This window comes from Xenopus laevis, chromosome 5L (genome assembly GCF_017654675.1).
Source record: "Xenopus laevis strain J_2021 chromosome 5L, Xenopus_laevis_v10.1, whole genome shotgun sequence".
In the NCBI taxonomy this organism is placed as follows: Eukaryota; Metazoa; Chordata; class Amphibia; order Anura; family Pipidae; genus Xenopus; species Xenopus laevis.
The window spans coordinates 165568819-165712997 of record NC_054379.1 but is presented as its reverse complement, the minus strand read 5'-3'; the positions used below and the strand labels follow the sequence as shown (position 1 = coordinate 165712997).

The 144179-nt window shown below is 41.5% G+C and overlaps 2 protein-coding genes and 2 long non-coding RNA genes across 4 annotated transcripts; 1 reads left to right on the top strand and 3 right to left on the bottom strand.

The window, feature by feature from the left end:
- Positions 1-5965: 5965 nt before the first annotated feature.
- On the bottom strand, positions 5966-8757 carry LOC121393864. The gene is made up of 3 exons (XR_005961420.1): positions 8599-8757; positions 7995-8144; positions 5966-7003 (listed from the first exon to the last, which is right to left on the bottom strand). It is a non-coding gene; the product is annotated as an uncharacterized LOC121393864 (long non-coding RNA).
- A 9859-nt stretch (positions 8758-18616) lies between these two features.
- Positions 18617-23296, bottom strand: LOC121393863. Its single transcript, XR_005961419.1, has 4 exons — positions 22642-23296; positions 19514-19668; positions 19269-19316; positions 18617-19114 (listed from the first exon to the last, which is right to left on the bottom strand). It is a non-coding gene; the product is annotated as an uncharacterized LOC121393863 (long non-coding RNA).
- Positions 23297-41026: 17730 nt separating this feature from the next.
- Positions 41027-46972, top strand: LOC108716390. Its single transcript, XM_041563814.1, has 6 exons — positions 41027-41161; positions 42774-42882; positions 43418-43611; positions 45340-45398; positions 46375-46472; positions 46893-46972. Exons 1-6 carry the CDS (start codon positions 41027-41029, stop codon positions 46970-46972), a joined length of 675 nt encoding a protein of 224 aa, XP_041419748.1.
- Positions 46973-51535: 4563 nt separating this feature from the next.
- On the bottom strand, positions 51536-125787 carry LOC495407 (uncharacterized; the record flags this gene model as incomplete). Its single annotated transcript, NM_001095065.1, is given in 12 exon segments — positions 51536-52257; positions 52579-52669; positions 54156-54320; positions 54769-54918; positions 75924-76000; positions 77015-77122; positions 84222-84407; positions 88480-88570; positions 100981-101075; positions 102428-102553; positions 108277-108378; positions 125743-125787. Coding segments are annotated over 12 exon segments (1323 nt in total). The 3' UTR covers positions 51536-52128.
- Between the last annotated feature and the right edge of the window lie 18392 nt (positions 125788-144179).

Below are 144179 nucleotides of genomic sequence, written 5' to 3'. Positions count from 1 at the left end.
ACTGTAGGGGATCCAGACCACTAGCTGGAAGCCTAAACGTGTATCACAAACCTACTAAGAGACCCTATAGTGGTATCACATTGCTCAGCTTTGCCTTGATTGCACCTGAGAGCAAATCTCTACCTCAATAGATCTATGAGTATAACCCTGTTGTGTGTTTGACAATACAAAGAGTGCACTGGAACAGCACCACAAATTCATTTCAGCTAAAATGCCTTTATTGCACACTTAGGGCATTACAGCAGGGCATACGCTCCTTTATCAAGCTGACACTCATTTTTACAGCCCTCTTTCTAGTCTTTTGCACCATCTAGTGGTCATTAGTGCACAAAACAATATAGAAAATCACAATTTATAAAGCTCAAAATGTCCATAAAAGTCTCAAACATGTGCTGCATGTTAGAAAACTGTGAGTACTTGATTAGATATCTATATTAAATACATATGAAACAAGATGAAAACATAATTAATTGGAAATAGCTAAAAAGGAAGTAATTAGGTAAAAATTGGACTCAGATCACACTGAGTGTATACAATGTCTCCACAATTTGAAACATCAGTTGATTGTATGACAAAAGTTTCTGGGCCTACGCCCGCCCCAGCCCCAAGCCCAAGCCCAGATCCTGCCCACCCTACAGTAAAAAGGCAACACAGACATCAGCACCAAAACAGGAAACCCCAGGGCCCCCCAAATAAAAAAAAATACTAGTTGCCAGCCCCCCAAAAAGTTAAAAACCATTGGTGGTCAGGGCCTACTTAGAAGTTAAAAAAAATCAATTGGAGGCCAGGGCCTATCTAATCTATTAACCTCCTCTCATTGGGTTTTAAGGAGGTCATCTGGATAGCCCCATATCCCAAAATGTATTTCCTCTGCTACATCACAAAAACTCTTTACTCTACTGAGTTGGGACTAAGGGAAGACCCTCTTCAATTGCGTTGTATTGAATGATCTGTAGTAAAGCAGTAGGTTGAGATCTGTAGGCTTAACATAGAGGTCAGTTAATAAAACATCCCTATGTTTATTTATATACTTTTGTTTCAAGAAAGGGAATTTCATCAAAAAAATGTGCATTAAAGGAGAAGGAAAGGTTAAAACTAAGTAAGCCTTATCAGAAAGGTCCATCTAAATATACCAGTAAACCCCCAAAGTGGTGCTGCTCTGAGTCCCCTGTCAAAAGAAATACAGTATTTCTTTCCTTCTATTGTGTACTCATGGGCTTCTGTATCAGACTTCCTGCCTTCAGCTTAAACCTCATTGCCCTGGGCAAGAGCATGCTCAGTTTGCTCCTCTCCCCCCACCCCTCCCTTCTCTACTGTAATCTGAGCCCAGAGCAGGGAGAGACTCAGGCAGGAAGTGATGTCACACCATGTTAATACTGCAGCTCCTATCCTAAACAAACAGAGTTTCTAGAGCTTTTTACTCAGGTATGGTAAAACATTCTACAGAATAAATATAGCATTCTAGCTTGCACTATTGCAGCTAATCTATTGGCAATAAAATGCCTCTGTAGCTTTCCTTCTCCTTTAAGAGAGAACTGGTTAAACACAATTCCCTGGACTAATGTTTCAAGGGTCCGTTGTGCCCCCCCCCCCACAACACAAACATGTCATTAATGTTACGCATCCATTTTTTAATTCCATCCATTAATATACACAAATCTCATTTCAAATTGACTCATTGTGTGTGCCGGGGGCCACATTGGAACCCATTTCATACCACATATTTGTGCATAAAAATCATCTTTTAAAATGGAAATAATTATTATTCAAAAGAAATTCGAAACACTTTAATACAAACTTTTTCTGAGCTCCATCCATGGTCTCCTCCTTTAGTAGCTCCAATGAGACCACCTCCATAGTCCCATCATGTGGGATGGAGGGATAGAGGCTCCAACATCTAGTAAGTGGGAGGGAGGATGGTGATCATGTTTTTGCAGGGGGGCCCGGTACACTTTAGTTAACTTTAAGAAAGAAAGGTAAGTACCCCGCCAACAGCCACTATCTGATAAAAAAAAGTTACCCGCCACTCAGGTCGTAATAGTGGGTTTATTGCACAACATCGAGAATAAATACTTAAATAAAATAAATCACTTAAACACCAATGAATTCCTAATCGTGTAACCTTAGATAAAGTGCAGTGCAGACTAATTCATTCATTCAAAAAGTATTTAATCTAGGCCCATCAATTGCCAACCAATGAATTTAATATAAAGTGCTATTGAGTGCATATATATCCACGTTAGCCAATAAATCCCTATGATTTGATTCAATAGCCCATCAAACAATTAATTCAAAAAAATGGAGAAAAAGGGATCCACAATTGATTATTAGGTACTACTAAAAAAATCAAAAATGAATTAAAGTGCATTTACTAGGTTGAAGCATTAAAAAAATTCATATGGTAAAGTGCCGTGCATTAAATTGATTGGTTAAATCGATTTAAATTAATTAGAAAAATTGATTTATGTAAAAAATGATGACCGGGGCTTGGGATGTGTGAGAGAACCCTAAATGCTACAGACAGATCAGTGGTTGGAAAATCAGAAAAAATAGTTGGTGGAGTTGTCCCCAAAGCTTCCTGCCTGATATTTATCTAAGACTGGGACACCACAAAGAGGGAGGCAGGACAGGGTAACCGGGGCTGTGGTCTCATTAGTTATATTTCCCTAATCTCAGTAAGAACTGTGCTAAACCTGAAAAGCCACAAACCTACGGCCCCTTAGAACATAAGGAAGCGTCAAGGAGTTAAAGAAAGGTTGCATGTAGCAAAGGAGATTCACCCCGACCCTCTAATAACAGACCAAAGTATAATTTAAAAATTAGAGATTAAAACCAGAGATTAATCGTTTCGCCGATGCACGTTTCACTAAGAGCTTTGTCAAGGTGAATTGCCGATAAGTTTGGACGCGCTCATTAAAATAACTTCTGCATTATGTGTCACTATGTAACTGTCGCGTGAGTTCGACTCCGGATCTCAGCCGAATGACTACAGGGGCCGATACGTCATCTACTGCGTATCAATTCTTCCTCACAGGCCACCTATCAGGCGTTCTCAGCCCACTATGAAGGTGGAGCCAACCAATCCATTTTTATTTATTTACTTTGTCATTCAGTTTATCACATTAAAGGGATCCTGTCATCGGAAAACATGTTTTTTTTCAAATTGAATCAGTTAATAGTGCTACTCCAGCAGAATTCTGCACTGAAATCCATTTCTCAAAAGAGCAAACAGATTTTTTTATATTCAATTTTGAAATCTGACATGGGGCTAGACATGTCAATTTCCCAGCTGCCCCTGGTCATGTGACTTGTGCCTGCACTTTAGGATGGAACTGCTTTCTGGCAGGCTGCTGTTTTTCCTTCTCAATGTAACTGAATGTGGGACATGGGTTTTTACTATTGAGTGTTGTTCTTACATCTACCAGACAGCTGTTATCTTGTGTTAGGGAGCTGCTATCTGGTTACCTTCCCATTGTTCTTTTGTTTGGCTGCTGGGGGGAAAAGGGAGGGGGGTGATATCACTCCAACTTGCAGTACAGCAGTAAAGTGACTGAAGTTTATCAGAGCACACGTCACATGACTTGGGGCAGCTGGGAAATTGACAATATGTCTAGCCCCATGTCAGATTTCAAAATTGAATATAAAAAAATATGTTTGCTCTTTTGAGAAATGGATTTCAGTGCAGAATTCTGCTGGAGTAGCACTATTAACTGATTCATTTTGAAAAAAAATGCTTAATCCTAAGCATTTTATTGAACATATTGCAGTTGCTGTATGGAAAACACCCCCAATTCTTCTGGTTCGTTTTAAGATTGGAGGTCTGGAAGTGACTTTTTGTAAGCATGTGTTTTAAGTTGGGGCTTCTCCTGTAACAAATACAATCTCTCTTGTAACAGAGAACCTAATGTATCATCTTCCAGTAGTACAGATTATATATTACATTATATTCTGATGCTCATTGCACTGGTTTCTGTGCTGCCATGTAGTAATTATGGGTATTAATTACTAATCAGCCTTATATTGTGACATTTCTATTCTATGTGTACTGTATATTGTGAGTGGCTCCCTAAGCTCAGTAAGTGACAGCAGCACAGAGCATGTGAATCAGTGAATCAGCAGAAAAGAAGATGGGGAGCTACTGGGGCATCTTTGGAGACACAGATCTTTACTGCTAAAGGGCTGTGGTTGCCTTGGGCTGGTACAGAAGCACAAAACATCATGTACAACATTTCTAGCTACTTCTTTAGTTTAACTTTCCTTGTCCTTTAATGTTCAGTTCATTCTTATTAAGTTCCGTGATGAAGTCCACTGCCTCCTCCTTTGTACCCTCCCAAATCACTACGATATCGTCGATATACCGAATCCATTTGTGGATTTTAGTATAATGACATTGGGTCCCCACAAACTACCATTTGTTCCCAATATCCTAGGAATAGATTTGCATATGAGGGTGCGCAGGAGGTTCCCATGGCAGTTCCTTGTGTTTCTAAGTAAAACTTTCCATTAAAGGTGAAGTAGTCATAACATAATACAAACGTCATCAATTTACATAGGAAATCCACCATCTCAATTCTATCGACCAAATAATCCACTAGAAAATATCTAAGGGCTTTTAAACCTAACTCATGCTTGATAGATGTATATAGAGACTCCACATCTAAGGTCAAAAGGAGTGTTGTATTGCTTATGTATTCTTATGTATTTTGAGAAGCAGGTAAAAAGTCGCAATTCTTGGACTGTTAACTGTTAGAAATGTTCTTTTTTGGAGATTAAGTTGTTAGTTCTTCCTTCCTTCAACATATTATTGTAGATTTCAAGAAAATTATCTGAGGGATCCCCCAGGATTTCCTTATAATTGTTTATTAGCCTCCTCTAAGTACAAGTTATTTGGCCAGATAACAATGTTCCCACCTTTGTCGGAGGGTTTAATTTGGACGTCTTGCCATTGCTGCATGTCTTAGATTGCCCTCTTTTTCTCCTGAGATGTATTATTTTCATATATACGTGATTGAAGTGATAATTCAATGATTTTCATTCAATGTGTTAAAATAGGTCCATTTTATACCTATTGATCCGATTTAAGGGGAATCCAATTGACTACTATACATATTGAATTAATTTTCAAAAGGAAAATAATTAATTCGAGTACTGAGATCAAATGATATAAATGATATAAAGTAAATAAATATAAATGGATTGGTTGGCTCCATGTTCATAGTGGGTTGAGAACGCCTGATAGGTGGCCTGTGAGGAAGAATTGATACGCAGTAGATGACGTATCGGCCCCTGTAGTCATTCGGCTGAGATCCCGAGTCGAACTCACGCGACAGTTACATAGTGACACATAATGCGGAAGTTATTTTAATGAGCGCGTCCCAAGTTATCGGCAATTCACCTTACAAAGCTCTTAGCGAAACGTGTGTCGGCGAAACGATTAATCTCTGGTTTTAATCTCTAATTTTTAAATTATACTTTGGTCTGTTATTAGAGGGGTGAATCTCCTTTGCTACATGCAACCTTTCTTTAACTCCTTGACGCTTCCTTCTGTTCTAAGGGGCCATGGGTTTTCAGGTTTAGCACAGTTATTACTGAGATTAGGGAAATATAACTAATGAGACCACAGCCCCGGTTACCCTGTCCTGCCTCCCTCTTTGTGGTGTCCCAGTCTTAGAAGTAAGTCCACCATAGACCACGAAGAACAGTTGTAGGGGGGTTATAAACACCAACATTTACTTTCTATTATTATGATATAACATATAATTATAAAGCACCAATAAATTTTGCAGCACTGGACAATAAATGTGTTTATACATTGAACATACAGAATTCCATACAAAGCAACTAATAACCACTACAAGAGGTTATACTACTCCCCCTTGCAGTCAAAAATTATGCAAGAACTACAGGGGATGTGCTGCATTGTGGGTAAAAACTAGGGATGCACCAAATCCAGGATTTGGCCCTTTTCAGCAGGATTCGGCCGAATCCTTCTGCCCGGCATAACCGAATCTGAATCCTAATTTGCATATGATCCGGTGCACCACTACACCCCTTCACCATTCCACCAGTCCCCCGCTTTGATCATCCGGCACTCGACCAGTGCCCCTTGACCACTCCGGCGGGTACCAGCCACCTTGACTTGAAGTCTTCTACTTCCCCCCTCTCTTGCCTACCAACCTCATCACTGTCACCCTATCTTGGGAATTATTCCCCTGGATCCTAATCTGACTACGCCCCTTGTTGGGGCAAAAGACTACCCTTTCTTTCTCCCTATCTCTGACACCTAGTGCCAGCTGTTACTGAAACTTCCTATCTAATTAACTACCTGATTCCGGCCCGGTGTTCTTCTTCTCAGTGAAGCTCTTCAATGACTTCACCTCCTCCCATCAAAAGCCTTCAACTATGGGTGTGGCTGCCCTTTTATACCTATTTGGGGAAACTCCCTCTAGTGGTAGAAAAACAAAATTGCTTCTAACTATAACACTCTACTGCCACCTAGTGGCCTTTTTAAATAACCATTTACACAGTTTTACATACAAACTCTCATTAACATCACATAATTCACAAACAACATTTGAACTCTTTCACCCACCCACAACACAATTCACTCTCTTACACACTGGGTCCTAGTACTTGGGGAAGGTCTCTTAGGGAAACTGTGACTTAAAGGGCAATTCACCTTCATTAGAAAAACTGTAATAACGCATAAAACCTGACCCTAAAACCCCCAGAAATGTGTTCAAGCTTTCCATAATCTTTTCTGCCGACTGTGACTGTATAAAGAGTCTTTCGGTGGAGGCAAAGAAATCTGACAGACTCCTGTGGGTGCCAGTTACCCCACTGCTGCTGTTGTAGCTGCTACTCTACTGGTCTCTTGTTGGCTGGTCTCTTGTTGGCTGGTCTCTTGTTGGCTGGTCTCTTGTGGGTTAGTAGGCACAGCATGACCATAGCCAGCACCCCTTCCTCCCTCTCCCACAGCCTCTCATACTGGGCCGCACTTAAACTAGAAAAATAAATAAATAGTGGGTTTGGATAATTGCTCATCACTACTATTTAATATCAAGTATCACCTTTATTATACATGTAAGTATTTCTCCCTTGGGTTAAAATTGTTCTTGTGTTACTATGATGGCTTGTTTGTAGATAATTTTTATGGATTTTTCTATTTGTTTTCTCATTACTCATCAAGTCTGTATCCTCGTTATACTACTTACTTACTTGTTTTAATTACAATGTGTGGCACGCACATCATATGACTATGAGTTCCAAGAAGTGGAACAGAAATGAGTTCTAATGTGCAGTTCCTGACAAGTTCTAGGAGACGGATGTGATGTCATACACTTGATCAGTTGGTCGCTTGGAGCCGATACACAATATAAATATACAGAAAGATTCAGTATGTTGCTGTAATCTGTTTTTCTTCCTCTTTTATTGTTTTTGTTTTGTCTCTAATGAAGATTCTTTATGGGTTGAAGCATGTAGGGCCTTTTCTGTTATGTATTGTGTATTGTTGATCTAATAAATACTACACTATTATACTTTTTGTGACTTAAGTGTGAGGTCCCTAGTTTATTACAGCACCTGCATTTCATGACAGAAATAGCCAGTGAGCACTCCATTAACCACAAACTTGCCAGTAAGATCACTGCAGAAATCACAGAATGCAGAAAATGACCATGAGAACTCCTTTAACCCCAGAGTTTCCAGTAAGATCAATGCCGAAACAGCTACGAGTACTCCATTAGCCCTAGACATGCCATTAAGAAATGACCATTAGAACTTCATGAACCCCAGTCTTGCCAGTAAGATCACTGCAAAAATGGCCAATGGGCACTCCATTAACCATAGAGTTGCCAGTAAGATCAATGCAGACATGGGTACATTGAAAGCACTTTCTCAGCCAAGCAGGTTCAGGAGAGGCAGCTCTCTAAATATTGCCTGTTCAATGTTTCATATATTGCCCCATAATGCACAACACAACTGATTCTACTTACAGTTATTAGTAAATCCAAGAGTCACGACCCAATGTGTCCTGTGAGGAAAGACACGGCCCTGAAATGATGTGATGTTACTTCCACTGACAGGTGTTCATTAGCAGTCATGTAGGGGCTGCTGGGAAATGTAGTCCATTCCTGCTTGACAGTCTATGAAATAGAAGCAAACAGCCACTAAGTACTTATATGTGCAAAGTAATACAATTAGGGGGTTAATTATTGAAGTCCAAATGCTAAAAACTTGAAAAATTCAATTTTTTACTATAAAATCCGATTTTTTTAGTGGAAAAAAAACCTTGACATTTTTGGAATTTATTAGACCCCAAGGGTGTTAAAAGTCAGAATAAAAAAGTACTCCAACTCAGACCTGCCGAGTTCATGTAGAAGTCAATGGGAGAAGTCCCGAAGATATCCTGATCTGCGCTGAGTTTGGTCCAAAAATCCCTCCAAAAAATTGGAGGTTTTGGGTGGAAAATCCCAAAAATTAGTACAATTTAAATTTTTCAGAATTTTATCAAGTTTTTTCCACACAGGAAATTTTCTGAGAAAAGTATTGATAAATAAGGGGGGAGGGAAATCTGAGTATTTTTCAGAAAATTATTACCCTTAATGACAAGCAAAGATGAGAACAAATATTTCTCCCACCAGAGGGGTTAACAGAGACCACCCTCCAGATAGTGATTTTCTAGCACAGAACCCATTGAGAGCTTTCCCCCTGCACTGGGAGCCCATTCTCAGAGGATCCCACTCTGTTCAATATCAATATACGTGGATATTATATGAAATGGGACACTCACTGTGCTCCAAAATAGTCACTGACCTTTCTTGTAGTAAGTTATAATCTCACTGACCCTGGATGACTCTCATATAAACCCATGATCTTGGGCTTGTGAGGAAGAACTCACTGAACATCAGATTAATAATGTAAATAATTCAATATAGATATAGATAAACCTCACTCAGGGTCCTGCCAGGCTGCCACGGAGTCCTTTCTCCATCTCTCTGCTGATCTTATTCTGTTTTTCTGAAAACTTTTTCTTAGTGCCACATGGTATTTACTTTTGGAGTACTGCAAACATGTCTGACTGTCACATGTCCCCAGGGAATGACGTTTTTTTTATTTTCAGTACAGTCTAATCTTTATGAATATGCCTGAATTTGTATAATTGTTCACTTTTGTGGCATGATATAGGGCTCTATTACCTACCAATAGAAAAGTAAAAATATGTATTTTTCATATATAGAGAAACATATCAGATATATATACAGTACTTTCTATACTCATGATATGGAAAAAAATACTGTCAGTACCAAATAGGGTATCATTTAATAGAGATTGCTAACCAGTACAGATCCTTTTAAAGAGAAGAAAGGAGATTTATAGTGTTAATATGTAGGATTAGGATAAAGGGACTGGGGGGTAGCACTGGGCAGGTGAGACTGATACTGGTACAGGCCAGGACAGGTGAGATAAGCCGAACAGGTGAGATAAGCCAAACAGGTGAGATGGACAGGTGAGATAAGACGGGCTGGTGAGATGGACAGGAGAGATAAGACGGACAGATGAGATGGACAGGTGAGATAAGAAGGACAGGTGAGATGGACAGGTGAGATAAGACGGGCAGGTGAGATGGACAGGTGAGATAAGACGAACAGGTGAGATGGACAGGTGAGATAAGACGGGCTGGTGAGATGGACAGGTGAGATAAGAAGGACAGGTGAGATGGACAGGTGAGATAAGACGGACAGATGAGATGGACAGGTGAGATAAGAAGGACAGGTGAGATGGACAGGTGAGATAAAACGAACAGGTGAGATGGACAGGTGAGATAAGAAGGACAGGTGAGATGGACAGGTGAGATAAGACGGGCAGGTGAGATGGACAGGTGAGATAAAACGGACAGGTGAGATGGACAGGTGAGATGGACAGGTGAGATAAGCCGGACAGTACATGTTGGTAGCAGGTAAGACAGACATAAAGCCAAAGTCCAAGGTAACAATAATGATAAACAGAAATCAAGTCCAGGAACAGAGCAGCCAGAGTTCAGGATATGAGGTCAGAGTATAACAACAGGGATCCAGTAGCAACTGTGCAGTGATTGGTGCCTGTTCTGGAACAAAGACTGTTGCAATTAGATAGGGGTGCTCACCCCATTTATTGTGCCAGTGTGTAACCACAAGAATAATGTTTGGGGGGGCAGCTGATACATTGAGAAAAAAGTTGTTTTCTTATCTCAATGCTTCAGTTTTGTAGTTAGGGGTAAATTCACATGGGAGTTACCAGGACTTTGATCCCAGATATTAGATCCATTTTTATGATCAGCCCATGATTAGCCTTATTTTGCTACTTTATTTGCTACTCTTTCAATCTACACGGAGAAGTTATTTCTTCTCACCCATTTAGCAGTTTGTGTTGGTTACAGTCTGGTTTATCTTTCGGAAAGATCATACTTGGTGTTTGAAATGTTGCATTTTTTCAATACATTTTGATTTTTCAGTGATTTCTGTTGGGTTTGGTACGATTCTTATATTGATTAGCAGTTCTGTTTATTTTGTTCCTGGCATGTATAACTGAATAGAAGCAGTTGTGCCCAAAGCCATGGGATAGGTCAGCATGAACACCTTAATTAATAATTAAACCTAAATAAAACACACTGACACCATCAAATGTGTGGAGGGAGGCCACGGCCGAGTTTAATGATATATTTCATATATATAACAATCCATTTGCTTATTGCATGTAACATATATCTTAAAGCCAAATTACTCATAGTCGAGTTCTGTTTATTCACAGAGCTCACCATGCGCAAGTTCCGCCATTAAACTTTGACCTCCGCCACACCAAGGCCAGTTAACACCTTAACTTTGACTTGGCTCCCCACACACACATTAATGCCTTTTCCACTGCATTCTGCAATCCAACATTGAATATATCTATTGGCAACAGATGTACCTTATCATGTCTAAACCTTGGTCAAAGCTTTCTAAATCAGAATGTCTATAAACGGTAATGTTGAATTGCTTTGCAAATTAGGAAATGGAATGGTTACATCTGCGATTTTTCTATTGGTTTGAAATGTTCCGATTGCCAGCGCAGCCGTGGGAATCACCTCGGATCAAACCAAAAGTACATCCTGCATTCGTAAAGAAATCTCGCACAAATCTTGTTTAATAGCATTAATCAACTCAATTGTCTTACGGAAACCTAAATCATTACCCCCCAAGTGTATCAAAATCACCTTAGGGTAACCGTGTTTTTTTCAATATTAAAGTTAGGGATGCACCGAATCCAGGATTCGGTTCGGGATTCGGCCAGGATTCGGCCTTTTTCAGCAGGATTCGGACCGTATCTGAATTTGCATATGCAATTTAGGGGCAGGGAGGGAAATTGCGTGACTTTTTGTCAGAAAACAAGGAAGTAAAAAATGTTTTCCCCTTCCCACCCCTAATTTGCATATGCAAATTAGGGTTCGGATTCGGTTCGGTATTCGGCCGAATCCAAAAAAGTGGATTCGGTGCATCCCTAATTAAAGTTAATGTCTGGATGAGTCGATCCCATTTCATGCCCCTTTCATTACCTTCCCAAATCACTTTATATTTCTTATCACAGAAGTACAAATTCAAACCGCCCTAATCCCTGCTCTTTTCTGTGCCCAGTGTCCATAAGAGTGTCCTACAATCCAAATTTGTTATGTGACATCTGCTCAACAAGTAAAGAAAATTATTATCAAATTAACTTTAAACCAAAGAAGGTCTGACATAGAGTTTGTAACGGTTAGAATTCCACCTTCCGATTCCTTTAATTGTTTGACAATTTAAGCCCCACAATGCTGCTTGTGTCGTTGCTCCTATACGAAAAGAATGAGAGCGGTATTCTCCTTTTTTGAGCCCAAGTTTTTCCAAACATAGACTAAGCACCCTAATGAATTGAAATTTTGACATAAATTCAGAATTTTCATGCATTAAAAGAGGGCCTTTCTTTGGAATCCGTCTTTCCAGAAAAATGTTGTAGTTATTTACAGGACATAGGAATGGATCTATAAATTCACCAATACAAATCAAACATCCCCTGGCTTCTTTATCTGTTTAAGAAGCCTGAATATTGATACGGAGTCTACTGTCTATGAGATTTGTCATCCAAAAATATCCCCCCCGGGGCTAGTTTTTGTTGGGGACACTAATTCACTTAACCGCAATGCTGCAAAATAGGTAATTGAGAATGCTGCTCTAAAGAGCAATGTTTTGTATTAATTTGCACAGACTTGTGGCAACACTGACATCAGTTTATATAATACAGCTATTGTAATGGGCCTTCTAGTGTCTGGCTTGACATGTGTTCGAGCTTAACCTGTGATAATTTGTTGCACTAATTGATTTGTTTGTTAAAAAATCAACTTTGCCCAAAATGAACTTCTTTTTGATAGTGTTAACTGTTTGGCCCGACTGAAAGCAATCCAAAATAAATATTACTAAGAGGTCTTCATCCCCTAGATCAAGTGCATAGTGTCTTTTAAATATCTGCCATTCCATCCGTGTTGATTTATAATTCCCCCATGTTTTACAGGCCAAGGAGCCTTATAAAATGGCCATTACACTGGTTATATCAAGCCCCATAGGAAGCTTGGGCAAGGGATCCCCACTCTGCTCACTTGCTCCTCTATTTTCCCGAAGACATCGAACTGCAGACGAGATAAAGAATCAGTAGTCCGGTTAGCTATGCCTGGGATATGCTTCGTTTTAATGAGTATATTATATTTCAGAGTTCTAAAAACAAATTGTCGTAACACATTCACCATCGGGGGTGATGATGTTGTCAAATTGTTTATTACATATACCACTCCTAAATTGTCACAATTCAAAAAAATCTGTAATGTAGGTCCCCAAATATCTAACGACACTAAAATATGGAAAAATTCCAACAGAACCACATTCTTAATGAGATCTGCTTCTTTCCAGTGATCAGGCCATGTCCCTACACACCATTGGATTTATAGAAAAGCTCCAAAACCAGCCGATGCTGCAGCATCCGTATACAACTACAAGGCCTCATTGTCAACAAAATCCTCCTGCCAACAAGTTCTGCCATTGTAATGTTCTAAAAAATTCCTGCCAAATTAGCAAATCCTCTTTAACAGCTGCTGTTATATATATATATATATATGCCAATTTGGCTTTGATACACCAGCTGTTAATGAGGACAGACGTCTCAAGAAAACTCGTCCTATTGGCATAATTCGTGTGGCAAAGGTTAAGGAGCCCATTTACTTAGTTCGAGTGAAGGATAAGAGGAAAAATAGTTCAAATTTTGATTTTTTTTTGGCTACTTCGACCATCGAATGGGCTACTTCGACCTTCGACGAGGAACTTTGACTTCGAATCGAACGATTCGAACTAAAAATCGTTTGACTATTCGACTATTTGATAGTCGAAGTACTGTCTCTTTAAAAAATACTTCGACCCTCTAGTTCGCCACCTAAAACCTACCGAGGCCAATGTTAGCCTATGGGGAAGGTCCCGATAGGCTTCCTAACAATTTTCTGATCAAAGGAATATCCTTCGATCGATGCATTAAAATCCTTCGAAACGCTCGGTTCGAAGGATTTAATCGTTCGATCGAACGATTATTCCTTTGATCGTTCGATCATAGGAATAGTGGTAAATCCTTTGACTTCGATATTCGAAGTGGAAGGATTTTACTTCGCCGGTCGAATATCGAGGGTTAATTAACCCTCGATATTCGACCAATAGTAAATGTGCCCCTAAGTGTCCCAAGAGGCTCTGCACTTGTTTGAGTTTTAATTTTGAAGCTGATAACGCATTAATTAACATAAAGAAAACAGCCAGGGTGTATAGGAAGAAAGTGAAAGACTCTATGTCCCATTTAGACATCAAAGCTCCTGGACCACATAAGCAAAGTAGCTTTACTGCCTCGTCTAGTGATGAATAAGATACTGTACAGAGCTCAACATCAATACCTTCATTCACTGAGTTCCTATCTGGAAATGACAAGTGATGTATCAAATGAAATGAACCAGGTCCCTTTTTTGGAACTACACATAACGGTCAAACCTTGAAGTTTTCAACTGGGAACTCGGGGAAAGGGCCCATACTTCTACCTAATGATAATTCTTTAGCAATTTTGTCCTTAACAACCTGTGGGTGTTCATAAACTGAGTGTCACGGTCGGCACCCTAAACCAGAACTAATGCCAAGCTCCCTGGTCTCGGCTCGGCTTCACCAGTAGTGTGACCGCCTTTGGCTTCGGGAGGAGCCCTCAGCGTACTCAGATGCCACCTGGACTTTTCGAGAGGAGCAAGGCGAGGAGTTCTGGCAAGCAAAGGGGCACGACTGTAGTAAAACAAGTCTTTGGACAGAAGATCGCAGTACAAGGCGTTAGGCAAAGAAGTAGTCAGAACAGGCCGGGTCGAGGCAGGCAGAGAGTAAACGTTATCAAGCAGGCAAGGGTCAAACCAGGAAGTCAATCAGAGGGTTAATCAGAAGTGGCAGTCAGTAATCAGGCAAGTGTCAGAATCCAAAAATCAGAGTAGTCAAATAGCCAGGCAGGGGTCAAAAACAGCAATCAAACAGGTTACAGAATTTAGCACAAGGCTCAGAAGCACCAGGAATAAATCCTATCACGGGCAATGCATAAAGAAAAACTGTACCTTTAAGTAACATTTGAATTTCGCGTCACTGCGCGCTGACATCATCACGTCAGCGCGCATGCGCATAAACCAGGAAGAGGCGCACGCGGGCGCCCTAACAGAGTCTGTTCAGTGCGGCGAGCGTCCTCGCCGAGGGGGCGGCAGGCGTCCCTGCCGTCCCCCACTAGACCACCAGGTAAGTTCTTCACACTGAGCGTAAGTTATCTGGTACAGTTACTGATGCTCTTACTCTGTCTGTAGGAATCCAAAACCCAAACTGAAATCCAGACCTAATTATGTCCGCTTTCAGTCTGTGATTGTATCTACGTCCATTCTGTCTCTTTATATACCCGACATGTATTGGGCTTTGTTGGTACAGGGCGTGTGGTGGATGGAAATGTCAGCTTGGGTGCCAACAATCCCATCCACAAATTAACATCTTTTTGCCCCCATGACAAACTTGAATGTGCCGCTTGCTTCTGATCATCATCGGTAAACCATGATAACCCTCCGTATGTGCAATAAGCCTCTAATATAATATAATATAATACACAAAAGCCATGAATATCCTGTAAATTATATCCTTATAAACGGTGAGTTCTGATGTCATCAGTTATAAACGGTGAGTTGTGATGTCATTTCTGTCACATGACTCAATGAAACTTGTGTATTATAATAAATAAAGTACCCCCAGTTGCAAAATATGAGGATATTAGAAGTTACCTCGGAGTTCCATGACCTGTATAAAAACACTCGGCCTTCGGCCTCGTACTTTTATATGGTCATGAAACTCCTCGGTAACTTATAATATCCTTATATTTTACAAGAGGGGGTACTTTATTCACTTTATAATATCGAGGTATTTAAACAATTGTGGGGACAGGTGTAATTTACTTCAGCACAACTCAAATATACAGAATACCTGTAACCAGTTAGTGAATGATCTCGCCACCAGCCTTCTCCTGTTTTCTTCACCATCCCCTTTTTTATCCGTTTTTAGAAAATCCTTGTCTGCAGGTAATAAAGACAACGGGGCAGATGTATTGAGGGTCGAATATCGAGGGTTAATTAACCCTCGATATTCGACTAGGGAATTATAATCCTTCAACTTCGAATATTGAAGACGAAGGATTTTGCGCAAATAGTTCGGTCGAACGATCAAAGGAATAATCGTTAGATCGAACGATTAAATCCTTCGAAACGAACGATTTTAATCCAATGATCGAAGGATTATCCTTCGACCAAAAAAAAAGATAGCCAAGCCTATGGGGACCTTCCCCATAGGCTAAAATTGACTTCGGTAGCTTTTAGGTGGCGAACTAGGGGGTCGAAGTTTTTTCTTCTTTTTTTTTTATAAATCTTTATTTAAGTTGTTTTATGAGTTTTACACAAATAATAAGTAAGACATAATAAAAGACATAAGAAAACAGAAAAAAAACATAAAGGAAAAAAGAAAAAATTACACAGTTGAGAAACTGAAGTATGCATAGTTGTGGATATGAGTGACTAAATACAATGCAATGTCATAGCTTTATAAGGTTTCACAAGGTGCAGACCCACCCTACAGCAGAGTTTGGAGTGTAATATCTGGGCAAACCAGTCAAAAAGGGTTAGCAATTTTGGAGGTGGAGGCCTACAGCATCCCAGAATAAATGGAACGGGGAGGAATTAGCCGCAGAACAGCCCTACTCGAGGAACGCAATTGTGTCCATTCTCTGTAGCCACAAACTACATATGTAGTGAGGGCGCTCTGGGCCCCAAACTTCCTAAAGGTTGGAGCAACTAAGTTGTGGTGTAAATGTTGGGAAAATGGTATATCCAGTTTGTCCATATCTTAAGCCAACTTGCTGTGGCTATGTATAGCCGACATATATTCCATTCTACGAATATCTTCCACCTTGTCCTGCACTTCAGTCATCGTAGGGGCTAATCTTTGTTTCTTAAAAAAGGTGGAGTTCATTCTAACTTTCGAAGTTTTTTCTTAAAGAGACAGTACTTTGCGTATCGAATGGTCGAATACTCGAACGATTTTTAGTTCGAATCATTCAATTCAAAGTCGTAGTTGAAGGTCGAAGTAGCCCATTCGATGGTTGCAGTAGCCAAAAAAAACACTTCGAAATTCGAAGTATTTTTTCTTTTATTCCTTCACTCGAACTTAGTGAATGGGCCCCAACATGTCTATATATTCTCCTTTGGTTATTTTATTTTTAACCGCTGATGATAAGTGTAAACCTAAAGGAGTAGTTTCACATGTAATTACATTTCCTTAAACTGCTTTCAGAAATTCCTTTTGACAAAAAACCTCGCCTTTACAGTTTCCTTAGTTTGTAACTTATTAAGCATTCCTGATAAAGGTGCCAAAACTTCCTTAATTGTGTCTATTTCATTAACCACAGACTCTATAGGGGCAAATTTACTTAAAGGGATACTGTCATGGGAAAAAAATTTTTTTTTCAAAATAAATCAGTTAATAGTGCTACTCCAGCAGAATTCTGCACTGAAATCCATTTCTCAAAAGAGCTAACAGATTTTTTTTATATTCAATTTTGAAATCTGACATGGGGCTAGACATATTGTCAATTTCCCAGCTGCCCCAAGTCATGTGACTTTTGCTCTGATAAACTTCAATCACTCTTTACTGCTGTACTGCAAGTTAGAGTGATATCACCCCCCTCCCTTTCCCCCCCAGCAGCCAAACAAAAGAACAATGGGAAGGTAACCAGATAGCAGCTCCCTAACACAAGATAACAGCTGCCTGGTAGATCTAAGAACAGCACTCAATAGTAAAAACCCATGTCCCACTGAGACTCCTTCAGTTACATTGAGAAGGAAAAACAGCAGTCTGCCAGAAAGCATTTCTCTCCTGAAGTGCAGGCACAAGTCACATGACCAGGGGCAGCTGGGAAATTGACAAAATGTCTAGCCCCATGTCAGATTTCAAAATCGAATATAAAAAAACTGTTTGCTCTTTTGAGAAATGGATTTCAGTGCAGAATTCTGCTGGAGCAGCACTATTAACTGATTCTTTTTGAAAAAAATGTTTTTTCCCATGACAGTATCCCTTTAAGGGCAAAGTGACTAACACTGGTGCAAATTCACCAGCGTGATGTCATTTCAGAACTTCGCACATTTACTAATGGGCGCAGTAGTACCATCGCTAGCGAAAGAGACATACGCTAGCGATGACTCGCACACTATCGCCAGGCGAATTATCACTCTGGAGAATGGACGTAACTTCGCTAATTCAGGGGGGGAAAAATAGACGCTAGCGTTGCTTCGCGCTCTAATGCCAGGCGAATTTTCGCTCTGACGAATAAATATAACTCCTCAAATTCACTAAGATGTGGATTTTATTGAACGTTACCTCCTTCGCCAGACTTGCCTTCGCGAGGTCTGACCTGGCGAAGTGCTTTGGAGTGCATAGATCTTCCTCAATCTTCACTTACTTACATAATCATTTTAGTCACTAATTTCTTCTAAGTCCAAAAAAACTCTGGCGTTTTTTCATTTTTAGTGTGCCAGCAAAACTTTATTGTTTTGTAACTGTATTTCAGCCTAGATTGTCACATATGGAACATTAAATTGACAGTATATATGTCAATTATAATAACTGTACTGTTTCTTAAGGCTCCCAGGCGATGTGTTCCAAAAATTTAAAGGGCTGATTCAGCTTCAAGTTCACTTTAGTTTGCAAAAGAATAGGTAATTCGAAGCAACTTTCCAATTATCCGTCATTGTTTTTTATTTCCATTTTTAAAATGATTTGCCTTCTTCTTGTCACTCTTTGCAGCTTTCAAATGGGGGGGGGGGTCACTGACCCCAAATGTAATGGTCTGTAAGGTTACACATTTTATTGTTGTTGCTACTTTTTATTCCTCATCTCTCTATTCAAGCCTCTCCTATTAATAGTGCAGTCTCATTGAAATCAATGCATGGTTGCTAGGGTAATTTGGACTCTAGCAACCAGACTGCTGAAACTGCAAAGTGAAGAGCTGCTGAATAAAAAGGTAAATACATGAAACACCACAAATCCTACAAAATGAGAAACAACTGCAAATTGTCTCAGGATATCACTCTCTACATCATACTACAGTTCATTTAAAGGGGAACAACCACTTTAATGTAAAGTATTGCTGTTTATGTTTATCAATGTTTAAGGCCTACGCATTCCAACAATATCCTATGATGTACATTCTTGACAAGTGACAACATATATTTAGCATCAACATAAATTTTCCCAATCAAGAACAGACCATTTTCAATAAGAAAAACACTTTTAATTTCCAAAAACTGACTTAAAATTTTTACTTTTTTTTTTAAAAAAAAAATCTGCTCGAACTGCCTGTTCCAGGAGGTCCATCCGTTTCTCCAGGGTGTCCAGCAGCTGCAACACTTCTGGAAGGATGGACTCCTGGCTTGGTCCCGGCCTGCTCCCCTCTACTCTCTCGTCTCGCGTGGATGGACCTCCTTGTGGCTCTGTGGATTTGTCAGGAAAAAAAAAGGCAAATGTAGTTGTTATTGTTCCTTTCATTTCATTGTTTTGCATTTTTTACAGGCTTTTACATCATTACCACGTGAAGAGAGTGATTCAAAAACAAGCATCAAAGAACAAATTCATAATAGAAATTACCTTCAATTGGGGGGCTCATTTGGGGTGACACCTCATCCTCACATACATCTACGAGAAAAAGATACAAAAATGGTATGTACACAAATAAAATACGGCAATGTTAACAAATATACTGAAATACTAGGGCATCACACATGTCCTAATTTTTCCACAACACAACTTCAATGGACTCTCAATGTAGGCCATTAATCATCACAATATAGGTACAGGGATAGTCACACACATTCATGTTGTTGAAAATGTACCTTCTCCCACAATAATCTCCTCTCCCTCCACGGCCGGTGACTGTCCCTCTCCCTCTCCCTCCGACAGCTCTGCATCCACCAGCTGTCCCTGTTGAGGCACATTTTGGGGGTAGTTGGCCCTCCTCCTACGTAGCCTCCTGCTGCTCTGCCTCTTCCTGAAGTGAAAAAATTACTTATTAGAGTCAATTCGTTACATTAAAGGGGTCGTTCACGTTCAGTTACTATGTTATAGAATGGGCAATTCTAAGCAAGTTTTCAATTGGTCTTCATTATTATTGTTTGTTTTCGTTTATTAACTATTTCCGTTCTTCTCCTGAGTCTTTCTGTCTTTCAAAAGGGGGCCATTGACCCTTTGTAAAAACAAATGCTTTGTAAAGCAGCCCATTTCTTGTTATTGCTTCTTTTTATGACTCCTCATTCTGTTGTGAGGCTCCCCTATTAATATTGTATATTGTCTGTAAAATCAATGCATGGTTGCTAGGGTAATTTGTGCAGTAGCAACCAAAATCATGAAATTGCAAACGGGAGAGCTGCTGAATAAGCAAATAAAGAACTGCAAAAACCCAAAAGAATGACAACCAATTGCAAATTGCCTCAGAATAGCACTTTCCATCATACTAACTTGACTCAAAGGTGAACAACCCCTTTAAAGCATTAACCCTTTTTGACTAAACATGGAAGTACTTACTGTGCACCACAAACTCCGGCTCCCTCCGCTTGATATCACTCCACACCCTTTGCAGGATGTGGAGTTCGGAGGTGACGCCGCAGAGGCGCCGGATTCTCATACTCATAATGTGCCTTTTGTGGGCCCTTTTATGTGGGACCCACAAAGCCACATTATCATATGAGTGGGTAAGCAAATAGCTGACCCACTCGTATGCACAACTTTCATTAAGAGCTCCTAGGCCCGGGATCTTTGTCCTTTGAAAGTAAGGGCTCTTACAGACGAGCGTTTTTACCTGCGCTCCCCTGCGTTCCATTTTTCTGCGTTCAGCCGCATTTTTTCCAAAGGGACTGTACTCACACAGGTGCGTGTAGGCGCCGAACGCAGGAAAAATGCAGCTCAACCTGCGTTCATTGCCTACATGCGCCTGTGTGAGTACAGCCCCTTTGGAAAAAATGTAATGCGTCCATTCCTGCACTCCCCTGCGGCTGAACGCAGAAAAACGGAACGCAGGGGAGCGCAGGTAAAAAACGCTCGTCAGTAAGAGCCCTAAGACAAACAATAACTTTCAGAGATTGACATGTGACCAGGGAAGGGAGTTTCTCAATGTGACATAAATAAAAAGTGTATATTTATTATTTAGTAAGGTGTTTATTATGTTCAATCTTGAAAATCTAATGTTAAAATAGAATGATATCATGAAATGATAATTATTTGTTTTGTGACGATTCTCGCTGACGATTTTGCGCAGGCCGGAGTTGGAAGCGCCAGCACAAAAATGGAGGCGCCTGCGCGGAATTGGAGATGCAGGCGTGGAATTCCTGTGCCTTGCCCAGTAAACATAAATTTTTGGTGAGTTTGTGTACTTGCTAGCAACATGATTTTTTTGCAGGAGGAAGTTTTTGGTGCTGCTGCTGGAATTCTAATATTGAGGAGAAGGAGGCATCAGCAGCATAGGAGAAATGTCAGATTGCCACCAATTGCCCCTATCAGAAGGCCTAGAATCTTTAATCAAAGACTGGCAATACTAATTTGTCAGATGGCAAAATTGTCTCAATGTTTCGCTTAAACCGTCAGGCTATTCTGGAGCTATATGCTCATATAAGTGAAGACATTGAACCGTTGATGGGTAGAAGTCATGCTGTGCCAGGGATGTGTAAACTTCTCTCGGTCTTATATTTTCTTGCTAATGGAGCTTCCAGCATATTATATCCCAAGTAATGGGAATCAGACAGCCTATCATGTGTAGAATCATTCCCCAAGTGTTTGGTGCTATCCTTAAGCTAACAGCCAATTATATATCCTTCCCCTCTAATAATGAAGCGTGACAAGCACTAAGGGCTCTTACAGATGAGCGTTTTTACCTGCGCTCCCCTGCGTTCTGTTTTTCTGCGTTCAGCCGCAGGGGAGCGCAGGAATAGACGCATTACATTTTTTCCAATGGGGCTGTACTCACACAGGCGCGTGTAGGCGCCGAACGCAGGAAAAATGCAGCATGTTGCGTCTCAACCTGTGTTCGGCGCCTACACACGCCTGTGTGAGTACAGCCCCATTGGAAAAAATGTAATGCGTCTATTCCTGCGCTCCCCTGCGGCTGAACGCAGAAAAACGGAACGCAGGGGAGCGCAGGGAAAAAACGATCGTCTGTAAGAGCCCTTAAACTCGGATTTTATCAGCTTGGGGAAATACCAAATGTGCTGGGGGGCATAGACTGCACCCATGTCATGATTGTACCACCCAGGGCAAATGAGGAGCAGTTTAGGAATCACAAAAACACCCATTCCTTAAATGTTCAAGTGGTTTAAGGGTTCAACAGTCTGCCCTAAGGGAAAAATTTGTTTCTGGAAACATGCCAGATGGATGGCTTGTGGGTAAGAATGTCTTCAATTATCCCTAAATATCATGTGTTGAGATATGTGAAAGAGAGAATAGAGGTACCTTAAAGGGCTTGTTGTGCTTTCACTTACTTAGTATCATGTACATATTGATATTGTCAGACAATGCGCGATTGCTTTTTATTAATTAGGATTTGTGTTTTTGCATTTTTTTTCATTGAGTAGCTTTGCAGCTTGTGTTTTCAGCAATGATGTTGCTAGGCTCAAAGTGACCCTAGCAACCATGCATACACTGATTTCAATAAGATACTGGAATATCAATACATATAGCCCTCGCTATAAAGTTGTATAAAAAATTTAAAAAAAATAAACACATTTGTAGCCTTACATTTGATTTTTGATGCCCCCACTGACCCACATTTCAAAGCTGTATAGTCAAGAAGACCAGCTGGACATTTCATTTACATTAACCATTCAATGACACTTTATTTAAAGGTCAACCAGTCCTTTAATGGTTAAAGTACACAAAGAAAGAATGATTTAGAAAAATATTATTCAATAACACATTACAAAGTAACATATGTGTGTCATTTTGCTTTTCTGTTTGCACTACACAGGACATTTACCTGGTGTGTTTTTCAGGGGATGCGGGATATGGGTGTCAGCCATGGATACTGACCCCCCGGTTAAATCCAGCAAACCAGGCAGAGATGCAGTACAACTTTGCACACAGAAAAACCCGCTGTGTTATTGAATGGACATTTGGCGTCCTGAAGTCCAGATTCAGGTGCCTGGACAAGTCGGGAGGGTGGTTACTGTATGACACTAAAAAAGTTGGCAAGATGATTATATAGTGTGTTCCATACTGCACTACATTGCATTTAAACATCAAATACCAATGGAGGTTGCAGAATTGCCACACCAACAGCCATAGAGGATGATACTACAGAGGCTGGAAGGCGAGTTAGAGCACAACTAATTGCCTCAGTTTTTACTAGTAAGTAGCTACTATTCATGAACTCGAGTTGAAACAGAATATAAATGTAGTTTGATTAATGCTATTTTTTTTATTTTTTTTTTGGAGATTAAACTCCAGTTTGTTCTACCAATAACAAAAAATGTTTGTTAAGGTAAGTATATTTATTTTAATAACAATGATATTAAATTGTAAGTAACACATGTGGCATTTAAATTCCTTGCATGGCCTAAAAAAATTATATATATATATATATATATATATATTTTCCAATGAGTATCCACACTCCAAAGCTGTTGTCAATGGCGGGGTGCACGGTAATTATTTATGTATCAAAATCTTCTGACCAGCACTCCCTTTAAAAGTTTATCAATTTTATTGTCATTCTGTAATATCCGATGTTTCGGTCCACATTTGGTGTGTGTGTGTATATATATATATATATATATACACACACACACACTACTGAGATAATGTTTCAATGAAATGACCTGATAAAGTTTATACGACTAAGTAGCATGTGTTGTTTTTGACCTTAAAAAATAAACAATCCAATAATGAAAACAAGGCAAACATTACATAACGAAAAAACAATTTCAAGATCAAGAAGTTAATGATTCCAAAATGCTGCCACTCCATTTCTATGGCATTTTAAAATAGTCACTGAAAAAACCAAATAGACTGTACCTAGCTGCTAGCAATACACAATATATCATTTATTTTTATTTAAACCCTTGCCCCTCACTGGACGCCCACCCCTTTTTGAAGTAGCTGGGCCACCAGGAGTGATGTTTGAAGTGCCAGCTTGCCCGTCTCTTGCCGCCACATCTGTATGGGTTGAGTATGGGTTGAGTGTAACTGCTGCCTTTTTCCCTGAAGTTGCTGCTGTCTGAGGAGGTTGTTTTGAGCCCTAATAAGTTGATTCTGCTCTTTAAGAAGTTGGTTTTGATGCAGTATCAGATGAATGTGTTGCCTTTTCAAGCGCAGTGATCTATCAGCCGTCTCCTTTAAATGCTCATTTAGGGACATCAAGTCCTCATGTATGAGAAGGACTGCTCTTTTGAATAGATTATGGATTTTTCAGTTTGCAGCAGTAGTAGAGGAGAGAGTTGCAGTCAGCTGTTTAACCGCTTCAGGAAATGGATCAGTGTCATTGTGGATGTTTTCCTCCCGCTCCTGTGGCTCAGTTACATCTTATGAATGGCTTCCAGGGGTTTCATGGGGGTCGGGCAGTTGGGTTTCAATGGGTTCCCGACTGAAGGTCAGGTTATCATCATCATCTGCAAAGAAATAAAATGGTCACCACTATAAAAAGCTAATAAGGGTTAAATCCAGCATGCAACATTCACAGCTTTGTCTACATTCATTATGCTTTTCCACCCCCCCAACAAAATAAGTACTCTCCATTGAACCATAAAAATGTGGTAACATTGCCATTTCATTTCTGCTCAATAAAGTACTCACTTGGTAGTGTTTGCTGGGAATCTTCCTCCTCCTCCACACAAGTTTGAGTCTGCTGCTGGTTGGAGTCCTGGGTTTTATCTGGTCCTAAATGAAAACAATACAAGTTTTAATTCAGGCATGAGCATGTAGCAATATTAGGAGCAGGGTCAAACAAGCTACATTGTGACTGACATTAGTAGGCCATTTTTCAGAAACCTTATTAAAATAGCTGAAAGTAGTAGTTCAACATTTGATCCAGCTGCAAAAAGGGTGAATTGAGGAGTCCATTGTTGTGTGTTTGCCTTTAAGTGGTACATTTCTCTAAATGTGAAAAATCTAAGAGTTAGGGCTCTTACTGACGACCGTTTTTCTGCATTCAGCCGCAGGGGAGCGCAGGAATAGACGCATTACATTTTTTCCAATGGGGCTGTACTCACACAGGCGCGTGTAGGCTCCGAACGCAGGTTGAGACGCAACATGCTGCATTTTTCCTGCATTGTATTGAGTCTATTTCTGCGCTCCCCTGCGGCTGAACGCAGAAAAACGGAGCGCAGGTAAAAACGCTCGTCAGCAGCGCCGATTCTGGGGCTGCTGCCGCCCCCCTCCTCTCCCGCTCCGCGCTTAAAAATTAGCGTCGGAGCGGGTTTCAGGGGGCAGTATCGCTAGTGCATTGAGTGCAATAGCGCTCTTTGCACAAGCGGAGCCGAATTTCCGGGTTAAAACCCGGAAGTTCGGTTTTTAAAGTTACAAGAGGCGGCTTTTTGCCGCCCCTTGTAACTGACCGCTTGCTGCCGCCTGAGGTAAGGGTTTCACCTTGCCTCATAGCAGAAGCGGCCCTTCTCGTCAGTAAGAGCCCTTAACATCCATACAATTAGCATTTATTGCTTTTACCTGTTGCATCAGTGTCGAAACTGCCTTCCATTCCACTTATGGTGGTATCTCCTCTTCATATTCTCTTAATTCAAGTTCACTAGGTGGTCCTCCTCCAGTACCCCTCATATACCTTTTCTGTTCTGAATTTTTTTTTTCACCTGCCTGGAAAAACACAAGTTTATGCTTACATTTAGTTATGTAACAGAGCTTTTAGGCGATGCATACATATTTTTTGCATCATTCCAACATTTGTGACTATACTTAGCCATTTGTATAGAGAAGGGAAAAGGAGTAGTTAGAAAATGGCATTCAGGTGTTTACTATATAAAAAGCTCTTACATTTTCTAATGAGATAATGGCATTCATGTGTTAAGCACCCTTGCAAAACTACTTAGGTTACTAGGGCACATGCACTATAGCAACTACATTAAAAAACCTTTGCTAAATTACACGTTCAGCTGGTTAATTTAGCAAGAGCAATGAAATGTTGTAATTATATAATACCATTCAGGTGTGCAGCACATGGATAAGCTCTAAGTATATAATACAATTTAGCTACTTAATATTTATTAGGAAAATTCCTATGGCACAAGCACTATTAGGGCTCTTACTCACTGGCGTTCTGACCTGCGCTCCCCTGCGTTCCGTTTTTTGGCGTTCAGCCGCAGGGGAGCGCAGGAATAGACGCAAGTCATTATTTGAAATGGGCTGTACTCACTCAGGTGCGTGTAGGCGCCGAACGCAGGTTCAGACGCAACATGCTGCATTTTTCCTGCGTTCGGCGCCTACACGCGCCTGAGTGAGTACAGCCCCATTTCAAAAAATGACTTGCGTCTATTCCTGCGCAGGTCGGAACGCTCATGTGTAAGAGCCCTTAGAAATACATTTTATAAAGGTGGACAAACTACTTGGGTTACTAGGGCACAGCTTCCATAGCAAATAGATTTAAAACAGTTACAGAAGCATGTACCATAGCAACTCATTTGGGGTTTGGAGGAGGTAGAATTGGATTTACACACATTATGGTACATTATAAAGTCCTTTAGAATAATTGAAAACAAACAGAATATAAAGGAGCAATGTTACAACCAAATAACCCTTGCAAATATATAATATATATATGTGTAATACACCAACCTTTTAATATCAGCCAAACGTTTCTGGCAATTCTTGCTGGTTCGATTTTGGCACCCCACAGCATTTACAGCGCATACAATTTCACTCCATTGGGCAGATTTTCGTGCCATAGAGGTGCGCTGGCAGTACTTGCCAAACAATTTGGCCCAGTGTCTCACTTCATGATGGACCAATGCAGTGTTTTCTGAAAAAGAAAAATCTACTGCCCTATGGACCTTTTCAGGAAAAGATTCAAGGAGATAGTGCAGAACTTGGACCCTCACCAGGATCCAAAGTCACCTGAACATTATTAGAAGATCTCAGCCGTGTAGCAGGACCAGCAGCAGGAGAAGGAGATGTTTGGCACAGAGAAGATGACCGGGGAGCTTCCTTAGCCATCTTTGGAGAAACCTGCAACCCCCAGCAGAAGTGTTCCTGCAAGTTCAGCAGCATCCCAAATGCTCTGCAGCTGCTCTTTATACACCCTTTAAACACTTTTCATTGGTTTTCACGGAAGACGACGCTAGCGTAGCTACTCTACTGGTTTCGTGCCAAAAATGGCAAAACTACGCTACGGTGATACGCAATCGATCGCTCGCGGAAGTGAAGTTGCGCTTTATAGTGAATTAGCGTATTGGGGGCGAATTTTTGCCTGGCGAAGTGTGGCGATCTGGGCGAAGCCATCGCTGGCGAATTTGCGCAGGTTAGTGAATTTGCCCCATTATCTGCTTGCTGTAAGGGAGTTTCATGCTGCCCTCTGCTGGTGCTCGCAGTATCACTCTGTACCTGCTGCATAGAGGAGAGGATAATACATTTGTGTATAATGACTGTATATGTGTCATTTTGAAGCAGCTCTGGGAGGGGGGGTCGCTGACCCGGTAAACTGTTCTAAATTGATACATTTAGTTGATCCATTTCTTATGTTTGTCCCTGCTGAGCAGAATCCCTGAGTTTCATTACAGGCAGCTGTTAGACTTGATACAATAGTTGCTGATACTCCAGAGATGCTGCTGAGAAATGGATCAACTCAATGTTGTAAAATTGTAACAGAATCTGCACCTGAATTACTGAGCTGCCAGACTCAAACACCAGAGACACCAACATTCAACTTTACACTTAGATTTTGGAAAAACAGTAAAAAATAAATAATGGAAAGTAACTGAAAAAAGTCTTTATTTCTGGGGCACAATCTAAAATCAACTGAATTGAAAAAAGTGTTTGGAAGGTGAACAACCCCTTTAACATGCCTTGCTAACTCTTCCAGCAATATACTACTAGTGCTGGGTACTGGAGGGGACATAGGCAGGGCAGCCATGGGGGGGGACAGGGGGGAGAGTTGTAGGGGGCCCAGCCACTCCACACTTACTTGATTAGCCGCCCCCCATCTTTCTGAGAGCTGCTGGCTTCGGGAAGGCATTGACGTTTAAGGGGCCCTGGCCACCAATTTTCTTATAATGTGGGGGGGCCTGGCCACCAATTTTTTTCTCATGTGGGGTCCTAGCCACCAATATTTTTTAATGGGGGGGCCCTGGCCACAAATGTTTTTTTATGGGGGGCCCTGACCACCAATATCTTTTTATTTTTTATTAACATGTGGGAACCCTAGCCACCAATATTTTTTTGTTTTTTTACTGTGTGGAGGGGGCGGACCTGTGCAGTGGGGATTTTTCTCTTTTCTCTCTAATTTTACTCTTCTTGCTACGGGCGTCCTCTGAGTCCGGAGTTGCCGCCTCCTCAGCCTTCTCGTTGGCTGCTGCAATAAGACCCGCCTGCTGTATAATATGTTGGACAGCCTCCGGGTCAGCGTGACGCATCCAGGCAATGATGCGCTCTGTATCAGCTCCAGCCCCTCCTGCAGCCTGGCCTTGAGTTTCTCTTGCACCAGCCATGACATGCGATGACAAAAAGCAACTGCAGCAACGAAGAAGCTTACGGCTGAGATCCCCAGGCTGCGCAGCAGGAAAACCAGGTGCCGGGATCTTTTATAACCTTGTCTGAGGGGCCAATGCGGCACGGGAAAACCCCCCTAATGGGCCAGTCTGGTGGTTCTAGTATTCATCCTCCTGATTCTCGCTTGCCACAAAAGAGCCAGGTATGGGGGAGCAGGGCCTTTTTGGGGATATATATATATTCACATAGACCCACACTCCAAGTAGTGATTCAAATTTCTTTTATAACATGCATCTGTGCATTCAACGTTCCATTTTAGGGCCTTTATCAAGGATAAATAAATTTAGTGACTTAAGGTGGTCATACACGGAGAGATCCGAACATTTGGCGACATCGCCAAACGAGCGGATCTCTTCCCGATATGCCCACCTTGAGGTGGGCAATATCGGGCTGATCCGATCGTGGGCCCTAGGGCCCAACAATCGGATCCTAACGAATAGTAATGGGTGGTCGGATTGCGGGACCACATCAACGAATAGATGCGGCCGCAGTCAGACGGGATTTTTCGTCCCATCCGATCGAGATCTGGCCGACTTTCGGCCAGATCTTGAACGGTGAAGCGTGTCGGGGGCCCCCATACACGGGCCAATAAGCTGCCGACACGGCCTGTGTATGACCACCTTTAATGTATTTATACCAAACACCTCCCCCACAAATTGACACCAAATATGACGTCACACATACCAACACTGGTGAGCAGTGATAGTGATAATAGTTAGTGAAAAAGTTATTCTCTACGAGATCAGTTCCTGTATGTGCCTGTGCTCTGGTTCACATGCTTCAGAGCTCCTGCAAAGCCAATGTAAGGTGCCTGAATAGGGTTAATAAGGGACAAGACAAAACCTTATGATGTGTGGGAGATATGATTGGAATCTTTGAGGTAACTTTTCAAAAATATTCACCAATTTCTATAAAACATTATAACTTTAGGAAACAATTGCAACTTGGTAGTTTGGAGCACAAAGATATATTTACCCATTTTTGATTCTCCAGAATCTGATCTTTCTCATAATGGGTCGTTTTCTAGGGTAAACCTACTGTTAGTGGAATGTTTGGCCTTGAAATCAGAAGTATGTCGTTTGTGGCTTTGGAAATTTGGTAGTGTCCTGCTTAGAGATTTTGATCTATACAAGTGAGAAATCTCCATAAAACGATATAAATATATTTGGCATTAGCGCGTTCAGGAGACATAGACCTTTCCAAATCGGCTGTGTTCTCATACATAAAATAAATGATGTTTCTGATATATGTTTTTTGTGAAACATGATTTTTTTTTTTTCATTTTATTAGACACTAAAGGTGGCCATACACGGGCAGATAAAGCTGCCGATATGGGTCGTTTGGACCAATTTGACAGCTTATCTGCCCGTGTATGGGGGCTTCCGACGGGTCTTCCCGATCGATATCTGGCCACGATATCGATCGGGAAGGTTTGATTTTTAACCGACCGACCCATCGTAGCCCCTTGGCGCATCGTAATTCGATCGTCCGAATTACCCCCGATATAGCCATGCCGTTTAGTGGCATATCGGGGAAATCTTTGAGTCTATGGCCATCTTTAGAAGCCTTTATCTTTTTTTCAGAAGAAGGATTACACCACATATTAGCATATTTTGAAAGCTCAGGTTATCCAGGCGTTTTGCGAATTTATTCGCTGGTGGCGAATCGCTCAAATTTGCCGCGAATTCGCCCATCACTAATAATAGTTCATTCATATAACAATTCTGTCATAGGACCTGTGATAGTCATACAAATTATGTACTCAGCAAAAGATATGACAGCAACACCTTGTTCAAACAAAAAATAAAAATAAAAGTAACATTTTGATAAAACATTCTGTAACCACGTTTTACGATTATTTACACACATACTTCTCCTTAACCTTTTCCCTGCCAGCCGTTTTGTCCAAAATGCGAACCTCTACTGCCAAGCAGTTTTTAAACATTTTGTGCTCTTTCACTCTAAGGGCTTTTCCTGGGGGGGATTTTGTAGTTTACCAAGGAAAACAATATATTGTTTTTTTCAGGATAACCTGAGCTTTCAAAATATGCTAATATGTGGTGTAATCCTAGTTCTGAAAAAAGATATAGGCTTCTAAAGGTGGCCATAGACTCAAAGATCCGCTCGTTTGGCGACATCGCCAAACGAGCGGATCTTTCCCCGATATGCCACTAAACGGCATGGCTATATCGGGGGTAATTCGGACGATCGAATTACGATGCACCAAGGGGCTACGACGGGTCGGTCGGTTAAAAATCAAACCTTTCCGATCTATATCGTGGCCAGATATCGATCGGGAAGACCCGTCGGAAGCCCCCATACACGGGCAGATAAACTGTCAAATTGGTCCAAACGACCCATATCGGCAGCTTTATCTGTCCGTGTATGGCCACCTTTAGTGTCTAATAAAATGGAAAAAAAAAATGATGTTTCACAAAAAACATATATCAGAAACATCATTTATTTTATGTACAAGAACACAGCCGATTTGGAAAGGTCTATGTCTCCTGAACGCGCTGATGCCAAATATATTTATATCGTTTTATGGAGATTTCTCACTTGTATAGATCAAAATCTCTAAGCAGGACACTACCAAATTTCCAAAGCCACAAAACGACATACTTCTGATTTCAAGGCCAAACATTCCACTAACAGTAGGTTTACCCTAGAAAACGACCCATTATTAGAAAGATCAGATTCTGTAGAATCAAAAATGGGTAAATATATCTTTGTGCTCCAAACAACCAAGTTGCAATTGTTTCCTAAAGTTTTAATGTTTTATAGAAATTGGTGAATATTTTTAAAAAATGACCTCAAAGATTCCAATCATATCTCCCACACATCATTAGGTTTTGTCTTGTCCCTTATTAACCCTATTCAGGCACCTTACATTGGCTTTGCAGGAACTCTGAAGCATGTGAACCAGAGCACAGGCACATACAGGAACTGATCTCGTAGAGAATAACTTTTACTAAGAGTTAAAACGGCAACATATAACAGCACACTGTAAAATTGTGGCATAGGGGTATATTTATCAAAGAGTGAAGTTAGAGATCGCCACAGTCCTCTAGAGTGCAATTCCGCCACTCTCCATTCATTTCTATAGGATTTTTAAAACGGTATTTATCAATGAGTAAAAGTGAAAGTTCACCCATTGATAAATACGCCTTTCAAAATCCTATAGAAATGAATGGAGAGTGGCGGAATTGCACTCTAGAGGACTGTGGCGATCTCTAACTTCACTCTTTGATAAATATACCCCTTAGTCTTTCTAACACTCTTAGCACAGGAACAGGAAGAACAGAACATGTGACCAGCTGCTGTTAAGGTGACAGCACAATAGATTACAGGTATCAATGTAAAACACCCCAAACATGATTGCCAGGAGTCCACTGAACAGTGTGATGGCCAATATGTATAGGTGCACCTAAGCATGTGGCATATAGGAGCCCCAAAATGTAGACACTCCATTTGAGCTATCAGTTCTGTAATTCCAGATACTGCTAAATCAACATATTTACATAGTTTGGGGAAGAAAACCATATATTTTCGGGAAAGTACACATTCCCCCGAATCCAAATTGGGTGTGCATGTCTTTTTACTCCAAAGCACCAAGCCGCAAACCTTTCCTAAATTTGGTGATAAAAGCAGCGGTTTTTACATTTCTGAAAATCGCCTAAAAATATTGCAGTTGGCCACATTTATATTAATAATAAAATTACATAAAACAATATAATTTTTAGTAATAATTACATAAAATTGGAAAACACCCTAAATATTGACGCCAAGGGTCTACTGAACAGTTTGATGCCCAATATGCATAGATATATCAAGTCAGCTGGCATGTGTGGACCCCAAATAAAAATAGTGCATATGAATTTTCTCAACTGTCGATTCACCCACTCTGAACAAAGCCCACTACTTTGTATTATGTGCCACAAGACCCTCTAACCCACCAAAACCATATATTTTTGGAAAATACACATTCTGAACAATCAAAAATGTGTACTTTTTTCTACTCCAAACTACCATACTGCAAAGCTACGCTAAAGGAAGCGGTTTTTACGACATCTCTGAAAATCACCTAAAAATATTGCAATCAGCCACATTTATCTCACCCAATTTCTTACATACAACTGGAAAACACCAGAAATAATGACACCAAGGGTCGACTGAACTGTTTGATGCCCAATATGCATTGATATACCAAGGCAACTGGCATGTGCGGACCCCAAATAAAAATAGAATTTTCTCCACTGCTGATTTGCCTTCTGTGAACATAGACCCTTGACTTCATATTATGTGCCTCAAGATCCTCCTAACAGCAAAGACCCCCCAAAACCATATATTTTTGGAAAGTACACTTTCTGATGAATCCAACAAAGATAAAGACGTCTTTCTACACCAAACTATCAAACTGCATAGCTTTTCTAAACATAGAGGTTTTTACAATGTTTTCAAAAATTGCCTAAAAATGTTGCAGTTTGCCGCATTTATGTCACACATTGTTTTACATACAAAGAAAAATCACCCTAAATATGGACGTCAGAGGTCTACTGAATAGTTTGATGCCCAATATGCATAGATTTACCAAAGTACGTGGTGTGTACGAACCCCAAATGAAAAACGTGCATATGAATTTTCACGCTGGCCAACTAAGCTGCTGAAAAGAGAGCCCCAACTGTGCGTTATGTGCCGTAAGACCCCCAAACTGTAAAAAGACCCCCAGAAAACCATATATTTTTGGAAAGCACATATTCTGGCGGATCAAACTAAGTAAAATATAATTTTCTATACCAAAGCACCAAACAGCAAAACTATACTAAAGATACATAAGGAACTATAATGCAGGGATAAAATTGCAATAAAACCACAAAAATTATGTAAATCAATGAAATAACAAAATAACTGATCCGACAGCGTAATTAGTGGCCAAAATCGATTGTCACGCTGCCAAAATAACAAGTTTTTAGGTAAAAAACCCCAAAAGATAACAGTACAATGAATAAGTAAAAAAAAAAAGACCTGTTTGTGAGTTTTTGTGTATACATGTTTGTGCACTTCGGAAAGTTGTTTGTGTGTGTAAATATATGTAAATAAGTGTACAAAAGGGAGCAAGTGTGCTAAAAAAAATATATATATATTTTTACTAAAATGTTTGTGTTAGTGTATGTAAGTGTATAAAAAAGACCTGGAGGGCCCTGGGCATGGTGAATGCAGAGTTGTTGTGCAGCAGGAAGTGTGTGGGTGGCTCTGCAGGGAGGAGGAGGTAAGTGAAGTAGCAGATGCTCCATGCGATTGTGTCTTCTACTTTGACGTCAGGGTTGACATTCCCTTTAAAGGGGGTTGTTCACTTTGAAATAATTTTTTTGTATGAAGTAGATATTGATATTCTGAGACAATTTGAAATTGCTTTTCATTATTTATTATGTGTGTATTTTGAGTTATTTAGCTTTTTATTCAGCAGCCGTTTCAGCCATCTGGTTGCTAGGGTCCAAATTCCCCTAGCAACCATGCACTGATTTGAATAAGAGACTGGAAAAGAGGAGTAATAAAAAGTAGCAATGACAATAAATGTGTACGCTTACAAAGAATTTGTTTTTTAGATGGGGTCAGTGAAAGCCAGAAAGATTCAGAAGGTAAATGATTCAAAACTATAAAAATAATAAAGGCCAATTGAAAAGTTGATTAGAATTAGCCATTCTATAACATACTCAAAACTAACTTAAAGGTGAACCAAGGCAAAAAGGAAAGAAATTGCAGGGTGACTAATCTTTTCTGTCAGGGCCATTATATTGGGGCATTGTATGTTTAGGGGCCGATTCATCAAGAGTCGAATATCGAGGGTTAATTAACCCTCGATATTCGACTGGGAACTAAAATCGTTCGACTTCGAATATCGAAGTCGAACGATTTTGCGCAAATCCTGCGATCGATCGATCGAAGGATTTTTCGTTCGATCGAACGATTAAATCCTTCGAATCGAACGATTCGAAGGATTTGAATCCAACGATCGAAGGAAAATCCTTAGATCAAAAAATCACAGGCAAGCCTATGGGGACCTTCCCCATAGGCTAACATTGACTTCGGTAGGTTTTATCTACCGAAGTAGGTGGTCGAAGTATTTTTTAAAGAGACAGTACTTCGATTATCGAATGGTCGAATAGTCGAACGATTTTTACTTCGAATCGTTCGAATCGTTCGAATTCGATCGAATTTAACCAATTCGATGGTCGAAGTACCCAAAAAAAACTTCGAAATTCGAAGTTTTTTTAATTTGAATCCTTCACTCGAGCTTCATGAATCGGCCCCTTAGTGTTTATCACATAAAAGGACAGGTGTTCCCTGAGCAGCGTTACAGAATTATGTGCTGCTCTAAGGTAGTTTGTGTGCTGCCGGGGGGTGAAAAGCATAGTCAAAAATGGAGAGGGGAGACAATGTAAGAAATGCTACACTCCAATAATTCAGCCCTAATTAATACTCAGTCTCTGACCCACATTATCTTGTACCTTATCTGCTTGTCTCTTGCAGATCCCCTTGTAAATGACTTTGGAACCTCACACATACATTGATATTCCTTTGTGTTGGTCATTTGACCTATATATATATATATATATATATATATATATATATATATATATATATATATACCAGAAAACACCACAGCTTCATTGTAATCAGCTTGAAAAAGGAACTAAAATGTTCTGAAATCTTGCTATGATTATATTAGTTAGCCAATAAATGTATCACCTTTATACCACTTATGTTATTTTTTATTTCAAAAGGGTTGCCCTATAACATTATTTATTATAATATGCAGGGGGTAATGGAGCTTTCAACTTTTCTCCCTAATACTCCCTTAGGAAGGGACAGGGATACAGTGTGTGTGTGTGTGATTTCATTCGGCAGAAATGGACGTTAGCGAAAGTTACGCTAGTGAAACTTCACCAACGTTCAAATTAGCATAATTGTAGCAAATCTGCAACTTACGAAGCTGCGCGAAGTGTGGCAAAGCCTTCCGAGACGAAAATTCTCCCTAGTGAATTTTTTGCAAGGAGAGAATTTATAGAAGTGATAAGTATTGTACAAGTATCATCGTTTGTCGGCAACCAGAGCTCTGGTGTGAAGTCTGCCTCCCTGCAAGAAGCTGTTCATCAATAAAGTCTACTTGAGTCGCATTTGTGTGACGATGCCTCGTTCTTACAACAAAGGCCCTGCACATACACCTTACAGTAATGAGTGCCCACCAGCCATGAGCGGCCCCTTTACAAGCATATGTAAACTCTGATGCAGCTCTGACTAATAATAATAATCATAATAATAATAATAATAATAATAAGCAGCATAATAAGGTGTTTCCTACAGAAGCCACAGGATGAGGTGAGAAGTGAACATTTGTGAGAAGTCACATTTGCAGGTTACACTTGAACTGTATATTGTGTGTTGAAATATATAAAAATAATCAGTATATTTTAGTCCCTTCTGCCATACATGTCATGCTGAATTGTAAATACAATGGGGATCAGGGATGTGTTTGGTTCCCAGGGTGCAGCAGCACATAGCCCCTTACTTACTTGCTGTATAATAATATTACAGGCAGGCCCAGACTGGCAATCTGTGAGTTCTGGCAAATGCCAGAGGGCTGCTGTTAGGGTTGCCACCTGGCCAGTATATTTTTTTTGATGGTTGATCCCAATGTTAATAATAGGGAATAAAGATCAATATATAGGAAGGTCAGCGATCCCAATGTTATTAATAGGGAATAAAGATAATTATATAGGAAGGTCAGTGATCCCAATGTTATTAATAGGGAATAAAGATAAATTTATAGGAAGGCCAGTGATCCCAATGTTATTAATAGGGAATAAAGATAAACATATAGGAAGGCCAGTGATCCCAATGTTATTAATAGGGAATAAAGATAAATATATAGGAAGGTCAGTGATCCCAATGTTATTAATAGGGAATAAAGATAAATATATAGGAAGGTCAGTGATCCCAATGTTATTAATAGGGAATAAAGATAAATATATAGGAAGGTCAGTGATCCCAATGTTATTAATAGGGAATAAAGATAAATATATAGGAAGGTCAGTGATCCCAATGTTATTAATAGGGAATAAAGATAAATATATTGGAAGGTCAGTGATCCCAATGTTATTAATAGGGAATAAAGATAAATATATTGGAAGGCCGGTATTTTTTTTCCAGAAAAGGTGGCAACCCTTAATGCTTTAAGTTGCCACAGTCACTTTGGAGTGGGCTGGTGAGGGGCTGGTTGGGCCTCAGTGTACCTAAAGGACCAGTAACATGAATTTTTTTTCTTAAAATTCGTTTGTATGTAAAGGAAAAAAAAACCAGTAAGACATATTTAACATCCTCCCCGCCTTCTAGAGGAGATAGCCAGGGAGGAGAAACCGAGCGGCGCACGATGGATCGCGGCCTGTCACCTTTTCTGAAGAGAAGCGCAAGCGGAGTTTCGGTAAGTTATTTCTTAATAAAGACTTTGCGACTTTAAAGTTAAATATGTCTTGGTGTTTATTTTTCATTATGTAAAAACCAATTAAAAAAAAAATTGATGTTACTGGTCCTTTAAAATGCCAGGGCCTATTTCGACTCCCACACATAGAAGCAGCCTCCCTTTGACTGTGAGCACAACTTACACAGAGATTCACTTCTCCTCAACACTGAGGCGGGGATAGTCTCCACTCCCTCCATTTTGTCTCTCCAGCAGCATCATGTGACCAGTGTGAGGCAACAGGAGCCTGACACTGAGAGAGCTGCAGTTTTATCAGGCGAGAGAAGCTTTATAAACTGGGGATCTGGGGCACTTGTTCTTGTCCTGCTTGAGGGAAAGTGCACCCCAACCGTGAATGTGAATGTGTAAGAAGCATTTACTGACCCACCATTAAACAATATTCTGACAGGCCCTACTTTTTCACACACTGGAAGAGCAAATAAGGGGATCCCCCTCTCCCCATCACTCCCTTATCTATCTCGTGACTGACACTCTGAGAGGCTCTAGAAGTGACACATTTCTACTGGATGTCAGGAGCTTCTTAGGAAGCTTTTTGCTGAGGCCGCGGCTGCCTGTGCCCCCCTGTTCTGTGGCGTTATTTCACCTAATGGCATTTTCCAGGTGGTGATAGAAATAGGAAGAATACATTTTAGTGTGATTTGGTAATAATTCCGGTGCCAGTCTTTAATAAGTTGTGCAAAACAGATCATACCATGAATGCAACACTAGGGGCAAAGGGGGCAAATTCATCAAGGGTCGAATATCGAGGGTTAATTAACCCTCGATAATCGACTGGGAATGAAAATCCTTCGACTTCGAATATCGAAGTCGAAGGATTTTGCGCAAAAAGTTCGATCGAACGATCGAAGGAATAATCGTTCGATCGAAGGATTAAATCCTTCGAATCAAACGATTCAAAGGATTTTAATTCAACGATCAAAGGATTATCCTTCGACCAAAAAAAGTTAGCCAAGCCTATGGGGACCTTCCCCATAGGCTAACATTGGGTTCGGTAGCTTTTAGGTGGCGAACTAGGGGGTCGAAGTTTTTTCTTAAAGAGACAGTACTTCGACTATCGAATGGTCGAATAGTCGAACAATTTTTAGTTCGAATCCTTCGTTTCGAAGTCAAAGTCGTAGTCGAAAGTAGCCCATTCGATGGTCGAAGTAGCCCAAAAAACACTTCAAATTCAAAGTTTTTTTACTTCGAATCCTTCACTCGAGCTTGGTGAATGGGCCCCTAGGTGATAACGTGTGATTGCAGTTTAGTAACCGCTCTGACATTATTTGTGGAAAGTCATAATATGTCCATTATTAGAAAAGAAAAAGAAATGACCTAATACAATTGCGCCTTCCCATCCCCCCTAGTCCAGAAACTCGTGTGTATATACACGGCATGTGTTAAAACGTAACTATTAATAAATACCATTAAAATAAGTGGAGGTCCAGTATTTCACCATAAAAAATACGTTAGGTACAGGGAGGCGGAATACCAAGAGGTATATATAAATATATGCGGCAAAGTGTAAACCAGACAATTCCACGGTGGCGTGTTATTTGGTACTAATGTCTGCGTCTTATGCGCATAAATTATAGTAATCGTCTGACGTGCGTTTCATTCACAACACTTGAACTTTGTCAAAGGCCTTTGACAAAGTTCACGTGTCGTGAATGAAACACGCGTCAAGACGCACATTTCTCACGATTTTTAATTGGGTTAGGCAGGGCGCCGCAATATACCTGAAACAATTGGGGTGATCCCCACCACCGGGAGGGTGTTACGTTGTGAGTGAAGGGGTTGGTGCGGCTGTGGTGCTGGTGCGTCTCTCATAATTTGCTCATACTAGTAACCGGGAGGGTGTCCACTGCGGGTGAAGGGGTTGGTTTGGAAATGGTTGGAAAACGGAACCACGTACTATCGCGGCAGTAAGCCTAGGAGCTGCACTTACTAAGGGGCCGATTCATCAAGAGTCGAATATCGAGGGTTAATTAACCCTCGATATTCGACTGTGAACTAAAATCGTTCGACTTCGAATATCGAAGTCTAACGATTTTGCGCAAATCCTGCGATCGATCGATTCGAAGGATTTTAATCCAACGATCGAAGGAAAATCCTTCGATCAAAAAATCACAGGCAAGCCTATGGGGACCTTCCCCATAGGCTTACATTGACTTCGGTAGGTTTTATCTACCGAAGTAGGTGGTCGAAGTATTTTTTAAAGAGACAGTACTTCGATTATCGAATGGTCGAATAGTCGAACGATTTTTACTTCGAATCCTTCGAATCGTTCGAATTCGAACGAATTCGATCGAATTTAACCAATTCGATGGTCGAAGTACCCAAAAAATACTTCGAAATTCGAAGTTTTTTACCTTCGAATCCTTCACTCGAAGTTAGTGAATCGGCCCCTAAGTGTTTGTTTTGGTCCAAGCGCAGCAGTCTGCTACAATTTAAATGCATAAGACGCTATACGCTGCAGCAATTACAATTCATGCGTTTAAAACGCTATGTACAGTCGATTACTATAATTTTTGCGCATAAGACGCAGACACTAGTACCAAATAACACGCCACCGCCACCGTGGAATTGTCTGGCATACATAATGCCGCATATATTTAATATAAACCCACTACCTCTTGGTATTCCGCCTCCCTGTACCTAACGTATTTTTAATGGTGAAATACTGGACCTCCACTTATTTTAATGGTATTTATTAAAAGTTACGTTTTAACACATGCCGTGTATAAAGTATCTACACATGACTGAGTTTCTGGACTAGGGGGGATGGTTTTTGAGTTATTTAGCTTTTTATTCAATAGCTCTCCAGTTTGCTATGTCAGCAAACTGGTTGCTAGGGTCCAAATTACTATAGCAACTATGCGTTGATTTGAATGAGAATATGAAATATTAATAGGGGAGGTTCAGAATAGAAAGATGAGTAATAAAAAGTAGAAATAACAATACATGTGTAGCCTTACAGAGCATTTGTTTTTAGACGGGGTCAGTGACCCCCATTTGAAAGCTGGAAAGAGTCAGAAGAAGAAGGCAAATAATTAAAAAAAAACTATTCAAAATAAATAATAAAGACCAATTGAAAAGTTGCTTAGAACCGGCCATTCTATAACATACTAAAAGTTAACTTGAAGGTGAACCACCCCTTTAAATTATAAATACAATTTATCTTTCTTTGATAACATTTTACACAATGGGCGCCCCTTCTTTTATGATTATCATATCATGTATGGCCACCTTTACTTACAATGTTCCTAATGATAAAAATACTGCCGATAATTATTATTTTTAGCAGTACATATTTATAAAGTGCTGACATTCCACAGTACAATAACAGAAATATTAGTCAATAAAGAACGTAACGTTGGCTTTGATTTTAGCTGATACTGCCCAGAGCAATGAACAGGTGCAGAAAGTAGTAGCATCTGCCTGGAGGACATTCTACTAACTACATAGTGTCTATCACTGTTCTATAAACAAGCAAGGTCCTTTCTTTAAATACACAAGTGATAATGTAGATGGGTAGGTCTGTGAGTGGTGAAGGGAGTTGTAGTTCAGAGAACTCGATAGTTGTAAGCAAACTTTATTCTGCTAGGTGTTCTGGGGGATTAAAGGGGTTGTTCGCCTTTAAATTAACTGTTAGTATGACGTAGAGCGTGACAATTTCCGCGAATCTGCGCCTGCCGAATAAATTCGCCCATCACTATTCAGCAGCTCTCCAGTTTGCAATTTCAGCCATCTGGTTGCTAGGGTCCAAATTCCCCTAGCAACCATGCATTGATTTGAATAAGAGACTGCAATATGAATAATGAGCGGACTGAATAGAAAGAGGAGTAATAAAAAGTAGCAATAACAATACATTTGTAGCCTTACAGAGTATTTGTTTTTTTTAGATGGGGTCAGTGACCCCCATTTGAAAGCTGGAAAGAGTCATAAGAAGGCAAATAATTCAAAACATATGAAGAAAAACATAGAACAATTGAAAAGTTGCTTAGAATTAGTCATTCTATAACATACTAGGGTACTTTAATATACTTAGGTGTGACACCTAAGACATGCCCAAACACACCCACTGCCCTTCTTGCTGTGCAGTATTTCATACTGTGCACAGTTACTGCTGAGAATGGCTGCTGCTGAGGACGGCGGGACAGATCTGGCCACAGAACAACAGCCATTGGCTAATGGAGATTCAACAAACCCTGCCCCAGCGAGGGACACACATGCAATTGAGGGGAGCGACAGGGGTCAGGAGACACAGGTACAGTATGGGGGTCAGAGGTGCATTTCTTGTAAGCCAATGCTGCATGGCTGTGATAATTATATAAATATATATCGTTGATTAGAGTAAATATATATATAAAAGGAATATGGTCCTAATCATCGGTTCTGTGCCCTCGGACAATGGGTGTCTTTCTGTGACCATTAAGGCACACGTGTGACGTTATTCTATAAAACTGTAACATGACAGATAGAGAAATGGTCACGTGGTTCTTTCGGATCGCTCTGCTCTACTTATCCCTTGACTGCCACCTGCTGAGCCTGGAACAACATTGTCATACAAGTTTCCCCCAGTGTGGGGCGCGACTACAACTCCCACCATGTTTATTTATCTGCTGCTGCCTTGGAGGGGTTCATGGGAACTGTTGCCCCCCAGCAGCTGGAGGGATGTTGGACATTCTCAATACAGAGGAAGCAATGAGCCAAGTACCTTCCTTACATATTACATTTCCTTTATTTGCAGGGATTTATCTGTAGAATGACGGGACCTGGATTATAATAAAAGGGAAGCTGCAGTTTCCTGGTGCCACCGCACTTCTCTGCTTTCTGAGTGCTGCTAATTGCCCCAGTGAGGGGCAGTTTACCAGTTAGGGGCAGTTTCAGTTGTGCCCACTTGCACTAAATTGTTCTGGTATTTGTGTTGGGCAAACCGTGCCATAGTCCTGAGCTGAGCTAACCACATCCGCAGGACTTTACCAGCACCAGAGCAGGGTGGGGCTGACTATAGGAGGCCAATCACTTACCTTGTTTGGAAACATGGGGGGGGCTTCTCTACTGGTTCCAGCTGTGCCCACCACATTCTCCCACCATAAAATGTAATACAATGTAATAAAAATCATTATAATCCAGTCTTTTGTATTTGTCCTTCAGGTTCCTCTGCACTGGGTTCAGCACGAATAAGCAAAAGTGAAAGTAGCTGCTGAAATGGGAAACAAGTTGCTTAAAGGGACAGCACTTGTTTTTTCCAGCATGTTATGATTAGAGGTTTAGCTGATTACTGTGTATCACTTACAGGACGGCCATCAGAAATCACAGGGCCCCCTGGGATGCGCCTACAGGTCCACTCTCTTCACAGGGCCGCCCTCCACCACACAGTAAAAAAACAAAAAAAATATTGGTGGCTAGGGTTCCCACATGTTAATAAAAAATAAAAAGATATCGGTGGTCAGGGCCCCCCATAAAAAAATATTTGTGGCCAGGGACCCCCATTAAAAAATATTGGTGGCTAGGACCCCACATGAGGGGAAAAAAATTGGTGGCCAAAATTGGTGGCCAGGGCCCCCCCCCCACATTATAAGAAAATTGGTGGCCAGGGCCCCTTAAACGTCCATGCCTTCCCGAAGTCAGCAGCTCTCAGAAAGATGGGGGGCCTGGCTAATCAAGTAAGTGTGGCGTGGCCGGGCCCCCCTTACCCTCGGGGCCCCCTACAACTCTCCCCCCCCTGATGGCTGCCCTGATCACTTATGACATATTGTATAGAAGCACCCCCTCCCCATTTTCTCCTTTGCCAGGGACCCCCACTATCTCTAACCCCCCCCTCGTTTACACGTGTGATACACTTTGCTAGTTACGCATCCCTTTTCTTCTCACAGATACTTCAGTGCAACAAGTGTAACACAGGAGTTTTTGTCGCTGTTTTAATCTTCATCGCCATCATCATTGTTCCAGTCTCTCTACATTACTCCAGAAACCGTACCAATGGTAAGATATTCTTGTGTGGGCATTAAAGGCGCTCATCACCTTTAAGTTAACTTTTAGTATGATGAAGAGAGGAATATTCTGAGACAATTTGTAATTTTCATTTTTTTTTCATTATTTGTGGTTTGAGTTATTTAGTCTTTTATTCAGCAGCTCTCCAGTTTACAATTTTATCAGTCTGGTTGCTAGGGTCCAAATTCCCCTAGCAACCATGCATTGACTTGAATAAGAGACTGGAATATGAATAGGAAATAGAAAGATGAGGAATAAAAAGTAACAATAACAACACATTTGTAACTTTACAGAGCATTTGTTTTTTAGATGGGGTCAGTGACCCCAATTTCAAAGCTGGAAAGAGTCAGAAGAAGAAGGTAAATTATTAAAAAACAATAAAAAAAGAAAATACGAAGACCAATTGAAATGTCGATTAGAATTGGCCATTCTCTAACATACCAAAAGTTAACATAAAGGTGAACCACCGCTTTAAGGTAAATGTTATGTTTTTTCTGAATATTTCTTTTCTCTCTTGGCGACTCAGCTCAGAGGAATAATGGCACAGATGCTGCAGAAGAGACAGTTGCTGATGGAGAGACAGTTGTCGATAAAGACAATGAGACTGCTAGAGACTGTGAGAGACTGGTTTATGTATCTGACAGTGACGGCTCCTTTCAGTCCAGCTATGACTCCTGTGCCAGCAAAGGATATGAACTACTGAAAGAACCAGATATAGAAGTAAGTCCCACCCCCTGCGCATAGATATAGTAAATAAAGTACCCCCTCTTGTAAATTATAAGGATATTAGAAGTTACATGACCATATAAAAGCACAAGGTCATGGAACTACGAGGTAACTTCTAATATCCTCCTATTTTGCAACAAGGGGGGTACTTTATTTATTATAATACACAAGTTTCAGTGAGTCATGTGACAAATGACATCACTACTCACTGTTTATAACTGATGACATCACTAGTCACCATTTATAAGGATATAATTTACAAGATATTCATGGCTTTTGTGTATTTTATATATATATATATATATATAATATCAAAACAGGGGGGTTGTGGGAGCACAAAATAACCCCTGCTTTGGGTACATATGCAATAGCATTTATTATACTTATATATATATACTTTAAAGCCTTTAGAGTGCTCCCACAACCCCCCTGTTTTGATATTGTATATATAGCCAGGAGCTGTGGCATAGCTTCAGTGGTTGTAGCACCCCATACCCCCCCTTTTAACTAGTGGTGATCCTATGCTTTTAAAATTGGGCGTTTGTTTTGGGAATACCTCTCCTTTAAAAGCCTGATTGCTGGCTGGGGAGGATTTAGCCCTCAGTGAAAAAACAGCGTTCAACGGACATTGATTACAGGTAATGCTAAAATGCACATAAAATATAAAACAAGTTAGGGACCGCCATTCGGGGTTTACCTTGACGTGGTATGGTGGCTTATCAATTTTATGATCATAACTTTGTAACAAAATAACCCCTGCTTTGGGTACATATGCAATAGCATTTATTATACTTATATATATATACTTTAAAGCCTTTAGAGTGCTCCCACAACCCCCCTGTTTTGATATATATATATATAGATAGATAGATATATATTTATATATATATATATATATATATATATATATATATATATATATATATATATATATATATATATATATATATAGTGAATAAAGTACCCCCTCTTGTAAAATATAAGGATATTGTAAGTTACTGAGGAGTTTCATGACCATATAAAAGTACGAGGCCGAAGGCTGAGTGTTTTTATACAGGTCATGGAACTCCGAGGTAACTTCTAATATCCTCATATTTTGCAACTGGGGGTACTTTATTATAATACACACGTTTCAGTGAGTCATGTGACAGAAATGACATCAGAACTCACCGTTTATAACTGATGACATCAGAACTCAACGTTTATAAGGATATAATTTACAGGCTATTTATGGCTTCAGTGTAGGACTGGACCACAGGGATACCAGGAAAACTCCCAGTGGGCCCAGGTGTCAGTGGCCCCTCCTGCTGATAAACATTTGGCCTATTTCATGGCCATTCCCTATTTCTATGAGAACAAAGAGGCTAAATAGGTGGAATAATAGATTATAGTATGTAAAGAAAAGAGACTAGGAGAATAGAGGTTGAGTGAGGAGAGGAAGAAAATTGTACTGAGAGTGAGGCCCTGGTCTAAAGTTTTTTGGTGGACCCCTGGTGTCCCAGTCCGACACTGTATGGATTTTGTGTATTATATATATATATATATATACAGTATGATAGTGTCTACATAAAGCCGGATTTACATTACCATTTAGCAAGCAGTTTCGTTAGTTTGTAAAGGATATAATTTAGAGGTTATTCATGGCTCTTGTGTATTATAGTTTCTTGCCAGTATCCCTGGTATCCCATTACAGATAACAATGGGTCTGTTTCTTTCTTACAGACTGTGAAACTCTGCATTCCCAATAGAGAAGATTTCTGGATTTCTAGCCCATATGATTGGTACGTTTGGTTTGTAAGAGGCAGGCCTGTTAAAGGACAACTTAACCCTAAAAATGAATATGGTTAAAAATACCATATTTTACATACTGCACTACGGATGTACCGAATCTACGAATCCTTCGGCCGAGTACCGAACGGAATCCTAATTTGCATATGCAAATTAGGGGTGGGAAGGGGAAAATATATATTACTTCTTTGTGTTGTGACAAAAAGTCATGAGATCTCCCTCCCCACCCCTAATATGCATATGCAAATTAGGATTCGGATTTAGTTCAGCCGAATCCTGCTAAAAAAGCCGAATCCCAAACCAAATCCTGGATTCGGTGCATCCGTAAACTTCACTTACTGCACCAGCCTAAAGTTTGAGCTTAGCATATTGTCATTCCTGAACCAACAAGTGTATTTAGTTGTAATATTGGTGTGTAGGTGCATCTCAGCTCATTTTGCCTGGTCATGTGATTTCAGAAAGAGCCAGCACTTTAAAATGGAACTGCTTTCTGACAGGCTGTTGTTTCTCCTACTCAATGTAACTGAATGTGCCGCAGTGGGACCTGGATTTTAATATTCAGTGTTGTTCTTAGATCTACCAGGCAGCTGTTACTGTTATCTGGTTACCTTCCCATTGTTCTGTTGTTTGGCTGCTGGGGGGGGGTGATATTACTCCAACTTGCAGTACAGCAGTAAAGAGTGACTGAAGTTTATCAGAGCACAAGTCACATGACTGGGGGCAGCTGGGAAACTGACAATATGTCTAGCCCAATGTCAGATTTCAAAATTAAATATAAAAAAATCTGTTTGCTCTTTTGAGAAATGGATTTCAGTGCAGAATTCTGCAGGAGCAGCACTATTAACTGATGTGTTTTGAAAATAACATGTTTTCCCATGACAGTATCCCTTTAACAGACTCCTATCATGAGTTGCATTCATTCTGTGAAAAAGCATAAAAATATTTTTAAAACCTTTTTTTCCTATACAGCAAGCAGTGCCGGGTGTACAACACTGAGGATGGGGTGAGGAGTCTGGATCCCACCACAATTCGCCATTTTCTCTGCGCTCCACAAGCAGCAAGTGTAGGTAAGGGGATTGTGACGTCATTCATTCACACCTAGGGCTGCAGCCTTTTAACTGGAGGTGGTCTGGACAGGCGGTGGGACTATTGATGGTCAGGGCCCCCTTATAAGTTAAAAAAAAAAACATTGGTGCCAGGGCCCCCCATAAAAGTTTTTTTTAAAAAGCATTGGTGCCAGGGCCCCCCTTACAATTTTAAAGAAAATTGGGGCCCCAATATATATTTTTTTTAAAGACATTGGTGGCAGGGGATTTGAATATACAAATTAGTGCTTCAATTTGAAATTTGGCTGAACATGTTGTCAACGATTTGGTAGAATCCAAAAATGGATTTAGTGCATTTCTTGTTGCTAGGGTCAGTGACCTTAGTAACAACAAAACAGTTAATTCTTCTTTGTTTTCCTCTTCTCCTTTGTCTCCACCTAGTAATCATCCTGCCAGGTCAAAAGTCAGACTCCCTCGTACCAAGATACACTCTGGGGCTGATTTACAAATTCAAGCAGTAAATCACGAGTGCAGTTGCCAATGGCAACCAGCGAGACCTTCACTTTTATTATATAACATTTACTAGATTCTTCAACGCAAGTTGCCCCTTCTATAAGCTGAAAGCCGGCAGAACAAGGGTCAAACAACTAATTGTTGGTTCCGTTCTTATTTTATTTTTTCTTCTTTTTATTGATAATCTCACAAGAGGAAAAGATGAAGCCCTAATCGCTGCTAGAGAGGAGATTGGGAAAGGGATGAAGATTCTCCCGGAACGTGATTTTCACCAGCGACTTCAGTGGGACGGACACGATTATAAAACAGGAGCAGCCGGAACCATGTAGTGTTTACAAATAACTAAAGAGCCTGTTTTATTAACATTCCAGCCGAGAATCCTGCCGGGTTTTATTTCTTCCGTTTACAGAAAAAGGAGCAGCAGAACCAAGGACAGCTTCTTTCATGATAAAGATGAACTGGTTTAAAGGGGAACTATACATTCTGGAATGTATAAGATCAGATAATGTTTATCGAATAATCTTATCAAATTGCCATGCAAATATCACTACTTGTTGCACTTAAACATCTTTTCCCCTGCGACACCTTTTGTTTTCTGAAAAAGCTTTATTTAAATGAATCCGTGTTTCACATACTGACCGCTTGTGTTATATGTTCTACAGAGACCTGCAATGTGCAGGGGTATATTTTATTGATACTGTCTTTTTAGGGTCTTATTGTTCTTTATATTTTTATAATACAGGCGAGCAAACCTCACTGTCACTAAATCAATGCCACATGGTGGGATTGTGAGAAACAACTAATAGCAATCCTGTAACTGCCTTAAAGGACAAGGAAAGTGTAAAATAGAATAAGGCTAGAAATGCTGTATTTTGTATACTAAATATAAACATGAACTTACTGCACCACAAGCCTAATCAAACAAATAATTTATGCTTTCAAAGTTGGCCACAGGGGGTCACCATCTTGTAACTTTGTTATACATCTTTGCAAGACCAAGACTGTGCACATGCTCAGTGTGATCTGGGCTGCTTAGGGATCATCATAAACAAAGCTGCTTGAGTTCTGCATGGCTGGGAAGTAAGGCGGGGGCTCCCCCTGCTGTTCATAAGTATGATTGTTTGGCCAATCCCTGTGCAGTTCTCACTTGAAAAATAGTTGCTGGTCAGTAAAAGATAAAAAACAGTTTTAGGGTTTAGCGAGTGTTTTCAAGAGGCAAATCCGAAAGGGAGTTGGTACTGTTTTTGCCGCTGGATTATACTACTGTGTGTAGTAGGGGCTTGAAACATGGAGCTTGCACTGAATTGACACTGCACTACATTGGCACTGGATTTACCGTCATATGAAAAGGTTTGGGAACCCCTCTCAGCAGTGTTGGATTGGGACACCAGGGGCCCACCCAAAAACCTTTAAAAAGGGGCCCACAAATTAATCTTAGACCAGGGGCCACTCTCAGTACTATTATTATTCTTCCTCTCCTCACTCAACCTCTATTCTCATAGTCTCTTTTCTTTAGACACTATAATCTATTATTCCATCTATTTAGCCTCTTTGTTCTCATAGAAATAGGGAATGGCCATGAAATAGGCCAAATGTCTAGCAGCATAAGGGGCCCAACCACACCTGGGCCCACCAGAACTTTTCCAGGTATCCCGGTGGGCCAGTCCGACACTGCCTCTCAGCCTGCATAATAATTGACCACTTTCAACAAAAAAGATAACAGTGGTATGTCTTTCATTTCCCAAGTACTGGGGTGTTTTCTGAACAAAGATTTTCAGTGAAGCAGTATTCAGTTATATGGGATTAAATCAAATGTGAAAAACTGGCTGTTCAAAAATTTGGGTACCCTTGTAATTTTGCTAATTTGAATGCATGTAACTGCTCGATACTGATTACTGGCAACTCCAAATTGGTTGGATTAGCTCGTTAAGCCTCGAACTTCATAGGCAGGTGTGTCCAATCATGAGAAAAGGTATTTAAGGTGGCCAACTGCAAGTTGTGCTTCAGTTTGACTTTTCTCTGAAGAGTGACAGCATGGGATCCACAAAGCAACTATCAAAAGATCTGAAAACAAAGATTGTTCAGTATCATGGTTTAGGGGAAGGCTACAAAAAGCATCTCAGAGGGTTAAACTGTCAGTTTCAACTATAAGGAATGGAATCAGGAAATGGAAGGCCACAGACACAGTTGCTGTAAAACCCAGGTCTGACAGGCCAAGAAAAATACAGGAGCGGCATATACGGAGGATTGTGAGAATGTTACAGACAACCCAAAGATCATCTCCAAAGACCTGCAAGAACATCTTGCTGCAGATGCAGGTGTATCTGTACATCGTTCTACAATTCAGCACAATTTGCACAAAGAACATGTGTATGGCAGGGGGATGAGAAAGAAGCCCTTTCTGCACTCACACAAACACAGTCGCTTGTTGTATGGAAAAGCTCATTTAGACAAGACACAGTCATTTTGGAACAAAGTGCTTTGGACTCATGAGACAAAAATTGAGTTATTTGCTCATAACAAAAAGCGCTTTACATGGCGGAAGTAGAACACGGCATTCCAAGAAAAACACCTGCTTCCTACTGTCACATTTGGTGGAGGTCCCATCATGCTGTGGGGCTGTGTGGCTAGTTCAGGGACTACTGGGGCCCATGTTAAAGTCCAGGGTCGGATGAATTCAACCCAATATCAACAAATTCTTCAGGATAATGTTCAAGCATCAGTCACAAAGTTGAAGTTCCGCTGCAGGGGTCGGATATTCCAACAAGACAATGACCCTAAACTCACTTGGAAATCTACAAAGACATTTATGCAGAGGGACAAGTACAATATTCTGGAGTCCCCCGACTTGAATATCATGGAAAATCTATGGGATGATTTGAAGCAGACTGTCCATGCTCGGCAGCCATCAGATTTAACTGAACTGGAGAGATTTTGTATGGACCAATGGTCAGAAATAGCCACATCCAGAATCCAGACACTCATCAAAGGCTATAGGAGGCGTCTAGAGGCTGTTACATTTGTAACTAAGTATTGATGTAATATCTCTGTTGGGGTGCCCATATTTATGCACCTGTCTCATTTTGTTATGATGCAAATTGTATATTTTCTGTTAATCCAATAAACTTGATGTCACTGCTGAAATACTACTGTTTCCATAAGGCATGTTATATATTAAAAGGAAGTTGCTACTTTGAAAGCTCAGCCAATGATAAACAAAACTCCAAAGAATTAAGAGGGGTTCCCAAACTTTTTCATATGACTGTGCATTAAATGCTCAATATAAAGCAATATATGTGAAGTACAAACTATAAAAAATGTAATAGCAATATTAATGTGCAACACTATGATTCCCCAGCAAATAAGCATTAATCACAAATGTACCTGCCCAAATAGACATAATCTATAGTCCATAAAACATGGTTATACACTGTGCAACTCCCTGCCTCTATTACATTATAAAAGTTATACAAACAGTGTACACTAGTATTTAATGTTATGATATTCCAGAATAGCAGCTGTAGGTTTGTTTTCCTGCTTATTGATATATGATCAGGTACAGGGAGTTGCAAGGGAATAAAGGCAATTGTTCTGGGATAATTTACCGTCAGGTGCAGGGAGTTGCAAGGGAATAAAGGCAATTGTTCTGGGATAATTTACCGTCAGGTGCAGGGAGTTGCAAGGGAATAAATGCAATTGTTCTGGGATAATTTACGATCAGGTGCAGGGAGCTGCAAGGGGAAATGCAGCTGTTGTGGAACAATTTATAGGGAGGTGCAGGGAGTTGCAAGGGAATAAATGCAGCTGATGTTCTGGAATTGTATAACATATAATAACAGATGCAGGGAGTTACAAAGTAAAACCCAAAAGACGTTGATTGCTTTTTGTATACAACATAATACTGTGTAGAAAATGACTATGGTATTTTTTGATATTTATGATACATTTCATGACAGAATAAAACAATCTTTTGAGCCTGTTCTCTTTGTGACACGCTACTGTGTATCCTGTGCTTGAATGGCTGCCCCCATGGCTACACAGCAGCTTGTTAATATAAACTATAGTAGTACTTATCTGTTATCTACTGTGTATCCTGTGCTTGAATGGCTGCCCCCATGGCTACACAGCAGCTTGTTTATATAAACTATAGTAGTACTTATCTGTTATCTACTGTGTATCCTGTGCTTGAATGGCTGCCCCCATAGCTACACAGCAACTTGTTTATATAAACTATAGTAGTACTTATCTGTTATCTACTGTATATCCTGTGCTTGAATGGCTGCCCCCATGGCTACACAGCAGCTTGTTTATATAAACTATAGTAGTACTTATCTGTTATCTACTGTGTATCCTGTGCTTGAATGGCTGCCCCCATGGCTACACAGCAGCTTGTTTATATAAACTATAGTAGTATGGTAGTCCTTACTCCCAGTTTTACCAGTGGGCCCATTCCTTTTCCAGTCCCTCTGATGTACATAACCTGCTACTCCTCCCCTGTCATATGAGTAAAGTTTTATTCCATATATCACCCTGTTCTACAGGATCATTGCTTTAATAAAAATACAAAAACATTTTTTTTTGAAAAAGTGCATTTTACTGTATAATATTTCCACACATATTTCATTGTACAGGTATAGGATCCATTAATTAATACGTCGTTATTCAAAAAGCTCTGAATTACTCGGAGTGTCTTTCATAGATTCCATTATAGTGAAATAATTTGCATGTTCAAAAACTGATTTTCTTTCTCTCTGTAATAATAAAACAGTCGCTTGTACTTGATCCCGAATAAAATATAATTAATACTTATTGGAGGCCAAACAATCCTATTGGGCTTATTTCATCTTATATTTTTTTTAGTAGACTTAAGGTATGGAGATCCAAATTATGGCAAGACCCCTTATGCTGAAAACCTCAAGTCCCAAGCATTCTGGATAACAGGTCCCATAACTGTATAACAACTTGTAAAAATGTTTAAAAAACACAAACTGGGATAAAGGCTCATTCTATTGGATACATGGAATAATGTTGGGGGACCTGGTACCATTCCAAGCCAATGGCTGATCCTGGTTGTTGGGAGACAGAGTTAAGCAGAACCATCACAAAGTGCCCGCGACTGGTCTAATTCTCAGAATCCTTCTCCTTCTCCAGCTCTCTCTGTTCATTAGTAGAAGACCTTCTCCAGATAAGCATTTAGGAACATTCCCGTTGGGTCCAGTTTCTCCCGGATGCTCTTGAATGTGCTGAACGCCGGGTACATCTTTTCAAAGTCTTTGCGGGTGCAGGTGTGAGCCTAAAATATATTCATAGGAACATCACATGGAATCGTTGCTTACTTAACCAACCTTGCACTTCTGTCTTTTCTCAACCCAAAAGAACGGTGTAACTATGGAAATGCGTCAGTATCAGTAGATGCAATATTCCATTAGTTCACCAGATGGCAGTGTTATCAAGCCCAGAAGTTTTTGCCTTTTGCAATGTATTTTTTTGCATTAAAAAACCTAAATTGAATAAAATATATCAATATAGACACTCCTTATGGAAAAAGTCAAGAGTCATGAAGCACACAGCAGAATAAAATATTCAAGCATTGTTAATAATGAATATTACTGACCTTGGCCCAGTGGGGTCTTCCTCCAACTTTTTTCATGATATTCTCATATTCTACCCAGTATTCTTGGTGCGCAACATCTTTCCCATAAGGCCTAAAGGAAACAGATTTTGGAGATTTCTCAGTGTGGCATCATTTGTTATCAGACCAAAAAAGGGACATTAGACAGATAGTATATAGGACAATATCAAGGTAGAGACCCTCAGAAATGGCATTTTCGAGCCTTCCTGTTTCCTAGAAGGGTATTCTGTCCTCACAGCTGGATCTCTTAACAGTTTGTTTCCTGGGTAACCTTTACTTCTGTGGGACATCTGGATAATATGAATGGTTGGGTGGTATCCTCACATCTGCATCTCTTACCAATCTCTTTTTACTGGTCTACCTTTACTTCTGTAGGACATCTGGATAATATGAATGGTTGGGTGGTTTTATCTATCCTCCCATCTGCATCTCTTACCAATCTCTTTTTACTGGTCCACCTTTACTTCTCTAAGACCTTTGGGTAATATGAATGTTTGGGTGGTTCTATCCTCACATCTGGACCTCTTACCAATCTATTTCCTGGTCAGCCTTTACTTCTGTGGGAAATCTGGAAAATATGAATGGTTGGGTGGTTCTATCTATCCTTACATCTGGATCTCTTACCAATCTCTTTCCTGGTCAACCTTTACTTCTGTAGGACATTTGGGTAATATGAATGGCTGGGTGGTTCTATCTATCCTCACATCTAGACCTTTATCATGGTGTCCTTTTTATGGTTAACTATTAATATATGTCCTTGTTTTTATTGAGGACAAAGCTATGGATTTTGAGTCCTGTTCTTTAACCTGCATCCATATTAACTATCATTCAGTAATCCGAGTGTATATTGAATATTTCAATACAATGTTTTGAACCATCATGTCTTGTAAATGTAGTTAAAGTGTGCTTCAAAAGCGGATTATGCTCCTTGCAGGCCCCTTGAAAAAAGGGCCTGCGTAGCCTGAAACGTTGCCTATGGCATTTGAGTAAAGTTTTTCATTTTTTCAAAAATACCGGAGTGCTGCTGCTTTATTTGAACCATCATGTCTTCCAACAACTGATCGATAATTAAAACTAGACCATATGGCCAAAGTCACATGGACAATTCTTCTATTTATTGGCATTGAATAATTAGGACACAGGCATCATTGCCGACACATCACACAATGATATTCCTGACAATTCAGTTTGGGGAAGGGCCTTTCTTGTTTCAGCACAATAATGCCCCCACGAACAAAGCCAGGACCCTACATAATGTGTTTTCTGAGATATGAAGAACCTGACTGCACAGAACCCTGACCTAACTGAATCCCTGTGGGATCAATTGCAACCCCAACTGCAAGCCTGATCCCCAATATTGGTACCCAACTTCACTAATGCTCTTGTGGCTGAATGGAAGCAACTCCCAGCAACAATGTTTCAACATCTAGTAGGAACCTTCCCAGAAGAGTAGGAGAAGTTATAGCAGCATTGTTATGCTCTGCTGCTACTTTACAAATATACAGAAATACATTGTACATATTATGAGACCATTGTGCTCAGTATTACACTTCTCTCACCTGTACATAATAATGTTCATGTAACAGCTGTCCTGATGGTAACAAGGGCTCATCAATATATCATCCCCACGGGCAAATCGGACCTCCACTGGGAAATGCGCCACTACATGCGGGTTCTTCTCCAGCCAACCCTTCAGCTGCATCAATGCATCTTTGGTCTTTTCTCTGATACCAAAATAACAACAATAATATTCTACCAACCCCATTCCATACCATGTATAACCTATGTGATACGATCACTCACACATACATTTCTTTAGAGAATTAAATAAACAATAGCAACAGTGATGGGTTGGGACTGAACCATTATGAATAAGAAGCCCATTTTGCCTCCATCTAAAACCACAAGGTCCATCTGGTTGGCCAAATATCCAGCCCTCAGGCCAATGACTAGATCACACAGAGGGCCCATAAAAGTATAATATTCCTGGAAAAAAATGGAACTTCATTGGGCTGGAGAGAATTTCAGAACTTTTATTCTGTCTCTGCTAAACCTAATCTTTTATATGTAAATTATTGACCTTAATCTCCTCTCTGTCAGCATCTCTCCCTCTGGCTGAACCTCGCCGCACACAATTTAGAATTTGCCGAGATAATGAGGAATCAGACTTACATGGGAATAGCCCAGTCCTGTACGTGCTGCTTGAAGAGGCAGTCGAAATTGAATACTTTATGACTAATGTTGACCTGTTCACTTTTACTTGCAAACAGCAGCCAGAAGAAGAACCGGTTGATCCAAGGAACCATTCCTGTTATGAAAGTGCTGCAAAGAGAAGAGATTTGCATTTGATATGAGACAGAATTCATATTTATTGATCCAGGGAGGAATAGCGCTTGTGAATAAGGATATTAAAATTCAACGGAACTTTCTTGACCATTGAAGAGTGCAAGCTGACAGGCACAGTGTTCTGTACAGGGCTCAGAAATTTCAGTTTGCAATATCATTTTTAGATCATTTATAGAAACTTATAGGGACTGCACTTTAATGTATATACTGACAGAAATGGTGCCATAGTTATTGACAGTCTATTTGGCCACCAGATATCTGTCGGTGCACACTGGGTTAACATATAAATATAGAAAATCAACAGGAAAACAGACCCAGTTGAAAACACTGCACTCAGACATAGTCTTAATGAAAAAATGGCGTCAATATCAGGGCTTTTATTGCAACTGGTGGAAACACCACATTCCCATCCCATAAAATACACGTGACATAAAGTCCATCTACCAGTTGCAATGAAATTCCTGATATGGGCGCTGACTAGTGATGAGCGAATCTGTCCTGTTTTGCCGAAAAATTTGCAAATATACGAAAAAATTAGCAAAATGGGGAAATTTTGCAGAACGCATTGAAGTCGATGGGTGTTTTTACATGCAACAATCTCGCTCCAAATGCATTAAAGTCAATGGGGAAAAGGGAGGGGGGTGATATAACTCCAACTTGCAGTACAGCAGTAAAGAGTGATTGAAGTTTATCAGAGCACAAGTCACATGACTTGGGGCAGCTGGGAAATTGACAATATGTCTAGCCCCCATGTCAGATTTCAAAATTGAATATAAAAAAATCTGTTTGCTCTTTTGAGAAATGGATTTCAGTGCAGAATTCTGCTGGAGCAGCACTATTAACTGATTCATTTTGAAAAAAAAAATTTTTTTCCCATGACAGTATCCCTTTAAAGTCAATGGGCGTTTTTCTTAGTGAATTTTTGTCGCAGTTACGCCGCAAACCCATGGCTGGCAAATAAATTCGCTCATCACTAGCACTGACTATGCCTGAGTGCAATGTTTTGAACTGGGTCTGTTTTTCTGTTGATTTTATATAATTTTCGTATAGCAATTTTCCCTGGTTTGAGCTCCTGGTTCAGTGAAACCTTAAGACTACAAGGTACAATAACATTCTTGACAGGCCAGGATGGGTTTGCTAAGATGGGAAGAACCAGACTGTACAAAATCCTGACCTCAACCCAACTGAACCCCTGGGAGATGAACTGGAACCCTGACTGTGAGACTGATCCCCCAACATCACTGCCCAACCTCACTAATGCTCTTGTGGCTGAATGGAAGCAACTCCCAGTAACAACTCCCAGCAACAATGTTCCAACATCTAGTGGGGACCTTATGAGAAGAGTAGGGGCTGGTGGGTAGATTCATATTAATCTCCTTGGTTTAGGAATAAAATGGTAGACCGGCAAGTGTGCCCATACTCTTGGCCATATGATGTATGTGCCACATATTTCTTAGCCTTGCAATGAAAACATCCATTGACAATATCAAGATTACCTTTAGCAAATGTGTCTGCTGCCTGGCCATGCCAATATTTTTTGGCTGAGCCTCAGCAGATGGGTGCTACCTGTGTTTCTGGCTGGTACCACCAGTGTGGTGGCATTAGGAATGTGCAATGACCAGCCCAACTCAAACAGAGCCTGTGCATGAATGCTGAGACAAAGGAGAAGCTGTCAACCAAGAGGGGTCGGAATGAGTGATGTATTGGTGCAGTTCAAACATGACTTCAAAGCTTTCACAATGAAAAAGAACATCTACCAGGAGCAGTTTGATGCCATTCTGAGGTCAAGAAGTAACCCCCCCCCCACCTCAACGAGGCCTGCTGGGAATTGGATGTACCTTCCACCCCATTTAGTTTCTTCCTGAGGTTTAAGTAGAGACAAGTTAACTTAAATGGCCAGGGAATCTGAGCACAAATGATGGCTAACCATGAGTACATGTGTATGATATTATGTGAGGGATGTATTGGGGATTTAAAGGGAAAGTCTAATAGGCTTTGCAGTGGGAGGGGAAAGATGAATGTATAGGAGTAAGAGAGGTGCTAATGAGAAAGCTGTGACTGAGAGGGGAAATGAGCAATTGTACTAAATCCGGCATTTAACTACATCTGGTGCAGAGCTGCCCGTGCATATTAATTCCTCAGGCGCTAATTGTACCACACCATCCTGATTTACACATTCCGGGTTATAACTCCCATTATTTTCATGTGCGTAAGTAACATTATGAGTCATGGTTCTGGGATATGAAACAAGTGTCATTGAGATAAAATAAGGAAACGGAGAGAAGAAGAAGATACTGATCCTCCCTCAGCCGACAGCAGTGCAGGATTCCAAATCACATTGGCTTCAACAATCACTGCTCATAAATAACTTTAACATGAATGTTAAAGGGGATCAATGATCCCCAGGGTATCGGATGTAGAACCCACTTTCCCCGGAAACTGACCCCTGCTGCACTTATTAACCCACATCTTAGAGTCTGTAGTAGTTTCAGAGTTACTTGTAGAATACTCCCTGCCTGATTGAGAACGTTTAATATTATTTTTATGTTCATCTGGAGACTCTGTCCTCACAGGCACCCACAGACTTCTCTAGTCATCTGGAGCAACAGTTGTTGGTACCCCGGGGCAACAGGAGAACGGCAGAACTTCAGACACACAGATATTTTCTGACAGAAAGACACAAACAGCTGCTCTGTCCATTAATGAACGTCAATGAGTCTGAACTTAACGATTGCAAGTGAAAAACTTCTATTCAATGTCAATTTTATTCATGTACTGCATCTCTATGTGTTCCTCAACCATAGCTCCTAATTCTGTTGAGAAAAAAAACCCTCTTCTATTATTTGTATACAGAACTCCTGGACCTCAAAATATGTTCATAGGCCCCTTGGATTCTGATTGTAGCACCATTATATGTATATAGTTATTGTGCTCTGATAAATGGAATATAAGGAGCTGGTTTGAGCCATGTTGGTAGAGGTTCCTTCCAAACCCTTCCATGGGTCTGGAGAAGAAAGCAGGTCACAAACTCTCATAAATAAACTTGAGTGCCTGTATTAAATCCATACTATGTAATAAAAAGTATTATGGTTTGCATGGTGGGGCTGTCACTTTTTGGGGCACATTATAAAAAAGATAAAGATGGGTGAAGGTCCCACTTAGTAGTAAGGGCTGGACCTCATCAAGTCTAACTGTCTCCAATCAAAGTCATCTGTTCTCTAGATGTTTCCTGAATGATTCACTGGAGAACTCTGTGATTTAACTTTATTCCTCTTTCTTTTACATTTGTGACCCAGGGGCTCTGAGTGAAACGTTCTCTATGAAATGTACAGTAATCACCATGTTCCTCTGAACCATCACAGTCCTCACATCCGGCAGGAATCTGTACTGTCCCCCTCTACTCTCTCGGGCATATCAAACTCATCTCTCTGGAGGAATTTTACTTCCACATCATGTGCAACATCGGAATAATGATAAAGTGTATTTGGCAATTATATCAGCCCATTATACTGCTGAATGAATGAATTTCTGCTCCAAAACCCTTCCTCATCCACCAACCTCCCCAGTAGGTCTTCTCCTCGTGCCATTACATTTGAATTCTGCACTGAAATCTGTTTTTCAAAAGAGCAAACAGAATTTTTTATATTTAATTTTGAAATCTGACATGGGGCTAGACATATTGTCAGTTTGCCAGCTGCCCCCAGTCATGTGACTTGTGCTCTGATAAACTTCAGTCACTCTTTACTGCTGTACTGCAAGTTGGAGTGATATCACCCCCTCCCTCCCCCCCCAGCAGCCTAACAACAGAACAATGGGAAGGTAACCAGATAACAGCTCCCTAACACAAGATAACAGCTGCCTGGTAGATCTAAGAACAGCACTCAATAATAAAATCCAGGTCCCACTGAGACACATTCAGTTATATTGAGTAGGAGAAACAACAGCCTGCCAGAAAGCAGTTCCACCCTAAAGTGCTGGCTCTTTCTGAAATCACATGACCAGGCAAAATGACCTGAGATGCACCTACACACCAATATTACAACTAAATACACTTGCTGGTTCACAGATAATAAAAAATGAAAACCAATTGCAAATTGTCTCAGAATATCCCTCTCTACATCATACTAACAGTTAATTTAAAGGTGAACAACCCTTTTTAAATTTGGGGAATAGTCTATGGCAGTTGGGCAGAGTAGGGGTAACAGTAAAGTTCAAACCTTTATCTGCCCGATGAGCCCTTTCAAATTAACCTTTAATTAGCTAAATATCTGTAACCCTTTCCTGGAATTATCTGGATCAATCAGACAAAACTGGGAACTCTCCGTGGTGCTGGTGGGAGAGATCAGTGGGAAGCCTGGGAACAGTATCACATATTATACACGTACATTAAACTTAAGGTTTAAAAAAGAAACCCTTCCAGCACTGAAGCCTTGGGCTTATTACTCAGTCCCTGGGTCACACGAGTCACTCGGTGCAGGTAAGAACCTCGGAGGCAGAAATTCTCTGATCATCCCTGACACAAACACAAATACTGACGTCTCACACTGTTACACACATCACATCACACAACCTCCAGGCCTTTCCCTTGAGTAACTGAACAGACAGATTCCAAATACAGAATAAACATTCCTTTTACCACTAGGTAGGATTCCTTTTCCTTTGAGAAATTAACAAAGTTTATATCATTCTAAAGGAAACCTTTGGCTACAGTTTAAGCATCTCGCCCCTAGGGGGCAGTGTTTGTCTCTCATAAAACATAATCTTAAATTTTGCTTTCCTTGGGTTAAAAAAATATTAAAATGTAGATGCTACCATTAAACTTCTGCCTTTCTACATATCCGTTTTACGGGAGACCATTAAAGTCATTAGAGAGAATGTACAGTAGTAAATGCTTATTAATATTACTTCCAGTCTCAGTACTCGGCTCTTTCGCTTACTTTGTTCAATTTTACATTTTTTTTAACCAATGGATAAACTGTCACATTTTTAAGAAAATACCAAAATGTAAATTGTTTAAAAAAAACTTGATGAACTCTCATTATGGCGATTTCCATTATCAGTCTAACCATAACCCTAATGCTCATATAATCATTTGATTTATAGGGGGGAAGAGAAAACCCATTGAGAAAGAGAACTGGTTGAGCCGAAGAGAAACTACAGCTCACATACAGTGTTTCCCCTTTAGCCAAGTAAATAATAAAGTAGAAAAATCTGACTCACATTCCAGGAATGACGTTGAAAAACTGACAAACATCCCCTCCCCCATGGATACCCCCCAACAATTGGTACAGAAATGAGCCTGGGATTCTATTGCAATTCTATTTTATAGAATTATATTGGTCTAGGACATTAATATATAGGATTATATAGGACGTTAAACAATGTCTGTACTATTATTATCATTATTTATTCATATACAGTACAGAGATTAATAAAGCCACCTGTATGTATTTGGGGTGTGGGGAAATTGGGGTACACAAGGAAACCCATACAGACACGGGGAGAACATACACATTCCTTGCAGAGTTATGAAGACGTATTTAGTAAAGCAGGATAAAGTGCAAACCACAAAAAATAGCAAGGAACATTTTGTGTTTGGTGCAACTCTTTTCACCTTCAATGTTGGCCAGTGTAGACTGGGGGGTCCAGGGCCACTTGGGGCTTCTGCATCAGGACCCCCTGCCCCAGCCACAACCAACCTCAGTTCCACAAATGACAAGTAGGTCAGTGAGGTTCACCTGTTTTTTTCCCAGTGTCCCATTGGCCCAGTCTGACCCTGGTGTTGGGCCCAAAGATTTGCAAGTGACTGTGGAGTGCTCGTTGGGGGCAGTAACTGGCCAGCCCATAGGCACCCCCATGGAGGTCTCATACTTGTGTGCCATTATAAATAGGGTAGACATTTTTGTTGCTGAAAAATAGCATCCGCATGCACAGGGGAATGGGTCGGGACTGTGAAGGAGTGGGGCAATGACATAAAATGGGCAGGGGTGATGTGAAATGGGCAGATCAGTAACATAAAGGGGGAAGATCAGGGCCAATCAGTGGGACATTTGGTACGGTCGCCAAACAAGCAGATATTTCCTCTATCTTTCCCACCAAAGGCAGGGCGATATTGGGGTAATCCGATCGTTCAGCTCCAGGGCCAAATGATTGGATTACAATATGGGAATAGGTGCCAAGGACTGCATCTACTAGCCAATGAGGTCCTAGATTGCAGGGAAAAATCAAACCTGTCCGATTGAAATCTGGCCAATTTTTGGACAGGTATCGATCGTGAAGGCCCATCGGAATGCCCCCTACACTGGTAGATATGCTGCTGAATCAGTCTACAGGACTCAAAACGGCATCTTCCCATGTATGGCCACCTTTAGGAGGGAGATAGGGGGACAGAAGATGCAGACCTAGATGTGGTTATTACTAATCTACAGGCCAATTCATTACTGGTATCCAAATGCAGGCAGCCAGGCAGCCACCCTAATTCCAGATGTGCAAGAAGGGGTGCATGGGGGCACAAGGCAAGTCTTTGCACTGCATTTCAGATATGTCCATAAGGAAAGTGGCCCTTATAAGCCTTATGCCTTATGATAAAAGTGCATCCGTTCTATGTAATCGGTTCTCGTCTATGGTTGAGGCTTCTCCAGATAAACTGCTTTTCTCTGCATGAGCAGCTACATGGCCCCCCTGAGTTTAAGAGCAAGAGAGCTGGTGCAGTTATGTAACACTAATAAATAGGCTGCATGGAAAGAGCCAGTACACGGGGCCAGCAGATGCTGCACATTAAGCGCTTTCTCCTGGGACGTCGACATTCAGGCCTCCTAATGTGAGCAGGTGCTTGTTGAGCAAGAATCATTAAATGTGCTATTCCGGCAGAGAGTCAATTGACATAATAATTTAGCCGAGAGCAGCAGAACTGCATAAACAAACAGGCTGGGAAGTCTCAGTCCATAATGATAAAGTGTCTATACAATGGCCCAAAGCAACTGATCTGCTGTAACAACTCATGGATGGATTCTGGGACGGCAGGTGAGCAGATTTCGCCATCAGCATAGGAAGAGTTTCCTTTCTGTAGGGGACATCAAGTTGAATTGCACAGCCGAGGGGATAAGGCATTATCCATTGACAATTTATAATGAATGATTAACTACATATTCTTATGAAGATTCTTGAAGGACCTTGTAGGGTAACAAAGACAGTTCCTACCTCTAAGTTTCCTAGTAAGCAGAAGGCTAGGAACATACTTGTATGGCCAATGAATCACAGGACCTGCCCACCAACTGACAAAAGATGGGTTGAAGCTACAACTAGAAATGAAGGTTGGGTGTATGTGAAGATTCTCATTTATCCAGGTCATGGTATATCTGTAGAAATAAGTCATATCAACTGAACTTGCTGTGTTTTTTCCTTGAAGACTTTTCACCAGTCATCCAACTGGCTTTCTCGATCCAGAATTTATTCTGAATTGAGAAAACCAGTTGGATGACTGGTTAAAACATCTTTAAGGAAAAAACACAGCAAGTTCAGTTGATTTGACTTTTTTCTACAGATATAAGGTTGGGTGTATATCTAGAACCTGTGGTAGTGAGCTCAGTAGAGTTAAATATGGAGGGAAGACCTCCATATATGAGATATGTCAGGGATTGGGCTAGAGTTCTGCAGTAAGTAGAATCACACAATACGGAGGGTTGATGAGCTCAAAGCCTCAAGGAAAATTGGTTGTGGGATTGGTACCTTGGTGCAGAGCCGGGCTGACAGATTCTGGAGGCCAACTCAATCCCTGCTGCCCCCCAATCCACCATCCACTGCCAGACCTGATCTCCCTTTCTCTCACAACAAGCCACCAAAACTGATCGACCCTTCCCACTGCAACCAGCCACCACACTCAATCCCCCCTTCCCAGAAACCAACCTCTAGATCAGATCGCTCGTCTCCCGCTGCAACCAGACATCAGAACCCTGATCCTCCTTTCCCACAACCAGCAACTAGACCTAAGACCACTTCCCCCCCAACAACAACAAGAGTCTAGACCTGATTCCCTTTTCCCCTAACAACAAGCTGCTAGATTGGACCCTTCATCCCCATTCCCACTGTTTGGTGACACTCCCCTATACCAAGTGTTCAATGCAGAGAGGGTGCAGATAAACAGTAGCGTTCATTGAGGGGGGCGGGCCCTGGTGCGTGACGCGCAGCTGGGTCCCGCCCCCCTCCGTACGGCCGCATTTGGCCGAGTTTTCAATGGCGAACAGACTGCCGGGGGGCCCTGAGGGGGGTGCGGGCCCTGGCCCGCTCGCACCCCCTGCTCCCCCGGTAGTTCCGCCACTGCAGACAAACTTGTAGGAAAGTTACGCCCTAAGCACCTGCCTACTCTGCCGACCCCTAGTTCCATTCCTGCCATGGTGATTACCAGTGACCAGAGCCACCATCCTTAGGTTACAGGGGTATTTAAGTCAAAGGGTAGCAGAGGGGGCCCCAACAAACACAAAAGCGTTATTTGTGGGTAACAAAGGAGGCAAGTGGACATAGTTGGATAGATTGTGGAGGGGGTTTTGACATAATGGGGCATAACTGGGGTGTATCAGGGGAGTGTGTGCCTCGACCAACTTTGTTGGCAGGACCTTGCAGCCCAGGTGAGAAATAATAATAACTTAGTAATATGGGGTCCGATGATTAGTGGTGGTGGAAGCCTGGTTGTAGAGATGGTGAAACGTCCCCATAAAAATGATCAGGGGTGCCTCAAGACTCAATGCACTCATGTCCTGGACACGGTTATAATGAAATTAAATTCTTTAAGAATCACTGGTGCCAAATGTCATTGTATGTGGAGCAAGTGAGGATCCTGGATGTAAGGAGCCCCGTTTAGCCTGTGGTCCTCCTGAGAGAAGCCAAAAAGCGGCATCAGGGCACCTTGTGTTTCTGTACAAACCAAGATCAGTTGCTGACTGCTATGGTGTCACAGTGGGAACATTTTGGACTCACCAATAAGTGATGCAAAGGGGTAAATATGTTCTAACGCAAACATCCCCTTTAATAAACATATGGTTTTCATAACATACATGCCCTTAATCTAATTTACTCTCGTCTAAATCTGCTCATAGAAATTCTCAGGATGTACCGTATATCGGGCAAATCAGCTAAATATCATAAAGCGGAGGCTCAACAAGACCCTGGCAACCAGATGTCATATTGGTGATGTTAAATATGGTTTGATTAAATCTGTTGTTGTCCTTGAGCTGCTAATTTATTATATCTCTCCAGGCAGAACAGCGGCATCAAGTACAAAATTAGATAATAATCTGTGTTTGTAGACCCTGCGATCATTTATTTATCAATTACACAATTTCCCTTATAAAACTCATTAAAGAGTCAAGGCTCAGGGTTATGCATACTATAAGGATTTTCCAAGTTCATTTGCCTCCGGTTTTATTTATTATACTGAGGGTTGTTCCAAAATAAATAGATTTTAATTTTATAATTAGCAAGGTAGTCAAGAAACATTGGGGTAACAGTCACCCTGCTATAGTTCCAGGGGTACCCAGGGTACAAATAAACACTCACCCCAAATCTCCCCCTAACTGACCTTCAGACTGGGCCCCCTTAGCTCATAACAAGGTTACAGATATATAGAAACATTGGGGTAACAGTCACCCTGCTATAGTTCCAGGGGTACCCAGGGCACAAATAAGCAATCACCCCAAATCTCCCCCTAACTGGCCTTCAGACTGGGCCCCCTTAGCTCATAACAAGGTTACAGATATATAGAAACATTGGGGTAACAGTCACCCTGCTATAGTTCCAGGGGTACCCAGGGCACAAATAATCACTCACCCCAAATTGCCCACTAACTGGCCTTCAGACTGGGCCCCCTTAGCTCATAACAAGGTTACAGATATATAGAAACATTGGGGTAACAGTCACCCTGCTATAGTTCCAGGGGTACCCAGGGTACAAATAAACACTCACCCCAAATCTCCCCCTAACTGACCTTCAGACTGGGCCCCCTTAGCTCATAACAAGGTTACAGATATATAGAAACATTGGGGTGTCACCCTGCTATAGTTCCAGGGGTACCCAGGGTACAAATAAGCACTCACCCCAAATCTCCCCCTAACTGACCTTCAGACTGGGCCCCCTTAGCTCATAACAAGGTTACAGATATATAGAAACATTGGGGTAACAGTCACCCTGGTACCCGGGTCACAAATAAACACTCACCCCAAATCTCCCCCTAACTGGCCTTCAGTCCCATTAGTGCCAGGATATACAAAAAGGTCTCTATTCCTTTAAAATATCCATACAGTGCAATTAATTTATTAAGTAAATATAGAGAAAGGCTTTGTGAGTAGCGCAGGAATATTTCATGAGACGTCTCTCTATCCCATCTCTCTTCCTTTAAAGAGCCGGTTGCATTACCGCGGGGAGAAGACGCCGATGATTTGTTCATTTAATGAGCGGATTCTCGCTGGAAAGAATAAGGAGAAACCCTGGGAGAGAGAGATTTGCTAGGCGCAAGGCACTGCTGTCTCCGTTAATTATTAGCTGTTATCTTTAATTGTAATGGGACGCTTCAGCGTATTTAGGCTGCTATTTAATGTTGGATGTTAATTGAATTTAACAGGGGGATCTGAGCAGAATCACAGAAGACAAATAAATGTTTGTTTTACAAGCCGGCCGCGATTTCCCTCAAGCGCAGTCTGAACACTCCAGTTCTGTAGAGTTTGGACCAAGTAAAAGGGTCCACCACTTGCCAGATTGGCCCACTAGGGGAGGCTGAAGTTCATCAACACCCATTTGGGGCCCCATGATTCTCCGGGGGTTCCAAAACCACAAACATAAGGGGCTGCTGTGCCTTGATATTCTAGATTTGTTTCTAGAGTCCCGCTGCCTTTCTTTCCCCTAGGTGTTACATCTTACACTTTCAGTGCCCAGCCCAATCTTCTCCCTCCTTCCTTGGAAAGTTCTTTTTTTCTTATTTATAAAGCATGGTGGGGAGGTCATTTATGAGTATATTTATATAATTTATAAAGATCTTAGAATTCTACTTATGACAATCTCTGAATGTGTAGGGCCAACATGAGTCTTCCTATCATGTTACAATTCCTAGTAAGGATCATGGCCTGATATTATGAAAACATGAATATGACAGTTATCTTTCAATAATTCAGGGGCATCCAAAACTCTCAATATACCATCACTCCAAAGTTAATATAAAAGTTAATATAAAAGTCTGTTGCATTACAGCACAAATATTTCCCTGGCCACTGACTGATTCGAGTGGTGAGTGACGCACATTCCATATACATCATTAAACAGGTTCCTGAGGCCACACACTGCTGTAACAGTCTCTTTCTGTGCCAAAAAATCATTTTGGTTTATTAAAGAAACTTTGTTTTGTTTCCCGTTTTTAACTCATCAGTTCTTAAATGTCTGAAATGAGTTCTAAATAACCTGCAGAAATGATCATGCCTCTTTATGCTCCTCCAAAATATAACGAACAAGCAAAATCCCTACTTCTGCTTTTCCACCACTAGTATTGACTCCAACCTTCTAATCCTACAACAATTAACATGAGCAAATTTAATTTCTCCTTCACTATTAGCATGGACAAACTATAATCCTCCTTCTGCTTCTACACAATTTGCCTGGACCTACTCTTTCCCTTCTCCTTCACAACTAGGTTTCCTTCCTTCTATTCTTCCAGAATTATCCCAAACAAATGCCACCCCTGATCCCATTCCTCCACAACTGACATGGACAACCTCCATCCTTCTCCTCTACAAATATCATGGACAAATACTATCCCTGGTTTTACTCCACCACAATTGTCATGGGCTAATTCCATACTTCCTTGTCCTCCTCCACAATATACTCTATTGGTGCTCCTGCTCCTCCACAAATAGCATTGAGATACAGGATTCCTCCTTCTCCTCCACCACAATTATCAAATAGCATTTCTACTTCTGCTTCTTCACAAATAACAAACAAATGTTATTGATCCTTCTGCTCCTCAGTTAGCATGGACAAATAGCATCTCTCTCTTTCTGCTCTTCCCTAATTAACAAGTATAATCTCAATCAACTCCTTATTCTTCTCTGAAATTCAGAATAAACATCATTCATGGATCCAAGTTGTTCTGTGAAGTTGCAACTCAATACCCCCTTGAGAGGTATTTATTATAAGACATAATAACTGAACATATACAGCTTATCTCTCACTCACTTCTTGACACTGGGACCCCAACTATAAAGAATGACTTCGGGGTTTTCTATATATTTAAAATAAACATAATCTCAGATTAAATATGGTGGGTGTAATGTAAAGCCATTATTCACTTCAATCTAATTTATGGCAAAAAAAAACCTGTCAACTGTTATCTCTGCCAGATAAAACAAAAATGTTTCTGTTGTCCTAAATCAACCGTGTTGTATATACAGTAGTTGTTTTTTTTTTCTGTTTCGTAGACATTAAACCACAATACACTTGACAGCAAAAAAGTCCCACGGTAATTCCTCATCTCATATCTTGACAACTTCAGCCTCCTACTGTCTGACCTGCTGCCCTATACACTGTCTGCACTATAGACTAAATGTAAATAGATATCCAACTAACCAAGCTTGCCTTATCTACTGCTGTGCTCATCCAAACCTTCATACCTTCAATATTATCACTAGCTCTCGATAACTTCTATTTTATCATTGGTTCTTCATAAATTCTATGCAATCCTATCACTGGATCCCCGCAGCTTCCATCATATTACCAGTTCCCCCAAGGATTCCATCATATCACTGGCTCTCCGCAGCTTTCATCTTATCACCAGCTCCCCATAGCTTCCATAAAATCCTACCACTCACTCCCCATAACTTCCATTGTATAACTGGCTCCACATAGCTTCCATCCAAAGTGCATAACCTGCATTTATCAACATTGAACCTCATTTTCCAGTTTGCTGCCCAGTTTTCCAGTTTAGACAAATCACTGTGCAAAGTGGCAGCATCCTGCATGGAACCTATAGTTCTGCACAATTTAGTCTCATCTGCACAAATAGAAACAGTACTTTCAATGGCCACCTCCAGGTCATTAATAAACAAGTTGAAAAGCAAGGGACCTAGTACAGAGCCCTGCGGTACTCCACTAACAACACTGGTCCAATTAGAAAATGTTCCATTTACCACCACTCTTTGTAGTCTATTACAAACAAGCGGGGGTGCAATGAGGCTGTGACCACAAAATTCACTTAGACAAATACAAGAGTCCTCTGCACTCAACCCATTATCAATATATTAAGGACATTGAAACATTTTGACATTCCTTAATTTAACCAGTAACCTTTTGTGTGACACTGTATCAAATGCTTTAGCAAAGTCTAAGTAAATCACATCCACTGCCATCCCAGAATCAAGGTCTCTACTAACCTTCTCATAAAAAGAACTCAAGTTAGTCTGGCACGATATATTACACATAAAACCACGCTAGCACAAACTCATAGTATTATGATTTGCTATGATTATTATCCTTTATTAACCCTTCTAAAAGCTTTCCTACCACTGATGTCAGACTAACTGGCCTATAGTTTTGAGGCTGAGAACGGGATCACTTTTTGAATAGTGGCACCACATTAGCATTTTGCCAGTCTCTCGGCACTATGCCAGACCTCAATGAATCCTGAAAAATGAAGTAAAAAGGTTTGGCAATCACAGAGCTAAGCTCATTAAGCTTCCATAAAATCCTATAACTCACTACCCATAACTTCCATTGTATCACCAGCTCCCTATAAGCTCCATTGTGTCATTGTTGTGTTCTTGCTGCTTCTTCCCAAAAACACATTTTCTGGTTTCTTTTCTCTTTTGTTACAAAGTCCCATTATTCCAACAGTGACTGTTTCACTTTACTTTTTGGCAGTGATATATTGTATTTTAATTGGAATGTTTTTTTTTTACAGAGTACAACTGAGTTCGTAGAGGATTACAAAACCCAAGGAACGCTGTATTTAAATGAGGTTTCCTGCATCTCCAGCACATTACATTAGAACAGGTTGCCAGAGTGACATTAATGATCCGTTCTGCAGAGTTATGAATGGCATTATAATTTAATACCAAGTGTGCAATGGCTGACAGGAGATGCACTGTAACATTATGCTCAGAGCACATCTGATTTACAGCTTCAATATGCCGCGGACTTCCATAGAGTTGGCTGTAAAAAAAAAGTGTCACATAGAATATCAAGTGACTTCAATAAAATAAATATTGAAAATATATTGTTTTTATTTGCATGCTGTAAACGTTGTCTTTGGGGTGCCAATTTCTCCCACTCTGTGCATGAGATATATTGGCCCAACTTGGTTCATTATCTACCCACACGTCTGTCTATCCATCACTTTGGGAGCTGAAAGGAACTATCCATGAATATGATCCAACCTCCACTGCCTGGATGAACTAACTCAGTAGCTGATTGATGCTTCCTACACAGGTAAACTGTGGGACCAGAGGGAAGCAGGGCAACATTAATCATTCGAGAGGGAAAAGCATTAAAGCTCCAGTGAGTAAATATTGTCTCTCCTTTCTTCTGAAGTTTGTGAAATATGCAGAACAAGGGTAACAAGCCATGTGTCACCTCCTTTCTAAAATAGGGCAATCGTTAAAGCTCTAGATTCTGTCCGGAAGATCTGATTCATACCTTACATTAAGGCACATCCATGTTATTTTTATCAAGACGTGACCACTTGTATATCATAAGGGGAGGCACACAAGGGAACATATGCCAATCTAAAGCTCACCACTGGTTCCATATGTGGCAAGGCAGACAAATGGAGCTGATATAAAGCAGACCACTTGTTTCCAATGAGGCAGAGCATATACAGGTATGGTAGATAATCTAAAATCATACACTTTTGGCCATAAAGCTAAGAACACAAATGAATAATAGGTAATCTAGAGATGGTCAATGGTTCCCCATGTGGTAAATCACATATACTGTAGGGATAGCAGCAAATCTAAATATGGCCAGTGATTCCCATAATGCAAGGTTCACAAAGGTAAAGTATCTAATTTAAAGCAGTCAACTTGTTCCCAGTGAGGAACATAAAAGTATGGATCTAAGCCATCCACGTGTTTCCCATGATAAACACAAAAGGGTATAGTACCTAATCTAGAGATCACCAATGGCATCCCATGTGGCAAAGGCACACAAAGGAACAGCAGCATGTTCCCCATGATGTAAGGCACGCAACAACAATGCTAATTTAAGGTTGACTACTTGTTTCCATTGAGGAAGACATGCAAAGGAATCTCAGGTAAGACAGATCTTGTTGAACACAGATTGGAGTAATGCCTGTCCAAGAAGTGCCCTATGGTGCTCCCTTCCTCTTTGGCGCCGCATCCAAGATGGCGGCACCCATGGCCACCACATGGGTTGCAGCACCGGTGCATTGACGTTGGCACGCTAAACTTTTGCTTGATTCCTGACAATGCTTATTCCTGCTACCATGAACTCGAATGCTTCCTCCTTGGTCCGGACTACTCAACAATCGGAGCCACAAGGCCCCTGACAATATTCTATTGGAAGGTTCAGCAATGCATTTGGCTTTCCTCACATGTAAAGAATTACTGTAGCTCTTCTGCAGCCTGTGCCGCAAATATGCCACCTTTTCATTACACCATCAACCATTGGGCTTGTTGGCTTTCAATTCACAGCAATCCTGTAAGGTTATCTGGATTTCAGCTTAGGTGTTCAAGGGTTCTAGCACACCCTCTGCTCACCAATGTATTTGCATGTTCCCCATTAGAGAACCCAACCGTTGGTCACACTGCAGCTTTGACTATATAACGTCTGTGTATATCTCATTCATTATTGTCTTTAACTAAATAGTTTGATCATATGGACCATATGGAGAGCAATAAGAAAACTCCATACTCTCTGTATGAGGACAAAGGAAACAAACTCTGCTAATACTAAAGAGTCGTCTGCAATTATTGCTCAGGTGGTTAATATTTATTTTCAGTAGCCGGAATGTGAATGTCACTGAGCAGAATTAAGCCGGCAATTTCTAGCAAATTGAATCTGAAAATGTTAAGAGATGATTTGCTTTTTTTTCCAAGCCTTTATTTCAGTATATTTAAACATATGTGTTGGAGCTGCTGTTCATTGATGGATTTAAATACTCATAGATGTAGAGCCTCCCCAAACCACCATCAATAAATGTCCTACCACACATGGGATACAAGTAATATGCATGAAATTGGCTCTGGATTTATCCTGCCATGCATTCCCAAGAGTATTATACATGGTACTGACGCTGCATTGAATTTGCCATGTGTTCTAGGGATTATATCTGGCACTTGCATTGTATTTATACTATCATGTGTTGGACATTGTACTATACATGAAATATACATGAAATTGGCAGTGAAATTCAGAAAAGGCAGGTGATATGCGCAGTTCTACACAGGGATATAAATTGTATTCTTCCCCTTTATCTGCTCAGTGAAATGCAATAAACATCTTTCATATGAATGTCACCACAGTAGATGGTGGGTTGGAGACTGGTATGTATTTTGACAGGCGGGGCTGTAGCCAAGATAAACAACATGGTACCATATTCACTCCATAAGGAGGTCAAAGGCAATGATTGATGAAGCACCCAGAAGATACGGATGTTTCTACGTTCTGCATTATGCCTCCTTTTCTCTTGGACCTTCAACAAGACAGCAAACACTGAAATATTGGAATAAAGGTATTACAGTCATCGTTCTTATCTTCTGCTCTTTGTTCTCTCCAGTATCCAGACCAATTATATATTCCCCTCAATTTTTCTGTCAATTTACTCGGTATTATCTGCACAAACCCTTATTGTCTCTTTCCCTACACATTCCCCTGTCTGCCAAGCGCCATAACCTCTGCTTATATTATCCTTCTCCTTCCACTTCTTTATCTGATCCTTCTTGTGTCCCTCTGACTGACCAATAATTAAACAAACCATCACAAATCATCTGAGCCATCAAAGTTGGTCCATGCTTTTCCTCCAAGGGTCTAACCAGTCACGTCAGCAGATCCCTACTTCTCCAATAAGATCAGATATTGTTCCAATGTTCTTTCCTCATCCAGCTTTCCATCTATCCAATCGTTACATACACCTCTTACTTCAATCCACCAGAATTGCTCCTATAATTTCTATATATACAGACTACCCTAGAGGCTGAAGCTCACTCTTTTGACTTTAAAGCCCAGCCAGGGCAGTGTGCTCATCAGAATCCCAACCACCGGCCAGTTTCACCACAGGCAACTGAAGTGAAGACATACTTGCCCTTAATGGACTCAACAAGCAATCCTATTAATGGGTGTTTCCACCGGCTCATCACAACACTCACCACATTTCTACTGTATTTTGATGAACAGTATAAAAGACACAACACTTCAAGATTCTAAAAGTTGTCTGCTTGCTTAACACCAGGAGATTAAGTAAACCAGTGGGGGCTCGGGGCATCAATAGCTAAAGGTCTGGGACAGCCAAAGTGTAAAGGCCCAAAATATCTACCAATCTTACCACACTATATAACATCATTTGGTACCTAATAGTCTATTCCAAATATCATTATTGAATGGAATTATAAAGCAAGCTACCATTGTTCATTCTCTAGTAAATCAATGTTTTTCAGCGATGACAGAGTTAACCATGAGTTTCCTTGATAGCACTCAATCCTGCAGGCTGTAGGAGGCAGGCGCAAGTGATTAATAGCTCCACCAAGTCTCTCTTTGTGGAAAATTAATGAGCTCTACCTGCCTGATTGGAGGAGCCTGTACAACACAGGAGAATGTTCTCTTGCTTGAAACAGCCTTTTTGTTGCCTCAACACAAGCGACTCAAGCATTGGAATACACAAAGTCTCCATTTATTTCTATATTGTTTATGTCTCGTGCATTAATAAGGGCTTCCAATTGTGACCTGTTTGTTGAAGTAGAAAATTATTTTGTTGGAGTCAAATACGTGTCTGAAGACCTCAAAGCAGAGTTGATTAGAATAAATTCCATAGTGAGAACAAATCAGTTGCCTGTTAAATAAAATCCCAACCTTGTTCTCAGAAGAAGAAGAGGAATTGGTAGAAATGGATATATTCTATCTATAGAAAAGGTCCATGATCTCTCATATATATTATTCCATGATATAAATAAGGCCACATAAGTCTCATGGTAAATTTTAATATCATCGACACTGAGCAGTGTATGGCAAGCTTGGGCTCTTCTGCTAATACACAAAAATGAGGCATTGTTGGGGTACTTTGGACAATTTGGGGCAATGCTAGAGAATTAATAATATCAGGACAATTTGAGAGACATATTTAAAATATGAGGGGCACCATCAGGGATACTCTGGACAATGTCTGTAGAGTTGGGGACACAGAGCAATCTCAGAGTTTTTGGAAAAGTTTTGCTTGTGTTTTAGAATAATTTCAAGTAATTCCTATATCTTACAAAGAAAGACGTCCTTCTTTTCCATAAATTCTCATGGGGTTCGCCCTTAACATTTATCCTTTAAATGTATATTTGTACATATGGCAACAGAACTCCTTCCAAACACAACCCTGGGGAGTAAAGGAGAGGGAACATGTGCGTTTGATAATCTCCCGGCACTTTACTGTTTGTCTGTGACACGTAATTATTTCTGGGACAGATAAATTACTCCTTTGTGAAGTGCAAATTGACTTAACATGAAAGAACGGGGTATGTATTTTATCCTTTGATGTCTACATGCTGAATGAGATAGAATCACCGCACGCTTTTCACCTCTGCAGCCAACGGCTCTTCATAAAAAGGTTAAATACCGGGAATAATGAAAAACCAAACCATTATGCATATCAGTATATATATCTTAAATATAGGTCCGTGTCCTGAAGGTGAACAAAAATCATCTTAGAAAGGAACATTATTAAAAATCTATTTGGGTTCAGTTTCGATTTCCAGGAATATCACAGAATGGCTGCGGATAAAAATGTAAATGTTGGACGCTTTTAATTAAAGGAAAACTATAGAAAAAAGATAAAGTAACGGCTCATACTGCATTGAGTGATACATTGGACAAAAACTGGCCCTTAAGGAACAAGCGGACCCTGTGACCCTCTCGCGTATTTCAGAATGTTGGCATTTGGATCACAAACAGTGGCGTAACTAGATATTACTGGGCCCCACAGCAAATTATTTTTCAGGCCCCCAAAATGTTTAGAGGTTGACTTGTTTCTCCAATATTTATTGAAATTGTATATGAATTAGGGCCTCATGGGGCCCCTATACCTCCTGGGCCCCCTGCAGCCGCAGGGTCTGCTTCCTCTATAGTTACGCCCCTGATCATAAATAAAATAGAAAATGAAAGGATTACAAGACAAGAACCATTTCTGAGGCTCATCATTTCTCTGCTTACATAGTTATGCCCCACAGCTCACTCATATTCTGTGTCTTTAATGTACATGTGCCAAACTGGGAACATACTGATAACATGGGAGGGGGCAGAACAGACAACATGGCATTTGGGAAGGTTTGTTATTGCTGAGATTGGGACCAAAGGATAACTGCACTACTTGCATAGGGATACTCTACCTGGGAACCAATACAGTCGGCTGCATTGGTTCTCAGAGGAGGACATACCTTATTCAGAGCAGGGACTCTAGTATGGACAATTAAAATACTGTATTCCTTGGGGGAGGGACTCTAGTATGTACAATTAAAAACTGTATTACTTGTGGGAGGATCTCTAGTATGTACAAGTAAAAAAACTGTATTCCTTGGGGGAGGGCATATCTTATCCAGAGCAGGGATTAGATTGTACAATTAAGAAACTGTTTTCCTTAGGGCAAGAACTCTGGTATGTAAAAGTAAAATCTGTATTTCTTGGGGGAGGGCACCCTTTATCCAGAGCAAGAACTCTAGTATGTATAAGTAACAAACTGTTTTCCCTGGGTGATGGCATATCTTTTTCCAGATCAAGAAATCTAGTATGGATAATTCAAAAACTGTATTCCTTAGGGAAGGGCATTTCTTATCCAGAGCAGGGACTCTAGTATGAACAATTAAAAACTGTATTCCTTGAGGGAGGGACTCTAGTATATACAAGAAAAACCTGTATTGCTTGTGGGAGGATCTCTAGTATGTACAAGTAAAACACTGTATTCCTCAGGGGAGGGCATACTTTATCCAGAGAAAGAACTCTAGTATGTACAAGTAAAAAGCTGTATTCCTCGGGGGAGGGCATACTTTATCCAGAGCAAGAACTCTAGTATGTACAAGTAAAAAACTGTATTCCTCGGGGGAGTGCATACTTTATCCAGAGCAAGAACTCTAGTATGTACAAGTAACAAATTGTATTCCCTGGGTGAGGGCATATCTAGTATGGATAATTCAAAAACTGTATTCTTTGGGGAAGGGCATATCTTATCCAGAGCAGGGACTCTAGTATGGACAATCAAAAAACTGTATTCCTTGGGGGAGGGACTCTAGTATATACAAGAAAAAACTGTATTACTTGGGGAGGATCTCTAGTATGTACAAGTAAAAAAACTGTATTCCTTGGGGCAGGAACTCTGGTATGTACAAGTAAAAACTGTAATCCCCTGGGGGAGGGCATCCTTTATCCAGAGCAGGAACATTAGTATGTACAAGTAACAAACTGTATACCCTCGGTGGGGTATATATTATTCAGAGCAAGAACTCTAGTATGTAGAAGTAATACACTGTATTCCTCGGGGGAGGGTATATTTTATCTAGAGCAGGAACACTAGTATGTACAAGTAACAAACTGTATTCCTCTGGGAGGGCATATCTTATTCACAGGAACTCTATCAGGTGCAAGAAATAACAATACCCCTCAGGGGAGGGCAGAACTTATCCAATCAGGAACTCAAACAGGCATAAGAACAGTAATACCCCTCAGGGGAGGGCAGAACTTATCCAATCAGGAACTCAAACAGGCATAAGAACAGTAATACCCCTCAGGGGAGGGCCTACCTTATCCAGAGCAGGAACTCTAGCAGGTAATTTCCCAGAAAAGTGTCCCGAAACCAGTTTGCTTTGGAAGATGGGGGCTGTAGCACAAAGAGAAATATATATAAGAGGTGAAGTCATTTTCTTCCCTAATAAATGTTTTCTGCTCAATATTCACAGGAGCGATGTGAGTAGCAAGGGAAATTTGGCAGTAACGAGCAAATCAAGTTTTTCTGACAGTGATTTTTTTTTTTTTTGCTGCAACAGCAGTCACGTTTAATTCGGTGTTTTAAGGCCAAGCTGTGCTCTTGTTTGGATCATTTGTAAAGCAAGGGCATTTAAAATTCCAATTCTCATTAATCTGATAAAATTCCTTGCTGCTTTGTGTTTTTGGCGTTGCCGAATCCAGCAACAGGGGCGTGCATAATTCAGTGCTGGGAACCCTATCAGAATATTAATATTTGACCTCAAAATACTACATGAGAACAGAGGACTGTTATGCAGCTGTAATTCTTTAATCCCGAGGACATGACATGGACGTTTCCTTTGTTTATTCGAATTCAAGGAAAATAGGAAATAGATTAAAAAGTAGCATTACTTTTTTTTTTTATACCTTAAAGGTATGGTATCAGAATAAACTAGATTGTAAGCTCTTGAGATGCAGAATCTCCTCTTCGTGTTTTCTTGAAAGACGCTTAAATATTGTGCTTTATGTACAGTATCTCTATATATATTTTAATTAGTAATTAGATGTTACTGGGCCCCAGAGCAAATTAATTTTAGGGCCCCAACATATCCAGAGATTGTCCTGTTTTACCAATATATGTTGAAATCGCTCATTATTTGGGCCTTGTGGGACCCCATCTACCTCTTGGGCCCCCTGCAGCCACAGGGTCTGCTTCCTCTGAATTAATGCCCCTGGCCCAAGGGTATGATGGGAACTTCCTATTCCCCAATATATTGAAGGGGATGGATCAGATGGTTCTGTCTCTTTGGATTTCCCTCTGCCTTCGATACCAGAACGGGAACAGAGGCCTCTGACTGTATAAATCCTTAGAACAGAGTGAATTTGTGTCTTTCCGTGTTTATCCCCCCCATCTTGTACCAACAAATACCTTGTCTGTTGGGTCCTGATAAAAGACGCTGACATTCTCTGTGTGCGGAAACCAGTAGAAGCGGAAATATTCCGAGCTGTTCAGATGAGTGTCGAGGTTGTCGAGGACCTGGGAAGAGACAGAGATGGATGGTTTCTGATCACAAGGAAATGTGGGGATTGTACTTGGTCTTAATCTCTGTAACCTCCCACCCTGCCCAACAAAAGTAGAGGCCACAGGGCTGTGATGTTTTTGGCTTTCCAGGGCAGGAAGGGAAAATCATCCACTTGACTATCTATAGGCAAACAGAGAAGAATCCACATATCTGTAATTAAAGAGAAGCCCCATGGGAGTCACTAGAGATCCGTCTGTAATGGGACTTCTGCCATACACAACAAAACACTTACACAACAGCAGTCCAGTCCCTCACATCCCAACAGCCACATGCCCCCATTGGTAGATCTGCCCCTCAGGGCCACTCTGGCCCCCAACATGTCATTTATAAATATCTGATCCAATCATCAGCAACTGACATCATCTAATATATTTCCCCTTCTTGGATTGAGAAGTACTTAGTCCTTCCGCACTTTCCCCAAACACTTTTCCTTAGACATGTTTATATATAAAATGGACATATAACGAGATGTCACAGTGTATTATGTCTGCTTGGGAAGCCTCACATCTGACGTGGAATATACATTTCTCACCTGCATCTAAACCTCTGTCCCATTGTACTCATGAAATATTCATGAGCCAAGACTTGTCCATCATTCCAGCTGTCATCTCCAACCTTCCAACAACTGGGCTTCATACTGAACTTCAGATCATCCTATGAGTCGACAGCTACTAAGGGGCCCCAGTGGACACCAGTCTGGAACGATTCCCATCAGCCCTTTGTTTCCACAATATCCAGTCTATTAAATCTCTATACCATATGCTACTGTCTCCATGTAATTGTTGTGTGAGTGGGACCTGGATGTCAGCTTCTTGGATGTAACCTAGAAGGCCCTAGTGGAATATCATCTAAACTTGGCCCAATTGGATTGATCTGATTTTTTGGCCAATGCAGTCCTCACTCAATGTCATTTTTAAACCCGGCAAACACATATATCCCTGGTCTAAAGGTGCTGAGTCAGCAGTTATTATGAGACAGCAGTTTTAAAGATAACATTGACAGTATTTTGTTTTGTTAATGATTAATGTCAGCCCCACGTCGGAGAACACTATTAACAATGAGTATTTTGCATTTGGTCCCCATTGTATTAGCTATGATACACAAACGTCCGATCCCTGTTGTTTCGGGTAACAATGACTGGCTACACAAACTTTCCAACAGGGAGAAAAAATGATTTATTTATTTATTTCTGTAGCCCTGACCCAGATGATCAGATCACTCGAGGCCCAGAGACAGACGGCTCCATACAGAACTTGAGATACAGATATATAACCCTCCTTGTTGGCTGTGCTTTTCATTTAAAGTGACAGGAAACTACTTATGGAACCTGAACTGCAACCAAGGGCTGATCCCCAATATCAGTACCAGCCTCACTAATGATCTTAGGGCTGAATGGAAGCAACTCCCAGCAACACAATGTTCCAACATCTAGTGGGGACCTTCCCAGAAGAGTAGGGACAGTTAAAGCAGCAAAGGGAGGGGCAACATCATATTAATCCCCTTGGTTTGGGAATGAGATTTTGGGGGGGCAGGGGTCCGGATACATTTAGTGGTATAATATAAGTCACCATTAGTAATAGTAAGCAGCTCGGCAACTATAAAAGGAGAAGAAGAAACTCTTGCATGGTCGGCGCTCTCTGTACTCGGATTTATCGGGCTGGGGGTCTCTTACAGCAGTTTGACAGCAGTTTCAGTTTTGGGTAATTGCATTTCTACAGCCTGTCAGAGCCTTTCAGTTTCCAGTGGATTTAAATAAGTCACAGTTCCCCTGAGAGCCAGAAGGATAATAGAGGCAGCTTTTCTCCTTTTGCTTTATATATAAATATATATATATATATATCTGTGAGTGTACGTGCGTACAAAATTATTGCCTGACAATGACAAAAGTGGTGCCAATTTCAGTTGCCACCCTGAGACTGCTGTTATTTGAACTGCCTTTGTAGTTAACCATGTAGAGACAGAACAAAGGTTGTGGAGCATGTCGATAGATGAATCTTAAAATCTTCATTTATTAGAAATCATTAAAAACATCAATGGCAGTGACATGTACCCCTACCATGTAAGTTATAGCCTGTTCCTTATATTCATATTGTATCACAGTAGCACAGATCCTATCCTATTCCCATTGTAAGCAGCAGTCCTGTCCTGCTTTATGGCAGCTGAGATTCTAGCTATCTGTATAGCAGAGCATTCTGTCCCATCGGCTGCACAGATCCTATCTGATCCCCATTGTAAGCAGCAGTCCTGTCCTGCTTTATGGCAGCTGAGATTCTAGCTATCTGTATAACAGAACATTCTGTCCCAGTGGCTGCACAGACCCTATCTGATCCCCATTGTAAGCAGCAGTCCTGTCCTGCTTTATGGCAGCTGAGATTCTAGCTATCTGTATAACAGAGCATTCTGTCCCAGTGGCTGCACAGATCCTATCTGATCCCCATTGTAAGCAGCAGTCCTGTCCTGCTTTATGGCAGCTGAGATTCTAGCTATCTGTATAACAGAACATTCTGTCCCAGTAGCTGCACAGATCCTATCTGATCCTCATTGTAAGCAGCAGTCCTGTCCTGCTTTATGGCAGCTGAGATTCTAGCTATCTGTATAACAGAACATTCTGTCCCAGTGGCTGCACAGATCCTATCTGATCCCCATTGTAAGCAGCAGTCCTGTCCTGCTTTATGGCAGCTGAGATTCTAGCTATCTGTATAACAGAACTTTCTGTCCCAGTGGCTGCACAGATCCTATCTGATCCGCATTGTAAGCAGCAGTCCTGTCCTGCTTTATGGCAGCTGAGATTCTAGCTATCTGTATAACAGAACTTTCTGTCCCAGTAGCTGCACAGATCCTATCTGATCCTCATTGTAAGCAGCAGTCCTGTCCTGCTTTATGGCAGCTGAGATTCTAGCTATCTGTATAACAGAACTTTCTGTCCCAGTGGCTGCACAGATCCTATCTGATCCGCATTGTAAGCAGCAGTCCTGTCCTGCTTTATGGCAGCTGAGATTCTAGCTATCTGTATAACAGAACATTCTGTCCCAGTGGCTGCACAGATCCTATCTGATCCCCATTGTAAGCAGCAGTCCTGTCCTGCTTTATGGCAGCTGAGATTCTAGCTATCTGTATAACAGAGCATTCTGTCCCAGTGGCTGCACAAATCTGATTTGATGGTTTATAAAAAAAGCAGTTTAAAAAAACAGACATTTTTGGTGACACGGAATCTAACAGTATTAATTAGAAATGTATGAAACTAAAAGCTCTCTGAGGAAGAGGTTAATAAATCCTACAGGCAGTTCCCATCTATGTCGATGCATATTTACCCTTTCCCAGACAGAGCAGATGATTTGGGGAATATCCAGTTATCACTTACTCACCATCAGAAAACCATAGCGTAAGCGCTAAATGCGTCGGCCTTTAACCGCAAGGAGAGCTGCCAGTTCCCAATCGTAACAATCAGTGAATAATGTGAGTTCTCTTCCCGCAGACGTTCCGGCCCGACTATAATCTAAATGAGATCCCTGCAGCGCTCAGGTCTGGGAAACCTACTCATAAAGTTGCTGATCCCATAAAATATACATTAACCCGAAACACTCATACAGACTAGCAGGATGACTGTACATTAAGTACAACTTCTCTCCTACTTCTGGTTTTACAGTTGTTGTTGTACTGCAACTCCCAGTATCCCCCTCTAGACAAGGATTTACAGGGTGGTTTATAGAATATCTAATTCCGAGCAACTTTTCAATTGGTCTTCATTTTTTCTTTTTTTATAGTTTTTAAATTATTTGCCTGATTCTTTCCAGCTTTGAAATGGGGTTTAGTGCAGAGCCTCCCAAACTAAGAGGCTGGTCCATCTGGGAGGCGGGTGATGGAGCTGACAATCTGCCAGGGGGTTACATGTTGGGGGTGAGTACTATCTTAGATATGATATCTTTTTAGGTCTCATGGTAAACAGAAAACCTATTAAAGTGTCAGCTTTAAAGGGCTGGTTCATCTTTAAATTCACTTTTAGCTGGGTATTTACTAAATCTCACTATAATAAAAAAAAACTCCCAAACCCAAATCCCCTCAATATTTCAATAATTCTTCTCAAAAAAATCTGTGCGATAAAAAACGTTGCAGCAAAATTGTGTGTCAATTTTAATTGTGCGACTTTTTCGAATTGGTGCTCCAAAAGTTGACATATCGAATTATCGCTGCAACAACTCGAATTTATTGGATTATTGTGCGAAAACGCCGTCAAGAAGCATCTTCAGGGACATCTAAATGACCTCAAATTTTTATCTGGTGTATTTTTGTATTCGGATTTTTAGCAGCTTTGGATTCTAATAAATTTCTAAGATTTTGAGTATTCTCCTTTTAAAATTCGTTTTTATTGAGGTTTAATAAATAGGCCCCTTCTAAGCAACTTTTCAATAGGTCCTCATTATTTATTTTTGATATTTTTTTAATTATTTGCCTTTTTCTTCTGACTCTTTCCAGTTTTCAAATGGGGGTCACTGACCCCATCTAAAAAACAAATGCTCTGTGAGGCTACAAATGTATTGTTATTGCTACTTTTTATTACTCATCTTTCTATTCAGGCCTCTCATATTCATATTCCAGTCTCTTATTCAAATCAATGCATGGTTGCTAGGGGAATTTGCACCCTAGCAACCAGATGGCTGAAATCACAAACTGGAGAGCTGCTGAATAAAAAGCTAAATAAGTAAAAAACCACAAATAATAAAAAATGAAAACCAATTGCAAATTATCTCAGAATATCCCTCTCTATATCAAACTGACAGTTAACGCAAAGGTGAACAACCACTTGTACCCCTTGTGTATTTATTAAATGGGGGTGGGGTGGAGCAGCAAATTTATACAAAAATAATAAATGAAATCAGTGGGAATTCTGCTCATATTATTTAGTAAAGTATATATTAAGGACATTGAATACTAAGGGAAGCGAAACAAATGGCCCTTTTTTATCAGGTTTCAATATAAATGCTGATTTTTTTTCTCTCTGTAATATATATATATCTATATATATATATATATATATATATATATATATATATATATAATAACAGCCCAATGAGCCGCTGCTGCTTAATGCAGGGGATGCGACACTCAGGCACTTGGAATGCATTGAGAAACCCCCGCATGTTCCAATCATGTAATGGGAAAAGCCTCTGCCACGTATGTGCAGTAATATGCGTGTCCAGCAGAATGAGCAATGCTGTTATATGTAATTATTATGGGGGGACTCACAGCTGGTCAATACACTGTTATATTTAATATTGGGGTATCCCTTGTGACAAGGTACTGGGTAACTGTGACTATAACAGACTAATGGGACTATATATATATATATATATTGGAATATTTATGGACAGTCAGACTTGAATATAATATAATAGAGTATACATGAGCAAGATACATAAAGATACATAAACAAGCTGCTATTTAGCCATGGGGGCAGCCATTCAAAGATGAAAAAGAAGAAAAGGCACAGGATACACAGCAGATAACAGATACACTCTGTAGTATACAATGGGATTCTTCAGAACTAAGCTTATTTATATAAACTATAGTAGTACGTATCTGTTATCTACTGTGTATCCTGTGCTTGAATGGCAGCCCCCATGGCTACACAGCAGCTTGTTTATATAAACTATAGTAGTACTTATCTGTTATCTACTGTGTATCCTGTGCTTGAATGGCTGCCCCCATGGCTACACAGCCGCTTGTTTATATAAACTATAGTAGTACTTATCTGTTATCTACTGTGTATCCTGTGCTTGAATGGCTGCCCCCATGGCTACACAGCAGCTTGTTTATATAAACTATAGTAGTACCTATATGTTATCTACTGTGTATCCTGTGCTTGAATGGCTGCCCCCATGGCTACACAGCAGCTTGTTTATAGAAACTATAGTAGTACTTATCTGTTATCTACTGTGTATCCTGTGCTTGAATGGCTGCCCCCATGGCTACACAGCAGCTTGTTTATATAAACTATAGTAGTACTTATCTGTTATCTACTGTGTATCCTGTGCTTGAATGGCTGTCCCCATGGCTACACAGCAGCTTGTTTATATGAACTATAGTAGTACTTATCTGTTATCTACTGTGTATCCTGTGCTTGAATGGCTGCCCCCATGGCTACACAGCAGCTTGTTTATATAAACTATAGTAGTACTTATCTGTTATCTACTGTGTATCCTGTGCTTGAACGGCTGCCCCCATGGCTACACAGCAGCTTGTTTATATAAACTATAGTAGTACTTATCTGTTATCTACTGTGTATCCTGTGCTTGAATGGCTGCCCCCATGGCTACACGGCAGCTTGTTTATATAAACTATAGTAGTACTTATCTGTTATCTACTGTGTATCCTGTGCTTGAACGGCTGCCCCCATGGCTACACAGCAGCTTGTTTATATAAACTATAGTAGTACTTATCTGTTATCTACTGTGTATCCTGTGCTTGAATGGCTGCCCCCATGGCTACACGGCAGCTTGTTTATATAAACTATAGTAGTACTTATCTGTTATCTACTGTGTATCCTGTGCTTGAATGGCTGCCCCCATGGCTACACAGCAGCTTGTTTATATAAACTATAGTAGTACTTATCTGTTATCTACTGTGTATCCTGTGCTTGAATGGCTGCCCCCATGGCTACACAGCAGCTTGTTTATATAAACTATAGTAGTACTTATCTGTTATCTACTGTGTATCCTGTGCTTGAATGGCTGCCCCCATGGCTACACAGCTTGTCAATATAAATTATACTGTCGTTATGTTTCTGAAGCAAACACACCAGTTTTACAGTGTAGGACACCACTATATTATATTGTCATTCCTTTCATTTTTGGTGTTACTGTTTCTTAAAGGGACACTGCATCATGCTATTGGCTCCTCAGTAGAGATAACAGTGAAACAGAATTTTCAGGGGTAGAAAAGAATTTAGGCAAAAGCTGATCAGTCCTTAGATTTACTGGTTGAATCACCACTGCCTTTTCCTACTAGAGACACTAAACTCAATATAAAGCCTGTTGGGTAGGTGGCTCTACTTACCTCTTGGAGAGTGGAGGAGAACGGAACCTCTTTCAGGTGGAAGGCAGATCTGCACTGAATAGTGACGCTGAGTATCACCCCTAGAGAGCCCAGATGGAGTCTCGCAGCTTGGAATATTTCTGGGTTCGAAGCCTCGGAGCATTCCAGGATCTCCCCCAATGCCGTCATCAGTGTTAGAGTCACCACCTGGGGGAAATATTGCATTTCTAATAAATACTCCTTTTATATCATTACATTAGTTTGTATATCATGTGTGCTGAAGTGACACAGTATCAGCCAATACAAAGCTTTGATCTTTATAGAGAATTTCATCATTTCTTCATAAAGGAGAAGGAAAACTACAGAGGCATTTTATTACCAATATATTAGCTGCAATAGTGCAAGCTAGAACGCTGTATTTATTCTGTTTGTTTAGGATAGCAGCTGCAGTATTAGCTTGGCGTGACATCATTTCCTGCCTAAGTCTCTCCCTGCTCACTCATAACTCTGGGCTCAGATTACAGCAGAGAAGCGGGAGAGAGGAGCAAACTGAGCATGCTCAAGCCCTAGCCCTGGAGGTATAAGCTGAAAACAGGAAGTCTGATACAGAAGCCCATGAGTACACAATAGAAGGAAAGAAATGTGCTGTTTCTTTTGACAGAGGACTCAGAGCAGCATTACTTTGAGGGTTTACTGGTGTATTTATATAGACCTTTCTGATAAGACTTACCTTTCCTTCTCCTTTAATTCACTTTATTAACTCTTCCAATGCTTTCCAACACAGACCAAGCAGACTATCTGATGTACCCCCAAATCTGAACCAGGTAATATTAAATCAGAGAAGTCTATGAGAAAGTTGGCACCTTACAGACTCCAATTAACGGGCTCAACTGACCAATTGGAAAGCCCCGATTCTATAGTCTGTTAACTCTTTGGTTCCCTCCATAAACCCCATTATTCAGTGTTATGGCTCATCTGTCACCAATAGATATGGAAGGATTCCTAAGCCAACATCTACTTACACAATTTACAAAGGCGTTGGAATCTTAAAGGGGTTAGTTCCTCTTTTATGATAACATTTAGTATGTTATAGAAAGGATAATTCTAAGCAACTTTTCAATTGGCCTTCATTATTTATTTTTTATAGTTTTTGGATTCTTGCAGCTTTCAAATAGGGGTCACTGACCCCATCTAAAAAACAAATGTTCTGTAAGGCTAAAAATGTATTGTTATTTTTTATTAACCATCTCTCTATTCAGGCCCCTCCTATTCATATTCCACTTCTCTTAATTAATTTGGACCCTAGCAACCAGACTGCTGAAATTACAAACTGGAGAGCTGCTGAATAAAAAGCTAAATAACTAAAAAAAACAGATAATAAAAAATTAAAACCAATTGCAAATTGTCTCAGAATATCCCTCTGTACATTATACTAAAAGTTATGAGGTTATTTATTAAAGTGCAAATGCCAAAAACTTCTATTTTATTTTTTTTACTATAAAATCCAAATTTTTAATGGAAAAAAAAAGTCAAATTTTTCGGACTTTATTAAACCCGAGGGTATTAAAAGTCTGAATAAAAAAGTACTCCAACTCAGACCTGCCGAGTTGATGTAGAAGTCAATGGGAGATGTCCCGAAGATATCCTGATCTGCGGTTTTGCGCAATAAAAAGCTTGTGGTTTTCGGTCAGAAAATCGAAAACATTTCTGGCCGTCAAATCTGAAAAAATCGTATGATTTGAGAATTTTTTTTATAGTTTTTTTCCCGCACAGGAAATTTTCTGAATTTTTTTTTGACAAATAAGGGGAAAAAAACAGTGCAGATTTGGTTGGAGTAGCCTTCAGAAAAATAGATATTTTCGGATTTTGATAAATAATCCCCTTAATTTAAAGTTGAACGACCCCTTTAAGTAGGTGGAACTAGTGCCTTGTTTTTTTTTTTTTGCGATCTTGGTTTTTTGGTAAGTTTATTAAATACGCCCCATAAGTCAAGACCAGGCCCTATCCCTAGAGATGAACGACAATAAGTAACTGTAAAAGGGCAGGAATACCGTTGCTGATTATATATGGTTAACATATTTCTATACAGTATATCTATGGGGCACATCCCTCCAAGCCAATCATAGTCACTGCAGGTTAGAGAAATACTTTACATTTAGAATAATTCAATATTTTTACTGATAACGTGTATATGCTGTAAATGCTCTGATGACATATTTCATGTTAAAGTTAATAAAGGAGCAAGACATTAGGATGGAATAGATAATCTGGATCATTAAAGAGCCAAAGCACAAAGCCTCTATGTCTAACTGGCAGCTCAGAAAATGACCATGTTATAAAGCAGCGGAGAGAAAAGTTAATCCTCATTGATGAAGGATTTAAAGATCTCCCACGCTAAATAGCAATATGTCAGCCAGTGTGACGGACATGTATCTGCTAATGATACACCACTGGGCTACTATCCTCTCCAACACTGCCCTCTATTCTTTGTCTTTGCTGCTGACAGTTGCACCTCTATATGCTTCCCTGTCTTATCCGACTGAGCTTCGTATTTATGTGTCTGTATGGTTCATCCAATTCCTGCGCTATCCATTCAGATTTTGAAATACATGGTAAAGATGGCCTTAAATGCAGATATCCACACATATGGCCACCTTGAAGTGGGCAATATTGGGCCGATTCGATTGTGAGGGCCCAACGATCCAATCAAAACGCTGAAAAAACAGGCGGCATCAACAAATCAACGCGCTGCTCAATCAACTGGATTTTTAAAAGATAAATAAACCTTTAAATTAAGTGAATGTTTAATTAATGAGGGGGCTATTCTAAGCACTTGCAATGTACATTTGTTATTTTTTTTTGTTTTAACTCCAAGATATTAAGGGATACATGTACTGTTAATATGAATGAATTTTGTTACAACAGCGCCACCTGCTGGTCAGTTTCCCACCAGTCTGACCACCAAGTAGTCAAGGAAGTTGTCAGGAGAAAGAAAGAGGCTGATGTTCTTCTGCTTAGGCAAATAATTAGAAACCTTTCTCATATATTTCCTAAGCAGAAGAACATCAGCCTCTTTTTTTCTCCTGACAACTTCCTTGACTACTTGGTGGTCAGACTGGTGGGAAAATGACCAGCAGGTGGTGCTGTTGTAACAAAATTCATTCATATTAACAGTACATGTATCCCTTAATATCTTGGAGTTAAAACAAAAAAAAATAACGAATGTACATTGCAAAAGTGCTTAGAATAAGACCCTCACTTATTTTAAAGGTTTGCTTATCCTTTAAACCATGTCCAATCTACATCTGCTTGATTTGTGTCCAAAGAGCTGGCAACCTAGTCTGTTGGCCGGTTATATCAGCTCATGTATGTCCACATTAAGGGCAGAATTATCAAGGGTTGAATTTCGAAGTACAAAAAACTTCGAAATTCGACCATCGAATTAAAAACTTCGAATATCAAATTCAACGTTTTTTCAGCAAATTTGGCAATCCTGCAGTCAAATAAAAATCGTTCGAACAGACAATTCGAACGATTTTAGCGTACGATTGAATAATTTTTATTTGATGTGTAAAGACTTTTTTCCCTCGAATTCACTTCGAAGTCACTTCGACCCTTGATAAATCTGCCTCTATGTCTGTAAGAGCCGCACCCCGTCATTTCCTATTGACTCCTGAACTGGCACAAGTTCTGGGGGTAAGTGTCGTTAGCAGACAGATTTCCAGTCCAGGAATGGGGACAAGTGTGACCCCATTGTTTTTTGACTCTCTATTTCGCTATTATGTTTTACCCACAGGTCTCACAACTAATCCTCTTTGCTTCAGTGCTTCTGATTTCATAGAAAATAAATGACAAATAGATGTATTTTTCTGTGTTAAAACGTTCAATTATCATGTGAAGCCAAGGAATTTCATGCTAATGGCTACACATTACCTCCCGTACATATTTAGCCTTTATATATTTTCCATTAATTTACACTCAGAGCCAAAAAAAAAACCCCTGTTTTTACGGAAAGCTGAAACGTGTGTAAGTGAGATGTGCGTCAGCACAGGGGCTGTTATACATTCTATACAATACGTATCCCAGGCTCCTCTCACTTCACACAAATAGATTCTTCACATATTAAAAGAGCCTGTTACAAAAATGTGAGTTGAATTGAAAGGGCAAGTAAAGCCTGAGCTAAGCGGAGCAGTTTCATTAGTAACATGTCACGCTGCATCTCAACCACCACCCATAATCCTCAGCTACAAGGAGAATCGTATTTCCCCAGTCTTTGTACCTGTGTTGATAATATGCCATGAGTGATGCCAGTGTTGTGGGTGCCCGTCCCAATGACGCCAGCCGCAGCAACCTCAGATACGGCTCCTAAACTGCAGGAAAAAAAAAGATCTGGTATTACCCCAATGGTGTCTCTACAAAAACATTTATTAAGTGCTAATATCACACAAACATAAATAACCACGATTAGCAGAATTCTTGGATACCTAAGGACTTCCTGGCACCCGTCATGTCACTGTTTGGGGTGCTATCACCCTAGATAAGTTGGTTGTTGGATTATTTCAGTTCATGTTCTACTTTGAGGACCAGCATATTGTCCTACAACAATGTTCCCAAGAATATCTAATGAATAAAATAAGCATTTAGCCCAAAGATGCCCTAGTTGACCTTAAACTAGGGCTTCTATGCCCCCCAAATATCATCCTTAGTTGCCTTCAAGTTTGGACCCCCAAACCATTGCCTTGGATGCTTGGGATGAGTTTTCCCCACAGTTGGTGGAACTGCCTTGGAACAGAAGATCCATTATATGGACCTTACTCCCCTTTCTATTCACTTATAGAACCTGGTGGAAATTTCTGTAGCCATGACAGACAAAGTCGGACGGGCTTTGTAACATTTGACAACATTTGACACTTCCAGTGAATATAAAAGCAATTCATACACAAACTCATCGTGCTTGGAGGTCACTTTGCCCTGATGTTTCTACTCCTGTTATAAATAACATTTGCATTTCACGTAGGTCTATTTCCATAGTGGCACAAGGTTATCATGGCTCCCCTGGGTATTTAAGCAGAACACTCAGAGGTACAGAAACGCTGCACATAATTACTGTTATTAAGTATTTGCTTACGCGGATTCATTTATATTGTAATAGTCATTTCCCACCACCCTCCTCTATCGCAATGAAATAGGTGGGAGAGGTGTCTGCCTTCTTTTAGTGGGTTATTATGAATGGCTCTTAGCGTTGGGCCCAGGCTTCCTGCCCACTTTGGTAAAATCAGAGAGGGATAAGTATCAATGGTTTGCCGGATTGGTTTGGGGTTAAATTTGATTGGGTACAGGCAGGGGGCACAGCACCAATAAGGTGAGTTGAGGCAGCACCCCACTAGTTACCAGGGGCTTTAAGAGCCACACTTCAAGTTCTCGGCACTAGTGATGTTGATCCCCACTGGACCTCCCAGAAAGGTGAGTGTGCCGGTAGGGCGGCAAGAGGGTGAGAATTGCCCCAGGGCACAGGCAAACTTTTTGACAAACCGCACATCACTACTGGACTCCAATTGACACAAACTGCTGGAGGAACCCTGGAGAAACCACCAAGTCCTAAGTGGAGATAACCACTCCAGGGTTCTCCAGCAATAACTGGCAGTTGCGCTTCATTCAGCAGATTATAAAGGACACTGGCAACCATGTGAATGCTGAGATCATTTTATTTACTCATCTCAAACTGTTTGTAATGTTGCTTTGTAAATGAATTTATCGTTCTTTTTCCATTATTGAAATATAGTGCAGCCCCTTGTAGGTCCATTTATTCAATATCACTTCAACTCCACCAAGAACATGTTATCAGTCAAACTGAATATACATACACACAGATTATTACACAGATACACAGTTATATATTATTAATAGATAATACATTCAGTGCTGACTGGTAGGACTATTGCCTTACGGCTAATATTTATAGCATTGATTCGTTTACAAAGCTTTTTGCCTGTTTCTTGTATGTATAAATGTCAATTTATAATAGAACTCTTTATAAACATGATCATTTCTTTACTGATTTCACACGTATATATTTCTCCCCCTGCTAAACCTGGAAAACCATGTTTTCCAAAATGACTTCTATCTCAAAAACTTTGACCCTTTCATGAAATGTGACCCTTTTTTTATATCTACAAACAGATAGAAGGTTGTATATTTGGGCAAATTAGACATCTTTCTCCTCCACCAACGGTGACCTTCATGGTTGCGCAGTGGAATTTAGCGAGTGTTAGTGGAAATTAGTTCCTACTTTGCATAAACCAGATGAGACCAGGCCCTTGGGAAGAATAAACTAATTGGGTAATATTCCATCTACAGGAGAGAAGAGAGGTCACAACCCTACAGTGAGGTCACTTCACATGAAGAGCAGTAGATCAGAGGCTCCAGCAAGAAGGTCATTACCCTTAATTAGTGTAGAAATTATGAATTTCCTTTCTGCACTCGACTTTTCTTTTGTTGCTTTCTACTATTCTGGGGCCTCCGTGGAAAGAAGGTTCAACCAAGCTAAAGGTGGCCATTCACATAGAGATCCACTCATTTGGTGATTTCGCAAATGAGCGGATCTCTAGCCGATATGTCCACTTTGACGTGGGCGGTATCGGACTGATCTGATCGTGGGCTCTAGGGCCCAACAATCAGATCATATGGGCAGTTCATTCATGACCGCATCAATGAACAGATGAGATCTGCGATCCGATGAGATTTTTACCCCTGCCCGATCGACATCCGCCAGATATCAATTGAGAAAGCCCATCGGAGGGCCACACACACACACAGTCCAATAAGCTGCCGTTTCTATCTGTCGACAGCTTTTATCGTCCCGTGTATGGCCAGCTTTAGTCTCAACGGATTTTATCACTGTGCATCATATCACAATCATTCATTTGTGTTTATGAAGCCTGAGTCCTGCATGTAGTAACATACAATGAGTCCTAGCAGGAACAATGAAGTAATTACACAACTCCATTCCAACACACAGTTGCAGAGTGTAAGCTCCCATTCTTCCTTTTGTTTGAATTCAGATGTACAATGAGTTACACGCTTAAATTACATAAAAAGGTATGTATAGAACACCTAATATTCTCTCTTGTGTTATTCCCTGTTTAATGTTACATTCATCGTAGTTTCCTGCCTTGGCCAAAATTTGGCACCCTCTGTGGGGCTTCCTTGAGTACTGAAAAAAGTAGAATTGCCCTCCATGATGCTTTCTCTGCCACTTTCTACTCTTCTGTCTTTCTGTGTCCAACTTGACCGTTTTTTTGAAACATCTGTATTATTATTTATTCCCATATACCTAACACTCTAGGTACTTGAGGATTCATGGAACTATAAACCAAACCTGCACTTCTCAATGATGTTCAAGAGTTAGGCATCTGTTGGCCAAACTGGGAGACATAATTATATTTGTTTCTAAGCTATGTTTTTATACAACGCTCTAGCCATAATTTGAATGTCAAATTTTAATTATGAGCTAAAAAGATAAGAGGAACGACAGAAGTCTGATGACTAATCCACTGAAATAAAATAACCAAAAAGACAAAAAGTTGTTTGCCGAGAATATGAAATAACACATCTCAGATATGATATAGATGTTTTGACAAAGTTTATATTGGATCCCCCATTTATTTATTTAGTTATATTCTCTCTTCCACTGCCACCTTAAACGAACACACAAAAGTGAATATTGTATGTGCCCCAATTGTGTACCCAGGGGCAACAGCTATTCTCATAGGTATTTGGTTATGCGCAACCATCCACAACCACAAAGAGTGATCCCCATCCAGTGGCTCATGAGTAACATGTTGCTCTCCAACCCCTTGGATGTTGCTCCCAGTGGCCTCAAAGTTGTTGCTTATTTTTCAATTCTGAAAAAAAATACTGAATGGGCATATCTATATGTGTAGTATACCTTTAGTATCTTTCTTTACCGTATCTGCTCCTAAGCCTGTACATCTGAACAGATGTTTTAGGGAGATCGCAGAACAGTTTTTCCCTTTTCAATAAAATGAACTCAATTTGTCTAGTTTGGCATCTTCTAAAGAATGTTATCTGGGCAACAGCTGGAACAGCTTTTCGGCACATGTGGTGGCTGTAGTAATAAAACTGGCAACAGTCTATGGCAGTATTTGCCAAAAACTGATCATTTTCTTCAATTTTCTCATTTCACCTATATCTTCAAAGACCTCCACTGACCTTAGTCTGACCAGCTCCAGCTTCTATAGCTGTATACTATCAGGATTGTGGGGCTTGAGATTAGTTTTGGCCTCTGATATTTAGCTTTCACAACAAGTGATAGAAAAGTAACATTTAATTTAGGGAGCCCAGTGATGAAAACAGTAGTGAGGTGAGAATGGAGTTGCTGGTACGGCTTCATTGATATTGTCCAATGTAATGTACCTCCTGAGCTGCCACAAAACGTGTGGTTTTCTTTACCTACAGAAGATGAGTCCCAACTGGAAGATCAATCAATGATCATGAAAACACATGCCAAATGCTGGCTGTCTTTAGTATAACATTATCTGTTGTGCACCTGCCCAAATGAGGGGCATAGACAACAATGGAACCCCAAAAAAACTAATTTTACTACCTGCAGAGAAGTTGCTACAAGTCTCTACACTCCACAGAGACCAATGTTCACCCTATGAGTACATCACTGTCTGCATTCGCTGTCGCTGTAGCAATGAGGGAAGGGGAGTGGGAGGTAAATAAATGGTAAATAACGTAAGTAAATTACCCCTCTGATTTGTGATACCTATGCTAATACTTTCTCTAACTGGATTGGCCAGGCTAGTGCCAAATTTTATCAGAAACCACAACAACATTTTATTACCCCGCAGCACATAAGTTGATGCACTATTATCCACCAGCAACAGGAGACATACCCCCATATGTAATAAGATGCACTAAGTTTGCCCCGTAGCAGTAACCCATAGCAACCAATAAGATGCTTGCTTTTAAACAGATGAGCAGTAAATTCTACCTGCTGGTTGTTATGGGTTACTGCTCTTAGGCAAACTTAGTGCCATTTATTACATAACACACATACAGTATAAAATTAACCCAACACAGACACAAAATAGTATGTTTTCTACCCTACCCTATATACCCTATAGTCCACAATAAATGTAATTTTACACTAAAAGCAACCATTTTGCATTTACAGTGTATAATACTTCCAAGAGGCCCCTATGTTCACAGAAGCCCAAAATACCCCAGCAGTGACCTGCACAGAACTCTATTGCCCCAACGGCTCCAAACATTGCCATTTCTTTTCAGAAATATATACTTTTTGTGTTCAAACTCAAAGGGAATAAACCATTTTTATTCTTGTAATAAACTGACAAGCTCCAAACCCCCCAGCTTTAGGCTTAATTTCTGCTGTGATATTTAGCAAGGGAACTTGTCAAAGAAAAGAACCGAGATGTGACATTTTATAGAACATTCGCAGCCTGAAGCCCAGTAATAACATGGCTCTCTCTTTATTCCAGTAGGAAACAACGGGGACATGGGAAGGTAAAGACGTCACAATGGGCAACTTCCCACCAATGACTGGCCCAGAATTCAATATATCCCAAGACAGAGACATTGAAAAGCTTTCCTTAGTTGTGTGTGTGTCAGAGCTTTCTGGATAAAAGATCCAATTCCTGTACATGTGACTAATGTACTGGATCCAGTTACATATACTATTGTATAAAACCTTCCCATCCCTGTCACTCAGAGGATTTTGCTTAGAATTCCCTACTGTATGTTATCGCTGTCAGACACTGACATTTATAAATGTTCTGCTCCGCAGGTGAGAGGTGCTGGGAACAGTTGGGAGACATGACACCTTCTCAATACAACCTGATATCTCCTATTAATAAAACCCTCCTGACGTCTCTTTATTTACAGACAGTTTTATATTTATCTCCAACTGTGAGTGGTGTGTGCCGAATAGCACAAGTCATACAGTAATTATCTTTACAATACCTTGTACATAATATGTATCAGCTATGCTCTATCAACTGTATATCTGATTGGCACACCTTAATTGTGATATGTATAGGGCTCATTTACTATTGCAATGTACATAAGCAAACACAAACCACCACATTTTTTATACCCATAATGCATAGCTATTATCATGTGCCTCAAATTACCTATGAGAAACCTAATTTGCATCCACATTGGTTACATGTTTTTGACTTCATTTAGTTCAGTGATCCCCAACCAGTAGATCAAGAGCAACATGTTGCTCTCCAATCCATTGGATGTTGCTCCCAGTGGCCTCAATGAAGGTGCTTATTCCTGAATCTCTGACTTGGAGGCAAGTTTTGGTATCATAAAAACCAGTTGTACTGTCAAACAGAGCCTCCTGTAGGCTGCCAGTCCACATAGAGGCTGCCAAATAGCCAATCACAGCCCATGTTTGGCACCCCAGGAACTTTTTTCATACTTGTGTTGCTCCCCAACCTTTGTTAGATTTGAATGTGGCTCACGAGTAAAAAAGCTTGGGGACCCCTGCTTTAGTCCATGGGTGCTTGAGTGTGTATGATGCAATGTCCAGTGAAGAGACAGATGTTTAAGGATATTCCTCTTGCAGCTCTTTGTTTAGTAGCTATAAAAGTTCTTCTATTGTTACTGGCTACTGATATTGTTACTCACTACATGTTATGTAAGGTGTCCCAAACCCAGAACAAACCCCAAGGTCCTGGCCTCGGCTCACTCTTCCGCCTATAAAAATGCCTTTAGCTTCAGGAGGAGTCCTCCGCTACTCGGATGCCGCCAGGCCTTATAGTGAGAGGACCAAGGAAAGAGTTCTGGGCAGACAAGGGAACCAAACATAAACTAGAAGAATGAGGAACAAGGAGTATGATCAAGGGACAGGCCAAATCAATACCAATCAGGCAGAGCAGGACTAAATCGGGAGACAATAGGGTAGTAGAGGTCAGAGGACGGGTGAAACCAACAGTATCACAGTATATAAGCAGGATCCAAGAGAATAGTCAGTAAATGGGTAAAGGTCAGGACAGGCAGCAAACTAGGGATGGTTAGGAACAGGCAAGACAGACTAGAAAACGCACCCAGGAACTATTAAAAATTGACCTATGTTGGGTTGACCACGAGCCCTTTAAATGTTCTACCTACTCCCAAGCCCATACGCTCAGATCCCTATAATGGCAGCAGAGGTACTGACCCCTCACTAAACTCCTCGTTGGAGCCTTAGCTGCTCAATAGCTTTCCTGATCCTAACTGTCACTTCTAGAGTGACCTATAACAATGTCTGTCCTGACACTATACTGAGGTCTTCCTCCACCTCAGGCCCCAGCAGTAACACCCCACTTCCTCCAGTTAGTGGGTGCACTTTTACAACCTCTGGGGAACGACTCCCTCTCTCCTCCGAAAAAGGACCCAGACTAGCTGGCTAATACATTCCCTGGGGGAACTAAAGTCCCTAAAGGTTAGCAAATCCTTTACCCTCCTACACAAGTGTTAAGGAAGGAACATAGATTTACCAAAGCAAACACTAAAAAAATGCCTTTGTAGCTTAACAGAATCCCAGGACGTAGCACTCACCCAACAATCCATTAATTGCCTTTTTATACATGTGAAATAAGCCCCCTTCGTTAGGGCCATGACTCCTTTTTCCTGGAAAAGTGCACCCGTGTGTGACACATATCTCAATTTAACTGCCCCCGGGAAGTGACAGGAGATCAATGGAGAAAAGCCTGAGCGCCGGGGACATGACAACGCAATTCCAGAGACGTTGAGTTGCTGCAATAAATTGACATGGCGCGCTGACAGCTCACTGGGAACTGCAATAAAGCTATCATGGCTGATGCTGCCCGTCCTGTCATATTCTCCTACAGATTGATAGAAAACTCAGCTTAGAACTTCAGAGTCTTCGAAGGGAAACTAAATCCTTCTGCTTCTCTTTTGCATCAAAGCTTTGAGTGAAATTCTCATACAACTGAAACTGTAGATATAGCAGCAAATTCCTTTTCTCTAATTGCTGGGCTTTTAGTATTGGAATTTAGTATTGGAATTTAGTAGTGGAATTTAGTATTGGAATTTAGTATTGGAATTAAGTATTGGCCATGGAGTCAGTTTAGTTAGAGCACATTGTAAGGGATGACTTATATCAACTCTATGGGTAACATTCGTTTTTGTATTGATGGTTAATGGAAAGTTTAACTATGAGAATATGTCATAGGGGCAGTGATGTAACTCATCATCATCATCATCATCATTTATTTATATAGCACTGTCAAGATAGTGCTTTACTGCAGTTATAGCAAACAGGGAATAATGGTAACTATAGGGGAAGTGGACCCCATGGTCGTGGGGGGCCTGGACTGTGGGATCTGCTTTCCTATTACATCAAGAAAATCTCTCCCCAACCACAAGTGGTGCAAGAGGGAGGACGGGTGGCTGGGAACACAGGCAGGTGGCAGTTTACATGGTGCCGGGCCCATCTGAAGATGTTGTTGCAGGGGCCCAGTGCAGTCTGGGTTCTAAGGTGGCACCAGACCTAAATACTGCACTGCCTTCTGGAATTGCCAAATTCAGACATTACTGTATTCAGGGGGCAAATTTAGGAATATCACTGAGCTCAGAGCCTTGTAGAAATTCTGCTTCCTGCCAAATGGGGATGTCAAGCTTTGCACTTTGCACCCTGCTCTGCACATAGTAAATAACCCATATTGCCATTTTTGGGATCATTAAAGGATTTTTCATACCCTGTGAGGCTGAATAGGTATGTGCAGAAGGCATTTAAGGGAGAACTTACCCCTAAAAATGAATATGGATAAAAATGCCATAATTTATATACTTAACTTATTGCACGAGGCTAAAGTTTGAGCTTGTCAATAGCAGCAATGATCCAGGACTTCAAACTTGTCACAGGGGGTCACCATCTTGGAAAGTGTCTGTGACACTCACATGCTCAGTGGGCTCTGATTGGCTGTTGAGAAGCTAAGCTTAGGGCTCGTCACTAATTATCCAGCAGAAAATGAGCTTCCCTGGCTGTAATATAAGCTGATGCTACAGGTTTGCTGATTATTCAATTCTGATGCTAATTGCACTGGTTTCTGTGCTGCCATGTAGTAATTATGTGTATTAATTACTAATCAGCCTTATATTGTGATATTTCTATTCTATGTGTACTGTATATTGTGAGTGGCTCCCTAAGCTCAGTAAGTGACAGCAGCACAGAGCATGTGAATCAGCAGAAAAGAAGATGGGGAGCTACTGGGGCATCTTTGGAGACACAGATCTTTACTGCTAAAGGGCTGTGGTTGCCTTGGGCTGGTACAGAAGCACAAAACATCGTTTAAAAATTTTTTACCTACTTCTTTAGTTAGGTTTTAGTTCTCATTTAAGGTGAATCTCACAATGCACCAATTGGGAAGCGCTCAAACCCTGCCACCTTCAAATACTCATTTATAAAATACAGGCTTAGCTCCTGCATCGCTGACCCTTTTACTGAGTGGGTCCGGGTGCAAATGCCCCGGACCTGTCCCTTAAACTTCCACTTTAAGACGCATTCATGATGTACATGTCACTCACTGCTTTGGGTCTCTAGTTCCGGATGCGACGCCCCAAACCCACAGTTTAGGGAGACTTTACGACCAATATGATAGCCTTGCAGCGTGCACTCGACGGATCAGTAGACATTGGTAAATTTTAAAACAGCTTTAATTTACCGGAAATCCTCCTAACGCGTGATCCCACATGAACGCACGTACTATGAGTACTTGTGGGATCACAGAAAGAGCATTAGGAGTTTTGTCCGGTAAAATAAAGCTGTTTTAAAATTCAAGTGCACGCTGCAAGGTTATCATATTGCTCATTTAAGGTGAAGCCTTAGATATGTCCTTGTGTGTAATCTATATAGCAGATAGGGGGGTCTGCATTATACAAGATGCTTCTGCAGACCCATCCAATAGGTAATGCTAAATACAAATACGTGAACACTTACTGGTAACTATTAGTCTCACTTGGCCTTCAATCACTTTTTATTACTCTTCCCTCTGCTTTTTGATCATTGATTTCTTTCCAGTATGTAGTTTTATGTCCGAGAGGAGATTTGAAGGTTGACAGCCTTGTCCCTAGTACTCAAGAGGCTTCTGAAGATCGAAACCTATTTGATGGCTGGAGGGATGGAATCTCCTTGAACTTTTCCCCACCTGTACTTAGAGCAGGGAACAGTCCCTCAGATAAGGGGAAATATATAGATATTTACATTTGTGCTAAAAACCCATATAAAAGGTGGTGTAAAATTTATAAAGCTGCAATGTGTCAAATAACTCATCAATACGATGGAGACAGTCCCAATGATTTAAAAGTTATATAGAAGAATCCTATGGTGGGAATAATAATGGGCTGATGGGAACTGACACTATATTTCACAGTGACCATAGGAAGTGGCACAGAAAAGTGCACCTAATTAATAAAGCAGATGATACTTATCATGCAGAGAAATCTGTGGAGCCCTTGGTTAGAAAGGACCCATAAATATCTCTTCATGGGGATCCCAGTTTCATGAGTATAACTGTACAAGACAGAAGCGGGTGAGTAAGAACTTCATGAGCTGAATCAGTGGGTTCACCAGACTGGTCAGGGTTAGATTTAGGGTATGGCAGAAATGGCATTTACATTGGCATTTTAGGAATAACAGGGAACCCTTATATGTAAAATCCAGTGGCGTAACTACCGGGGGAGCAGGGGGTGCGATTGGGACAGGGCCCGCACCCCCTCAGGGCCCCCGGCAGCTTGCGCCGCGGCAGTTCTTCAGTAATTGCGCCCGTTTCCAGCCATACGGAGGGGGGCGGGGGGCCCGGCTGCACATCCCGAGCCAGTGCCCGCCCCCCTCTACTTACGTTACTGGTAAAATTAGTCAAAATATATGGTTAGAGATCATCAGGACTAGATTTGAAGTACAGGGTCCCCCAGGTCAGAGCACCTGATTACCCCCTGTCACCACCATCTTCATCTCTACCCCCCCTTACAATATAGTTACATAGTTACATAATTAGTTACATAGTTAAATTGGGTTGAAAAAAGACAAAGTCCATCAAGTCCAACCCCTCCAAATGAAAACCCAGCCCCATACACACCCCTCCCTACTGTCACATAAATGATATATCCCCATATCTATACTAACTATAGAGTTTAGTATCACAATAGCCTTTGTATTATGTCTGTCCAAGAAATCATCCAAGTCCCTCTTATAGTCATTAACTGAATCATCACCCGGCAGTGCATTCCCCAACCTCACTGTCCTCACTGTGATGAACCCCCTACTCTGTTCCTTTAAATGAAACTTCTTTTCCTCTAGTCTGAAGGGGAGGCCTCTGGTACGTGATTCTCTTTATGGGTAAAAAGGTCCCCTGCTATTTGTCTATAATGTCCTCTAATGTACTTGTAAAGTCTAATCATGTCCCCTCACAAGCGCCTTTTTTCCAGAGAAAACAACCCCAACCTTGTCAGTCTCCCCTCATAATTTAACTCTTCCCTCCCTCTAACCAGTTTAGTTGCACTTAGTCTCTGCACTCTCTCCATCTCATTTATATCCCTCTTAAGGACTGGAGTCCAAAACTGCCCCCATACTCCAGATGAGGCCTCACCAGGGACCTATAAAGAGACATAATTATGTTTCATCCCTTGAGTTAATGCCCTTTTTTATACAAGAACTTTATTTGCTTTAGTAGCCACAGAATGACACTGCCCAGAATTAGACAACTTGTTATCTACAAAGACCCCAAGATCCTTCTCATTTAAGGAAACTCCCAACACATTGCCATTTAGTGTATAACTTGCATTTATATTATTTTTGCCAAAGTGCATAACCTGCATTTATCAACATTGAACCTCATTTTCCAGTTTGCTGCCCAGTTTTCCAGTTTAGACAAATCACTGTGCAAAGTGGCAGCATCCTGCATGGAACCTATAGTTCTGCACAATTTAGTCTCATCTGCAAAAATAGAAACAGTACTTTCAATGGCCACCTCCAGGTCATTAATAAACAAGTTGAAAAGCAAGGGACCTAGTACAGAGCCCTGCGGTACTCCACTAACAACACTGGTCCAATTAGAAAATGTTCCATTTACCACCACTCTTTGTAGTCTATCTTTTAGCCAGTTCTCTATCCAGGTACAAATACTATGTTCCAGGCCAACATTCCTTAATTTAACCATCAGCTTTAAAATTCTTCCCACCAGGAGTAGAGGGGACTGGGCAGGTGGGACAGTCAAACAGCTGTTTAGATCTGTCTGGCCAGTCCCCAGTCTCCGGTGCTGCCTCCCTAGACCCAAGTCTTGTGGCCTTTCCACAAATCCAGGCCTTCATATCATTCTTGGTTACATACAAGCCTAATCTTCAGATCTCTTCAGATCTCCAGCTGTTGTTGAATTGCAACAGATTATGGCGTGTCTTTCTACATTGCTGGTAGCCCCTCTACTCTAACTATGACCCTGAGATTAGTAACCCAGATTGATCCAAGTAACTGCCTGGTAGTATCTAGTGTCAAACCAGGTGGTTCTGCTGATATGAGATGTATGAATCTGCTGTAGGAACATTATGGTTGGTTTTCCTACAGATGGAGAATAGTTGACATCCATGTGCTACTCTTGGTAAGACCTTTAAGTAAGTGAAGGTGTCTTAGGGGGCATTGGAAACCAGGACTTTAGCCACCATGAAGCATAAAGATTAATTGCAGTAAAGGAAGACTATAAACATCAACTCCATGGTCTGTACTCACTTGGACAGAGCCAGGCCACGCTTATCTAATTCCTTGTTGAGATCGGTCAGGAGCATGCCACCTTCCACTGTTACCTGCTTCTTTTCCTTATCCACCTGGGGAAACAAAGCAAAGCCTAATAAAAGCCAATTACACTTGTGTTTCATACAATAACGCAATGCTCATTACTAATTACTCTAATAGCTTTGAGTTAAGTGGAATCATTTTCAATTCATTATAATAACTAATGAGCATTGCATTAATTCTGCTGGAGCTCGATAATGTGTAAACAGATTTATTATCTCCCCTATTTCGGCTTAATAGGAATCTCATGACATATTCATCTTTGTAGCAAAAACACACTGGGGCTTATTTACCAACATTGGGCTAATCTGTTCCCTGCAGTAACCCATAGCAACCATGAAGATACAGCAAAAGTGTTTGCTACTCATGCACACCCAAGGAGGCATATATGTATGCAGTTGCTATGGGTTACTGCACTGGTGCTGATTAAGGGCGTGATCATGTGTAGCCAAGCCATTTCATTTTCATTGGTGCCCCATTCTACTTGATGGCAGGGACCTTTTACCTAAAAGCCTAGATGATCAACAGGCTAATAATTTTTGTGCCCATGGGGGTGGGCCTTAGTCCCACCTAAACCCTGCCCTTGCCTGCTCTTAAGAGCAAATCCCCATTTCCATTAGAAATCTAAAAATCTGACACTCGCAAGAACTCCCTGTCCTTATTAACTACATGAATCAGTACAGACTTTGAGAAAACGTGAACGTGAAGTACGACATGAATGAGTAATTAGTTTATGAGCCACACCTGGCTCCTAATGAGCTGAAAGGAGGAGTTCTCTTAATTCATTGCCATGCAGAAGAACTTTAGCTTGCTGCTGATAAATGAATATTTACTTCACATCGGAACATCCAGAAAGCATCCGGAGGCATCTGGCATATTACAGCTCCTTAATGTGCCTTTCCTATTGCCGACATGTTCTCCAGCTCCAATAGGCACATTAACTGAATGGCTTATTCATTGCAGGGATGTGCTGCACCTGCCCCGGCCCTTCCTTATGGAACAATCACAGCGGAACAGGGAGTCTCAACACAGCCATGATCCCATTCATATATTCCTATTAAATCAAAGTGCTTCTTAGGACAATGTCATTTTTATAGAATAATAATTGTTTGCTTGGAAAGCATGTGTGGTGAGTGGGTAGAAGAATGGAGAAAGAATGGCTTTGTTTTTTTCTTGAAAGGTATTACATGGACTTCACTGTCATAGAACAAGAATGAATATATGTGAGTGTATATATATACAGTATATGCAGTATATGTACATTCTGTGGCTAAAAGTATGGGGACCCCACCTGTCCAGCATCTCATTCTCAAACCAGGAGGATTAATATGAATCTGCCCATCCCTTGGCTGCTATAACAGCCCCTACTCTTCCCACATTGTACCTTGAGAATTCTGTTCATCTTATCCATTCGGATCATAAAGTCATCAGTGCAGGCTATGTCCGACGGAGAGTGACCGCCTCCCACCACCTTCACTCTTTTGCTTCTCTGACGAGCCAGATCGAGAATCTGAAATACAGACAGGAACTGGTTATTTGACCTCCCCAGTTTAACCACAGCAGCTGAATATAACATAAATAAACCAATAAACTGTCCTACATAGTGGATACACATGGTACAGGGCTTCCACTTCATACACCCTACTGCCACCCTAGCTTTTCAATGCAGACACAAAATACCACACTAAGGGGCATGATTAGTAATCCTTATGGAATAATAGTATTAATAATAGTAACTATGGATGGATATAGTCCATATAGCTACTTTTTATTGCTTTGTGTGGGCTGAAGGCCAAACAATATGAGGACCCAAGCAACCAGAAGAGCCTTATCTGCTGATGTGTCATGCACCTGCCAACAAGGTATATCCACAGTCTGGAAGGATCAGTTGGGCATGTCTGGCACACAGTAGGGTGGTAATGCCAAAATCCACCAAATTGCCTCATTAGGTTTAATGATAAGGACAGCCTTCAGTCACAGTTCATAAATATATATTAGCTAAGACTAGGGCCAGACCAAAATCTCATAAGGTTCAAGCAGAAGGGTGGCAACCGGGTAAAAATCATCCAAGGTGGAACCAAATATAAAATAAAAGTTCAACTTTATTAATCCATGCTAAAACGATGTATACAAGCGGGCAGGGAGAGTGTAGCTTGACGCGTTTCGTGATCAATACGTCACTTAACTAGACTGGGCGGGGCTTCGCTTACCCAATAAATACAATATGGCGGAACCCTGCTTGAGTTGAAAGAAATCACACTTCTATAAATATGTCTTTCTGGTTAAAATAATGGATTTATACACATACAAGATCAAAATTAATTGCAAGTCTAGTTACATTTATCATTGTCATTTAGCCCTACTAGTCCTTTAATATTTTAGCTCCATATATATATATATATATATGTATAAGGCAGTATGGAAGTCACTGAGACACACAGAGGACCCGGTGTAACAGTTATTCAACTTAATGGGCCAGTTACACTCTGCCGTGCTCACATAATTATATGGGTAATTGATGATGAAGACATTTTTCTCTTATAAAGCCAATATAATTGCAGCAGAAGACTCATTCATTATATGATGGCTAATAAATAATTTTTACGGGCTATGATAATTGAATATTTTTACACTTTTTTTCTTCTTTGACTTTTATTTAATATTCTGCAGATATTACATTGTTAGTGGGAGATGAATAGTGTAGATAATATACAGTATATCATTTCTATAACAAACAGTTGTTGCTGCTCAACACATTCCTTGATTTCCCATCAAGGAAACATAACTGCATTAGTATAGTAAGGTTTGCACTGTATATGGGCCCCCCCCCCAATATAGGTCAGATCTTCCAGCATGGGGCCCAACTAGGGATGCACCGAATCCAGGATTCGAACAGGATTCAGCCTTTTTCAGCAGGATTCAGATTTGGCCAGCCAAACCGAATCCTAATTTCCATTTGCAAATTAGGGATGAGGAGGGAAATCACGTGACTTTTTTTCACAAAACAAGGAAGTAAAAAGTGTTTTCCCCTTTCCACCCCTAATTTGCATATGCAAATTAGGATTCAGATTCAGTTTGGTACTCGGCCGAATCTTTCAAGAAGGATTCGGGGGTTCGGCCGAATCCAAAATAGTGGATTCGGTGCATCCCTAGGCCCAACATAACCTTTGTTGCAAGAAAGAGGTAGAATAGAAAGGCTAAACGAAGACCAACTGAAGAGTTGCTTTGAATAATTTATTTAATGGTGAACATACCCTTTTAATAAACCACTCTTCAACAATTGTATATCTAATTGGCTGCTATGGGCAACGGGTGCAGCTTGAATAATGCAATTAAACTTGATTGGTTGGTTGCTATGAATTATTGAACTATTTCAGTTAGAATTAAAGAAGCAAACTCCTGATTGGTTGCTTTAGATTACTGGTCTTGCATATGTGCACTGCTCTCTGAACCAAGGCCCTAAGGGTAGGACTACATGGACTTTTTGGTGCAATCCGACGCACTGCGACAAAAACGCATGCGACAGAAATAAGGTAAGAGATAGAAATGTCGGATGAAGTCGCAGCGTTGACACGACTGTCGGATACAGACGCTGCACGCTACGTTTTGTCGCAGCGCGTTGGAACGAGTGAAAACGTCCATGTAGTCCTACCCTAATAAGAATTGTAATACTATGGGCCAGGCGGGGGTTATTTATAAGTCAGTTCTGCATGTAAGGATTTATTTAATACATAGTTGGGCAATATTACAGCACAGCCAGGAAGTGGCAACAACCCCTAAAGTTGACAGTTGTGGCGTGTGGTTGGAGGGTGTTTCCTTTAGGAATAATAAGTTCTTAGTAGTGGGGAGTGAGAGTTAGAGAGACTAACTAGCAAAGACAGACTGTTGTCCCTATGAGGAGTGAGTATTGTGGGGAAGAGCTCGGGTGAGTATGCGCCAGTTAGGGAATTAAGATCATTCAGGTGTAGGTTAGAGGGAAGACTGTAGGTGTAGGTTGTAGTGAGACTGGGAAGAAGTTTGGGCACTGTATGATGGACATTTCAGAGGAACAGGTCGAAAGGGATAATTAGGAGAGGAAACCCCCTGAACAACTAACGGCACTCAACCTGTGCATTTCCCCATAACAGGGGTGCTGGAGGCTTCATGAGAGGAACACTGTGTGCAGTGGCTTAACTAGATGTTACTGGGCCCCACAGCAAATTCATTTTAGAGCCCCAACATATCCAGAGATTGTTCTGTTTTACCAAAATATTCCGAAATTGCTCATTAATTAGGGCCTCATGGGCCCCCCTTCAGTCGCAGGGTCTGCTTCCTCTGTAGTTATGCCCTGGCTGTGTGAGAGAATTATAGGGAACCTTTGGAGAAGTGGTTGTTGTGAAACTATTATCGTTGAGTCAGCAACCAGTCCCCTGGTCTGTAGCCTGGCACCATTTTGTAGGTTAGGGTCGGATGGAGGTTAGGGTCGGATGGAGGTTACGGTCAAGTGCAGGATAGGGTCGTGGGCAGGTAAGGGTCAGGTGCAGGTTAGGGTCAGGTGCAGGTTAGGGTCGTGTGCAGGTTAGGGTCGTGTGCAGGTTAGGGTCAGGTGCAGTTTAGGGTCGTGTGCAGGTTAGGGTCGTGTGCAGGTTAGGGTCGTGTGCAGGTTAGGGTCAGGTGCAGGTTAGGGTCAGGTGCAGGTTAGGGTCAGGAGCAGGTTAGGGTCGGTGCAGGTTAGGGTGAGGTTAGGGTCAGGTGTGGTTTCAGTCTTTCCTGACCTTCATATTACTAATTTGAATCCTATAAAGTACACTTCTTCACTTTCAATGCATTTACACAACTGCGTCTCTTTCTATCAGTGACAACAGTACATTTATTTATACATTTATGCCACTGCAAGAAGTGGATTTCAATAAAAGTCTGCCCTGGTCCATCGCCCCATTATATACCTTGACTACTTCTTGCACAAAATGCCACACAAATGAATTTAATTGTATTGTCCTCCAGCCACCAGGCCCCGTTACATACAGACCCCAGGCAAGATAAACAGACTCAGGACAATAGGAACAGGATTTCAACTCCATAAGAGACATGTTTATATAAACAGAACAAATGTAATCGGTAAGGTAATTTAAATTATAATATATCCCATTATAGATTATATTTCTGTTCTCTAATAGCCCACAAATCACAATGAGCATTGTAACAGCATCGATAATGAAAGGACGGGGGTTTAATGTGCTTCCCGCTGGATTATAAAAGCTCCACACTAATCACATGGGCATATTGTTCCTTTCTTGCTTTAATGTTGACTCACTGAGTGTGAAACACAAAATCTACAATAATAAAACATAAGGGGAAGCTGCTTTTCCATTTGATTTGCTGCGCAGATCTCCGTATCCCCTTTCATCAGGCGCAGACGCACTTTCCTTATGGAGATAAATGGCAGCAGTGAGACCCACAAACTGAAGGGGAGGAGAGGCTGATAGAGATCCCATAAAGCTCTCAGCCGGGGGATTAATATACCCATAGGGAACATCTCCTAAAGACTCTCTTTATCGCTGTGATTAAAGGAGAATTTTAGACTACACTGATATGAACATCAGACAAAAGAACAATCTGCAATAGAATTTCCCTTACAGTCAGTCTACTTTTTGGTTGCCGGTGGTCACTGACCCTATCAACCAGATGACATTATAGGGGTTCCATTTTGGAGAATGGAAATAATTTGGGGTTCAGGATATGTATATATATATATATATATATATATATATATATATATATATATATAGGGACCTATAGGATATCCTATCCCTATAGAGTTAATCTCCTACCTTTTGTACTGTATGTAGTTCTCTTTTCCCTTGTTATTGGGCCAAGCCCTTATAACTGGTAAAGTGTAACACCCTCACCTATTGGACAAAGAGTGTAATGACACTCCCCTGCCACACTGCTATAAAGTGTTGTGCAGGGAGTGGCCTCTTCCTCTTTGGCTCCTGGTGCTGCTGCTGGGTGAATCTCCATTGAGCCTGGGATCACCATAGGCCCCAGTAAGCAATTACCCCAGAGGGACCGGACACCTTTGGTGCTAAGTCGGGGACCAGGTAACCCCGTGAACGAGGAACAGATAAAATAGTAAGATCTTGTTATAGACTCTCTAGGAGAGTGAGACAGAGAGGTGTAGCAGAAAAAGCAGCTGTCGCTCCAACGAGGATTGTAGGAGGAAGTAGCTTTCCAGAAGGCCTGTTTGCCTTTAGAGCAGGGAACTCAGTTGATAGGCATCTAGGTGAGCAAAGGACTACCTGTACCCTACCTGATCGATCCCGATCCCCTCACTGTGCAACGTCGGTTGAACTGGGAATTGATGTACACCTATCTGCAATATCCTTTGGGAGTCGCATCTGTCTGACTGTGAACCTTGTAATGTCCAAAGCGATTCCATCTACTGTGTCCTACTTATTTTGTAAGTAAACCTGTGGTCATTTGCCTCTGGCATAATAAATCTGTGCTCCTGTTTTACCTTTTAAGAACCTCCTGGCGTCCATTATTCTATTTTCCACTTAAATGCCTGTGAGTTGTAGTCTAACTACAGTTTAAAGGGGAAGCTTCCATTCTGCGAAGGCTCTGCCCTGGGTGAGGATTCGCAATGTAACCCATGCTCACTACCTAGCTGGTCACCCTTAACTCCTAATTGGCAGAATAGGCCAAGAAAGCATTACATATATATATATCTACAGTCTGGTCATTTCCCTATGGGACCAGACTGTAAAATATAACCTTATAAACGGCGCGTTCTGACGTCAGAAAGTGCTGTTTATATCAGGGGGTCCCCGGCCGGCGAATTTGACGCAGTGCATCCGAATTTGACGCCGCACTTCCAATTTGGACGCCGGCGCGCCTGAATTGGATTCCGGCGACCGTAATTGGACGCCGACCCCTCCACCCCCCTCGCGGCATTTCACACAAAATGTAGATTATAATGCATAATGTACCCCCTACTGAAATTTATAAAGATATTAGAAGTCACCTCGGAGTTATGTGACCTGTATAAAAGCACTTGGTCTTCGGCCTCGTCCTTTTATAGGGTCACATAACTCCTCGGTGACATAATATCTTTATAAATTACAGTAGGGGGTATATTATCCACTATATAATATCTATAATACGTTGGAACCAAGGTACAAACTTTTCACAAGTACAGGACAGGTGTAACCAGTACATCAGTGTGAATGAACAATAATATTGATATTTACTCACTTCCTTTATTTCCTCTACACACGTGGGCTGGAAGTAAAGCTCTGGGCTGGAGCCGTATGTCTGGGCCCAGTTCTCGAACTTGTATCCTCCACGACCAAGAACCTGAATGAAATAAAACACAAGTAAATCACAGAGGAATTGAGTGGCACCTTTCATCGTCCAAGGCAAACGGCTTTATTTAGTTATTCCCCAAATGATTGAACTAATGATACAGATATAGCCAGGGATATTCCAAAGGGACTGCTCAGTCTCAGATAATTGTGGCCCCTTGCTGACCTGCACTTCTACAGCGACTTGGGGCCACAAGTCAAAGGTAATCTGCTGTGGGAATAGAGACCTTTCTATTGTAGGTGCCATAACTCCAATGGAGCCAGGGGTTTAGCATAAAGCAAGGGACCAATGATCTATACACTGTAGCCTATCATTCTGCTGCTTTATGTAAGAGCATGTCAATGCCCAAGTACCGGAGGTGACAAGTCCACAGGCAGCAAATGGTATTCTCTGTGTAGGCACCCATATGGTTAATTTGCCCCTATGGCTTTAAATCCCTTCACTTCCTGATCTCCCTATTGGCTGGGCAGATGCCCATGTAGCTAGTTGTAATTTACATATCCTAGTTATTGGCCAAGAGGTGTTGTGACCACTTCCTGTCAAACTTTGGTATAGTGAGTGAAAAGGGGCTGAGCATCCTCTTTGGCTTCTGGTGTCTGACCCAGCTGGATGTTTCCATGGAGCCTGGGTACAACAAGGCCCAGTAAAGCCCAAGAGGGACCTGAATCTCTAGTGTGGAAGTCGGGGAGCAGGGACCCGGTGAATGAGGCTAGTGAGTGGCAGGAATATAATGTTATAGACTCTCTAGGAGAGTAAGACAGTGAGGGAAGAGATAAAGAGCAGCTTTGTGCTCCATCAAGGAGGTGTATCAGGGATTAGCTTCCCAGGCTGAAAAATTTGCAGGACACAGTGGATAGGGTGTCAGGCTTTAGCTTCTCCTCCCTGACCCCTCCACTGGGTGGGATCCAGACCACGTGTGAGCTATTTCTGCCTGGAGGTGCTGCACTGCCTTGACTACTTCCTCAGGGAATTCACCTGCATCTGCCTCTGATATACTGTCTCACATAGGCAGAGGGTGACTTTTGAGTTTGTGAAGGCTAATTAAAGATTGCCTATCACCAAAAAATTGTTTCCCCTAGCAGAGGTACAGGCTAAGAGTGCCTTCAGTACAGATAGGGGAAACAATAGTATTTTTTTAGGAAAAGTCCCCTATAAAGTGCTATAGTCAGTCACCTCACTCAATAAATGTGTGTGCTTCAATGCGGCTGTCCACACCAGGGGATCCCTCCCAGTGCACAGGCCACAGTGCTTGATAGGGATCGTTTCTTAAAAGAGAACTGAACCCTAACAGTAAATATGGCTACAAATGCCATCATTTATATGCTGAACCAACTTAAAGGTTCAGCATAGCTACTGGGGCATCTTTGGAGACACAGATCTTTACTGCTGAAGGGCTGTGGTTGACTTGGGCTGGCAGGGCCGGAACTAGGGGTAGGCAGAGTAGGCACGTGCCTAGGGCGCAAAGCTGGGGGGTGCCAGGCACGCGCCTCGTCTGTCGCCTAACCCCAGTCCAGTGCCCGACTCTTTGCGGTTTTTATGGATTCCTGGGCATGCGCGTAATTACATTTCTCTCCGCAAGCGCACATTCGTACTAATTTGCGCATGCGCAGAAGAGCGAAAGAAGAAAAACCACCGCTTCTTGCTCACGCGAGCGCCACATTGCGCATGCACACTTGTGCTAAACCGGCGCCGCGTCCGCCGGCTTGCCTTGGGCGCCTGTGCGGCGCGGCCCGGCCCTGTGGGCTGGTACAGAAGCACAAAACATCATGTACAACATTTCTACCTACTTCTTTAGTTAGGCTTTAGTTCTCCTTTAAAACAAATATTGTGTGCCCCATCTGGAATGTCTCTCTCATTTTTTAGATTATAGGTATCCATCAAACCAAAGCTATGGTTAATAGTATCCCTTTGTGAATTCTCTCTCTCTCTATAAATATATATATTGTTTACCAGCTTTTATATAAAATCCAGTAATAGCGGTGATAAAATAAACTAGTTCCGTGTATAGAGTATAACATTCCTGACAAACACAGACAAATAAATGCAGAGTAAACATCAAGTATAACACAGTATATGTCAGACATATTTTTTGTGAACCTAGTGGAAACCTTCACCTAAGAAAATATATGAAACAGATCCAGACTTAGACTAGTGTCTCTAAATGAAAAACCACACAGCAGTATTTTCTTGCTTTATTATTTCACTCACTGTCCTCCTCCCTGTCCTCTAGTTTCATCACAGGATTCCATTGTGACAAGCCCATCTCGGCATTTCAGTCAGGGCAGGAAGGGGTAAAACTGCAGCAAACTGACTTATACGGAAAGCATTTTAGGACATCTTCAGGAGAACACACGCATGCACTCTCGTAAACAAGAAGTATGCAGACTCGTCTCTTATTCTACTCACTTATCCAAAACTGCAGTCATACATCCGTGCTGCCCACATTTGCTGTTGCAATCTCCCCCCTCGTGGCTCATTCCTCAGTCCTCCCTCCTCAGTCATCAGCTCTCAGCCCTCATTTCAAAAGCCCCCCCTCCTCAGCTATCAGCCCTCTCTTCACAGCTCTGAGCCCTCCATCCTCAGCTCTCATCCCTCCCTCTTCAGCTCTCAGCCCTCTCTCTTCAGCTCTCAGCCCTCCCTCCTCAGCCCTACCTCCTCAGCTCTCAGCCCTCCCTCCTCAGCCCTCCCTCCTCAGCTCTCAGCCCTCCCTCCTCAGCCCTCCCTCTTCAGCTCTCATCCCTCCCTCTTCAGCTCTCAGCCCTACCTCCTCAGCTCTCAGCCCTCCCTCCTCAGCTCTCCCTCCTCAGCTCTCAGCCCTCCCTCTTCAGCTCTCAGCCCTCCCTCTTCAGCTCTCAGCCCTCCCTCTTCAGCTCTCAGCCCTCCCTCTTCAGCTCTCAGCCCTCCCTCTTCAGCTCTCAGCCCTCCCTCTTCAGCTCTCTGCCCTCCCTCTTCAGCTCTCAGCCCTCCCTCTTCAGCTCTCAGCCCTCCCTCTTTAGCTCTCAGCCCTCCCTCTTCAGCTCTCAGCCCTCTCTCTGCAGCTTTCAGCCCTTCCTCCTCACCCCTCCCTCCTCGGCTCTCAGCCCTCCCTCCTCAGCCCTCATTACAAAATCCCTCCATCCTCAGCCCATAAGCCAGGCTGATAACTGAGGAGGGAGGGCTGAGGACAGAGGACTTTTGTAATGAGGACCAAGGAGGGAGGGCTGAGGACGGAGGGATTTTGTAATGAGGGCTGAGGAATGAGCCACGAGGGGGGAGATTTCAACAGCAAATGTGGGCAGCACAGAGGAGTGACTGCAGTTTCTTCGTATATGTGAGTAGAATAAGAGACAAGTCTGCATACTTTACGAGAGCGCATGCAGGAGCGTGTGTTCTTCTGAAGATGTCCTAAAATGCTTTCTGTAGACTTAGATGAAATACATTGTAAGCATGAGATAAAAGGAGCTGCAAATACACATTTTAAACACAGCAAATCATTGCTCCATCCTCATTGCCTCAGTGTCTGAATGTTTGTGCAATGTTTAAGTGACATCATAAATAAATATACGTGAGAAACTGGCAGCCTGGTTAGTGGAATAAATAAGTATAACTACTTGGGATTTCTTTCACTCACTTCAGTCCTGTAGATGCTGCACATGTTGCTACACCTGAGGCTTCTTTATCATGTGGCGCTTCTTGCAGGAAGATCAGCTCTGAGCTCTGCAGGTCCCGCCCCCTCCCTCAGTCAGCTGATCTCCTGTGTCAGACTAACACACCCCTCCCAACATTTTGGAAATAAAAAAAGGGACAAAAAAGTTGCTTTGTGTATTGCAGGGAAATGACCACGCCCGTTTGTGTGGCCACAACCCCTAATTTCCATGTTCATTTTACAAAATTTGGCAGGTTATGAAAGTTTGAACATATTTCTGTGGGCTTTTTTCAGTTATTACAGTTTTGCTAATGAAGGTGAATTGCCCTTTAAGCTGTGAGTCTAACTTCTCCCAAGAGACCTGTTATCTTATATTGTTACAATGACTTATTTGCTTATCTCAAACTTGTTACAAAAGTATCTTATCTGCACCTGGAGGCTGTTCTGGGCTCTCTGGCAAAAGCCAATTAAGTTAGAAACTTTGTTTTTCTGGCTGTTCAGTGCAGAGAATAACGGGACTTTCCAGTACAAACGAGGGATTGAGCTGTCAAAAGAGGGACTGTCCCTCTTAAAACGGGACAGTTGGGAGGTATGGCGGGGGAGCTGCAAGTAAAACAAAGTCACTGCTTTCTATTGCACAGTATCACTGTTTCAGTCTTTCAAATCACCCAGTTTTAAGGACATTTACCCTGCAGGTTTGGGGAGGCTTAGCCTTCATTAAAATGCGCCCATGCCTGAGCTGAGTGCCTATATATTCTGCAAATGCCTCTTTACTGATGTAAGTAACCTGTGGATCATTTGTCTCTGACAGATAAAGTTATTTTGCTTGACTGCAAGAACCTCTTGGCACCCATTTCTTTATTGGTTAAAGTACGGTAGCCTGTGGGAGTTGTAGTTGCACTACACCGCACCTTCATTTCTTCCATTTTACGGAGGCCCTGCCTTAAGTGATAGAGTTCAGTGGAACCCATGCTCTATTATACTAGCTGCTTGTTAACCCCATTGGCCTGGACAATCCAAATTAGTGCTACATTTTGGTTGATTCTATGAAGGCTGAGCTACTGTGTCCAGGCCCGGATTTGTGGCGATTCCACAAAGGCCTGGGCCTAGAGCGGCAAAGTTTTAGGGGCGCACACTGGGTACTCTAAGCTCCCCATGCTTCTGTGCCGTGGCCAGCGCTAGAAACCTGCAGCTGGGGGGCGGAGGCGATTGGAAGTGGCCAACCCTGACCGAGTCTTTAAATTTTGTGACAGGCTGCCGGACCAAGTAGGAAAACGGCAGCCCTGCGCGTTTTTCTCTTTTTGGCACGAAAGAGTAGTTGGCCATGGGATCGGAGTTTTAGAGGTTCTTTCCCGGGTGTTTCCCATTGGCCCGTGCCTGAGTCACTCAACAACCTGCATAAGAGTTCTTGGCCGCTATATTGGTGGTGCCCGGATCTGATGTGTCTGCGGCCATGTTGGATTACACACTGGTGGAGACGGATGTGAGCGGCTGCTGTTTGTACACTTCTAGGGTGTTCCTGCACATACACCACCTCATCAGGTTAGTTTCTAAACTTTTAGACCAGTTCAGCGCTTCTTTAACCATAAGATGGCCAATTAAAGTTAGGATGGCTGGCCGGATCCTGAGGCAGTGTCGGACTGGGATGCCAGGGGCCACCAGAGACCTTAGGCTGAGGGCCCACTTTCCAAACTACTATATCTCCTCTCCTCACTCAACCTCTTTATTCTCCTATTCTCTTTTCTCGACATACTATACTTGATTCTTCCATTATCAAGCCTCTTTGTTCCCATAAATAAATAGGGAATGACCATGAAATAGGCCAAATGGTTTAAAACAAGAGGCCCACTGATTCCTGGGCCCACCGGGACTTTTCCTGGTATCCAGGTGGGCCAGTCCAACACTGTCCGGAGGTCCTGGCTGGGATGACTCCATTCTCGATTCATGATCCACCCTTGACTGACACTGAGGTACATGTGGAGGAGTCTTTGGGGAGAAAGTAGCACTTGCGGCTGTGAGTTGCCAGGAGAGCTGCACCTCCAACGGGGCCGAGTACAGGAGGGAAGTCAGCAGCCAAAAGAAGTTTAAAGCCCAGTTTGCACATCCCGGAGCAGACTCATTGGGCGGATTAAAACGAGCAGGGTCACATTTGCAGCAGGTTATCTACCTGAAAAAAGCCTGCAGGTTGGGAGGTGGGGACTCCAGGCAGCTGCAGACGATCATGTCAGTGAAGTTCAGAAAATTCAGAAGTTGTGAGAAGTGAGTGTCAGGGAGGAACTGTACGGGTGATTTCGGCACGATCCGACGCACTGCGCAAAAACACAGGCGTCATGTCGAATGTGACGGAAATGAGGCAAGAGATGGAAATGTCGGATGAAGTTGCAGCGTTCATCTGATCCGACAGTCGCGTCCCGTACGCTGCAACACCATCCGACGTTCCTGTTGCTTAACTTATTTCCGTCGCATCCGTCGTGACGCCTGAGTTTTTTGCGCAGCGTTTCGGATCGCACCAAAATCACCCGTGGAATTCCTCCCCCAGACTGTCAGTGTTACAGCAGCATGTGTGTATCTTATGTACTTGTGTATTATAACATTGTATGTGATCAATATTCAGTCATGTTTCAACGTAATGTTTGGTATTTTTTAGTAAATATATATGTGTGTGTTTAGCCTATGGCTAAGTGCCCCTATGGCCTGAAATGCGTAAGGCCTCTGTCGTGATGTTTTTGTTCCAATAAAAGACTTTTTTACTATTTTTGGAGTGTGATCCGGTTTGTGCCAGCCCATTCATCACTTATTATGTGTGTGTGTCCCATTGTTCTAGTGATTCAGCCTGGCCCATTTGATTTCTGGCTGTTTATTATATATTATATTATAATAACCTCATGTTCTTAGAAAGGAGCAGATGATCTGCCCTAGGGGAAATGTGGGACATCAGGCGTGTGAGATCCTGTTGTGTTTCTGGGTGCAGCACTTCTTATCTGATTCAGTTATGTGTCTGTGTGTCTGGCAAATAATAGCAGTGGATATCAGGCCCGGACTGGCAATATGTGGATTTTAGCACATGCAGAGACATACCTCTCAACATTCTGGAAATAAAAAGAGGGACAAAAAAGTTGCCGCCCATTTTTGTAGCCACACCCCCTAATTACCATGTTCATTTTACAAAATTTGGCAGGTTATGAAAGTTTGAACATATTTCTGTGGTTTTTTTCAGTTATTACAGTTTTGCTAATGAAGGTGAATTGCCCTTTAAAGGGGAAGTAAAGTGTAAAATAGAATAAGGCCAGAAATGGTGTATTTTTTATACTAAACATAAACATGAACTTACTGCACCACAAGCCTAATCAAACAAATGATTTATGCTTTCAAAATTGGCCACAGGAAGTCACCATCTTGTAACTTTGTTATACATCTTTGCAAGACCAAGACTGTGCACATGCTCAGTGTAGTCTGGGCTGCTTAGGCATCGCCATAAATTATCAAAACAGCACAAGTCAAATCTGCCCGAAGCAGATACAGCAAGACTGATTACTAATCAGAATATACAGACTGCACTGGGTCCTGTGTTGTCATGTAATCTAATGTGGATTTTATAGTTTTTGTATTGTTTAATACAAACTTTCTCCAACTCTGCAGAACCAGTGGCTGCAGCAAAATAATCCTCCAAATAGAATCCCAGTTTATCTTGTTTAAATCTGACTCCATGATCTTTGTCCCTGCAGCTGGAGTTGGAAACAGTAAAGGGGATGTAAAGGCAAAAATAAAATCCAATACAAATCTCTACACAGTCGCCGACTGCTCTACAGGGAAACAAACAAAGCTGCTTGAGTTCTGCATGGCTGGGAAGTAAGGCGGGGGCTCCCCCTGCTGTTCATAAGTATGATTGTTTCCCTGCAGAGCAGTTAGGGAATGTCTGACAATTCCTATCCACAGCAGTAAACGAAGGGGGAATTTCACTGCATACAGTCAGGTTTTTGCACATTTTTTAATTAAAGTATGTTTTCGAGATAGGTTTCTTTTTCATTAAAGAAAGTAAAAATCTGAATTAATTTTTTTGCCTTTACATGATGCCCTTTAAGCTGTGAGTCTAGCTTTTTCCAAGAGACCTGTTATCTTATATTGTTACAATTACTTATTTGCTTATCTTGAAATTGTTAAAAAAGTATCTTATCTGTTGCTGTGGCTGTTCTGGGCTCTCTGCCAGAAGCCAATTAAGTTAGAAACTTTGTTTCTTTTTCTGGCTGTTCAGTGCAGAGAAAAAATGGGACTTTCCAGTACGAACGAGGGACTGTGTGTTGAGCTGTCAAAAGAGGGGAAAAAAATGGACAGTTGGGAGGTATGGGGGCTACTGTAAGATGCCATAGACAATCACTATTTATTGTGCCCCTGTGGGGCTGTTTGATCCTCTGTGTATTTGAAATGCCAGGGACTAATTTAATGCCCAGTCCAGAGCTGCTGTATATTTTCCCTGTAAGCCTGCCCTAGTATATGACTGAGTGTGTGTGTATACAAATTACACTTCATCTCCAGGCTTATATTACTGTTTAACATACGTTAAACATAGTGTTTGTTCAGTTAATATTATTGTGCTATTTGCACTACATTTATACTGTATTATGGGACAATATGCATCAAGGAAAAACTGGCTCATTAATAAACAGTGGTTAGATTTCACTTGGGCAGTAACCCATGACAACCAAGCAAACTTTAGCTTTTATTGTGGAACTTGCATCTGGCTAAAAAATGCTGAGCACAGATTGGTTGCTATGGGTTACTGCCCAGGAGCAAATTAGCCACTGTTCATAGATGACCCTGTGTTTATTCTTCTCTTTTTGTGAATTCTAGTGCAATTTGACTATGAAACAAGCAGTGGAAGATGTACCATAACCAGGAATTGGTTCCGGAATCGGCCAGGATTCTGCCTTTTTCAGCAGGATTCAGCCACAACCAAATCCGAGCCCTAATTTGCATATATACATTTTTACAGAGTTATAAAAATATAATTTTAGTTGTACATGGATGGGATCTGTTGTCCGGAAACCCGTTATCCAGAAAGCTCCAAATTACGGAAAGGCCCTCTCCCATAGACTCCATTTTATCCAAATAATCCATAATTTTAAAAATGATTTCCTTTTTCTGTGTAATAATAAAACAGTATCTTGTACTTGATCCCAACTAAGATATAATTAATCTTTATTGGAAGCAAAACCAGCCTATTGGCTTTATTTAATGTTTATATGATTTTCTAGCAGACTTTTGTAAAAAAAAAACCCATACCCCCCACCTCAGGTAGACCCCCCCTCCCTCTTCCCCCAGCCTAACTGCCCCCACCGGGGAAATGCCCCATACTTTATACTTACCCCTCGGCTTAGATTGTAGCATTGGACTTCACCGCAGCCATCTTCCGGGTCTTTGTGTCTTCTTCCGGCGCTTTGGCAATTGTCGCAAACCGCCAAACTGCTCCAACTGTGCATGCGCCGACATGCTGGTCTCCCACTCATCTTGCCGAAGACCCCAAAGATGGCTGTGGTGAAGGCGGATGCCACAATCTGCGCCGAGGGGTAAGTATAAAGCAAACACAAAAAATATCCCATAAAAAACTCTATAATAAAGTTACAAAGTTAGCTTTTATTTAACATAGAATTAAAAATTACGCATACAGACTTACTAGTATTCCGCCTTACGCGTTTCATACCATCTGGTACTTATTAATAGGCATTTAAGTACCAGAGGGTATGAAACGCGTAAGGCAGAATACTACTTGGTCTGTATGCCTACTTTTTTAATTCTATGTTAAATAAAAGCTAACTTTTTAACTTTATTATAGAGTTTTTTATGGGATATTTTTTGTGTTTGATATATGTGCCCTGTGAACTGGAGGCTATGTGGGACATAGATTCGTAGTTGCGCTGGCATCCGCTTCGCCGCACTTCGCCAGGCGTATTTTCGCCAGTGCTCTGCAAATTCACTAAAATCCGAAGTTGCGCTCAGGGTTTTTTTGGGACTTAGAAAAAATTTTAACTTTTTTTGAAGCAATCCCTATCTACTCTATTGCGCTTCGCCTGGTCTGAGGTGGCGAAGGAAGTCTGGCGTAAAAGGTAGCGTTCAGAATCATTTGCGCGTTAGTGAATTTGCGTGGTTACGTCCGTTGCGCAAATTCACCAGGCGTAAGGGTGCGAAGTAACACTAGCAAATTTGCGGCAGCGTTCGTTAGTGAATCTGCGAAGTAACGAAAATGCCCAACGCTAGCGAATTCATGCTAGCGTTAGTCGCTTTGGCGCTTAGTGAATTTGCCCCTTTATCCCAACAACTATGGCCCTTTAGACATCCAGACTGCATTAGACAGGCGCTATATATTTTTTGTAAGTATAAAGCAGGCATGTCCAAAGTCAGGCCTGGGGGCCAATTGCGGCCCATATTCAACTTTACACCGGCCCGCAGCCTCCGTCATGAAATTAATAATAATGCGGCCCTCCATGCACAGTGCGGTCAGGAATCGCGTAGCCGTAGCAGTAATATTTGGGAACATTAGTGAAATGATCAGCCACTAAGTCTATAGTGCAGCCTGTGAGCTGAAGGTGTTCGCAATAGACACGTACCGGCATGTAGTGACGCGCAGCTCTAGCATATTTCTTTAGGGCTGAAGGTGTCAATAGAAGTACTGACTTGCCAGTACAGTGAACAAAAGAAGAGCAGCGCTACGTGCCAGTACTTTACCTGCATTAAAACTCTTGGAATAACATTAAAAAGAGAAATTCCTGCCATGAATACTGCCTATTTCCTATCAATGTGCCATAGGATCCGGCACCAACCTTTGCTCTGGTTATATACCGTAAGAATGGAAATTGAATTTCCCAGCCAGATATAGATGATTATACTTATCCCTTTCTGAGCATTTAATGCACCGTATATTTACAGAGCGGGATTGGGGGTAGAGATAGCATTCCTAACAGCTTTCTCATTCACGCTTTTATGCCGGAATAGAATAGAATTTCCATAAACCTCCTTGTTAAAAAGAAAAAGGCAAGTGCTCAGTGACAGAGTATAAACGCTGCCATAAATCAAAGCCCGGTGACAAGTGAGCCCATTGACTATCACGTGGCTGTGCTCATTCTCAATGTAATGGGAACAAAGCCGGTGTTGACTGGAGAACTTTCAATCATTTAGTGTTGGAAGCAGTTAAGCACCTTATTTCAACCAGGATTTGTACAACATGATAAGCACTGATAGAATGAAAATTGTATTTGAAATGACATGAAATCCAGACTGATCCTCATGCTGCCCCCGAGAGCTGACGGATAGAAAACCCTCCCCATTCCCTACTCCTAAACTGCTTCTTGCAAGTCACTGTATTCCGTCAATTGCAACTCTGCCTTGATAATACACAGGGACATGGATAGGGCCTTGTTTGTTAAGCCATAAGTGGTCACATCAGGAGGTTTGTGGTGCCTATCTGTGTATAAACATATATTAATTGTGTTCCCAATTTAATACTCTGCAATAATAAGGCAATAATCTCAGACAACAAGTATGGAGACTAAGAGATTGTCTCATGTGTTGATCGTAGGCGGCCAGTTCACATGGTGGCACTCTATTTGACTTGAGTTACAGTAACTCTTGGTTGTCGTTGTCTGGGATTATTGGCATTGTATGTAATTTGAGTTTGCATGCAGTGGATCCCAACCATAACTGACTTGTGGCCATAAAATAGTTGTAACGTTCACAACGGGGAACCGTTGTGACCGAGGATAGCCACTCCAAGGGGAGTGGATATGGTGGGAGCCCAGGGGTGTAGCCATAGGTGATTGTAGGCAAAGACATGATGATGATGAAAGTAAATGGTAGGTTTATTGGAGTCGGAACACAGAAACACAAAAGGCAGGAACAGGCAAAAGGCTAATCGAGGTATCCAGATGGTGAGGGAAAAATGGGGAACACAGGAACTCACTCAGGAAACAAGGTAACAAGGTTTTCAGGAATCAGGAAACAAGGTAACAAGGTTTTCAAGGTTCAGGTTCAGATTCAGGTTCAGATTCAGGTTCAGATTCAGGTTCAGATTCAGGTTCAGATTCAGGTTCAGATTCGCAGGTCAGGAACAAACAGAATACAATCAATGACTCAGCCCTGAGCAAAGCTCAGGGCGGGGTTTATAAAGGGAAGGTGATTAGGAAATGGGAAACACATGAGGGTAAACGAGGTGGGTGGAAAACACTGAATAGGCATATAACAGTAACAATAGACACAATAGTTCAGGACCAGTCCCGAGAGCCCCCAGTGGCTCATGAGGTAAGTGCTACAATGAGCAGAACAGCACCACCAGAGTTCAAGTCCCGGGCTGATCCTGACAATAGTGATCTGCAATGGTCTCATGTCCAAGAGAGGGGAGGGAGAATTAATGGTTGAGTAGATATAACAGCAGTTGGCTTTGGGATATCTCAGCCTACAAAAAATCAAAAATTCCACTACAGACAGGCTGATCCCAGCTAAAGGATAGATCCAACTCCAGCAGCAGTTACTCTATGCATTTAGTGGCTCATCCCATCATGAGCAAGTGGTCAACTCTAGTTTTTTGCCTTTGAAAATAAATTTCTTATACATTAAGTTTGGAATGGAGGGAGAAATGGTGGTTGAAGGTGAATATAACAACAGTTGGGTTTCTCCTCTTCATTTGTTTCTGGCTTTGGGATATCTCAGCCTACAAAAACCACAAACATCCCACTACAGAGGGTTGAATCACAGTTAAAGGATGGATCCAACTTACTTCAGTAGCTACAATATGAATTTAGTGCTAGATCCCATCATGAGCGATTGGTCGACTCTAGTTTTTTGCCATTGAAAATAAATTTCTTATACATTAGGTATTCCTTTTCATTACCTTTTAGATCTAAACACCCACCCTAAATATTGGCCATCGGATACAGGATCATGGTACAGGTCGGTGGTTTTTAGCTTTTTATTAGAATTTATTAATATTAGTGAATGGGATCAACTGTATTACAAAAGTCTCCAGTGCACACACCACATCATTACCCAGAGTGTTATTAGGGTTCAGCCAAGACAATGCTGTATATTCTGTCACTATTCATCACATTATTGTTGATTGTTGTTTCACCTGGGTGCATATAACAAGGCAAATGCCTGGCATCTATGTTGTAATAAATTACTTTGCCTCCTTTCTTGGAATGCTGATTGTTGCAGTTATATTCTCCTTCCTGTAAGAGTTTGTTGTTAACTGCTGACACTTTCACAAACTGTATCCAAAATGAGAGTTTAATAATATAACTTCCCAATCAATAGCATTTGCTTACCAGCTTCTGTAAATTTCAGGAATCACATAAAACTAAACTGGAAAGATTTTTATTGTCCAACTAGATGGTTGATTCCAAAAAGTTCTATAGTAACGCTCCTACTTTCTCTACGATCTCGGAAGTTGGTCACATTTCATAGGGCAGTTTAGCTGGTTTTGACCATACTGGCCAACCATCCGGCAATGTATGGCAATTCAGTGGGACTTTCAGACAGATACTGTAGTCTTGCAAACTTGATGAATCAAGGATTATCAAACCTGATAGAACATGTGCTCCAATGGAAGGAAGTGCAGAGAAGCTACAGTTCTTCTTCAGTTTCTGTGGTTCTGGTCATTCGGACAAAAGGTTCTGAGTACTAAAGAAGTTGGTCTGCGTATGGTGGCATTCAGTCTGGCACAAGTGTATATCACTTATAGGTAGGGCTATGGCATATGGGGGTGGGAAAACAGGCAGGTTGGGCAGAATAAAGGCGGATGGGGCAGGTAATATGAGGTAAATTGGGTGGACTGGGTAGGGAAACTGGCAGACTCGGTGGGCATGTGCTTAAAAGGGGAGACCAGTGCTGGAGATAAAGGAAAGGGAGGGATTTTTAGGGCTAATTTACCAGCAAGTACATTGCCAGTGAGTGTATAAAACTTGTGCCGGCTCTAACTAGTGATTTATTTTCAAATACAGAGCAGGCAGGAACCCTCCTTATAGGGTTTAATGTCATCCCTTTCCCTTAGTTCATACAGTATATTGCTTAATTCAAGCATTAGAAGAGTTCATATAGAAGGAAGACAGTCAGGCTGGCATCGCCATCCACAGAAGCTACAGAGACTCCATCCATGTGAAGCTATGGGCACCTTTTTCCATGTGAAGTCATGGGTACCCCCTTCCAAGCAGCACTATGTGCACCACCTCCCCTGTGAAGCTATTGGCTTTGCCACCCAAGTGGCTCTTCCATGAATAATATGGGCTTTTCCTTCAATTTGGAGCTATGGCAATACATTTTATGAAGGTTTATGGGTTTCCCATTCAATGTGAATCTATGTGCACCCCTTTACATAAAATGTTATGGACACCCCCTTCCACATGGAGCTATGGAAACCCGATTCCAAATGACATCCCTTTCCGTTTGGAGTCATGCGTGGGGCAGGGGGGGTTGTATTATAACAAAAATAAACCTTTCAAATAAAGGGTAACTGATCCTGCTCTGTATCTTGTGCTACTGCTGCCCTGTTCCTCGGAGTCTACAATCCTGACCATAAAGCAAGTCAGAGCTGTACAATGTTTTTCAAATGAAAGAACTGACATGCGAGTAACAGAAAACATACTCCCCCATTGAAGAACAAAGAGTGACAATCAGTTGTTTTCTAAATGGTGTACTTTCTCATGGCCCTAATATATCATTTTTTTAATGTAAGTAAAAAGAATGCAGAGTTGTTTCCAACTGTAAAACAAACTGAAGTCCGAGAAGATTTAATGGAAGCAAAGCAATTAAGCTGAGATATATGACTGCGAGTATTGCCTATAGAGGCAGGCCCCCCGATTTGTCAATATTTACTGCATATCCGGCCGTATGATTTAAGATTATAGACAAGGAAATGAAAGGCACGCATGGCTTCATTTTATTAAGTGATATCACTCAAACGCAAAGAATCCATAACATTCTGCCCAACGCTGCGCCGAGATTAAGTGGCGCGAGATAATGAGTCATATTTTACTGCCGCTTCAATTACCAAATGTTCAATTCGAGTGGGATTCAGCAGAAATGATAAATAACGGGGGGAAGGTGGGGCGGGGTCAGGATCGTTTTCCAGGAAGAGATGATTGGATCTGTTTTACTGGGATTGTTTTGCTTTATGGCTGGAGATAGTGATGGGGAGGCCGGGACCATGGAGGAACATATTGATGTAGTTGGAGCTACAGAGTAAATCACAATAAATTCTATAAATGGGCAACAATTCCACTGAGTGGGGCTCATTCACGCAGGTGGCACAAAAGTTTTACCTCTGGCCTTGGTAAACAGACAATTTAATCTGGGAATATAGATTTCACCCATTTATCAACCTCACATACCTCCCAACATTTTGAAAATAAAAAGAGGGAAATGTTTAACCACGCCCATTTTTGGCCACACCTCCTAATGTTCATTTTACAAAATGTCAGTTTATGAAAGTTTGAACATATTTCTGTGTTTTTTTTCCAGTTATTACAGTTTTGCTAATGAAGGTGAATTGCCCTTTAAGCTTTGAGTCTTAGTTCTCCCAAGGGACCTCCTTATCTAAATTGTTACAATTACTTATTTGCTTATCTCAAAATTGTTACAAAGTATCTGCACCTGTTCTGGCTGTTCTGGGCTCTCTGCCAAAAAGCCAATTAAGTTAGAATCATTGTATCTTTTTCTGGCTGTTCAGTGCAGAGGAAGTTGGGACTTTCCAGTACAAACCCGTGACTGCTTTGAGGTTGAGCTGTCAAAAGCGGGACTGTCCCGCTGAAAACGGGACAGTTGGGAGGTATGACCTCACCATTACTAGAGATATCCAGCCCCATATCCAGTAATACAAAAAACAAATGGAATAACTTGGTGCGTCCACAGGAGCAATGGACAAACAAGTTGCCCCATTTATAGGACAAAAACACTCATGATCTGATCATCTGATCAATGTTTTTGCTCAATAAATGGGGCAATTTTTTTGTCCAGTGGTCCTGTGGGCTATGGAATGTGATTGTTCAGGAGAAGGGGGGCAAAGCTTAAAAAGTGAGATTGTGGGGGAGATTATGGAAAGCCGTGTAGGGTGACCTTACGTGGTGTACGGCACAGCACTGACCCAGTTTTGCAATGTGAATGAGAGTTGGGAGAAAATATAATGCAGAATAAAAAAGTTAATACGTTGAGGGGTGGTAATTTATTGGGAATCCCTCCATGAGCCAAAATGCTATCCTTCTGCCCTGGGCTGGTGTATCTCTTCTATAATAAAGCACTGGCCAGGGGGTAATTGGCTAGGGAGTGCGAAGCTTCCATCTATTTCCCATCTCTTAAAGTGGTTCTTGCCCAGGCCTGGTGCAATTTTGTAGAAGCATCAGCCCAGGGCAAAATGATAAGCCGGCTTGGATGTGGGATGTGAATGGCACCCTGTGCTTCACCTTTAAGTTAACTTTTAGTATGTTATAGACTGGCCAATTGTAAGCACCTTTTCAATTGGCCATCATTATTTCTTTTTTATAGTTTTTTTTAATTATTTGCCTTTTCTACTGACTCTTTCCAGCTTTTAAATGGGGTCCCTGGCCTCATCTAAAACAAACAAATACTCTGTAAAGCTACGAATGTATTGTTATTGTTACTTTTTATTACTCATCCTTCTATTCAGGCCTCTCCTATTCATATTCCAGTCTCTTATATACATCAATGCATGGTTGCTAGGATTATTTGGACCCTAGCAACCAGATAGATGCAAACTGGAGAGCTGCTGAATACAAAGCTAAATAACTCACAAATAATAAAAAATGAAACCCCAATTGCATCTGTTTCTACATCACACTAAAAGTTAACTCAAAGGTGAACAACCCATTTAAATGTTAACATATTTCCCAAATAAGTATGGTTTTCTGTGCTGCTGTTTTGTTCATGGTATTTAATTGCAATTGTGGATTTCTATAAATGGACTGCACAATCCAAATAAAAAATACTGACAATATTATTTTTTAATAGCTGGGAAGTGCTGCTAATTATCCTTTATTTATATAGAGCTTCACATAGATTATACACCACCCGCTTCAGTCCCGGCCCAGCAGAGCTTACAATCTAAACCCTGATCACACTCACACACAATTTAAGGTCAATATCATTGGCTTTTTATTCTGACCCTCCCCAATCTGGCAGTGAGTCTGCTGAATGAAACCTGCAGAGAATTGCAGGTAATTATACACAATACAGTAATAATAATGAATATATTGGCAATGATACACAAGTAAATATCAGGGTATTTAGGAAATGCCATAGAACTAGTTAAGCAAATAAACAGATGGTGCCTGTGTGACTGACACGTGAATTCTGGCCGTTCTATTGCCCCTCGCTCACTGCCGTTATTAATGGTGAATGAACAGCTTGGAGGTAAGTCCCCCAGGGAATGTGCCCTTCCCCCTCTCGGGCAGCCTTCTCATGCAGGTATTAAAGCCATAGGGGGCTGTACTTACCAACAAATAACGCAGCCCCCCTGTTATTATTTTTTAAGCAATAAGCAGCTGTTTAAACAGAAATCCTGTACACATCCTGCCCCCTGACCTGAAGAGCTCACATTCTACTGTATGCTGCCTGGTGCTCTATATTATGACAAAGATCTGGCACAAGTATCTAAGTTCAGGATGTAGAGAACGTTTTTTACAAACTAAATCCCACAGAGGGGTGAAACATTGCTGGAATTTCATTGTACTCACCATTGTATCGTCTGCTCCTCGGCCTTGGGCTGTAATACGTCGATGATATTCCCAGAGTCGCTCAGCGGAACAAGAGGCAAAACGGTTACTCCTTGGATCTTTTAACGGAGATGAGAAAGCTGATGATTAAGTGCTCAGGGAAAGTTAGTTACAGATTCACATTGGACATGGATAATGTGTAACTGATCTACTCATCCAAAGTCCCAGGGATTCCCTAGTATCCAGGTGTTTATGTACATGAAATGGACCCTTTATAAATGGACTGCGATGATCAGAACTGATAAACAGTCACATCCTTTATAGAGTTGTCTATTGCAAATGAAATGAATATTAAAGGGGATGCTCATGTAAAAATGAACATTAAGCATCTTGTAGATATATATAATGGGTCATTTGCTCCTCGTATATCCTCTGTGTCAGTTCTCTGAGCCTACTAGAGCCTACATATTGTCTGTATATAGATATTTATACACATATACAGTATATTCTGTGCTTGACCTTTGCTTGTAATTCATTCACCTTGACCTCTCTTCCACCATTACAGAGTGGGCCCTCAAGTGTAAAAGAGTTCTATGTAACACGTGATCTACTGGGGATTGCACGGAGTTGTAACATGACGACCAAGTCTGAGGGTCCAGATCTGAAGGTAGAAAGGACTGTGGGCACCGTGTCTTCAAAAATGTGTTACACTCATATCCTAGACTTTGGTGCTTTAGGTGTTTTTGCCCCTCAGTTCTATACCTAGGGATGGGCGAATTTGACCCATTTCGTTTCGCCAAAAATTCGCAGAGGGCAAAATGTCACAGACGCCCATTAAAGTCTATGGAAGTCAAAAACATTTTGTCATGCGGTGAAATTTTTTTTGACGTGCGTCTGTTTTTTTTTTTGACGCACGACACCATACAAGTCTATGGGCGTAATTTTTTATCCGGCGAAACAAGGCGAAAAAATTCGCCCATCCCTACTTATACCCTGGAAACCATTGAGCGGTTCAAAGTATCATCTAAACTACAGCAGAAAACAAAAAGGTCCAAGAAGCTGTTAGTGAAGACTAAGGGGCAGATTTATCACGGGTCAAAGTGAATTCGAGGGAATTTTCGAAGTAAAAAAATTCAAAATTCAAAGTAATTTTTTGGATACTTAGACCATCGAATAGAGTACTACGAGTTTGACTTCGATTCGAAGTAACATCGTTTGAATATTCGACTATTCGATAATCGACGTACTTCGCCAAATTAAACCTGCCAAAGTGGTTTGTTAGCCTATGGGGACCTTTTAGAGCATTTTTCTAAGTTTTTGGAAGTCGATGTAAAATCGTTCAATCGATCGCTGAAATTACTTTGACCGCAGGATACCCAAATTTAATACCCAAGTTCGACCACTGATAAATCTGCCCCTTAGTGAGGACAAAGATCCTAGATTTTGTTGTTTTGGGTGTTTCAGATCCTTTGTTGGCCATGAACTCTAATACCCTGGGCATCCTTAGGTGGGTTTTATTATCATCTAAACTGAGAAAGCCAAGGACTTCTGAAGGTGTTGGTAAAGACCAGTGAGGATGAATATCTTAGATGGGTGATCCGTATGTTCTTAAGGACCCTGTGTATTAAAAAGACGTTCTAGCAGAACTAGCACTGACAGACTGACCCTATGTTCCTACAGTATATTCTCTACAATAATGTTCATGGAGATATAGGCAAGTCCTCCATGTCTTCTTTTTGGTAGGGATGTCGCGGACTGTTCGCCCGCGAACTAATTCGTGCGAACATCGGCCGTTCGCGTCCGCCGAATGTTCGCGAACGTCGCGCGACGTTCGCCAATTTGGGTTCGCCTTAGCTGGCGCTTATTTTTGCCCTCTCACCCCAGACCAGCAGATACATGGCAGCCAATCAGGAAGCTCTCCCTCCTGGACCACCCCCACACCCCCTGGACCACTCCCCTTCCATATATAAACTGAAGCCCTGCAGCGTTTTTTCATTCTACCTGTGTGTGCTTGGAAGAGCTAGTGTAGGGAGAGAGCTGTTAGTGATTTGAGGGACAGTTGATAGTAACTTTGCTGGCTAGTAATCTACTTGATACTGCTCTGTATTGTAGGGACAGAACTCTGCAGGGATTTGAGGGACAGTGAGTTTAGGTTAGTTAGCTTTGCTGACTAGTAATCTACCTTCTACTGCAGTGCTCTGTATGTAGCTGCTGTGGGCACTGCTTCTGATCTCATCTGCTGACTGCTGCCTGTAACCCAATAGTCCTTGTAAGGACTGCTTTTATTTTCTTTTTTGTTTTTTTACTTTGCTACTATAAGAGCCCAGTGCTATTAGTCTAGCTGTGTTGGGGAGTGGGACTGGTGTGCTGCTCCTCCTAGTAGTTCACCACTACCAGCACCAACCAGAGTCAAAAATGTTACAAAGTATCTTATTTGCACCTGTTAGCTGTTCTGAGCTCTCTGCCAAAAGCTAATTAAGTTAGAAACTGTTTTTTTTCTGGCTGTTCAGTTCAGAGAAAAGAGGGACTGGTGTGCTGCTCCTCCTAGTAGTTCACCACCACCAGCACCAACCAGAGTCGAAATTGTTACAAAGTATCTTATTTGCACCTGTTAGCTGTTCTGAGCTCTCTGCCAAAAGCTAATTAAGTTAGAAACTGTTTTTTTTCTGGCTGTTCAGTTCAGAGAAAAGAGGGACTGGTGTGCTGCTCCTCCTAGTAGTTCACCACCACCAGCACCAACCAGAGTCAAAATTGTTACAAAGTATCTTATTTGCACCTGTTAGCTGTTCTGAGCTCTCTGCCAAAAGCTAATTAAGTTAGAAACTGTTTTTTTTCTGGCTGTTCAGTGCAGAGAAAAGAGGGACTTTCCAGTACAAAAGAGGGACAGGGGGTTGAGTGGTCAAAAGAGGGACAGTTGGGAGGTATGCAAGTGCCACCTAGCTGTGTGAGCTTTTTCACATTCTGTCTAAATAATAATAATAATTCCGTGTCCGTAAACATCACCTGAGTGATGTTTTTACAGCACCAATAATATATTCCGTATCCACTACTGTATACGTTGCCCTTGCAGGCATTGTTTGCCCAGTCTTTAACCAAGTGCCACCTAGCTGTGTGAGCTTTTTCACATTCCGTGTCCAGAAACATCACCTGAGTGACGTAGTGTGATTTCTGCCCTTTACAGCACAAAACGCAGCGCTGTGTATTTTTCAGATACATTTTTGCCCTTGATCCCCCTCTGGCATGCCACTGTCCAGGTCGTTGCACCCTTTAAACAACTTTAAAATCATTTTTCTGGCCAGAAATGTCTTTTCTAGCTTTTAAAATTCGCCTTCCCATTGAAGTCTATGGGGTTCGCGATGTTCGCGAACCGCTCGCATTTTTGGACGCAAGTTCGCGAATATGTTCGCGAACATTTTTTCCGCCGTTCGCTACATCCCTACTTTTTGGATGCCAAGTAACAGGACTCCCATTAAACCCTTTCCAGCAGTTGTTTTGATCGACTGCTTTCAGCCTATGAATCCAATTCGGGTGGGGAGGGATGTGAATACACAACATTTACATTTAGAGCTGGGTATATTTTCTAGCTGTCATATTCAATAAAACAGCCCTCGGTGTTTAATCGCTGTCCTGGAAACGCACATTATTTCCAAATGGCTTACAGCATCTGCCATCCGCAACCAACACTCCATCACCTTTGGGAAAACTTTCCTAGTCAGTTTGTGCGGAGAATCTCCAGGTATAATCTCTGGGTAATAAAGTTCTAATTCCAGGGGATCTAACTGTATTGAGTGAAAAGAACCGTGGGTATAAGATGTTTTATTACAGAATAGGCAACACATTTCCCCCCAGTGACCCCTACCCCGGGGCAGTTTTAGGATCCAGAAGTCTTTTGTAATGGAATAGGGATCATGGCTAAGAAGAAGGAAGCCACTTAACGTAATATATACATATTTATACAATTTAATTTAGTTCAATCACCTGTCACGCTGCGTTTTGAGATTATTGAGTACGAGGAATAACAGAGTTAACACCATTCCTAAATTGAACAGTCGAACCCTGTTATGATCCACTTGGGTCCAATCCCAAGAGCTTCATCAGGTCCCAGAGAACAAAAGTAAATCAAGAATCTGACTGGCAACTTGCCTGATTCACTATTTTAACAGATTTTACAATGTAAACAGCAAATTTTCCATAGTACAGTAAATCCAGAGCCAAAAATAGAAGGGATTTCTTATAACAAAATAATCTGTTGTGTGGACTGATCCCTTTTAAGGAGATTTGAATGAAAAAAAGTCATTCTAAAATGGAAAGTCATATTACAATATACATCCATTCCATTTCATAGTTAGAACCTTGTTTTGCTGGGAAAAAAAGTACAAAAAGGTCAACTTTATCTTCAGTGTGTGGTTCAACACTAAACCTTGTAATTCTGCTTGATTTTGGGGATTTCACTTAGAACCATCTGACCTGCATTCCTGCTGCCTCTTTGTCCTATTACTGGTTCTGACTGATCTTTGTGGTACTAGTCACCCCTGAACTTGGCATGTGTTTGGACTTGTCTTTGCCAACACCTTGTAGTTACAGTTGCTTCTATTGACTCCTATAGTAACAATGGGACAATAGTCTCTGGGAAGGGAGTGTGACTGTGGGATAGCAGGTATAGTAGGGAGAGATGGTGTATATAGTAACAGTGGATAATAGTCTCTGGGAAGGGAGTGTGACTGTGGGATAGCAGGTATAGTAGGGAGAGATGGTGCCTATAGTAACAGTGGATAATAGTCTCTGGGAAGGGAGTGTGACTGTGGGATAGCAGGTATAGTAGGGAGAGATGGTGCCTATAGTAACAGTGGATAATAGTCTCTGGGAAGGGAGTGTGACTGTGGGATAGCAGGTATAGTAGGGAGAGATGGTGCCTATAGTAACAGTGGATAATAGTCTCTGGGAAGGGAGTGTGACTGTGGGATAGCAGGTATAGTAGGGAGAGATGGTGTCTATAGTAACAGTGGATAATAGTCTCTGGGAAGGGAGTGTGACTGTGGGATAGCAGGTATAGTAGGAAGAGATGGTGCCTATAGTAACAATGGGACAATAGTCTCTGGGAAGGGAGTGTGACTGTGGGATAGCAGGTATAGTAGGGAGAGATGGTGTATATAGTAACAGTGGATAATAGTCTCTGGGAAGGGAGTGTGACTGTGGGATAGCAGGTATAGTAGGGAGAGATGGTGCCTATAGTAACAGTGGATAATAGTCTCTGGGAAGGGAGTGTGACTGTGGGATAGCAGGTATAGTAGGGAGAGATGGTGCCTATAGTAACAGTGGATAATAGTCTCTGGGAAGGGAGTGTGACTGTGGGATAGCAAGTATAGTAGGGAGAGATGGTGTCTATAGTAACAGTGGATAATAGTCTCTGGGAAGGGAGTGTGACTGTGGGATAGCAGGTATAGTAGGGAGAGATGGTGTCTATAGTAACAGTGGGATAATAGTCTCTGGGAAGGGAGTGTGACTGTGGGATAGCAGGTATAGTAGGGAGAGATGGTGCCTATAGTAACAGTGGATAATAGTCTCTGGGAAGGGAGTGTGACTGTGGGATAGCAGGTATAGTAGGGAGAGATGGTGCCTATAGTAACAGTGGATAATAGTCTCTGGGAAGGGAGTGTGACTGTGGGATAGCAGGTATAGTAGGGAGAGATGGTGTCTATAGTAACAGTGGATAATAGTCTCTGGGAAGGGAATGTGACTGTGGGATAGCAGGTATAGTAGGGAGAGATGGTGCCTATAGTAACAGTGGATAATAGTCTCTGGGAAGGGAGTGTGACTGTGGGATAGCAGGTATAGTAGGGAGAGATGGTGTCTATAGTAACAGTGGATAATAGTCTCTGGGAAGGGAGTGTGACTGTGGGATAGCAGGTATAGTAGGGAGAGATGGTGTCTATAGTAACAGTGGATAATAGTCTCTGGGAAGGGAGTGTGACTGTGGGATAGCAGGTATAGTAGGGAGAGATGGTGCCTATAGTAACAGTGGATAATAGTCTCTGGGAAGGGAGTGTGACTGTGGGATAGCAGGTATAGTAGGGAGAGATGGTGTCTATAGTAACAGTGGATAATAGTCTCTGGGAAGGGAGTGTGACTGTGGGATAGCAGGTATAGTAGGGAGAGATGGTGTCTATAGTAACAGTGGATAATAGTCTCTGGGAAGGGAGTGTGACTGTGGGATAGCAGGTATAGTAGGGAGAGATGGTGCCTATAGTAACAGTGGATAATAGTCTCTGGGAAGGGAGTGTGACTGTGGGATAGCAGGTATAGTAGGGAGAGATGGTGTATATAGTAACAGTGGATAATAGTCTCTGGGAAGGGAGTGTGACTGTGGGATAGCAGGTATAGTAGGGAGAGATGGTGCCTATAGTAACAGTGGATAATAGTCTCTGGGAAGGGAGTGTGACTGTGGGATAGCAGGTATAGTAGGGAGAGATGGTGTATATAGTAACAGTGGATAATAGTCTCTGGGAAGGGAGTGTGACTGTGGGATAGCAGGTATAGTAGGGAGAGATGGTGCCTATAGTAACAGTGGATAATAGTCTCTGGGAAGGGAGTGTGACTGTGGGATAGCAGGTATAGTAGGGAGAGATGGTGCCTATAGTAACAGTGGATAATAGTCTCTGGGAAGGGAGTGTGACTGTGGGATAGCAAGTATAGTAGGGAGAGATGGTGTCTATAGTAACAGTGGATAATAGTCTCTGGGAAGGGAGTGTGACTGTGGGATAGCAGGTATAGTAGGGAGAGATGGTGCCTATAGTAACAGTGGATAATAGTCTCTGGGAAGGGAGTGTGACTGTGGGATAGCAGGTATAGTAGGGAGAGATGGTGGCCTATAGTAACAGTGGATAATAGTCTCTGGGAAGGGAGTGTGACTGTGGGATAGCAGGTATAGTAGGGAGAGATGGTGCCTATAGTAACAGTGGATAATAGTCTCTGGGAAGGGAGTGTGACTGTGGGATAGCAGGTATAGTAGGGAGAGATGGTGTCTATAGTAACAGTGGATAATAGTCTCTGGGAAGGGAGTGTGACTGTGGGATAGCAGGTATAGTAGGAAGAGATGGTGCCTATAGTAACAATGGGACAATAGTCTCTGGGAAGGGAGTGTGACTGTGGGATAGCAGGTATAGTAGGGAGAGATGGTGTATATAGTAACAGTGGATAATAGTCTCTGGGAAGGGAGTGTGACTGTGGGATAGCAGGTATAGTAGGGAGAGATGGTGCCTATAGTAACAGTGGATAATAGTCTCTGGGAAGGGAGTGTGACTGTGGGATAGCAGGTATAGTAGGGAGAGATGGTGCCTATAGTAACAGTGGATAATAGTCTCTGGGAAGGGAGTGTGACTGTGGGATAGCAAGTATAGTAGGGAGAGATGGTGTCTATAGTAACAGTGGATAATAGTCTCTGGGAAGGGAGTGTGACTGTGGGATAGCAGGTATAGTAGGGAGAGATGGTGTCTATAGTAACAGTGGGATAATAGTCTCTGGGAAGGGAGTGTGACTGTGGGATAGCAGGTATAGTAGGGAGAGATGGTGCCTATAGTAACAGTGGATAATAGTCTCTGGGAAGGGAGTGTGACTGTGGGATAGCAGGTATAGTAGGGAGAGATGGTGCCTATAGTACAGTGGATAATAGTCTCTGGGAAGGGAGTGTGACTGTGGGATAGCAGGTATAGTAGGGAGAGATGGTGTCTATAGTAACAGTGGATAATAGTCTCTGGGAAGGGAATGTGACTGTGGGATAGCAGGTATAGTAGGGAGAGATGGTGCCTATAGTAACAGTGGATAATAGTCTCTGGGAAGGGAGTGTGACTGTGGGATAGCAGGTATAGTAGGGAGAGATGGTGTCTATAGTAACAGTGGATAATAGTCTCTGGGAAGGGAGTGTGACTGTGGGATAGCAGGTATAGTAGGGAGAGATGGTGTCTATAGTAACAGTGGATAATAGTCTCTGGGAAGGGAGTGTGACTGTGGGATAGCAGGTATAGTAGGGAGAGATGGTGCCTATAGTAACAGTGGATAATAGTCTCTGGGAAGGGAGTGTGACTGTGGGATAGCAGGTATAGTAGGGAGAGATGGTGTCTATAGTAACAGTGGATAATAGTCTCTGGGAAGGGAGTGTGACTGTGGGATAGCAGGTATAGTAGGGAGAGATGGTGTCTATAGTAACAGTGGATAATAGTCTCTGGGAAGGGAGTGTGACTGTGGGATAGCAGGTATAGTAGGGAGAGATGGTGCCTATAGTAACAGTGGATAATAGTCTCTGGGAAGGGAGTGTGACTGTGGGATAGCAGGTATAGTAGGGAGAGATGGTGTCTATAGTAACAGTGGATAATAGTCTCTGGGAAGGGAGTGTGACTGTGGGATAGCAGGTATAGTAGGGAGAGATGGTGTCTATAGTAACAGTGGATAATAGTCTCTGGGAAGGGAGTGTGACTGTGGGATAGCAGGTATAGTAGGGAGAGATGGTGCCTATAGTAACAGTGGATAATAGTCTCTGGGAAGGGAGTGTGACTGTGGGATAGCAGGTATAGTAGGGAGAGATGGTGTCTATAGTAACAGTGGATAATAGTCTCTGGGAAGGGAGTGTGACTGTGGGATAGCAGGTATAGTAGGGAGAGATGGTGTCTATAGTAACAGTGGATAATAGTCTCTGGGAAGGGAGTGTGACTGTGGGATAGCAGGTATAGTAGGGAGAGATGGTGTCTATAGTAACAGTGGATAATAGTCTCTGGGAAGGGAATGTGACTGTGGGATAGCAGGTATAGTAGGGAGAGATGGTGCCTATAGTAACAGTGGATAATAGTCTCTGGGAAGGGAGTGTGACTGTGGGATAGCAGGTATAGTAGGGAGAGATGGTGTCTATAGTAACAGTGGATAATAGTCTCTGGGAAGGGAGTGTGACTGTGGGATAGCAGGTATAGTAGGGAGAGATGGTGTCTATAGTAACAGTGGATAATAGTCTCTGGGAAGGGAGTGTGACTGTGGGATAGCAGGTATAGTAGGGAGAGATGGTGCCTATAGTAACAGTGGATAATAGTCTCTGGGAAGGGAGTGTGACTGTGGGATAGCAGGTATAGTAGGGAGAGATGGTGTCTATAGTAACAGTGGATAATAGTCTCTGGGAAGGGAGTGTGACTGTGGGATAGCAGGTATAGTAGGGAGAGATGGTGTCTATAGTAACAGTGGATAATAGTCTCTGGGAAGGGAGTGTGACTGTGGGATAGCAGGTATAGTAGGGAGAGATGGTGCCTATAGTAACAGTGGATAATAGTCTCTGGGAAGGGAGTGTGACTGTGGGATAGCAGGTATAGTAGGGAGAGATGGTGTCTATAGTAACAGTGGATAATAGTCTCTGGGAAGGGAGTGTGACTGTGGGATAGCAGGTATAGTAGGGAGAGATGGTGTCTATAGTAACAGTGGATAATAGTCTCTGGGAAGGGAGTGTGACTGTGGGATAGCAGGTATAGTAGGGAGAGATGGTGCCTATAGTAACAGTGGATAATAGTCTCTGGGAAGGGAGTGTGACTGTGGGATAGCAGGTATAGTAGGGAGAGATGGTGTCTATAGTAACAGTGGATAATAGTCTCTGGGAAGGGAGTGTGACTGTGGGATAGCAGGTATAGTAGGGAGAGATGGTGCCTATAGTAACAGTGGATAATAGTCTCTGGGAAGGGAGTGTGACTGTGGGATAGCAGGTATAGTAGGGAGAGATGGTGTCTATAGTAACAGTGGATAATAGTCTCTGGGAAGGGAGTGTGACTGTGGGATAGCAGGTATAGTAGGGAGAGATGGTGTCTATAGTAACAGTGGATAATAGTCTCTGGGAAGGGAGTGTGACTGTGGGATAGCAGGTATAGTAGGAGAGATGGTGCCTATAGTAGTAACCATTAGAGGATGTCTAGGGACACAGTCTTTATTGCCCTGAATTAAATCTTTATTTAAAAAACAAAAAACAAATTAAACATTACAGTTTTGCAGTGAGATATTCTTAGTTCTGTTACTACTTCATTAAAGTGAATCTGATTTGTGCTTCTGGCAATGAGGGACCTTTCAGTATCTTGAGTTGTTTTGCTGAAAGGATGAAAAGAAATGTTGCTCTTTATTTTGGAAGCGAATGGCAGGACTCAGATTGTAAATGGAAAAACGAGCCCATGCGTCACATGGATTGAACCAAAAGGTCTTTTCAATCAGCTTAAACTGCCTGATACTTTTTCAGTTTGACAAGGCAAAAGATTTATTAACATCAGGCCAAATATATATTGCGCTCAATAAATCCAGGTCAGTGTGGACATAAAATGTTGTACAACTTATACTTCCCTAGGGCACTACTCATGGTTTATTTGCTCAGCCTTGGGCTCAAAACGCGTCGACAATATCATTACTGGCTCACGTATAATGAAGTACTAATTCCTTACACAGTCCTCCTGCTGTATAATCAAGTTAACGTCCTGAAATTTGAGGTGAAAGACTGTTTGTTCTGATAGATAGTTGTGTGCCCATCTAGAAGGTAAATTAGAATGAGATTTGGAGAGAACACTTATTTGCTGCTCTCATATTCTTGGAACTAAAGCTGAATGATATATATATAGCAGGGTGACCCCAATGTTTCTATATATCTGTAACCTTGTTATGAGCTAAGGGGGCTCAGTCTGAAGGCAAGTTAGGGGGAGATTTGGGGTGAGTGATTATTTGTGCCCTGGGTACCCCTGGAACTATAGCAGGGTGACACCCCAATGTTTCTATATATCTGTAACCTTGTTATGAGCTAAGGGGGTCCAGTCTGAAGGCCAGTTAGGGGGAGATTTGGGGTGAATGCTTGTTTGTACCCTGGGTACCCCTGGAACTATAGCAGGGTGACTGTTACCCCAATGTTTCTATATATCTGTAACCTTGTTATGAGCTAAGGGGGCCCAGTCTGAAGGTCAGTTAGGGGGAGATTTGGGGTGAGTGCTTATTTGTACCCTGGGTACCCCTGGAACTATAGCAGGGTGACTGTTACCCCAATGTTTCTATATATCTGTAACCTTGTTATGAGCTAAGGGGGCCCAGTCTGAAGGTCAGTTAGGGGGAGATTTGGGGTGAGAGCTTATTTGTACCCTGGGTACCCCTGGAACTATAGCAGGGTGACACCCCAATGTTTCTATATATCTGTAACCTTGTTATGAGCTAAGGGGGCCCAGTCTGAAGGTCAGTTAGGGGGAGATTTGGGGTGAGTGCTTATTTGTGCCCTGGGTACCCCTGGAACTATAGCAGGGTGACGGTTACCCCAATGTTTCTATATATCTTTAACCTTGTTATGAGCTAAGGGGGCCCAGTCGGAAGGCCAGTTAGGGGGAGATTTGGGGTGAGTGCTTATTTGTACCCTGGGTACCCCTGGAACTATAGCAGGGTGAACCCCAATGTTTCTATATATCTGTAACCTTGTTATGAGCTAAGGGGGCCAGTCTGAAGATCAGTTAGGGGGAGATTTGGGGTGAGTGTTTATTTGTACCCTGGGTACCCCTGGAACTATAGCAGGGTGAACCCCAATGTTTCTATATATCTGTAACCTTGTTATGAGCTAAGGGGGCCCAGTCTGAAGGTCAGTTAGGGGGAGATTTGGGGTGAGTGTTTATTTGTGCCCTGGGTACCCCTGGAACTATAGCAGGGTGACACCCCAATGTTTCTATATATCTGTAACCTTGTTATGAGCTAAGGGGGACCAGTCTGAAGGTCAGTTAGGGGGAGATTTGGGGTGAGTGCTTATTTGTACCCTGGGTACCCCTGGAACTATAGCAGGGTGACACCCCAATGTTTCTATATATCTGTAACCTTGTTATGAGCTAAGGGGGCCCAGTCTGAAGATCAGTTGGGGGAGATTTGGGGTGAGTGTTTATTTGTACCCTGGGTACCCCTGGAACTATAGCAGGGTGACTGTTACCCCAATGTTTCTATATATCTGTAACCTTGTTATAAGCTAAGGGGTCCAGCCTGAAGGTCAGCACTTACTATATTTACTGATTCTGTTATCTTGGATTGTGAAGCTCCAACTCCCAGGACATCTATAGTGGTGAAATAGTGGGAAGTAGTAAGTAACTACATTAGTAGTATTAACAGGAACATACTCAGATTTTCTAGCACAATTTGACAGAAACATTAGAGAATCAATAAATGTCCCCCATGAGTTCACAGTACAACCATTTATACTCCTTGTTATTTGGCTCAGTACAAAAAGTGTTTTTATGCAGACAGTAAGTGTTAGAGCCCCAGAAGGCAACGCGGCACATTCACCCAGAAGGGCTGCAAATAAGAGGCCAATCAAGTGGACACAAAATCCCCATTATTCCTGCATGGACGGAGCTTTACTTTCCATTTCTTGCAGCGACGCCTTTTGGAGCCGGGGGAGCCTGAGAAAGACAAATATAGACAGTGGTAAAGACGGATCTAGAAATAAAATGTATGAGTTGTACTCAGCAGTCATGATCATGAGTTGCCAATATAAGCCACATATTCACTGAGTATAAATAATTGATTGCAAATACCCCCCTCTCTCCCGTTTCAGATGAGATTGCTGAGGGCTGCGCTAAACAGACGCACAGATGAATGGCAGATCTGTGTCACACAATGGTAGGACCCCCGGCCAATCTCCATTTCTTTAAACATAAAGGGTCAGATCCAGAAATGTTTCCACTTGTTGGTGAGACTTTTATACACAGTACAAGGGATACAGTGAGCCTGGACTTCTGTGTGTTTTATACATAAATACAGCAATGGAGACAGACCCATCTCTGCTAAAGAATATGTTCTTATATCAGAAGATCCGTACTGCCTGAATGGGCCAAATCAGAGCCCCCCGGAATACTGGGAAAAATCCCAGCGGCCCCACTTATTGGCTACGGCTGTGTTGGCCCCTGACGATCACCAGTTGCTTTTCGGGGCCCCACTGATCATCCACTGAGTGATGGGCCCTGCCAACTGCTGCCCTCCTGCTGGATCCCTCTGACAGACATCAAACCACAACACTAGGCCCATTTAAAAAATTAAAGGGGAACTATAGTGAAATTGTTCATTTTTGCAATAGTTACCCTTTAAAGATGGAACTTTCATTTTTCCTGACTTCTTTAAAGGAGTTTCAGATAGCAGGAGAAAGAGCAATGCAGCTCTATAGAAAAAACCTGTTCCTTCTACTTGTGTAAGTGAATTAATGCTTTTAATCTAATGCTCATTTGTTAATGCTTCAGTCCATTTTCAGCAGTGATTTATGTGTGGGGTAATTGGAATATTCATCCATTTCTGCAGCAATCTTACTGTCCTGTCTGGGGTTAATATGCTTATTATTCATTTTCTGCAAGCATCTTACTGGTATGTCTAGGGTTATTGTGCTCGTTGTCCATTTTTGTATTGATCAGACTGGCATGTTTGGAGTTAACGGAGTACTTATCCATTTCTGCAGTAATCAAAGGGGCCCATTCACTTAGCTCGAGTGAAGGAATAGAGGAAAATAGAGGAAAAACAACTTCGAATTTCGAATGTTTTTTTTGGCTACTTCGACCATCGAATGGGCTACTTCGACCTTCGAATCGAACGATTCGAACTAAAAATCGTTTGACTATTCGACCATTCGATAGCTGAAGTACTGTCTCTTTAAAAAAAACTTCGACCCCCTAGTTCGCCACCTCAAACCTACCGAGGCCAATGTTAGCCTATGGGGAAGGTCCCCATAGGCTTTCCAAGGTTTTCCAAGGATAATCCTTCGATGGATGGATTAAAATCCTTCGAATCATTCGAACGAATTGCGCTAAATCCTTCAACTTCGATATTCGAAGGATTTCAATTCGGCAGTCGAATATCGAGGGTTAATTAAACCTCGATATTCGACCCTAGGTAAATTTGCCCCTTACTGTCCTGTCTGTGGTTAATATGCTTATTATCCATTTTCTGCAACTATCATATTGGTATAATAAAAAGGATATCAAAGGTTCCGGTAGTCCACTCCCTCTGCCGGTTCCCAAAGGTGTCTGTTCTCCCTCAGACTCGTACTCATATTGGTATGCCTAGGGTTAATATGCTCATTGGCTTATCTTACTGGTATGACTAGGGTTAATGTGCTCATTGGCCATTTAATGCACTGATCTGACTGGCATGTTTGGGGTTAAGGGAGTACTTATCCATTTCTGCCGCAATATTACTGCCATGTCTGGGGTTAATATACTTTTTCCGCTTTCCATTTTCCGCAATAATCTTTCTGGTATGCCTAGAGTTAATGTGCTCATTGGCCATTTAATGCACTGAGCTGCCTGGCATATTTGGGGTTAATGGAGTACTCATCCATTTCTGCAACAGTCTTATTGGCCTGTCTGGGGTTCATATGTTTAGTATCTATTATTTGCAGCGCCTGGGGTGAGGTCCTTTGTGGGCCCCAGTCCGACACTGCCCAGTTCAATGATACTACAGACCAGTAATAAATCTTGGGGTTATCAAGGTCCTATTTGGTCTGACAAACGTCTGGTATATTTAAAGGTGTTCGGACACTGTTGGCTAAGTGGGAAGAGAGAGAGACCCGCTCCCAAGAGCTTACTGTCTAATCTATCAGTGCACCTCGGGGGGAGCGTCTCTATATAATAATTACTATTTAGAAATGAAGATTGAAGCATTTTCCATAGGGCGAGTAAGGGATAGAGAATACAAGGGGTTGGGGCTGCTCAGGTCCCTTCCTGGGGCCCATATTCCAGGCATTACAAATTCCCCATATTGACAGCCGTATCCGGTCGCTTATGTTTTTAGGTTGCCGCTCAGATTTGTATCTAAACACTGTGTCCTGAATGGGAAATGTCACCCAATGCGGGTCCTTCAGTTATTAAGACGCTGATAAATGCAGACAAGCCTTAAATGATGCCGTGCCCAGCGCCTGGTTTGCATTTAACTGGAACATCTCAGCGTCGACATAACGAGAAGAGACAAGAAAAGTCTCTCTTTGGGGCAGGAACTGTAACATCGCCGGAAACCCTCGCAAGTGCCAGCGAAATGGCTCAAATGGATGGAATTCAGCCTAAAATTGAATTAATTTGTATCCTACATTTGTGTATAGCGGCTGCCAACCTGCTCCGGGCGCCACATTCATTCTGAGGTTGAACAGATAAGAGTTTAATTTGCTATAAATGAGCTCAGTACTGTACAAGCAGATGGGGAGAGGGAGCAGATTTCTGCACTCCACGTTTCTCTTGGGGGTTTTGGAATATAGCTGTGCTCACATTGTGTTTAAACTCTTCCATTATGTGCATTAAGTTCTGATATAGTAAAGTCATAGGATTTGAGCAGGGGGTGGTATATACTCACATAGTAAGTTACCTATAAAAGTAGCGAACAGCAGTTGTGCTTCAGAGCCAAGGGGCATGAGTTGTATAGTTACTCAAGGGCATGAGTTGTATAGTTACTCAAGGGCATGAGTTGTATAGTTACTCAAGGGCATGAGTTGTAGAGTTACTCAAGGGCATGAGTTGTAGAGTTACTCAAGGGCATGAGTTGTATAGTTACTCAAGGGCATGAGTTGTATAGTTACTCAAGGGCATGAGTTGTATAGTTACTCAAGGGCATGAGTTGTATAGTTACTCAAGGGCATGAGTTGTATAGTTACTCAAGGGCATGAGTTGTATAGTTACTCAAGGGCATGAGTTGTATAGTTACTCAAGGGCATGAGTTGTATAGTTACTCAAGGGCATGAGTTGTATAGTTACTCAAGGGCATGAGTTGTATAGTTACTCAAGGGCATGAGTTGTATAGTTACTCAAGGGCATGAGTTGTATAGTTACTCAAGGGCATGAGTTGTATAGTTACTCAAGGGCATGAGCTGTATAGTTACTCAAGGGCATGAGTTGTATTGTTACTCAAGGGCATGAGTTGTATAGTTACTCAAGGGCATCAGCTTTTAGGCGCAGAACAACAGACAAAGCTCAACCCTCAGGCCCTCATGGTTAATCTGCCATGATCTTAAAATGCAGATTATTTTTACTGCACAGATTTCCTGGAGGTGATGTTACTCAACCTTCTCTCCAGAAACTCATGGACACAATGCATAGAACAAAGCTGGGCAACTTCACTGCTTCTGAACTCTAATTGTCATTATGAATCAGATGGAGAATTACAAGGGGAACCCGATACACTGAGAGATCTGCTCGTTTGGCACCTTCAGGTGGACGATATCGGGCTGATCCGATCGTGGGCCCTGGGGCCCAACAATTGGATCATAACGAAGTTCAAACGGGTGGTTGGATTATGGGGCCGCATCAACGAAGAGATGCGGCTGCGATCCAATGGGATTTTTAGTCCTGTCCAATTGACATCTGGCCACTTTCAGACAGATATACTGTAGATCGAAGCCCATGGGAGGGCCCCATACACTGGCCAATAAGCTGCCTATACGGTCTGTCTGCAACTTTTATCGGCCCATGTATGGCCACCTTTACATGGAGAATCAGATGTGGAACGTTTCACAAATGTTTTAGAAATGTTTCTAGAAACAGATGCAGCGCTATGTACAAAGTGCAGTTATGTCAGGCAGCAGTGCAACATTCATTGCTATGACCTTTTACTTGTGGAGATAAAAGAGCATTTTCCACATCATGTTATTAAATAAGTTAATGATGAGTTGGGGCAGGATTGGAACAATATTTTACGTTTGCAAACCATACACTTGCTCTTAATAGGTTCCCTTGATTTACTCACTCTCAGACGTGTTTCCATATTTCTGTATGTTTTACACCTTAGTCAAGTTATAGACATTCCCCACTCAGAGTCAGATGTCAGCAGTGCAGAGTCCAGGGAGTCACGGAGTTAACAGGGACTGGGGGGCAGAGCTGAAGCCGCTGACTATTTGGGATCCAGGAGAAATAATATGCCCATTCCCTGTGTTGTTCTCATTTATTATAGTCTGTTCTGTTTCCTATTCCTGTGTGAGGAGCCATCCATCTCTGTAACGTCTGCAAGAGCGGCACAATGTGGGGCCCCCGGCTGTACGTTTGTCATGCAAATCACGTGGCAGTTAAATTGAAGGGAGATTTATTGGGCAGATATAAATGGCGCTGCTGTATCCTTGTCACATGTCCATGGCTCGGAGGCAGAGAGAATATAATGGAGAACCTTCTATGGTGCTGGTCAGTGAATAAGGGCCAGAGATGTGGCTCCGCAGAACCCATTATTGACTAGAAAGTGATTTATTGAAGCAAATAACTCCCAGCGGGGCAATAGCCTACAATCCAGCGTCAGAGTTTTTATTGCTAATGCTGAGTGCACCTGTCCTGCTGTCCCTTTAAAGGGATACTGTCATGGGAAAACATGTATTAATAGTGCTGCTCCAGCAGAATTCTGCACCGAAATCCATTTCTCAAAAGAACAACCAGATTTTTTTATATTTAATTTTGAAATCTGACATGGGGCTAGACATATTGTCAATTTCCCAGCTGCCCAAAGTCATGTGACTTGTGCTCTGATAAACTTCAGTCTCTCTTTACTGCTGTACTGCAAGTTGGAGTGATATCAACCCCCCCCCTTCCCCCCCAGCAGCCTAACAACAGAACAATGGGAAGGTAACCAGATAGCAGCTCCCTAACACAGGATAACAGCTGCCTGGTAGATCTAAGAACAACACTCAATAGTAAAATCCAGGTCCCACTGAGACACATTCAGTTACATTGAGTAGGAGAAACAACAGCCTGCCAGAAAGCAGTTCCATCCTAAAGTGCTGGCTCTTTCTGAAATCACATGACCAGGCAAAATGACCTGAGATGCCCCTACACACCAATATTACAACTAAAAATACACTTGAAAACTAAAAAATGCACCCGTCCACTGATCAGGGTACAATGACATGGGGGAAAGTGCTAAACACCAGTCATGCCCAAAACTGCATGCCATGGAACGCTGGGAGTGCAAATACTGGAAAGCTTCAGTTTGCTGATATGAAATTTGGCACCAAGTATATTTTATTGGAGACTGATCATCTGTTCCCTGTGCTAAAATCAGCCCCGTTAATACTTGTGTGTCTTCTCCATATAGAGATCATGGTGGATGTCATTGCTTCAAGGCTATGATTTGGGTTTAGTTCTAATATGCAGTTTAGGTGGGTTAGAACCAAGGGGCAAATTCACTAAGATGCGAAGTTGCGCCAGGCGCAACTTCGCCGCACTTCGCCAGGCGAAGTTTCGCCAGGGCTCCGCAAATTCACTAAAATCCGAAGTTGCGCACAGGGGTAGCGTAAGGTTGCGAAGTTGCGCTAGCGTTGTTTCGCTATATAAAGCGAAGTTGCGCTAGCGTTGTTTCGCTATATAAAGCGAAGTTGCGCTAGCGAAGGCTAATTTGCATACGGCGCCAAATTCAAATTTCAATGGAGGAATACGTATCTGCAATACAAATGCCTAGAAAACCTTCAAATCTGCAAATAAAATGTT

What these genes read in the sequence shown, in the direction of transcription:
- LOC108716390 (XM_041563814.1), top strand. Translation starts at nt 41,027, where the DNA reads ATGGCTGCTGCTGAGGACGGCGGGACAGATCTGGCCACAGAACAACAG. An exon ending in CTCCAGAAACCGTACCAATG is followed by an intron (nt 42,883 to 43,417) that starts GTAAGATATTCT and finishes TTGGCGACTCAG; the next exon opens with CTCAGAGGAATAATGGCACA. An exon ending in TGAAAGAACCAGATATAGAA is followed by an intron (nt 43,612 to 45,339) that starts GTAAGTCCCACC and finishes TCTTTCTTACAG; the next exon opens with ACTGTGAAACTCTGCATTCC.